Source organism: Vipera berus (genome assembly GCF_964194415.1).
Source record: "Vipera berus genome assembly, chromosome: W".
NCBI classification, from domain to species: domain Eukaryota; kingdom Metazoa; phylum Chordata; class Lepidosauria; order Squamata; family Viperidae; genus Vipera; species Vipera berus.
Genome location: NC_138210.1, coordinates 61,734,874 through 61,879,052, shown reverse-complemented (window position 1 = coordinate 61,879,052; position 144,179 = coordinate 61,734,874).

Here is a 144,179-nt window from a genome sequence, read left to right as displayed (position 1 = left end):
ACATATGGTGGACATGTAAAAAGGTCAAGGCTTTTTGGATAAAAGTCTGGTGGAATATGCAGAAGATTTTTAAACGGAGGATAAAGTTTTGTCCGCAATTTTTTTTGTTGGGAATAATTGTTGACGCTACAGTTGTGGACTCTAAGTTGATGTTGAATTTAGTTACGGCAGCAAGACTTTTGATAGGTCAATATTGGAAGAAAGAGGAACTGCCGACTATACAAGAGTGGATTTTAAAGGTTTCCGACTTGGCAGAGATGGCGAAGATTTCGGCCTATTTGAAAGATTACTCGCAAGAACATTATATTATGGAATGGAGAAAATGGATTGAGTTTATCCAGAATAAGTATAGGGTCAAGAAGTTTTATCTAGCATTTGAATAAGTCTTCTTTCGTTTTCTTTTTTCTTTTTTTATTTTGTCTTCTATATATATTTAATAATGCTAAGTTTTGTTTGATCCTATATAAGTTAGAGAGTGATGGATTTTAGAATTTATAGTTGTTAGTATATGGTTGTTTATGATTGCCTTTTTATATATATATACCTTGTATTTAGCTCTGGGAAGTCCGGGGGGGGGGGAGGGGGGTTAGGGGGAGGTGGGGGGGGAGGAGGGAGGGGGGGAGGGGGGGGAAGGGGGGAGGTAGGGAGGGGAGGTAGGGAGGGGGAAGGGGGTTTTTTAAAGGAAAACTGTATTTTTAAAACTTTTCAATAAAAAGAAGTCGGGCGAGTTACGGCTCTGCTGTGACTACCGGAAACTCAACGCCATCACGGTGCGTAACCGCTACCCGCTGCCCCTCATCCCCGAGCTCTTGGACCGACTCCGGGAGGCTAAGATCTTCACGAAACTGGACCTGCGTGGAGCTTACAACCTCGTCAGGGTTCGGCCGGGTGATGAGTGGAAGACGGCGTTTGGTACTCGCTATGGACATTTCGAGTACACGGTGATGCTGTTTGGCCTGACCAACGCCCCCGCTGTGTTTCAGCATTTTATGAACGACATCTTTCGAGATCTGTTGGACCAGTTTGTCGTGATTTACCTGGAGGACATCCTGATTTACTCCCCGTCGCGTGAAGCGCATCATCAGCATCTCCGTCAGGTCCTGCAGCGCCTCCGGAAACATCGGCTGTTTGCCAAGTTGGAGAAGTGCCAGTTTTACCAGGTGACCATCGATTTCTTGGGTCACCGCATTTCTCCTGAGGGCATCGCCATGGAACCGAGTAAAGTTGAGTCGTTGCAGAGTTGGCAACCCCCACGTCGCGTGAAGGATGTTCAGCGACTTCTTGGATTTGCCAACTACTATCGAACATTCATTCCTGGCTTTGCTGCCTTGACAGCCCCCCTTACCCGGCTCCTGCAGAAGAAGACTCGGTTCCAGTGGAACGCCCCCGAACAACAGGCGTTCCAAGCTTTGAAGGACGCCTTCATGAAGGAGCCCATCTTGAAGCATCCTGACCCGCAACGGCCGTTTGTCGTGGAGGCGGACGCCTCCGACATTGCCATTGGGGCCGTGTTACTCCAGGCAACGACGCCCAGCGGTACCCTTTTCCCTTGCGCGTATCACTCTCGGAAATTGAACCCCTCGGAGCGCAACTATACCATCTGGGAGAAGGAGCTGCTGGCCATTAAGGCGGCGTTCGAGGCTTGGAGGCATCATCTGGAGGGGGCGCGGCATCAAATCGAGGTCCGGACGGACCACAAGAATCTGGAAAGCCTGCAGACCGCTCGGAATTTGAACCAACGCCAGATCCGGTGGTCCCTCTTCTTTGCGAGGTTTGACTTCCGGGTGCGGTACATACCAAGCGGGCACAACCAGAGAGCGGATGCTCTGTCCAGGAAGCCCGAGTACACCCGAGTGGAAGACAAGCTTCCGCCCAGGACAGTGATCCCCGTCGAGTCTTTTGCTGCGGTGCGGGAGCCGGTGGATATACGGGCTCGGATCCGGGAGGCGCAGCAGCAGGAGGCGTGGGTGGCTCAGCGGAAGGAAGAGGTGGGGCCAGATTCGCCTTGGTCAGTCACGGATGGACTCCTGTATTATCGTGACCGGCTCTATGTTCCAGGAGGGCCACTCAGGGGACTCGTCCTCAGCCAATGTCATGATAACCCGGCTGCGGGGCATTTTGGCCTGTTCAAGACTCTGAACCTGGTCTCCCGTACCTTCTGGTGGCCCCGAGTCCGACACGATGTCCAGTCTTATGTCACCTCCTGCGTCCCATGCAGGCAGGCCAAGTCAGCGACAGGGGCCCCGCCTGGTTTACTGCAGCCTTTGCCAACGCCCAAGAGACCCTGGGGGGCTGTGTCCATGGACTTTCTGACGGATCTACCCCCATCCTCCGGCTTCACGACAGTGTTTGTGGTGGTGGACATGTTGACCAAGATGGCGCACTTCATCCCCTGTCGCGGCTTACCGTCAGCTCGCGCCACTAGTCGCATGTTCATCCAACAGGTGTTCCGGCTGCACGGCCTTCCCGATAGGGTCGTCTCCGATAGGGGGGCCCAGTTTACAGCCCGCTTCTGGCAGGAGTTGATGCGGGCGTTGGACATTAAGGTTTGCCTCTCGTCCGCGCATCATCCTCAGACCGACGGGGGTACCGAGAAGGTCATCGGCATCTTAGAGCAGTATCTGCGCTGCTATGTTAACCTGCAGCAGGACAATTGGGTGGACTATTTGGCCATAGCCGAGTTTGCCTTTAACAACTCGCAGCACACCTCCACGCAGATGACACCGTTCTTGGCCAACGTGGGTTATCACCCCAGGTTTTTCCCCCTTTCTCCCGTGGACTCACCGGAGCCGGCAGCGAACGAATTCATGGCGGAATTACAGGCGATCCATCGGTTGGTGCGACGGCAGCTGGAGAAGGCCAAGGCCGACTACAAGAGGTTCGCCGATCGGTCGAGAAGGGATACGCCTCCATTATCGGTGGGGGATCGGGTCTGGCTGTCCACCAGGAACCTACCATCCACTCGGCCGGCGAGGAAGCTGGACCACCGTTACCTTGGACCGTTCCCAGTCGAGGCCGTCATCAACCCGGTCGCCTATCGTTTAACTCTGCCACGTTCCCTGCGCGTGCACCCCGTCTTCCATCGGTCCTTGTTGGTCCCCGAACAACCGGCTTGTCCACTTCGCCAAGCGGAACCTCCCCCATCAGGACCTGGTGATGGCGACAGCACCCCCGAGTACGAGGTCGCCAGCATCAGGGATTCCCGCTGGCTGAAAGGTCGCTTCCAGTACCTGATCGAGTGGAAAGGGTACGGGCCGGAGGACTTCACATGGGAAGACGCGACCGCCGTTCATGCCCCTGCGTTGGTGACTGCTTTTCACGAACAGTTCCCATCCCGACCGCATCCAGATCGGCAGACCCGGGGGAAGGGCCCTGCGGTGCGGGATAGTGTTGTGACTCAGGGCCAGCCTGTGGGTCCGACAGCCGGCTCCGATGTATCGGATGACTCAGATGAGGGGGAGGAGGGAAACGAACCGGCTGATGACGGTGTGGAGGCTTTGCAGAGCCCTCAGCCGGGGACCTCTTCTCAGCTGCGTGAGCCCGAGAGTGCGGAGGAAGATGACCCACAGCTGGCCCTGTTCAAGGACGCCCGACGCAGGAGGCAGTCGAGCAGGAACAAACAAAGAAAGGCTGCGGGACTCCTCGGGAGGAGGCACAGGGAGACCACGCCCTGAGCTCTCTATAAAAGGAGTGTTTGGGGAGGGGCTGGTTGCTGAAAGCAACTTTTCCGCTTGAGAAGACAAGCTCTAGTGTTTTTGTTAACTGCGTAATAAATCTTGGCAGATGCCTTTTAGCCTTGGACGCTCTCCAGTCTCTTCTTTCTGAATAGGGGTTTGCCTTATTACAAGGCCAGAAGAGGGCTGGTTCAGAACACTAGGGCCCCGCTTGTTCTGGCCGGTGGTGAAACTCAGGGGGTCCCTGGATGTGGGGAGGCACGGCGACCTTACAGATGTGAGGGGGTTGCTTTGAGATGGGGGTGACTGGCACGGCCGTGTGGGGTGGGGGTGGGGCTCCAGGGGTCCGGGTGGGGGTTGCCTGGGATACCTACCTCCTGTGGAGCGGCATGCCGGGGAGAATGGAGCAGGGGATGCACGCGGGAGTAATGAAGGGGGAGGGATGAGTTATAGGCGCATGGGCGGATGTTGGTTTATGCCAGGGGGCGGAGTTACTGGGCCTACCTACTATGAAGGAGCGTTGGGAGCATGGTGCTACCAACGCTGACTTTTTCCTATCCTTGTTGGAAGCTGAATAAAGCAATCCTTGGTTGTCACCCGTTCCTGCTGTCGGCTGTGTGTGTGTGTGTGTGCTTCGTGCTGTGGACGGGTTGTGACAAACAGACATATTTATACCCCCCGTATTTCCCAGTTCCCTTTCATGGATTACTGCCTTGTCGTGGTGAAGGGGCTTGCGTAATTCAATGAAGCTATGAGCTATGCCGTGCAGGGCCACCCAAGACAGAAAGGTCATAGCAGAGAGTTCTGACAAAACGTGATCCACTGGAGAAGGAAATGGCAACCCACTCCAGTATCTTTGCCATGAAAACCCTATGGACAGTACCAAAAGGCAAAACGATATGATGCTGGAAGATGAGCCCCTCAGGTTGGAAGGCATCTGTTGTGATTCAGGGTCAGCCTGTGGGTTTGGCAGTTGGGTCGGATGACTCAGATGAGGGGGAGGAGGGGGGTGTTGAAGAACTTGCTGATGATGGCTTTGAGGCTCCGCAGAGCCCCCAGCCAGGCCCCTCCCACCTGGTGGAGACCCAGCTGTGTGAGCCTGACAGCGTGGAAGAAGATGACCCACAGCTGTTCAAGGACGCCCGACGCAGGAGGCAGTGAAGTAGGAGTAAACAGAGGAAGGCAATGGGGCTTCTCGGAAGGAGGGAGAGAGAAGCCACGCCCTGAACTCTTTATAAAGGACTTGTGTGGGGAGGGCTGGTTTGCTGAAAGCAACCACTCAGATAGTGTTTCAAAGCTCCGGTATCTTGGTTCGTGTCTTGTTTGTTTTTGTAATAAATTTGGCAGACGTATTCCAGCCTCTTGCCGTCTGTAAAGGGGTTGCCTTTTCTGCAAGGCCTGTAGCAGGCTGGTACAGAACAGCATCCAATATGCTACTGGGGAAGAGCAGAGGGCTAGTACTAGTAGCGCCAGAAGGAATGAAGCGACTGGGCCAAAGCCGAAAGGACACTCAGCTGTGGATGTGTCTGGTGGTGAAAGGAAAGTCGGATGCTGTAAAGATTTTTCTCCATAGGAACCTGGAATGTAAGATCCATGAATCAAGGAAAGCTGGACGTGGTCAAACAAGAGATGACAAGACTGAACATTGACATCTTAGGTATCAGCGAACTAAAATGGACAGGAATGGGTAAAGTTTAGGCTTAAACTAAAGAAAGTAGGGAAAAGCACTAGGCCACTCAGGTATGAATTAAATCATATCCCTGTTGAATATACAGTAGAGGTGACAAATAGATTTAAAGAATTAGATCTGATAGACAGAGTGCCTAAAGAACTATGGACAGAGGTTCACAACATTGTAGAACAGGTAGCAACCAAAACCATCCCAAAGAAAAAGAAATGCAAGAAAGCAAAATGGCTGTCTGAGGAAGCTTTGTAAATAGCTGAGGAAAGGAGGGAAGTGAAAGGCAAGGAAGAAAAAGAAAGATACGCCCAATTGAATGCAGAATTCCAGAGAATAGCTAGAAGAGATAAGAATGCCTTCTTAAATGAACAGTGCAAAGAAATAAAAGAAAACAATAGAATAGGGAGGACCAGAGATCTTTTCAAGAAAATTGGAGAGATGAAGGGAACGTTTAATGCAAAAATGGGCATGATAAAGGACCAAAATGGCAGGGACCTAACAGAGGCAGAAGAGATTAAGAAGAGGTGGCAAAATTACACAGAAGAACTATACAAGAATGAGCTTAACGTCCCTGTTAATCACAGTGAGGTGGTCACTGACCTCGAGCCAGACATCCTAGAATGTGAAGTGAAGTGGGCCTTAGAAAAGCTGAGCAACAACAAAGCTAGTGGAGGTGACAGTATTTCAGCTGAGCTATTCAAAATATTAAAAGACGATGCAGTAAAAGTGCTACACTCAATTTGCCAGCAAATTTGGAAAACTCAATAGTGGCTACAGGATTGGAAAAGATCAGTTTACATTCCAATTCCAAAGAAAGGCAGCGCCAAAGAATGTTCAAACTATCGCACCATTGCACTCATTTCTCATGCTAGTAAAGTTATGCTTAAAATCCTACAAGCTACACTCCAGCAGTATGTGGATCGAGAACTACCAGAAGTACAGGCAGGATTTCGAAGAGGCAGAGGAACTAGAGATCAAATTGCCAACATACGCTGGATCATGGAGAAAGCTAGAGAGTTCCAGAAAAACATCTACTTCTGCTTCATTGACTATGCTAAAGCATTTGATTGTGTGGATCAAAACAAACTGTGGCAAGTTCTTAAAGAGATGGGCATACCAGACCATCTTATTTGTCTCTTGAGAAACCTATATGCGGGCCAAGAAGCAACAGTGAGAACTGGACACGGAACCACTGATTGGTTCAAAATTGGGAAAGGAGTCCGGCAAGGCTGTATACTGTCGTCTTGCCTGTTTAACTTATATGCAGAGCACATCATGAGAAAGGCAGGGTTGGAGGAATCAAAAGTTGGAATTAAGATTGCTGGAAGAAATATCAACAACCTAAGATATGCAGATGATACCACTCTAATGGCAGAAAGTGAAGAAGAACTAAAGAGCCTCTTGTTGCGGGTGAAGAAGGAGAGTGCAAAACTTGGGTTGAAACTTAACATTAACAAAACCAAGATCATGGCATCCGGCCCTCTCAATTCCTGGCAAATAGATGGGGAAGAAATGGAGGTAGTGACAGATTTTATTTTCTTGGGCTCCAAGGTCACCGCAGATGGGCACTGCAGCCAAGAAATTAAAAGACGCTTGCTCCTGGGGACGAAAGCCATGGCAAATCTAGACAGCACACTAAAAAGCAGAGACATCACCCTGCCAACAATAGTATGTATAGTGAAGGCTATGGTCTTCCCAGTTGCAATGTATGGCTGTGAAAGTTGGACCATAAGAAAGGCTGAGCGCCAAGGAATTGAGGCCTTTGAACTATGGTGCTGGAGAAGACTCCTGCGAGTCCTTTGGAGGCAGAAATTAGGTGTCCAGTTCAGCCCTTCTACCCTATCAGCCCCCTCTACCACAAAGATCCTGCAGGAGAAGGGCAGTGTGGACAACCGTGGGATCTGGCAGGGTGAGATCTGTGAACCATAAACCCAAAGCTTTCGCTGTGTCCCTGCACAACAGATACAGTGCCCTTTCTGACCTTAATAGGGACATTAAGGAGACAGGTAAAGGTATCTGTGATAATAACTCAAATAAGCAGGGGATCGTGGTCCAAGATGAAAAACTTGTTTTTGACAGGGAGAAGTGTGAATCTGGTATTACACACCAGTCATGCGAGAACAGAAAGGCATCCAAAAAGAGAATCCACCTTCTGGTTGGTGATTCAATTATAAGGGATGTAAATTTATCCAGTAAGGCTGTATACTGTCGTCTTGCCTGTTTAACCTATATGCAGAGCACATCATGAGAAAGGCAGGGATAGATGAATAAAAGTTGGAATTAAGATTGCCGAGAGAAATATCAACAACCTAAGATATGCAGATGATACCACTCTAATGGCAGAAAGTGAAGAGGAACTAAAGAGCCTCTTGTTGCTGGTGAAGAAGAAGAGTGCAAAAGTTGGGTTGAAACTTAACATTAAGAAAACCAAGATCATGGCATCCGGCCCTCTCAACTCCTGGGAAATAGATGGGGAAGAAATGGAGGTAGTGACAGATTTTATTTTCCTGGGCTCCAAGATCACTGCAGATGGGGACTGTAGCCAAGAAATTAAAAGACGCTTGCTCCTCGGGAGGAAAGCAATGGCAAATCTAGACAGCACACTAAAAAGCAGAGACATCACCCTGTCAACAAAAGTGCGTATAGTCAAGGCTATGGTCTTCCCAGCTGCAATGTATGGCAGTGAAAGCTGGACCATAAAAAAGGCTGAGCGTCAAAGAATTGAGGCCTTTGAACTATGGTGCTGGAGAAGACTTCTGCGAGTCCCTTGGACTGCAAGGCGATCAAACCGGTCAGTCCTAGAGGAGATCAACCCTGACTGCTCTTTAGAAGGCCAGATCCTGAAGCTAAAGCTCAAATACTTTGGCCACCTAATGAGAAGGAAAGACTCACTGGAGAAGAGCCTAATGCTGGGAAAGATTGAGGGCAATAGATGAAGGGGACGACAGAGAATGAGGTGGCTGGATGGAGTCACTGAAGCAGTAGGCGTGCGCTTAAATGGACTCCAGAAGATGGTAGAGGACAGGAAGGCCTGGAGGAACGTTGTCCATAGGTTTGTGATGGGTCGGACACGACTTCGCAGCTAATAACAACAACAACATTTCCCAGTTGTACATTGTTCCTTATATGGTTATTCTACACATTCTTATCAGAAGACAGTTTGCATGAGACAGAAGACAGGGGAGTACGTGCAGTTACACAAACAGGATTATGGCTACCTTGATCAGCATCTGCCTATAGGACAGGAATAGGTTTGTTTACACAATGACTTTAGTACACTTCCTCTTTATTCCCCCCTTTTGAGATTTATCTCAACTTGTGACGATGAGTCTCAACAGAAGTCTTCTTTGGTTTGTAACCTTTCATATTCCCACATTGCCATTATCTGTGCAGTAGCTTTTCTTTCAGCAAGCAAAGCTAAGCTATTGGATATAGTTCTTATAAAAATAGGCAAGATACAAGGAATCAGCACACATCCTGCAGCTATCAGTCCTATAAGAGCCACGATGGCTTGTAACCCTGGGAGTTTGGGAAACCATCCGCTGAAAACCTCTTGGAAATTAAAACCCTTCAGGGTTTGATCTGCATTGTGGGTCAATTGCCTCATTTCGGTGGTTAATTGTTTGATTACCTGTCCAGTTTCATCGATTTGAAGACAACAATTTGAAAGATTGAATTTTCCACACACTCCACCTTCTTTTGCCAATAGGTAATCCAAAGCCAATCAGTTTTGATAGACCGCTGTCCAGATTTTATCAGTGGTTACAGCTAACAAGTTCAAAGCTTTATCTAGGCATTGCCCTGCCAGATCTACAGCAGCCTGCAGCCTAATTATACGATTTATCATATAGATTGGTGTTCTGTAACCGTAAGAGCCATCCTCTGTCCAGGTTGCCTGGCCATACACACAAACTATCCTCTCTGAATCCCACAAATCCCCCATTTTATCATAATAATCAGATTCTCTACAAGGGAAATTACAGAAGGCTGTGTCAACCTCTCTTTTTCTTCGGTTTCCCATTTGATCATAGACTGGCACACCAAGCACCTGTCGTGACCGTATTGGCAAAGGAAAGAATGAGGGCTTTATGCAACCCAATACACACAATCCTGACCAATTCTTAGGCAAAACCTCATAAGCAAAGGTGCCACATATCCAGTACATGTCACTGGGGGCTACCCATTCCTCTTCCTTGTTGGAGTTCAGATAGGGCATGATAGTCATATCAAACTTTAAAGGCTCAGGGGCATTTTGCAGAGATATCCATACCTTATACTGTTCATCCCATTCCCCCAAACAAATAAGATCTCCCACTGGTCGATCCCCTCTGCGTGTAAAGCAGTTTCGGCCAACCAGATTTGTTGTGAGAGTCCACACCATGCCATATATATACGTTCTTTGGGTGATGTTACCTGCCCTTGTCATGTTGTTATATATTTCCAGGTTTGCCTCCATCGCCTCCCATGGCCACTGTTCCCCCATATTCGTTCCTCCACATACAAAACAATTCTTTACAGTCAGGGCTTTCGCTATTTCCTCTGCTAATGACAAAAATAGGTTGGTTTCTTTCATAGAAACCTCGAATTGGTCTTTTGATTGCTCCAGTCGGGCTAAGGTGTCGTATACTGACCATCCTAAAGATCTCTGTTCTCCATCATAGAGTACCTGTTTTACGATTGTGATATAGGTCTTTGGATCCTCCCCTGTCCCATCAATTCCTATGGCGTACACGTATCGACTAGGCATCTCTCGGCTGACTTCTAGTAACACTTGATTACTCTGAGCCACTCGGTGGACATTAGTCAAGTACTTGCACCCCTGATATCTTCCCCCGGTATATTCACAAACACATTCCCACCCTGAGCAGGCTGTTTTTCCAGCATATCCTGCACAGGGGAGATATGCGTGTCCATCTGTGATCCATGAGCCCTTTGTGTCACATAAATACTTATGATTGTGCCAATATGTTTTTCTCCAACTGTCATCCCCACATGTTATGGCTTTTCTCCCCGAGGGGCTCCGATCCATGGCCTGGCAGAAATCAATAGTGATCTCAACTCTCTGGCTCCCAGTTTGTAACACCAGGGTCGAGTTAAGGTAGTTGCTCAGCCCCACCCTAGCCTCATAAAACAAACTTGCATAGATTGAGAAGTTAAGCCTAATTGGGGTCTCAGGGTTGTAACATATTTTTTCCCTCTTGTGAGCACAGGGAATACATAGTCTTGTTATGTAGACATGTGATCCCCTCTGGTTTACAGCTGATAGGCCTTTGGGTATGATACACCAAAATATTGATTGTTTGGGTCCCATGCCTTGCCTTGGTTATATAGGCATCACAGGCGTCAGTTTTGGTCCCATTCCCTTGGTTACCTCTAACTTCGTTTGAAACATTGTTACATGTGGCAGCAATACAATACACCTGTTGTGATTCAGGGTCAGCCTGTGGGTTCGGCAGTTGGGTCGGATGACTCAGATGCGGGGGAGGAGAGGGGTGTTGAAGAACTTGCTGATGATGGCTTTGAGGCTCCGCAGAGCCCCCAGCCAGGCCCCTCCCACCTGGTGGAGACCCAGCTGTGTGAGCCTGACAGCGTGGATGAAGATGACCCACAGCTGGCCCTGTTCAAGGACGCCCGACGCAGGAGGCAGTCAAGTAGGAGTAAACAGAGGAAGGCAATGGGGCTTCTCGGAAGGAGGGAGAGAGAAGCCACGCCCTGAACTCTTTATAAAGGACTTGTGTGGGGAGGGCTGGTTTGCTGAAAGCAACCGCTCAGATAGTGTTTGAAAGCTCCGGTATCTTGGTTCGTGTCTTGTTTGTTTTTGTAATAAATTTGGCAGACGTATTCCAGCCTCTTGCCGTCTGTAAAGGGGTTGCCTTTTCTGCAAGGCCGGTAGCAGGCTGGTACAGAACAATACCCATAGCAACAGTAAACTCTTCTCCACTCTTCTCCCGTGCATAGAAAGTCAGCGTCCGGAGTGACTTAGCAGGGGTCTTCACTACTGTGCGTAGAGGAACCTATTGCCGGTAAGGTTCCAGCAGAGTAGCCTTTCAGCGAGTATACTAAAGCTTCATATATAAGACAAGCTACCCTAACAAATCATATATCACTTGCATTTGAACGTTAACTTTGTGGGAGCCACTGGATCTTTAGACACCACCCATTCAGGTTCAGCTGCTGCTTTGACCCTTGTCCAGTGGATCCATGATTTGGATTCTGCAATCTTGACAGCAAGAGGAGAGGACATAATAACAACATATGGCCCTTTCCATCTCCCTTCTAGCTGTTCCCGTTTCCAATGTTTCACCCAGACTCTACAGGTGAAACTCGAAAAATTAGAATATCGTGCAAAAGTTCATTTATTTCAATAATGCAACTTAAAAGGGGAAACTAATATATGAGATAGACTCATTACATGCAAAGCAAGATAGTTCTGTCACTGCACGTTTTTTTTTGTTCGTCAGAAAGTTCATTTCTAACTGTACATTTTCCCTGCTCTCTGCACCTGTTGTGATAACTTATCTGGTAACCATAGTGAATCCCATATGACTAGTTATGTTATGGTTTCAGTCTGTTTAGTACGCATGTCTAGAAAAGGTTCTCACAGTGTTTATCTTTATTGTTTTATTCACTTTGCTGTTACTGTCTGTTACGTTAGGATGTAGTCAGCTAGCTCCCTTTATAATATATATTTAGTTTTTATATTTTTGTAAGTAAAAGGTATTTAGTAAGATTATGCGTCATGTTTTTATTGCCTTCCTGCATGCATATCATGCATTCTCTGAAGCACGGTCCTTCGCCCTCTACAAAGGTGATTTTTACCTTGACATTTTGGTATCGGAGGATGGTTTGATTTATGTTTTTAGAGATGCATGTTTCTGCGGCTGTTATCAGTTAGTTAGTGCTAGTGAGGCAGCGGTGATTAACTGCTGAAACATGTCAGGAAGGAAGCCACGGCTGAAAAGGAGTCTGTCTGTGGGGCATCTCCCTTCAACTTTAAGAACTCCGATAGCTTCAGCCACACGCCTTGGAGAAGATGCACCTGCTCCTGTCGATGATGCAAGGTCAGTCACTCCTTTTTCTTTTTTTCCAAGCTCCCTGGCAGCTGTTTTTGAAAATGTTCACACTCCAGGGGCTCAAGATGAATTTCAAAGGCTTGGAGTGAAACCTAAAGTTCAGCCGAAGAAAATTCCTTCTGCTCCTTCAAGCCCCAAGCAAACTATGCGAGATAGGGCTATGCAAGGCTACTGTGAACAAATTGGGGTTTTTGAAAAGCGTTTGCAGCAGGCAAAGGAATATGTGTCAATGGTTCAGCAATATGAGAGGAATTATGAGCATGAACCGGCCATATTGCCACACCCACAAGGAGAAGCCATATTGCCTCCTTCTTCCCCAAAGCCAAAGTCACGCCCATCATTGAGTGTCATGCAAGACGAATGGGAACCGGAGGCTCCTATGTCACATGATTATGGGCTGTCCCAAAGGCCATACAGAGCCACAGTGATGCCTGAAGCAAATGTTATAGCACCATCTACTGGTGAAGCTGCATTAAGACATGAATTGGAGCTCTCACTCTCGCAACTGTCCATGGAGGAGTCTTTGCTCAGAGATACAAGATTTCTGCCATTATCTGAGGCTCCAGTCCCTGATGGTGCTAGGATTCCTGTTACTATTGCTTCTCCTGTTAATATTGCTTCTATGCAAGCCCCTCTACCTGGCAGAACACAGCCATATTTAACCCACATGCAATTGCCACCGGGTTCTTATATGCAAAGGCCAGTGTCATCTGCGGGTTATGCTACTGCACCAGCCCCAGCGCCAGCGCCTCCTGCTGGCCAGGGTAGAATAGCAGCTCAAAGACAGGCACAGCCAGCACCAAGACTACCGGCAGCTTCAATGCAACTACCGCATGTCCAGGCACAGGCACAGACGCCACTGGTGCCCCCTGCAGGTTATGGTCGGATTGCACAACCTGCACAGCCAGTACCTCAATTGTATATTCCTCATCAAACACCTTCCATTGTACCACTGGCTGGTGATTCAAAATTAAAGAAGTCAGGACAGAATTACAGGGCATGGGTCAGTGAGGTTGGACTTTTGCTATGCAGAGAAGGTACTCACATGATGGTGTTTAATCCTCCTGCCCAGCCATGGACTCCTGACATATGGGACTTGGATAATAGAGCATGCACAACATTATTGATGTCAATGGACACTGAATTGCAGCTCACGTTTTCACAAGATGCAACTGCCCAACAAATTTGGACTCAGTTAGAGACATGTTATCGGCCTACATCAATTGAGTCTACATGTTTACTTTTGTCTGAGTTCCATGGTTCCAGATTAAAACCTGGTGAACATATTGGAGCACTTCCGCTGCGGTCTGGAAGCACTTTATTTTCCAAGGCAACAGCCGCAACAAGAAACAAAGCCAGCGTTGGCCGCTACCTGCAGCCAACGCTACTATATACACACCCGAAACACCCGCCCATACTCCACCCAAACACGCCCACGCCCTCCCATTCCCTATAACTTCCCCACCCCTCCCCTACAAGCCCCTTCGCCCGACGCCCAGTCAGGTAAGCCCCCTCCCGTGCTTTGCCGCCACCATGCTCCTCCCCCTCACCCCCTCCCTGCCGCGCCCAACTCCGAACCCCCCCCGTCTTCGCCCACGCTCGGGACCCCCAGCCACCCGGGCACCGCGGCGGGGAGGGACCCGTCCCCTAACGGGCCCGCCAGCTCCCGAACAACACAGTCCACTGAACGCAGCTCCGGCAGCCGAAGCCGGGGAAAGGCCGGTGTCATGCTGCGGGCTCCCGAAGCGGCGGCCCCGCCCTCAGCTGGCCTGGAGCGTCCGTTGGGCTTGCCACCAGCTGGGGAGCCCCGTGCAGGCATGGCGTCGGCCGGAGGAGACAGCCGCAGCGGCGGGGTCTCCGAAGTTTTCCGTAGCGCGGCCGAAGCCTCCCAGGTCACCAAGACGCAGGGTGGGTCCGGGCCCCTACCGGTCACGCCGTGGGCCGGGGAGCCCTTCGCAGACGCGCCGCCGGGCGAAGACGGCAGCCGCGGCGCGTCTGAAGGCAGCTGAAGCGGCGGCGCGGCCCCCGGAGCCTTTCGGGCCGCCATGGAGCCGGTCAAAACCGGCGCGGCCTCCGGAGCCTCTCGGACCGCTGAGGAGCCAGGTGAGTTCGGCGGGTGCCAGGCAGGAGGTGCCGGGGAGGTGGAGGGCCCCCCCCTCGAGTGTCGGGCTCCCGAGGCCCGACACACATTTGACTAAAATGAAAGGTATTAGAAAAGAACTGGGTGAAAAAGGCTATTCTATTGATGATTTTCAAATGATTAGCATTATCATCAATTCTTTGAATCATGAGTGGAAAGATGCTATTTCCAAGATCAATCAAGTGCCTATTGCTCAACGCACAGTGGATCATGTATGCAGCATTTTAGCCGAAGAAGAGGCACTTATGCAAGCTGCACCACATTTAAGGGAACCACCTGCATCAAGAGCTTCAGCGAGGCGTGCCTTCCGTGGAAGGACCTACGTTCCAAGGATGCCAAGATGCTACATCTGCAATTGTGTGGGACATGCCACCCGGGATTGTCCCCAACGAGTTCCAGCGCCCGTCACATACCAGCCCAGAGGAACAGATTCCAGAGGAGGCAGAGGTAGAGGCGGACGACAAGGTCGTTGTCGTGGTTCCAAGCGTGATCCACAAGCTCCACTTGTCACATTGGTTGTGGCCAACGATCCACAGCCTCAACCAGAGTATGACAGACGACTTCTTTGGACTTTGGACAGTGGAGCAGCATTACATGTTACCTACAGAAAAGAGCTTTACACAGAGATGCACGAGCCTGAACCTGAACTTCGTGAACTTTACTCTTTTTCCAACCATCCTGTTCAGGTCATGGGAAAAGGAACTGTTTATATTGAAGAGCTTGGTGCTCTCATTCCAAATGTTTACTATGTTCCGTCTGCCAGTAGTAATTTGCTTAGTCAGAGTCATTTGTCTAGGTTTTCTCATTTTCAGGTCCACCATCTTGAAAAAGCAAGTTATATAGTCAAAGACGGAGATATTATTGCTGAAACCATGTTGATTGGTGGTGTTTATTACTTAAAACCAAAGTCTAAGCAGCAAGAGCAGGCAAGTATACACATTCCAAAAAGCACAGGCCCAGAGAGAGACGTCCCAGAGAGAGATCCTGTTGCTACTCCAAAGGTTCCTAATAATAATAAAAATACAAAAAAGACACAGGTTGCTCACAGCAAGCCTGGGGTTCCTAATAAAAATGCTAATGTTGAGAATTCACTAACAGGTAAACCTTTGCATTCCAGGTGTATCCATAAGTGGCACAGAAGATTGGGTCATGCCAGTTTCCGTGTTCTGAAGAAGATGCCAGTCTCTGGATAAACTTTTGGAATCAATTAATCAATCAATGGGTGATAAATTTGCACAGATGGAGGAGAAATTGGAGAAACTGGAGGAGAGAATAGAAGAGAGGATGGAACAGAAGTTCAGCGTGATGAAGGTAGACATTTTGTCTTCAGTGCATAAAGTGGCAGAATGTGTGGATGATTTGGATGAAAAAGTGGATGATTTGACTCAAAAGAATGCCATATTAGAAGCAAAAGTACGGGAGAATGAAGATTTAAGAGATAAAATGGAAAGGGAATTAAGTCTTGCTCAATATTACCAGATGCAGTTTGCTGTTAGAATCAGAGGCTTAAAAGAGAATATTAAGGAAGATTTAAAGCAGCTGATTTCTGAGGCTCTCGAAGTGGTATTGAATCAGCCAGCATCTGAAATAAGAGGAGCTATGGATAAAGTGTTCCGTGTGAATTCATGGATTGCTAGACAGAGAAAGTTGCCTAGAGATGTGGTGGTCTACTTTGCAAAAAGAGAAATTAGAGATGAAGTTATACAAGCTGCCTATGATGCTAAAGTTGTGATTGCTGATCAAGAAGTCTTGGTTTTAAAAGAAATTCCTCCAAAGATTTTAAGGAAAAGGAAAGACTTCACATTTCTTGTGCAAGAGCTCAAGCAACGAGATATAAGGTTCAGATGGGAGATTCCAGATGGGTTGATGGTGATGTATGAAGGCAAAAGGTACCGGCTGATTACTGTGAAGCAAGCGCGTGATTTCTATAACAACGTTTTAAAAGCAACCCCATTAACACTTCTGGAAGCTGCAAAGGGATCTGGAGAGGGAGAACATCAAGAGGTTGAAGTAGAGGAAAACGGTGCTGGAGGAGATCAAGCTATAGCTTCTTTGGATGATCCTAGAGAGCAAAGGGTAACGCGTGCTGCTTTAAAACGAGCAAAGAAAATAAAAGAACAAGACCAGCAAAAGTCTTCGGAATCTTCACAACGTACTCATAGCCAAGCAGTGGGAGGAGCACGGCCTAAAGAGGATAGTCCTATCAAAGCAGTGCTTCAAGAGCTTTGGGAGGATATGCATGGCAACTAAATTTTTGACTTGGAACGTTAATGGACTAAATTCACCACAGAAGAGAAAGAAAGTTTTTCAATATTTAAAACAATTCAAGATAGATGTTATATGTTTGCAAGAAACGCATATTAGGGCTATGGACCAAAAGCTTTTATTGAACTCAAGACTGGGTACGCACTTTGTTGCCTCTGCAATGAATAAGAAAAATGGAGTGGTTGTTTATATTAAAAGTGCCATAACAGCGGACTTAATTGAAGCAGACAAGCATGGAAGATATGTACTGATAGACTTGTTACTAGAAGGCAAAAAGACGCTTTTAGTTGGACTATACGCCCCTAATCAACAACAACAACAGGCTGACTTTTTTAGTTTACTTCATACAAAGCTTACCCAGTTGGATTATAAATCTTTTATTTTTATGGGGGACTGGAATGGTGTTTTGGATGTACAGATGGATAAGGCTGGAGCTTTTAAGCGCATTCCAAGTCATGCTAGACTGCCTAAATCTTTTTTTGAAATGAAGGATGACTTGGAACTGCGAGATATTTGGCGTGAGAGACACTTGCAGGAAAAGGATTATACTTTTTATTCTGATAGACATCAATCTTTTTCGAGGATTGATTTTATTTTGGGGACTAATGACTTTTTTTTGAGGACTAAAAAGGTGAAGATTTGTGCAAGAACTATCTCTGATCATAGTCCAGTTTGGTTAGAGATTGATAAGGAGAAAAGAGACAGGCGCTCGTGGCGCGTAAATGAGAATTTGTTTAGAAATCAGAGAAATGTGGAAGAATGTAAACAGCGGATGAAGGATTTTTTTGAAACTAATATGAACAAAGGTACCTCTATGGATATGGTGTGGGATGCTAGCAAGGCCTATATGAGAGGGGTGTTGATATATATGAATAATAAACATAGACGTGCTGTGGAAGCTAGGAGGAAAGAACTGGAGAATGAAATAAAGGAAAAAGAAAAGGCTTTGATTTTGAACTCAGAGGATGTGAAAACTAAGGAGGCTATTAAATTGTTAAGAGGACAATTTGATAAATTAATGGCTGACCAAGTGGCAACCAATTTGCGGTTTGCCAGGCATAATACTTTTTGCAATGCTAATAAACCAGGTAGATGGTTAGCTTATAGATTGAGGAAAAAACAAAGGGCTTCTAATATAGACAAGATTGAGCATAAAGGAAGGGTTGTGTTTCAACAGGACCTTATCAAGGACGCTTTTGTGGATTTTTATTCTAAATTATATGCTAAGGAGAAAATTAATGAAAAAGACATTGATATATATTTGGAAAATGCTAGCATCCCGGTTCTTACGCAAGTACAAAAAGAAGGGATTAATCAATTGATTACAGAAGAAGAAATTGTTACAGCAATTAAGGAATTGAAGGTGGATAAAGCACCAGGTACGGATGGTTTGACTGCGGCCTATTACAAAAATCTACAAATGGAGATGATAAAACCGTTAAAGGAACTGTTCCAGACAATCCAGAGGGGGGGAAAGGTGCCACCGTCTTGGAGAACAGCTTTTATTTCCTTGATTCCGAAGGAAGACCAAGATGCTACTCAAGTTAAAAATTATAGACCGATATCGCTTTTAAATACAGATTATAAGATATTTGCTAAGGTTTTGGCTAATAGATTGATGAGGGTTCTGCAACAGGTGATTCATGGGGACCAAACGGGGTTTATTAGTGGTAGGCAAATGAAAAATAATGTGAGGCATATAGTTGATGTGTTAGAGTTTTTGGAAAGGAACAACCAGATCTCTGCGGCGCTAATTTTCTTAGATGCTGAAAAAGCTTTTGATCAATTGAATTGGCAATTTTTGTTGAAAGTTTTAGACAAAATGGATTTTGGGGAAAAATTTTTGCAACCGATTAGGGCATTATATCAAAAACAAACTGCCCGAATTATAGTTAATAATAGCTTGACAGAAGCATGTAATATTGAGAAGGGCACAAGGCAAGGGTGTCCGTTATCGCCCTTGTTATTTGTGTTAACATTAGAGATATTACTGGTTAAAATACGGAATTCGGAAAAAATTAAGGGGATACAAATTAGAGATCAGGATTATAGATTGAGAGCATTCGCAGATGATCTGGTTGTTACAGTGACCCAGCCAGAGAACTCTGTTGTGGACCTGATGGAGATAATAACACAATATGGGAAGGTTTCTGGATTTAAAGTTAATACACAGAAAACCAAAATTTTGGTCAGAAATATGACAGTTTCGCAAAAGGCTCTTTTAGAAGGACTAACTGGATTTGAGATTGTTAAAAGGGTTAAATATTTGGGGGTGTTTTTGTCGCCCTCTAATACAAAGTTATATAAAAATAATTATGAAAAACTATGGGGGAAAATTCAAAAAGAATTGGAGAACTGGGAAAAATTGCAATTGTCTTTGTTGGGACGGATTGCAGCAGTGAAAATGAATGTCCTGCCTAAATTTTTATTTCTATTTCAAATGATACCGATTCTTAAGAAAGATTCTAATTTGGAGGAATGGCAGCGAGGTATCAATAAATTTGTGTGGGCAGGGAAAAAGCCACGAGTTAAACTTAAGATTATGCAGGATACTCGTGAGAGAGGTGGGCTTAAAATGCCCAATCTTAAACTATATTATGAAGCTGCTGCATTAGTAGGAATAAGTGATTGGATTAATTTGACACAGAAGAGATTATTAAATCTTGAGGGCCATGATTTGTTGTTTGGCTGGCATGCATATTTGTTGTATGACAAGAAGGTAGACAATGTGTTTAGAGTGCATATTTTAAGACAGGCATTGCTGAGAGTTTGGAAGAAGTACAGACATAAGCTAGATTGCAAGATACCACTGTGGGCAATTCCAAAACACGCAATAGAAAATATACATGCTGGTTTCAAACATGATGTGACTACATACAAGGAGATCCTAAGTTTGGAAAGAAATGTATGGTGTTTGAAATCATATAGTCTCTTGCGAGAAGAGAAGGTTGTTCAAAACTGGTTCCAATATACTCAGTTACGGGCCAGGTGGAAAGAAGATCAGAAAAATGGTTTTACAATGACTGATGAAAATTTGATAAAGCAAATTAGAAATCAGGGACCGGCACATATTAAATGGATATATCTTGCATTGATAGAGATTGATTCAGAAACAGAACTTGTTAAGGATTGTATGATAAAATGGGCCCAAAACATCCAGGAAGTTATTACAATGGACACGTGGGAAAAGATTTGGGTGAGGAACGTAAAATTTACACAAGCTCAAAATTTAAGAGAAAACTTTTACAAAATGTTTTATAGATGGCATTTAGATCCCAAAAAGCTCGCAAGTATGTATCCGAATTATCAGCCTAAATGTTGGAGGTGCGGTGATGAAGATGCAACATATTTTCATATATGGTGGACATGTAAAAAGGTTAAGGCCTTTTGGATAAAAGTTTGGTGGAACATGCAGAAGATTTTTAAACAGAGGATAAAGTTTTGTCCGCAACTTTTTTTGTTGGGAATAATTACAGATGCTACAGTTGTGGACACTAAGTTGATGTTGAATTTAATTACGGCAGCAAGACTCTTGATAGGTCAGTATTGGAAGAAAGAGGAATTGCCGTCTATAGAAGAGTGGACTTTAAAGGTTTCCGACCTGGCAGAGATGGCGAAGATTTCGGCCTATTTGAAAGATCACTCGCAAGAACGCTATATTATGGAATGGAGAAAATGGATTGAGTTTATCCAGAATAAGTATAGGGTTAAGAAGTTTTATGTAGCATTTGAATAAGTCTTCTTTCTTTTTTCTTCTTTTTTTTTCTTTTAGTTTTTTTTTTATATATATATTTAATATTACTAAGGTTTGTTTTATCCTATATAAGCTAGAGAGTGATGGATTTTAGAGCTTATAGTTGTTAGTATATGATTGTTTATGATTGGTTTTTTTTAATATATACCTTGTATTTAGCTCTGGGAAGTCGGGGGGGAGGGGGGAGGGGGGAGAGGTAGGGGGGGAGGGTGAAGGGAGGGGGAGGGGGGGTTTTAAAGAAAAATTGTATGTTAAAACTTTTCAATAAAAAAAAAAAAAAGAAGATGCCAGAGTTCGCAAGAGGTTTGGATCTAAAGGGGTGTAAGGTGTTCTTGGACTGTGCTGTCTGCAAGAAAGCCAAATCCAAAGCAGCAGCAATTCCAAAACGCGCTACACGCCTGTCAACACGCATTTTTGATTTGGTACATACTGACATAGTTGGTCCTTTTGCACCAACACTTGGTGGTAAAAGATATTTCTTGACTATCGTTGATAATTATTCTAGATATGGATATGTATATCCTATGAAAGAAAAATCTGAGACCTTTCAGATCTTTAAAGACTTTGCTAGTCTTGTCTATACCCAATTCGATGTCAACATTGCCAGAATCCAGAGTGATCGCGGTGCTGAATTCATGTCTCAGCGTTTCCAGGACTGGATGCGTGAGAATGGGATAGTACATCAGACATCTGCTCCTTATACTCCAGCTGAAAATGGAGTGGCAGAACGCAGAAATGGAGTTCTGCAAACCATGATGCGTTGCCTCCTTGAAGATGCTAACCTCAGTCTTCCATACTGGGGTGAAGCTATCAAATATGCTAACCATATCATCAACCGTACTTGGAGTAGTGTGATAAATCAGACCCCTTATTTCATGTTGTATGGACACAAGCCTGATCTCTCACATCTCCATGTTTTTGGTTCCTATGCTATGGTCAATATTCCTTTAGCCCAAAGAAAGAAAGGGGGTCCTGCAGCAAAAAGGATAAGATTTATGGGCATTGATGATAATTCAAAATGGAGCAAATACATTGACTCTCATCATGTTATTGTGGTTTCACAATCTGCTACTTTTGAGGAAGATGCTGACTGGTCCAGGATTCATTCTAACGATCCTGGAGTTTATTTTCCTAGAGATGATGTTGCTGATGCCACACAACCTGATGATCAAGATTCACAGGATAATGTTCCTTCCACGAGTTCTTCTCAACCTACTGTTCCATCTTCGCAAGCCGCTGATGTTGCTGCTGGCGACAATGATGAAGACGAGGACGACACGGAAGAAGAATGGACGGTTGGCCCGAGACGTTCCAAGAGGACCACAAAGGGAATCCCTCCAAAACAGTATTCGTGGCAAGTAACAAAAACACCTGTACCTTTGATTTGTAATGTTACACTTCCACCTGAGAAGTTCACACAGATCAAACATCTTCCTGAATCAGAACAAGATAAATGGTTTGAGGCAATGCAGGCTGAAATGGACAGTCTAAAGAAACTTCAAGTGTTTACGCCTGCAAGCCCTCCAGCAAACAAGAAAGTTATTGGTACTCGATGGGTCTACAGGATCAAAAAGAAGCCGAATGGTGAGTCATTGTACAAGGCCAGACTTGTAGCCCAGGGTTTCGCTCAACGTTATCCTGAGGACTATACAAATACATACTCACCCACAGTGCGGACTGAAAGTGTGAAAATTGCATTAGCCACTGCAACTATCCTTGGCCTAGAGGTTTTCCAGTTCGACGTTGAAACGGCTTATCTACACGCTGATCTTGATGAGGACATCTACGTGAAAGGTCCTCCAGGTTTCCGACAGCAAGAAGGGGATACCTGGTTTCTACACAAAAGTCTTTATGGTCTGAAACAGTCTGGTTTAATGTGGTACTTATGTCTTTCTGACAAACTAAATTCAATGGGCTTTATTAAGTCCGAAACAGATGAATGCGTGTTTACTAAAAGATCCGGTAATAGGTATGAGATAATTCTTGTTTATGTCGATGATATTGTTTATATTGGTCCAAATAAGCAGATGAGTGAGGTTTTTGCTAAAGCTTTACAAAAGTTTTTCACATTGAAGTCTTTAGGATGTATTAACACTTATTTAGGTGTTCAAATTGCCAAAACTCAGAAGGGGTTTAGTCTCACACAAGAAGAGAAGATTGAACAACTGTTACATCACTGTAACATGGAGGACGCTAAGCCTGTGAGTATACCCATGCAAACTGACTTTCACATTTTGGCACATGAACCAAGTCCTGAGTTCGAAGATCAAACACTATATCGCTCAGTCATTGGGTCGCTGCTATATATTAGTAGTTGGACTAGACCCGACATTGCACTTAGTGTTAATCTTTTATCACGACACGTAGGCAAGGCAAAACAGTTTCATTGGACATATGTTAAAAAGTTATTGAGGTATCTAAAACACACCAAAGACATGAAGTTGTTGTTGGAACCAACACATACTGACTATGCAGAGTTATGTTGTTTTGCAGATTCAGATTGGGCGAGTGATAAGAAGTCACGGAAAATTACATCAGGTTACATGATGCTCTTAAATGGTTGTCCTGTTTACTGGCATGTGCGTAAACAGAATCTTGTTTCTTGTTCCTCTACAGAAGCTGAGTATGCTTGTGTGTCTGATGCATGCAATTCTTTAATCTGGTTTGATGCTTTAGTCACAGATATCTGGACACATCGGATTCGACCGATCACTGTGATGGAAGATAATGAATCTGTGGTTTATATTTCTGAAACACGTTTTACAGGTTCAAGGTCCAGACACATTGACATCCGATATCAAAACATAAGGCAACTGGTTAAACAAGGTTTTGTGACATTACAGTATGTGCCTGCACGTGATCAAATTGCTGACATGCTGAACAAAACACTTCCTACAGCCCAGCATGAATATCTGCGTGAGAAGATGTGCCTTACTTGAGTCTTCACTTTGCTGACGAAAGAAGGGGAATGTCACTGCACGTTTTTTTTTTGTTCGTCAGAAAGTTCATTTCTAACTGTACATTTCCCCTGCTCTCTGCACCTGTTGTGATAATTTATCTGGTAACCATAGTGAATCCCATATGACTAGTTATGTTATGGTTTCAGTCTGTTTAGTACGCATGTCTAGAAAAGGTTCTCACAGTGTTTATCTTTATTGTTTTATTCACTTTGCTGTTACTGTCTGTTACGTTAGGATGTAGTCAGCTAGCTCCCTTTATAATATATATTTAGTTTTTATATTTTTGTAAGTAAAAGGTATTTAGTAAGATTATGCGTCGTGTTTTTATTGCCTTCCTGCATGCATATCATGCATTCTCTGAAGCACGGTCCTTCGCCCTCTACAAAGGTGATTTTTACCTTGACAAGTTCAAGCCGTGATTTGTCATAATTGTGATGATTATGGCGTACAGCTCATGAAAACCCCAAATCCACAATCTCAGAATATTAGAATATTACATGCAATCAATAAAACAAGGAGTGTACATAGAACAATACCGGACCTCTGAAAAGTATAAGCATGCATATGTAATCAGTACTTGGTTTGGGCCCCTTTTGCAGCAATTACTGCCTCAATGCCTCATGGCTCTTCTTGCTCCCCCGGGGGCATAGGATTGCAGGACCCTGGGCTCAGGTTGGTTTATTTCAACGCCAGGTCTGTGGTGAACAAGTCTCCACTCATACCTATTTATATTTATTTATATTTATTTGATTTATATACCGCCCTTTTCCCGAAGGACTCAGGGCGGTGTACAGGGCAATAAATACCAAAAATACAAGATACAAAAAATAAAAACAAATTAAATAATTGTGCCCAATACAATAAATTAGTTAAAATCAATAATTAAAACCCCAAACCCATCAGACCAGGCCGGCTTGTTCGAATAAATAAGTTTTTAGATCACGTCGGAAGGAGCGGAGGTCGGGAGCCATCCGGAGCTCAACCGGTAAACGGTTCCACAGGTCTTGCGCACCCACAGAGAACGCCCTCCCCCTGGGGGTCACCAGTTGACATTCTCTGACCGGGGGCACCCTGAGGAGGCCCTCTCTGTGGGAGCGCACTGGACGAAGGGAAGTTGATGCCGGCCGCATGTGCTCCCGTAGGTAATCCGGACCCATGCCATTTAGGGCTTTATAGGTCATCACCAGCACCTTGAATTTCACTCGGAGGGCAGCTGGAAGCCAATGCAGCTCATGGAGCAGAGGTGTAACATGGGAGTATCGGGAGACCCCCAACACAACTCGCGCGGCTGCATTCTGCACCAGTTGAAGCCTCCGAGTGGTCCTCAAGGGCAGCCCCATGTAGAGGGCATTGCAGTAGTCTAACCGAGAGGTCACGAGCGCATGAGTGACTGTACGCAAGGCATCCCGGTCCAGATAGGGTCGCAACTGGCGCACCAGGCGAACCTGGGCGAAGGCCCCCCTAGTCACAGTTACAATATGTTCTTCTAAGGAAAGCTGTGAATCTAGGAGGACACCCAAGTTGCGAGCCCTATCTACGGGGGGTAATAACTCACCCCCCATAGTAAGAGGTGGAATAATCTGAATTTCCTGAGATGCCAGCACGCACAGCCACTCAGTCTTGTCAGGGTTGAGCTGAAGCCTGTTCCTCCCCATCCAGACCTGGACTGCCTCCAGGCAACGGGACATCACGTCGAGGGCATCACTGGGGTGGTTTGGGGTCGAAATGAAAAGCTGGGTATCATCAGCGTACTGATGATAACCAACTCCAAAACCACGAATGATCTCACCCAGAGGCTTCATATAGATGTTGAACAGGAGAGGCGAGAGGACCGACCCCTGAGGAACTCCACAAACGAGAGGCCTCGAAGTGGACCTCTGCCCCCCTGCCAACACCGACTGTGAACGTCCTAGAAGGTAGGAGGAGAACCACTGAAGAAACGTGCCTCCCACTCCCAACCCCCTGAGACGCCGCAGCAAGATACCATGGTCGATGGTATCAAAAGCCGCTGAGAGATCTAATAGGACTAGGACAGAGGAACAACCCCTGTCCCGAGCCCGCCAGAGATCATTCACCAGAGCGACCAATGCCGTCTCCGTGCTGTGCCCGGGCCTGAAACCCGATTGGTACGGGTCCAGATAATCAGCTTCCTCCAGGAACAAAGGGAGCTGATGCGCCACCACGCTCTCAACAACCTTCGCAAGAAAGCGAAGGTTGGAGACCGGACGAAAGTTGTTTAATACAGCTGGGTCCAATGCAGGCTTCTTGAGGAGAGGTCTCACCACCGCCTCCTTCAAGGCGCGAGAAAACTACCCTCACTCAAGGAAGCAGTTATCACTGCCTGGAGCCAGCCTCGTGTCCCATCCCGAGCCGCATAAACCAGCCAAGAGGGGCACGGGTCCAATAAACACGTGATGGAGCTCAGCTTCCCCATGATCCTGTCCACATTGTCCAGAGTCACAGGATTGAACTCCTCCCAGATAACATCAACAAGACTGCCCATGTCCTCATCGTCAGACTCTGCCCAGTCGAAGTCCAAACCGGTCCGGATCCGAGCGATTTTGTCCGACAGATGTTGGCTAAACTCCTCGGCACGACCCTGCAAGGGCTCCTCCCTCACCTCCTGATTAAGGAGGGAGCGGGTCACCTAAACAGAGCGGCGGGGCGGTTATCTGCGGACGCGATGAGGGTAGCAAAGTAATTGGACCTTGCCATCCTCATCGCTGCGAGATAAGACCTTGTAAAGGACCTTAGTCGCAATTGGTCGGATTCAGACCGGCTGGATCTCCAACAGCTCTCTAGGCCCCATCTTTGACGCTTCATCTCCCGGAGCTCCACGGAAAACCATGGAGCCCACTGGGATCTGCACCGTGTCAGGGGCCGCATGGGTACAACTTGGTCGAGTGCCTCCGTGGCTGCTTTTTCCCAGGCTTCCACTAGGGCATCGGCCGAGCTGTGAGGCAAAGGAGGCAGGTGGGGACCCAAGCGCTGCCTGGAATCTCTCAGCGTCCATTAAGCGCCTAGGATGGAACCATCTCATTGGTTCAACAACCCCACGACGGGGAGTGGCAAAACAGAAGACCAACCGCAGGAGATGATGATCGGTCCATGACAGGGGCATAACAATTGGAGAACCCCCACCCAGATCATCTAACCACCGTCCAGATAGAAAAACCAAATCGAACGTGTGGCCCCCCACATGAGTCGGGCCCTGAATTACTTGCATCAGGTCCATGGCCGTCATGGAAGCCATGAACTCCCGAGCTAACTCAGATGATCCTCCCAGGGATGGTAGATTAAAGTCACCCAAGATCATAAATTTGGGGAACTCAATCACCAGCCCCGAGAGGATATCGAGAAGCTCAGGCAGGGCTGCTGCTGCGCGACTAGGCGAAAGGTACACCAGCAGCAAGCCCAACTGAGCCCTAGGGCCACATCTCAGGAGGAGGGACTCACACCCGGCTATTTGGACAACGGTGGCCTCCTGCGGACAAAGGGTCTCCCTCACAACTACCACCACTCCCCCGCCCCTACCCTGAGCCCGAGGCCGGTGCAGCACCCGGAAACCTGGTGGGCAAAGATCGACTAGAGGGACACCACCCTCTGAGCCCAACCAGGTCTCCGTAATGCAAGCCAGGTCCGCATACTCTCCCTCAACCAGATCCTGGATGAGAGGAGCCTTATTAACTACAGACCTGGCGTTAAAATACACAAGCCTGAGCTCAGGTGGCTGCTCATCCTCGCTCCTGGAACCACGGGCCGAAACCAAAGGGTTGGAGCACATCACCGCTTGAAGATAGCGGGGACGCACTCCCAGATGTTGATGCGGCCCTCTGTTCATACACCTGCTGCCATTCCCTAACGTCGTGGGAATAGGTAATCCCACACCCCGCTCCGGGGCCCCGGAGGCAACCAGCCCTAGCTCCCTCCCGGCGTGATCAATCCCAGACCTGGCCTGAACAACAGTTGGTGGACACCCCCCAGTTTCCAACCAAACCTGTAATCCCTCCCCCCTCCCTAACCCCACAAAAAATTTAGCTAAAAAATTAACCAGGGGCCTCTTATTAAATTTATACCGGAGGCTCCTGTCCCTGCCCAACCATCTCTCAGGGTCCCAACAATTGGGCCCTTCATCAAGAGGACAAGTGGAGAAAAAGGCAAGTCGCACCCAGGAAGGGGGGCACCCCTGAGGGCGAACAAGTCCGTGCTAGTATAGCAAAGGCGAGTCATGATTGTCCAAGCAGGTCCAGCAAAAGGCGATCCCATGATTGATCAGGAGGGTCTAAATTCAGAAGGTGAGTGGGTATCCAGTCCGCCTACACAGCTCCACTGCCATTCAAGCTGGGTGAACCTCCGGAACAGGTCAACCACTGTCCTCTCACGACGGTCGTAGGTCTGATCCAGGGAGAGGTCTGGAACACACGCCCAGGGTAAGGCATACCCCAAAGATCTCTCACCTCTAGGGGGGTAGCAGATGGTGAGTCTAAGCCACTCTCTCACAGTGACTTTGTACCCGGGTCCTTCTGAATCCTTTGGGGGCGTGACATGATCTTATTGAGGAGGAGAACATGGACCTGGCCTGCATCACGGAGACCTGGTTGGGCCAAGAGAGGGGGTCCCCCTCTCAGAACTATGCCCACCGGTCTTCCGGGTGCTTCACCAGCCGTGGGCCCAGGGCAGGGGTGGGGGGGTGGCAGTTATTATTAGGGAGAGTCTTTGTCCGTGAGTGGCCACTGTCCCTCAGATAGGCGGGTGTGAGTCTCTCCTTTTGAAGTGGGGTCCTGGAGTTCAGTTGGGCCTATTGATTACGTACCTGTCTCACAGCTACGTGTCATCGGCCCTGCCCAAGCTCTTCGACGTCTTGCCCGGGTTAATACTACTACTAATAATAATAATAAGTTGGAAGGGACCTTGGAGGTCGTCTAGTCCAACCCCCTGCTAAGGCAGGAAACCCTATACCATTTCAGACAAATGGCTGTCCAGTCTCTTCTTAAAAACTTCCAGTGTTGGAGCATTCACCACTTCCGGAGGCAGGTTGTTCCACTGGTTAGTTGTTCTAACTGTCAGGAAGTTTCTCCTTAGTTCTAGGTTGCTTCTCTCCTTGACTAGTTTCCATCCGTTGCTTCTTGTCCTGCTTTCAGGTGCTTTGGAGAATAGCTTGACTCCCTCTTCTTTGTGACAGCCTCTGAGATATTGGAACACTGCTATCATGTCACTCCTCACCCTTCTCTTCATTAAACTACACATACCCAATTCCAGCAACCGTTCCCTATATGTTTTAGCCTCCAGTCCCCCAATCATCTTTGTTGCTCTTCTCTGTACTCTTTCTAGAGTCTCAACATCTTTTTTACATTGTGGTGACCAAAACTGGATGCAGTATTCCAGGTGTGGCCTTACCAAGGCATTGTAAAGTGGTATTAGTACTTCACGTGATCTTGATTCTATCCCTCTGTTAATGCAGTCTAGCACTGTGTTGGCTTTTTTGGCAGCTGAAGCACACTGCTGGCTCATATTTAAGTGATTGTCCACTAGGACTCCGAGATCTCTCTCACAGTTACTACTATCGAGCAAGGTACCACGTATACTATACCTGTGCATTTGATTTTTCCTGCCTAAATGTAGAACCTTACTTTTTTCACCATTGAATTTCATTTTGTTAAATAGTGCCCAGTGTTCGAGTCTGTCCAGATCCTTCTGTATCTTAAGCCTATCTTCTGGAGTATTGGCTATTCCTGCCAGCTTGGTGTCGTCTGCAAATTTGATGAGTTCCCCATCTATCCCCTCATCCAAATCGTTGATGAAGATGTTGAAGAGCACTGGGCCCAGAACAGAGCCCTGGGGCACCCCACTACACACTTCCTTCCATGTAGATGCAGTTCCATTGAGGACCACATGCTGAGTACGGCCTGTCAGCCAGCTACGAATCCATCTGGTGGTGATGCTATCTAACCCACATTTTTCTATCTTATCAAGTATTAAGTTGTGATCTACTTTATCAAATGCCTTACTGAAGTCCAAGTAAATTATATCTACAGCATTCCTGTGGTCCACTAGTTTTGTCACTTGGTCAAAGAATGCAATAAGGTTTGTCTGGCATGATCTGTTTTTGATAAACCCATGTTGGCTTTTAGTGATAACTTTGTTCGCATCAAGGTGTTCACTGATTTGTTGTTTGATTATCTTTTCCAGAATCTTCCCAGGTATTGAGGTCAGGCTGATAGGTCTGTAGTTTCCTGGATCTATTTTTTCCCTTTTTTGAATATGGGAACTACATCAGCTTTCTTCCAGTCCTCTGGTAGTTCCCCAGTGTTCCAAGATCTTTGAAAAATATAGTTCAGTGGTTCTGAGATCACATCTGCCAGTTCCTTGATAACCTTGGGGTGTAATTCATCTGGTCCTGGTGATTTGAACTCGTCTAGGCTGGACAGGTGCTCACTTACCATTTTCTTGCCTATCTTAACTTGTGTTTCTATTCTGTTTTTTATGGCACTGGTTTTGGTAGGTTGGACTGTTTTTTCCCTTTGTGTAAAGACAGATGCAAAAAACGAGTTAAATAGTTCTGCTTTCTTCATATTGCTTGTCACCTTCTTGCCACTTTCCCCCACTAATGGACCAATCATTTCCTTAACTTTTTTCTTGTTTCTTATATGTTGAAAGAAGCTTTTTTTGTTATTTTTGACTTTGGTCGCAAGCCTTAGTTCATTTTGAGCCTTAGCTTCCCTCACTTCATCTTTGCAGGCACGGGCTGTTTGCTGATATTCTGCCTTAGTTATGTGCCCCTCTTTCCACTTCTTATACTTGTCCTTTTTATCTTTCAGTTTATCAGAGAGTTCTTTATGCAGCCATGCTGGTTTCTTTTGAAAGCTGTTATTTTTCTTCTTTGCTGGTATTGTGCTAGACTGGGCCTTTATTATCTCACTTTTCAAAATTTCCCAAGCTTCTTGAGTTGTTTTCCCCTTTAGGATTCTCATCCATGGAATTCTTCCCAAGGTCTCTCTAGGTTTATTGAAATTAGCTCTTTTAAAGTCCAAGACTCTAGTTTGGCTGTATTCTATTGCTTGTGCTTCCATAATGTTGAATTCCAATATTGCATGATCACTTCCCCCCAAGGTTCCTGTGGCTTTGACACTTTCTATCATTTCATCTCTGTTAGTGAGAATTAAATCCAATATGGCTAATCCCCTAGTTCCCTTCTCAACTTTTTGGGAGAGAAAGCTGTCTGCTAGGTTTGTCAGGAATCTGTTAGATCTTCCACTTGGTGCAGAATTTGTCTCCCAGTTGATATCAGGGTAATTAAAGTCCCCCATTACTATTGTGATGCGCTTCCTACATATCTTAGTTAACTGACTAGCAAAAAGTTCATCTATTTCTTCTGCTTGGTTGGGCGGCCTATAGTATACACCTATGGCAATGTCATTTTTCCCCCTTTTATATTGACCCAAATACATTCAAGTTTACAGTTTTCATCATTGTTGTGCTCTATTTCTGTAGAGATAAAGTTATTTCTTATATATAGAGCAACTCCACCTCCTCTTTTGTTTAGTCTATTTCTTTTAAATAATTTAAATCCCTCTAGCTGTGTGTTCCATTTGTGGGTTTCGTCCCACCATGTTTCTGTAATGGCAACAATATCATATCCACCCTCATTTACCTGAATTTCTAGTTCACCCTGCTTACTGTTCATACTCTGTGCATTGGTGTACAGACATTTGACTCCTTTATGACTGACCCTGTGTTTACTTGCTACATAACTTGTGTGGTGCCTAAGTTCCCCTATTTTCTTAGATTGCCGGGGACAGTGATGTTCTGTATCAATTAACTCACTGTTGGCGATTGAGTCCCCAGGCTTATAGTTCTGGGGGATTTCAATCTGCCTTCCGCGGGTGAGGCGTCTGAGTTGGCCTGGGAGTTCATGGCTTCCATGACAGCCATGGACCTGACTCAAGTAATTCAATACCCAACCCATAATGGAGGGCACACACTCGACCTGGTTTTTATCTCTGGACAGTGGATTAATGATCTGGGTAGGGGGATTTAACAATCCAACCCGTCATGGTCCGATCATTTTCTTCTCTGGCTAGACTTTCAGTACACCACCCCCTGACGCTGGGAGGCGGAACTGACCAGGTGGTTCCGTCCCAGGTGCCTGATGGACCCTGAGAGGTTCCAGACGGAGCTTGGGACATTTCCTGCTTCCCTTGCCCACGACTCTGCCGAGGCCCTAGTAGAAGCCTGGGAGAGGGCGGCTGATGGGGCCTTGGATCGAGTTGTCCCTTTGCGGCCTCTGACCCGGCGCAGATCCCGGGTGGCCCCCTGGTTCACTGAGGGTCTCCGAGAGATGAAGCACCGGAAAAGACACCTAGAGAGCTGTTGGAGGTCCAGCACATCCAAATCTGACTGAACACAGCTAAGAACTTATCTTAAGTCTTACCTAGTGGCGATGGAAACGGCAAAGCGTGTTTACTTTTCCGCTCTCATTGCATCCGCAGATAACCGCCCAGCCGCCCTGTTTAGAGTGACCCACTCACTGCTTAATCAGCGACCAAGGGATGACCCCTTGCAGGGTAGGGATGAGCAATTTGTACAGTATCTGCAGTACAAAATCGCTCAGATCTGGACTGGTTTGGACTCCGACTGGGTGGAATCCGGCGGAGTGGAGAGGACAGGACTTGGTTATACCATTTGGGGTGAATTTGACCCTGTGTCTTTGGAGGATGTGGACAGGATTATGCGTAGACTGAGCGTTACAACTTGTCTATTGGACCCATGTCTCTCCTGGCTGTTTTTGGCCGCCGGGGAGGTGGCAGGGGGCTGGCTCCAGGCAGTTGTCAATGCTTCATTGATGGAGGGTGTCTTCCCCTCCGCCTTAAAAGAGGTGGTGGTGAGGCCCCTTCTCAAGAAGCCTGCCCTGGATCCGGCCTCCTTGAATAACTATCGTCCTGTCTCCAACCTTCACTTTGTAGCGAAGGTTGTTGAGAGTGTTGTGGAGCTTCAGCTCCCTCAATTCCTGGATGAAGCGGACTATCTGGACCTGCGCCAGTCTGGTTTCAGGCCCAGTTAACAGCATGGAAACGGCATTGGTCGCACTGGTAGATGATATCTGGCGGGCCCGGGACAGGGGTTGTTCCTCTGTCCTGGTCCTACTTGACCTCTCAGCGGCTTTTGATACCATCAACCATGGTATCCTGCTGCGACGGCTCGAGGGGTTAGGAGTGGGAGGCACTGTTCTACGGTGGTTCTCCTCCTACCTCTCGGGCAACTCGCAGTTTGTATTGGCAGGGGGGCAGAGATCTACCTCGAGGCCCCTCACTTGTGGGGTGCCTCAGGGGTTGGTTCTCTCCCCCCTTCTGTTTAACATCTATATGAAGCCGCTGGGTGAGATCATCTGTGGCTTTGGGGTGAGGTATCACCAATATGCGGATGATACCCAGTTGTTCATCTCCACCCCGAGCCAACCCAGTGATGCCCTTGATGTGATGTCCCGGTGCCTGGAGCCAGTGCGGGTCTGGATGGGAAGGAACAGGCTCAGGCTGAACCACTCCAAGACCGAGTGGCTGTGGATACTGGCATCTCGTATTGTCCAGCATGTTCCATCTCTTTTGATGGGGGGGAGGTATTGCCCCCCTCAGAAAGGGCCCGCAACATGGGTGTCCTCCTGGATTCACGGCTTAACTTGGACGATCATCTAACTGCTGTGACCAGGGGAGCCTTCGCACAGGTTCGCCTGGTGCACCAGTTGCGCCCCTTTTTGGACCGAGATGCCCTATGCACGGTCACGCACGCATTTGTCACTGCTCGCCTGGATTGCTGCAATGCTCTCTCCATGGGGCTGCCCTTGAAGTGCATCTGGAGGCTTCAGCTGGTGCAAAATGCGGCCGCGCGGGTGCTTATGGGAGTTTCTCGATACTCCCATGTTACACCACTCCTGTGCGAGCTGCATTGGCTTCCGGTTGCCCTCCGGGTGCGATTCAAGGTGCTGGTAGTTACCTTTAAAGCCCTACATGGCTTAGGCCCGGGGTACTTGCGAGACCATCTGCTGCCATTGTCAACCTCCCATCGCCCGGTTCGCTCCCAGAATCAGCCTCCTCAGGGTTCCGTCGGCTAAGCAATGCCGGCTGGCGACCCCCAGGGAAAGAGCCTTCTCTGTGGGCGCACCGACCCTCTGGAATGAGTTGCCTCTGGAGCTGCGGACGGCCCCTGACCTTCGGTCCTTCTGCCGTGACCTGAAGACATGGATGTTCCAACAATCGGGCCTGGACTGACTATAGTTTTAAATTTGGTTTTATTGGGTAAATTGTTATGTATTTATTACATTAATGGTTTAATTATTTTTTAAATTTTGTATTTTATGTTTTTTAACTTTTTATTGTTGTGAGCTGCCCTGAATCCTTAGGGAGAAGGGTGGCATATAAATTTAATAAATTCTAATTCTAATTCTAATGCGGCGTGTCATGGAAGCTATCAGCCTGTGGCATTGCTGAGGTGTTATGGAAGACCAGGATGCTTCAATAGCGGCCTTCAGCTCTTCTGCATTGTTCGGTCTCATGTCTCTCATCTTTCTCTTGGCAATGCCCCATAGATTCTCTATGGGGTTCAGGTCAGGCGAGTTTGCTGGCCAATCAAGCACAGTAATCCCACGGTCATTGAATCAGGTTTTGGTGCTTTTGGCAGTGTGGGCAGGTGCCAGGTCCTGCTGGAAAATGAAGTCAGCATCCCCATAAAGCTCATCTGCGGAAGGAAGCATGAAGTGCTCCAAAATCTCCTGGTAGATGGCTGCGTTGACCCTGGACTTAATGAACCACAGTGGACCAACACCAGCAGATGACATGGCTCCCCAAATCAACACAGACTGTGGAAACTTCACACTGGACTTCAAGCATCTTGCAGTGTGTGCCTCTCCATTCTTCCTCCAGACTCTGGGTCCTTGGTTTCCAAATGAGATGCAAAAGTTGCTCTCATCAGAAAAGAGGACTTTGGACCACTGAGCAACAGACCAGGTCTGTTTTTCTTTAGCCCAGGTAAGACACTTCTGACGTTGTTTGTTGTTCAGGAGCGGCTTGACAAGAGGAATGCGACATTTGAAGCCCATGTCCAGGATCCATCTATGTGTGGTGGCTCTTGATGCACTGACTCCAGCCTCAGTCCACTCCTTGTGAAAGTCCCCAACACTTTTGAATGGCCTTTTCCTGACAATCCTCTCCAGGCTGCGGTCATCCCTGCTGCTTGTGCACCTTTTTCTTCCATACTTTTCCCTTCCACATAACTTTCTATTAATGTGCTTTGATACAGCACTTTGGGAACATCCAACTTCTTTTGCAATTACCTTTTGAGGCTGTCCCTCCTTATGGAGGGTGTCAATGATGGTTTTCTGCACAACTGTCAGGTCAGCAGTCTTCCCCATGATTGTGATTCCTACTGAACCAGACTGAGAGACCATTTAAAGGCTCAGGAACCCTTTGCAGGTGTTATGGCTTAATTAGCTGATTAGAGTGGGACACTTTGAGCCTAGAATATTGCACCTTTTCACAATATTCTAATTTTCTGAGATTGTGGATTTGGGGTTTTGATGAACTGTACGCCATAATCATCACAATTATGACAAATCACGGCTTGAACGATCTTGCTTTGCATGTAATGAGTCTATCTCATATATTAGTTTCCCCTTTTAAGTTGCATTACTGAAATAAATGAACTTTTGCACGATATTCTAATTTTTCGAGTTTCACCTGTATCTCCAGTTTTGAAGGGATGACACCTTGTCACTATTCTAGGAGGGCGTTTGCTCCAGCACATAACCTTGAAGCTTTTCAACCTGTTTATTGAGCTCTTGTACCATCTCTATGTTCCACACTCCCCCCTTATGTCCCAAATCAGGCCATCCCATCAGGTTTCATCGTAACAGAGTAGGAGGATGTCCAAACATCAACTCAAACGGGGACAATCTATACTGTCTTTGCAGTGCACACCTCACAGAATACAATGCTAAGGGCAAAGCATCAGGCCACTTCAAATGGCTCTCAGCACATATTTTAGTAATTTTCTCCTTTAAAGTGCGGTTCATTCGTTCCACTTTAGCCCCCGACTGTGGATGGAACGCACTGTGGAACCTCCATTTAGACCCTATTGCTTGAGCTATAGCTTGGTTAATATGGTGGACAAATTCATGGCCATTATCTGAAGAAATGAAAGACGGACTCCCAAACCTGGGAATTATTTCTTTCAGCAGTATTCTTGCAACCTCCTTAGCCCGTTTGTTTTTTGTAGGGAATGCTTCAGGCCATCCGGTATACATGTCGACAATCACTAACATAGACTTATATAGTCCACTCTGTGGCATATCTGTAAAATCTATCATTACAGAGTCCATTGGGAAATATGCCATCGGTATGGTTCCTGGTGGCAAGAGGGGCCCTTGCCGGGGATTAACTCTTGCACACGTTGTACACTGAGATGTTATGCACGCTGCCATACCTGTGAGCCCATTGATGTAATAATCCCTTCCCAATGCCATTTCTAGTCCTGTTTTCCCCATATGAGGAGCATCATGGGATGCTTGAACCAATGTCCAGGCCACAGAGGCTGGCACGAAGATACGTTTGTCTGGTAACAGATACCAACCATCCCTAACAATTGCTTTGAGGTCGTTTACTGCCTTTTTACATTCCTGCTGAGAATATGTTGGCTTTACTTCAGCAGACAACACTCCCAGATCCATAGCCACATGTATTGACAGATCCGGTGTAGCCTCTGTCTTCTTAGCCACACATTTTGCTTCTAGATCTGACTTCCTATTCCAAATAGCCACCTTATCACTTCCTCTCTGGTGTCCCTTGCAGTGCATTACTGATACTTTCGTTGGTTTCTTAACTGCATCGATGAGGCGCAGAATTAAATGTCCATGCTGTATCTGTTTGCCCACCGAGTCTCTAAACCCTCTTTCCTTGTAAACAGCACCATGTGCATGCAACGTTAAGAAAGCATACTTGCTATCTGTCCACACATTCAGTGTCCTTCCTTCAGCTAACTCCAGTACTCTAATAAGTGCCCACAATTCCGCCACCTGCGCACTATGTCCAGTCCCTAGGGGACCACTTTCCACAACATCATCATCATCTACAATGGCATTACCTGCAATCCTTTGTCTTTCATGCATATAGCTAGAGCCATCTGTATACCAATTAAGCTCAGCCTGTTGAAGAGGGATGTCTGACAGATCTGGCTGACTGACATAGACACTGTCCAATACTTGCAAACAGTCATGTTCCAATTCAGTCTCTATGGGCAGGAGGGTGGCTGGGTTCAATCGATTAGACACTACCAATTTAACTTGTGGGTTCTCGATCATCATTGCTTGATATTTAAAAAGCCTTTGATTGCTTATCCATAAATGTCCCTTATTATCCAGAATAGACTGAACAGCATGAGGAGTATGGACGTTAACAGGACACGAGAAGGTTAGCTTGTTACAATCCTGCAAAAGGAGCGCTATAGCTGCTAAGATCTTTAAACAATGTGGCCACCCTTGCGCCACACCATCCAGCTGCTTGGACAGATAAGCTACTGGTTGCTGCCACTGCCCCAACTGCTGTGTCAACACTCCCAATGCAACATTCTTTTTGGTATCTACATACAGATTGAAATCCTTCTTGAAATTGGGTAAGACCAAAGCTGGTGCTGCTGTAAGAGCAAGCTTAATGTCCTTAAAGGCCCTTCTTTGTTCTCCTCCCCACTTAAAAGGTTCAAAGTCACCCCCCTTTGTAGCTATATAAAGCGGAGCTGCCATCAGTGCAAAATTAGGTATCCAGATCCTACAAAAACTAGCCAACCCCAAAAAACCTCGCAGCTGCCTTCTGTTTGCTGGTTCAGCAATGGCTAGAATCGCTTGCTTCCTTTCTTGTCCTAAGGCTCTCTGACCATGCTCAATATCATATCCCAAGTATCTTACTTTCTGCTGTACCAATTATGCCTTCTTTCTGGACACCCGATAACCACATTTCAATAATAGAAGGAAAAGGGTTCTCGTATTGTCCCTACACAAGTCCTCTGTCTTGCCTGTTACCAAGACATCATCTACATACTGTAAAACTATATCCCCAGGTTGCCGGGGTACATAATGCTGCAAGTCCTTTCCTAGGGCAGTACCAAATAAGGTGGGTGAATTCTTAAACCCCTGGGGAAGCCGAGTCCATGTATATTGCCTCTTCTGACCCGTCCCCGGGCTCTCCCACTCAAACGCAAACAATGGCTGACTAATCTTGTGGATTGGGATTGTGAAATTTGGTTGAGGAGGAGTGTGCGGACCTGGCTTGCATTACGGAGACCTGGTTGGGCCCAGAGGGTGGTGTCCCTCTGATTGATCTCTGCCCACCAGGTTTCTGGGTGCTTCACCGGCCTTGGGCTCAGGGTAGGGGCGGGGGTGTGGCGGTAGTTCTGAGGGAGACCTTATGTCCGCGGGAGGCCACCGTTGTCCAAATATCCGGGTGTGAGTCTCTCCTCCTGAGATGTGGCCCTAGGACTAAGTTGGGCTTGCTGCTGGTGTACCTTTCGCCTAGTCGCGTAGCAGCAGCCCTGCCTGAGCTTCTCGATATTCTCTCGGGGTTGGTGATTGAGTTCCCCAAACTTATGATTTTGGGGGACTTCAACCTGCCATCCCTGGGGGGATCATCTGAGTTGGCTCGGGAGTTCATGGCTTCCATGATGGCCATGGACCTGATGCAAGTAATTCAGGGCCCGACTCATGGGGGGGGGTCACACGCTCAATTTTGTTTTTCTATCTGTACAATGGTTAGATGAACTGGGTGGGGGTTCTCCAATTATTATGCCCCTGTCATGGACCGATCATCATCTCCTGCGGCTGGTCTTCCGTTTCGCCACTCCCCGTCGCGGGGTTACGGAACCAACAAGATGGTTCCGCCCTAGGCGCTTAATGGACCTTGAGCGGTTCCAGGTGGCGCTCGGGTCCCCACCTGCCGCCTTCGCTCACAGCTCGGCCGATGCCCTGGTGGAAGCCTGGGAAAAGGCAGCCACGGAGGCACTCAACCGTGTTGTACCCATGCGGCCCCTGACCCGGCGCAGATCCCAGTGGGCTCCATGGTTCTCCGCGGAGCTCCGGGAGATGAAGCGTCAAAGATGGGGCCTAGAGAGCTGTTGGAGTTCCAGCTGGTCTGAATCCAACCGATTGCGACTAAGGTCCTCTATGAGGTCTTATCTCGCGGCGATGAGGAAAGCAAGGTCTAACTACTTTGTTATCCTCATCGCGTCTGCAGATAATCGCCCGGCCACCCTTTTTAGGGTGACCCGTTCCCTCCTCAATCAGGAGGTGAGGGAGGAGCCCTTGCAGGGTCATGCCGTGGAGTTTAGCCAACATCTGTCGGACATAATCGCTCGGATCCAGACCGGTCTGGACTCTGACTGGGCAGAGTCTGACGGTGGTGACATGGGCGGTCTTGGTGATGTTATCTGGGAAGAGTTCGATTCTGTGACTCCGGGAGATGTGGACAGGATCATGAGGAGGCTGAGCTCCACCACATGTTTATTGGACCCGTGCCCCTCCTGGCTGGTTTATGCGGCTCGGGATGGGACACAAGGCTGGCTCCAGGCAGTGATAACTGCTTCTTTGAGTGAGGGTAGCTTTCCCGCCGCCTTGAAGGAGGCGGTGGTGAGACCCCTCCTCAAGAAGCCTGTCCTGAACCCAGCTATTTTGAACAACTATCATCCGGTCTCCAACCTTCGCTTTCTTGCAAAGGTTGTTGAAAGCGTGGTGGTGCATCAGCTCCCTCTGTTCTTGGAGGAAGCTGATTATCTGGACCCGTACCAATCGGGCTTCAGGCCTGGGTACAGCACAGAGACGGCATTGGTCGCGCTGGTGAATGATCTCTGGCAGGCTCGGGACAGGGGTTGCTCCTCTGTCCTAGTCCTATTAGACCTCTCAGCGGCTTTTGATACCATCGACCATGGTATCTTACTGCGGCGTCTCAGGGGGTTGGGAGTGGGAGGCACTGTTTTGCAGTGGTTCTCCTCCTACCTCCTGGGACATTCACAGTCGGTGCTGGCAGGACAGCAGAGGTCGACCTCGAGACCTCTCGTTTGTGGAGTTCCTCAGGGGTCAGTCCTCTTGCCTCTCCTGTTCAACATCTATATGAAGCCACTGGGTGAGATCATTCGTGGTTTTGGGGTCGGGTATCATCAGTATGCTGATGATACCCACCCCAAACCACCCCAGTGATGCCCTCGATGTGATGTCCCGTTGCCTGGAGGCGGTTTGGGTCTGGATGGGAAGGAACAGGCTTCGGCTCAATCCCGACAAGACTGAGTGGTTGTAAGTGCCGGCATCTCGGGAAATTCAAGTTATTCCATCTTTAACCATGGGGGGGTGAGGTATTACCCCCCGTAGATAGGGCTCGCAACTTGGGTGTCCTCCTGGATTCACAGCTCTCCATGGAAGATCATATAGGAGCTGTGACCAGGGGTCCTTTGCCCAGGTTCGCCTGGTGCGCCAGTTGCAACCCTATCTGGACCGGGATGCCTTGCGTACAGTCACTCATGCGCTCATGACCTCTCGTTTAGACTGCAATGCTCTGTACATGGGGCTGCCCTTGAGGACCACTCGGAGGCTTCAGCTGGTGCAGAATGCGTCCGCGCGAGTTGTGTTGGGGGTCTCCCGATACTCCCATGTAACACCTCTACTCCGCGAGCTGCATTGGCTTCCAGTTGCCCTCCAGGTGAGATTCAAGGTGCTGGTGATGACCTATAAAGCCCTAAATGGCATGGGTCCGGATTACTTACGGGAGCACCTGCTGCCGGCGTCAACTTCCCTTCGTCCAGTGCGCTCCCACAGAGAGGGCCTCCTCAGGGTGCCGTCGGTCAGAGAGTTTTGGTTGGCAGCCCCCAGGGGGAGGGCGTTCTCTGTGGGCACGCCAGACCTTTGGAATCATTTTCCGGTTGAGCTCCGGATGGTTCCTGGCCTTCGCTCTTTCCGCCGTGACCTGAAAACTCACCTATTTGAACAAGCCGGCCTGGTCTGATGAGTTTGGGGTATTTTAATTGTAATTTTAATTAACTTTTTACTGCAATTGGGCTATTCTATTTAATTCTAATTTTAACTTTTGCATATTGTATTTTTATTGCATTTTATTGCCCTGTACACTGCCCTGAGTCCTTCGGGAGAAGGGCGGTATAGAAATTAAATTAATAAAATAAATAAATAAATAAATAATAATAAAAAGGCATCCTTTAAGTCTATTACTGAGAACCACCTAGCAGTCGGTGGAATCAAGCTAAGGAGCGTATACGGGTTTGGCACAACTGGATGTATGGTTTCCATTAGTGAATTGATAATCCTTAAATCTTGCATGGGGCGATAATTCCCATTTGGCTTTTTGATTGGCAAGATGGGAGTGTTCCAATGTGACTGAATGGGCACCAAAATCCCTGCTTTAAAGTATTTTTGAACACTTTTTCATATATCGCAACTATAGCCTCATTAGTGCACGGGCGCTGACGAATATGAACTGGCGTAGCCAAGGGCTTCACCTCCACTATTACCGGAGGGTGATGAGCTGCAAATCCGGGAGGGTTATCCTCTGTCCATATACCTGGAACCTCGAATTCCCTCCATTTCTCCTCATTGTTTCCCTCAATAGCTGACCTAGCTACCATGAGTCTCCACATTGCTTCAGGCTAGTGTTTTATTTTAAGTTTCTGCTGGCCCTCGTCAAAAGAGATTGTGGCTCCTAGTTTGCTAAGCAGATCTCTGCCTAATAAGGGTATTGGGCATTCAGGGATGTATAGGAACTCGTGTTGGATTTGCGATCCATTGAAAAGACATGTAACTGGTTTCAGGACCTGCCGTCCCAATATCTGTCCTGACACTCCTTGAACCTGTATTTGGTGGGTTCCAGGCGCTGAAACTGGGCTATTTACGACTGACCTTCCTGCTCATCTACCAAAAACGTTGTCTTATGGCCCCCTATATTCATAGTTACCAAAGGCTCAGGGGGGCCTCCTCTAAGCCCAGTCCCCGTCAATCCGTCCAACTTGTCCTTGCCAATCCAATCCCTTCTATCTCATGTTCACTCTCCATTCTTCCTCTACCTCCTCGGCTCCCTCAGGATCCTCTACCTCTCAAGGAAAATCCAGTCTGTGCCTGTGCCGCACCTATAGACCTTCCTCTTCCAAAACCTGTTCTTCCTCTCCAGCCTCGTCCTCTCGTCCCTTGTTTTGGACATTCCCTCTGCCAATGACCTTCTTCCCTACAATACGCACAGTGATTTGGCCCCAGCGGTGTTTTCCCTTGTAAAGCTACCGCCAGTAATTCCGTTTTCCTCTGCATTCGTGCTTCCCACTCTTTCTTTTCTACTTTGTCTCTATTAACATACACTTTCCTTGCCACTTCCAGCAATTCACTGGTATTCTTTCCCAGAGCTCCTTCCAACCTCTGCAACTTCTTCCTGATATCGCCATAACTTTGTGCTATGAATCTTTCATTCAACATTTGTACATTGTCTGCATGTCTCGGATCTATCTGTGTATACAGCTCATAAGCCTCAATCAACCGTTGCAAAAAACTCTCCGGGCTTTCATCTGCTCCCTGCGTTACCAAAGATGGCTTAGACATATTCACAGGGGGTTTTCCTGCCTTCCGAAGTGCCTCTACCATTAAATTCTGATATTCCCGCAACAACGTCATCTGCGCTGCATTCCTAATGTGGATTCCTGGATCCTGCTCCAGTGCCCTTATCAGTAACTCTGCTTGTACATTCTGCACGTTAAGGTATCTTTCTCTAACACACTGCCTAACCGCGGCTCTCCACTTCTCCTTTTCCTCCGGAGTTAATAGTGTACATCCTGCCATGTGGGGTTGTGGGTTTGCATGATGGTCTGGAACAGTTCCGCCATCTCTGTTGGCTTAGTGGTCATAGGACATAATGCTGCTTCCAGTTCAAGAGATCTGTGGTAGTGAACGGGACATACTGAAACATGGGTCGGAACTCCACCTGACCCTGTTGGTTTATAACTTGCTGGTCTGTCTGCCTTAAGGGGGCTACGAATCCACGCTTAGCAGCCACTGCTTTAGCTGTGGCTGACCTTGTCATTACTCCTACCGATACATCTACCCCAGCAGCTAATTCTTCCTCCTCTTCATCATCATCATCATCACCTATCTCACCCCTCCCAGCCACAGAAGGGTCCTCCTCTTCCTTAGGAGCCGTGGGCCCCTTTCTCCTCTGCTTCTTTCTTACTGCTGGCTGCACTTCACTTGGCACTGCAGCAGCTGCTGCCGCTAACGGTTGAGGCAGCGGGGGCGGATGCGGCACATAAGGAGGGGGTCTAAGAATTACTTCCTCTTCCTGAACCAGCACTTCTTTCTTAGTATCGGACACCTTGGTTTTGGATATTTTCACGTCCTTAAATCTCTTTGACACAACCCCTAGCTTCTTTCCCTTAGATCTGGCAACACAGAGGTGAACCATCTCAGCCTGACATTGTAATAGGTCATCTGCCTTCTCCGCTACTGCGTTACACCACTGGTCTATATACTGATATTGATTGGGGTACTTCTCCTCATTTGCTGCTATCATGGCCTGGAGGTCGTCTATTAGCTGGTTTTTGAATGTACCTTCTGGCGGCCACCCAACCCCCATATGTGGCCACTGCTCCTCACATAGGAACCTCAGCCTCTCTTTCCTCACCTTAGGATAGGGGACTTTATACTGTGTATGATTGAAATACTCATCAAAGCCTTTCAGCATGCATTCCAGCGGTGTGCTGGGAACACTGTTTCGCCCCCCCCCCATTCTAAGAACACTGCCACTGACCTACGGTGCCGGACGTTCCAACGGTCACCAATAGGAACTGCAATGGCTTAACCTCCCACACAGCCTAACACGGACTACTTTAGGATCGACGTCCCTAGTCCCTAGTCCCTAGTCCAGGAGGGTGATCAAGTGAGATAGGTACTTCACGCTTTAACACATACTCGCCTGAGGCGTCTTCACACTCATCCTACCCAGGATTCGGTTCAGACCTCCTTTCCTTCCCTCAAGGGATCTTGGACTAGCTGTCTGCACCGTCGGCCCCGTAGAGGTGTCACTGCTGTCTCCCAGAGGTGCTTTCCCCCGTGGCGCCTGGAGAATGTTTCAGGAGTGGCCTCTTGTCGGTTCCGAGGGGTCAGGCTGCCCTCAGTGAAACATCGCCTTCGTGGTCGCCACAAAACTGTTGTAGAAAGAAGAGACTCACGCCAGCTCTTCAGGAAAGGAAAGGTTTATTGCGCAGGTTTAGAGAGCTTAAACAAAGCAAAGGGTCTGAACCCCGAGGGGCGTATGAACAGACATATTTATACCCCCCTATTTCCCAGTTGTACATTGTTCCTTATATGGTTATTCTACACATTCTTATCAGAAGACAGTTTACATAAGACAGAAGACAGGGGAGTACGTGCAGTTACACAAACAGGATTATGGCTACCTTGATCAGCATCTGCCTTAAGGACAGGAATAGGTTTGTTTACACAATGACTTTAGTACACTTCCTCTTTATCTTTAGGAACTAAACTTTTAGAATCTAAAACACTAATTCAAAAAAGCCAACAGGAAAGAACCTCACATTTTTCATCTGCTTCTGTCTTTTGGAAGGTAAAATTAGATAACAAAATAATCTATTTCTTATGTTAACATCTCTGCAATGAAATCAAAGGTAACAGGAAAGAAATGAGAAACATTTTTCTCAATGTAATATGTCTAATTTAGCTGATTCTAGAAAAAAATGGTATCTTTTGTACACTCTTGAAAACTATTTTGAATCTAAACAATTCTTAAGAATGAAATATTCTTAATTTGGACTTTACTTTTACTGTTTGGACTGTTGTGTGTTTTGAAAAATAGATTATTTAGAATCTAGTTAAGTTGCACTTCAGTCTTTAAATAATTAACCTAGTATATACATAACAATATATGATGTTTTCCATGGTGAGCTTAACATCAATAACAACATTTATTAAAAAGGCTAAAATAATTTCTGGTGGTATCATCTGTATATTAAAATTTTGGACAAGCAGTGATCATGTATCCTAACAAAAAATGTTACATATGTGCATAAGCATAGTCAGTAGCATATGCCTTTTTAAAAATATCAAACATGCAAAGAAACAAAAATAAGTCCAAAATATCTGTATTACATCCAGAAATGCCAACTTTGCAACCAATATTTCTCATCCATAACTATGGCACCCTAAGGATAGCTGCATACATGCAAATGCTTCTCTGGGATCAGTAACGCAGCAGGGATTGGTTTTTCCTTCCAGTAACATATACCTAAAACCAGTTTATTGCATTTGGCAATTGTACTAAAAAAATCATTGTCAACCAATATAATTCATTTAATTTGAAATCAAGTGAAAAATTGATTTAAATTACTTTATTAAAACAAACTAACGGCAATTCTTTTATAAGAAGTTGCCTCAAACAAAATGAGTTTGACAAGCCTGCTCTAGATAGTTGAATGCTCCAAAATAAATTCTAGACCAGGCCTGTACATGCAGCCTACTAAGCACCCTTGGACAGAGCACAGACTTTAAAATAAAGTAATAAAATCATCACCACTGCCCTGAAAGTCATGTTGCCTAGTGCCTCCATGGCTTACCATGACCACAAGCTCCAACACTGTAGATGCTCCTCTAGTCACTAAATCATTGATTAGCCCACCAGCATTCCTTTGCAGACCACAAAGATTTTTAATTTATCAGTGTGGGCCTTTCACTTCTACAAGTTGCACAGATCTCTTCTAGATTTTCCTCTTGCCTTTCCAAGTTAACTCCTTGGTCTGTCATTAAGCAAGAATTGACTTTGTAGGGAAGCATATTACCATTTGATGTATATTTAACATATGTTCTACCTTTATTTACCAATTATATAATATTTGTATGCAATCCACATGGCGAGGTTTGGGGCAATTTACAATAAAAAATATATTTTTAAAATCATAAGATTAAAACATAAAAGCAGGGCTTTTTTTCTCATAGAGCGCTCAGAATGGTGTTCCGGCACCTTTTTTTTGCACACACAAAAAAAGCTTTTGCACAAGCTATGCTACTCCCTCTATTGGCTTTTGAAAGCCTATTGGCTTTCGAAAGCCAATACGAATTGCTGCTGAGCGTGCCAAAAGACCTGGCTGGCAAACGTTGCACCGGCTAGTTGTCTGCAGCGAAAGTGAGTAGGCAGGAACTTTGCATCCCTCCCTGCTACCCAACTACACCATCTCAACTAGGTAAGTAAGAGAGGACAAGGAGTGGGAGGTGGGTTCTGCGGAGTCCATGTGCACTCCTTCCTTGTGCTCACCCATGTCAGCCAGGCTGGTGGCCTACCTGGTGCTGGACCTGTGCCAGCGTTGCCTTGCCCTGCATGCCTAAGTGGCCGCCCTGCATCGCCTGGCCCGCCCCACCTCCGCCGCCCGCCCCACACAGCCCCGCCATATAGAGCGGGCCCTGCTGCTCCCACAGCACCAGCAGTGCCGGCTCCAGCCCCGGGGGGCAGCCCACTGCCAACACCCCTCACACTCGTGACCGCAGCAGCGCCGCCCCACCCCACCCACCCCTGCCTCCTGTGCCCGCCAAGATGAGAGTTCCGGCACCTTTTTTTTTTTAGAGAAAAAGCACTGCAGACAACAAAGATTCATCCCAAACTGAGGTTCTTCTATCTATTCTCACCACACTCCCTTAATGTATGTTGAAAAAAAACCTTTCAAAAAAGAAAAAAAAAGTTCCTAAGTATTAAAAGTAAATATATGGTTAACCATGTAGATGTTGAAACTGCATATTTACATGCTCCATTGCAACATACTATTTATTTAAGAATACCACCAGGATTGACCAATGATAGAGACCATGATTGTTGGGAATTAAAGAAAAGCCTCTATGGATTGAAATAATCAGGCTATGAGTGGAATAAATGTATAGTTAATGAGTTGAGTGCAATAGGTTTTGTAGCCAGTAATGCTGATCCTTGTTTGTTTAGAAGAGAACACAATGGAGCATTATCTTTTCTTTTATTATTCACAGATGATATTGCAATAATAACAAAAACTGAGTTAGAAGCACAAACTATCATTTCAAGATTGCAAAATAAATTCACAATTAGGAATCTTGGGGAAATAAGCCACTATTTGGGGTTAGATATTGTGAAAACGAATAGGGGTTTTAAGGTGTCGCAAGCCAGTAAAATATCTCAGTTATTAAAGAGATACAATATGGAAATGTGCAAACCAGCAAAAACTCCGATGGCTATGGATTTTAAGGACACTAATGTTGAGAGTCCTGTATTTGATAAGACTATGTACCAATCTTTGATAGGAAGTCTTATGTATCTGAGTAATTGGACTAGACCTGATATTTCTTACTGTGTAAACCAATTAGCTAGGTACAACAATGAACCAACTGTTAGACACTGGCAATCAGCTAAAAATATATTAAGGTATTTGAAGCAGACTATTCACTACTCGTTATATTTAGAGCCAAATCGTGAGTTAATCCTCACTGCATATGCAGATGCGAGTTTTGCCTCTGATACAAGCACTCGTAAATCTACCTCAGGGTTGGCTATAATGTTGGGTGATTCTTTGATTGGATGGAAGTCCATCAGACAAAAACACATAAGCCTGTCTACAATGGAGGCTGAATTCTCATGTCTATCAGTGTTATGTACAGAACTGCTAGTGTACAAACAATTATTGTTAGATATGGGTTTAAATGTAAATGATCCATTCATTGTATATGAGGACAATCAAGCTGCGATAAAGATGGCAAACAATGCTGCAGTAAGAACAAGATCCAAACATACTGAACTTCGTTATTTAAATGTCAGACAATGTGTCAAAGATAAATTAATACAGCTAGAGTATTGTTCATCTGATGTAAATATTGCAGACCATTTTACGAAGGTACAAAGTGCTGTGAAACACAATGCTAATTGTGAAAGAATGTGCATAAGATTGTAAGAGTTATATATTATTCTACCCAAAGGGGAGAATGTTAGGCATATGATGTTAGCCTACAATGTTGGGTTGAAAATATATTAACCATGATGTTATGTCTTTAAGATGTTAATTGGCCAATGGGTGTGTAAGTGTTCTCGTGGCCATAAGAGGAAGCTAGGAACGTAGCTTCTCTCTCTCTGAATTCACTGCTTTCTACTGTTACTGTTTTTGCTCTGTTACCTGAACTGTGTATTGACCTCTGGACCGGTAAGAAGACTTTGTATTTTGGATTACTCCTTGGACTGTTGCTATTGTGTATGACCTGGACTGTTTATTTTTGACTGTGCATTTTTGTTCTTACACCACCTCTAAAGTAAACTACTTTTTGCTTTTACAACTCAGTGTACTCTTGTGTTTACTGTGTGACTCTTACTGCTCTCAGTACCTTTCCTTGTCTGTGCAACTCTTTGGTAGCGCAAGGAGATCTCTGCATAACAATTCCCTAACAACCAGCACCTTGAATTGTTCCCTTCTCTGTGTACACACACACACACACACACACACACACACACACAGAGTCACACACACAGTCATGACAGTTCACTTTCTGCGGTTTCTGAATATTTCATTTGATAAAAATATGTGTCCCTTTTCATGAAATGGAGTAAAATTTTGTCTCATTACTAATCAGAAAAATGTTATTATGCTAAATAAGGGGTGTCAAACTGCCTGCCCGTGGGCCGGTTGCATCATACAGAGGCCACACCCACCCCAGCTCCAGAAATGCAAAAAAGTCACGATATGTTGCGACATGTGACATGATGCGGCACGTTTGACACCCATGTGCTAAATGGTTTCACATCATTTCAAGGACACTTTCAAGGACATTTTACTAGACATGCACTATTATAAGCTCAATTTTTAAAGACATGCACTGAAATAACAAGCTCAATTTTTCAATAGTGAATGTGTACTCAGAACAATATACCACCCACGTACCAAGGGCAGGTATCAACAGGATAAGGGAAATCTCATGGTTTGTAAATGTATAAGAAGTCTTTAAGGAAATAAAATCTAAGAAGAAAGAATTAAGCAAGTCTGGTGGGCACAACATGCTTTTTGACTATTGATTTTATTTTTAAAAAAAATGTTTGGTTGATTTTAACATAGTCACATCAATATTTGGTAAAGTGTGTGTTGTCTGAGTTTAAATTTAAAAAAAAGTCACTAACAGTTGGTTTCTATAATCTATAATCCACATAACTTTACTTGATTTCCTCTTTTCCCCATAATGTTCTCTGTTACCAACCTTAAGTTAATACAATTCTTGTTGTTTTGGTAAATAACAATTGAGTATAATTTTTTTTAAATATTTCTACTGTTCTGTACCAGCCTACTACCGGCCCTGCAGAAAAGGCAGGGACAACCCCTTTTACAAAACGGCAAGAGGCTGGAACTAAGCCTGCCAAATTTATTAACATAAAACAGAGCAAACAGAGCAAAGAGAGCAAACACGAACCATGAAACAGGAGCTATTCAAATGGTTGCCTTCAGCAAACCAGCCCTCCCACACATTCCCCTTTTAAACAGTTCAGGGGGTGGCTTCTCTCTGCCTCCTTCCGAGGTGTCCCATTGCCTTCCTCTGTTTACTCCTGATTGACTGCCTCCTGCGTCGGGCGTCCTTGAACAGGGCCACCTGTGGGTCATCTTCATCCACGCTGTCAGGCTCACACAGCTGGGTCTGTGTCGTGACCAGATGGGAGGGGCCTGGCTGAGGGCTCTGCGGAGCCTCAATACTATACTCAGCAAGGGCTCCAACACCCCCCTCCTCCTCCTCTGAATCATCCGACCCAACTGCCGAACCCACAGGCTGACACTGAATCACAACACTATCCCGCACCGCAGGGCCCTTCCCCCGGGTCTGCCCATCCGGATGCGGTCGGGATGGAAATTGTTCATGAAAAGCGGACACCAAAGCAGGGGCATGAACGGCGGTCGCGTCCTCCCAGGTGAATTCCTCTGGTCCGTAGCCTTTCCATTCAATCAGGTACTGGAAATGACCTTTCAGCCAACGGGAGTCCCTGATGCTGGCGACCTCGTACTCGGGGGTGCTGTCTCCATCACGAGGTCCTAATGGGGGAGGTTCCGCTCGGCGGAGTGGACAGGCCGGTTGCTCGGGGACAAACAGAGACTGATGAAAGACTGGGTGCACGCACAGGGAACGTGGCAGAGTTAAGCGATAGGCGATCGGATTGATGACAGCCTCGATTGGAAATGCTCCTAAATATCGGTGATCTAACTTTCTCACCGGCCGTGTTGACGGTAGGTTCCTGGTGGACAATCAGACCCGATCTCCCACCGATAGTGGAGGCGTATCTCGCCTTGACCGATCAGCAAACCTTTTGTAATCGGCCTTGGCCTTCTCTAACTGACGTCGCACCAATCGATGGATCGCCTGTAACTCCGCCATGAAGTCGTTCGCTGCCAGCTCCGGTGAGTCCACGGGAGAAAGGGGGAAAAACCGGGGGTGATATCCCACATTGGCCAAGAACGGTGTCATCTGTGTGGAGGTGTGCTGTGAATTGTTGAATGCAAACTCAGCTATGGCCAGATAGTCCACCCAATTGTTCTGCTGCAGATTGACGTAGCAGCGCAGATATTGTTCCAGAATACCGATGACCTTCTCGGTTCCCACGTCAGTTTGAGGATGATGCGCGGACGAGAGGCAAATCTTGATATCCAACGCATGCATCAACTCCTGCCAGAAGCGGGCTGTAAACTGGGCCCCCCTATCAGAAACGACTCTATCAGGGAGGCTGTGCAGCCGAAACACCTGCTGAATGAACATACGACTAGTGGCGCGGGCTGACGGTAAGCCGCGACAGGGGATGAAGTGCGCCATCTTGGTCAGCATGTCCACCACCACATACACTGTCGTAAAACCAGAGGACGGGGGTAAGTCCGTCAGAAAGTCCATGGACACAGCCCCCCAGGGTCTTTTGGGTGTTGGCAAAGGCTGCAGTAATCCAGGCGGGGCCCCTGTCGCTGACTTGGCCTGCCTGCATGGGATGCAGGAGGTGACATAAGACTGGACATCGTGTCGGACTCGGGGCCACCAGAAGTTACGGGAGACCAGGTTCAGGGTCTTGAACAGGCCAAAATGCCCCGCCGCCGGGTTATCATGACACTGGCTGAGGATGAGTCCCCTGAGTGGCCCTCCCGGAACGTAGAGCCAGTCACGATAATACAAGAGTCCATCCGTGACCGTCCAAGGAGAATCTGGCCTCACCTCCTCCTTCCGCTGAGCCACCCACACCTCCTGCTGCTGTGCCTCCCGGATCCGAGCCCGTATATCAACCGGCTCCCGCACCGCAGCAAAAGCCTCGACGGGGATCACTGTCCTGGGCAGAAGCTTGTCTTCCACTCGGGAATATTCGGGCTTCCTGGACAGAGCATCCGCTCTTTGATTGTGCCCGCTGGGTATGTACTGAACTCGGAAGTCGAACCTCGCAAAGAAAAGAGACCACCGGATCTGGCGTTGGTTCAAATTCCGAGCGGTCTGCAGGCTTTCCAAATTCTTATGGTCTGGCCGGCCCTCGATTTGATGCCGCGCTCCCTCCAGATGATGCCTCCAGGCCTCGAATGCCACTTTAATGGCCAGCAGCTCCTTATCCCAGATTGTATAATTGCGCTCCGACGGGTTCGGTTTTCGTGAATGGTACGCGCAAGGGAAGAGTGTACCGCTGGGCATCGTTGCCTGGAGTAACACCGCCCCAATGGCAATGTCAGAGGCGTCCGCCTCCACGACAAATGGCCGTTGCGGGTCAGGATGCTTCAAGATAGGCTCCTTCATGAAGGCTTCCTTCAAAGTCTGGAAAGCCCGTTGTTCTGGAGCGTTCCACTGGAAACGAGTCTTCTTCTGCAGGAGCCAGGTGAGGGTGGCTGTCAAGGCAGCAAACCCAGGGATGAAAGCTCGGTAATAGATGGCGAACCCAAGAAGTCGCTGAACATCCTTCACGCGATGCGGGGGTTGCTAACTCTGCAAAGACTCAACCTTACTCGGCTTCATGGCGATGCCCTCAGGAGAAATGCGGTGACCCAGGAAATCGATGGTCACCCGGTAGAAGTGGCACTTCTCCAACTTGGCAAACAGCCGATGTTCTCGAAGTCGCTGCAGGACCTGATGGAGATGTTGATGGTGCACCTCACGCGACGGGGAGTAGATCAGGATGTCGTCCAAGTAGATCACGACAAACTGATCCAACAAATCCCGGAAAATGTCGTTAATGAAATGCTGAAACACGGCGGGGGCGTTGGTCAGGCCAAACGGCATCACCGTGTACTCAAAATGTCCATAACGAGTACCAAATGCCGTTTTCCACTCATCACCCGGCCGAACCCTGACGAGGTTGTAAGCTCCACGCAGGTCCACTTTCGTGAAGATCTTAGCTTCCCGGAGTCGGTCCAAGAGTTCGGGGATGAGGGGCAGCGGGTAATGATTGCGCACCGTGATGGCGTTGAGTAGCACTCTGCGTCTTTATAGGGTCCTCATACATCAGACGCATATGATCACAAAACCCCACAAAGTTGTCCAACAATGGACTAGGTTGAGCCAGCAGAGGCGTGCCCCAACGAGCTGCATCACCCGAAAGAAGGCTTAACACAAACCCCACCTTATCCCGGTCAGTGGGGAAATCAGCTGCTCTCACACTGATAAAGAGCTGGCATTGTCCCAGGAAAGCAGGAAACAGTTCTGGATTGCCAGTAAATTTATCCGGCATCACAACTTGGCATTTTCTCCTGGGTGGGGGTGATGGTGGGGGTGCAGCATGGACCTGAGCTTGCAATTGAGCCACCTGAGCTGCCAACAAAGTGAGTTGCTGGGTGAGCTGGGCATTCTCATCACGTAGCTGCTCCATAATAATAATAAGGGGTGGGAGGCTGAAGGCAAACTGTTCTGTACCAGCCTACTACCGGCCCTGCAGAAAAGGCAGGAACAACCCCTTTTACAAAACGGCAAGAGGCTGGAACTAAGCCTGCCAATTTTTTTTTATTTATTAAAGAGTTTTACAAAAACAAAGTTTTACAATATATCCCCAAATCCCCCCACCCCAAACCCGCCCAACTTTCCCCCCCCCACTTCCCAGAGCTAAATACAGGATTATAGTTATAGTAATCATATTCTAAATAAAAATTATGCATAATATACAATTAACCGAATTCATAATGTGCTTTAACTCCCCTTTAACATAACTACAAACAAAGTACCAATAACAATATCCCACTAAAATCTACTCATAAACTAAATGGAACTTTTTAGTCCCATATTTGTTCTGAATATAATCTATCCATCTCCTCCAAACTGAAATATATCTTTCCTGTGAATGATCTTTCAAATAAGCAGAAATCTTAGACATTTCTGCAAGATTCGAAACTTTAAACACCCATTCTTCTATAGTAGGCAAACTATCCTTCTTCCAATATTGTCCCACCAGTAACCGTGCTGCTGTTATCATATTCAACATCAAATTAGTTTCTTTAACATCACAATCTACAACAATACCCAATAAAAACAATTGCGGAGAAAACTTTATCTTTCTCCTAAAAATCTTTTGAATGTTCCACCAAATTTTGATCCAAAAAACTTTTATATTTCTACAAGTCCACCACATGTGAAAATAGGTAGCTTCTAAACTACCACATCTCCAACATTTAGACTGTAAATTAGGATACATGTTAGACAACTTCTTGGGATCCAAATGCCATCTATAAAACATTTTATAAAAATTTTCTCTTAAGTTTTGAGCCTGAGTAAATTTAACATTTCTGACCCAAATTATCTCCCAAGTGTCCAACGAAATTGGTTCCTGAATATTTTGTGCCCACTTTATCATACAGTCTTTAACCAATTCCGTTTCCGAATCCAATTCAATTAAAGCATTATATATCCTCTTTATATGTGCACAATTTAAATCTCTAATTTGTTTTACTAAATTTTGATCTATAATTCCGGTAGCGCTGCCGCGCCGAATGGCGGCATTTTGAAGCTGCCCGATCCTGGGAAGCATCAAAGCGCTTGGAGGCAGCGAAAATCAGCTGTCCCGCGGTGCTGGAGCTTCTCCCTCGGGAGAAGAGGGAGAGGCGAGCCTGCCTGGGTAGAGGTAGAGCTCCCCTGTGATTCTCCCAAGTAGTTTGGGGATAACAGGGTGAGCCCCCTCGGAGCCCAGGCTTTCTCCGCTCTCAGGACGTTTTCGCTCCAAAAGGAGTGGAACCAGACGCGACAACTGCACCTGCTGCTTAGATGGGACTGTGAGTATTTTGTTTCTTTGAAAAGCAGGCAGAGCAAAGCAGGAAGATCTGAATTTTCAAGTTGGATTTTAACTTTAACTCAGATTCATTATCTTCTTCAAGTTTCAAGTTTGAAATGGAGTAAAAATGGCGCTGGAATGTTTCTTTCCTGTGCGAAGTGACTGCGTTGGAAAACTGTTATATTTTGCTACAAAGCAAGAGATACAATTTGCAACTGACTTTACCCAGTATCGGATTTTGTTTATTTGAAAGCCTGTTCCCTTTTTTCTTATTGAAGGTTAAGAACTTTGGGAGAATTTTTATTTTTTCTTTCCTTTTCCTTCTTTTTTTTCTGAACTTTGATTTTGTTGGGTGAAAGAGGAAATCGAAACCTAAGAGATAGCTGCGAGACGTGGGGGAGGGCCTCCAATTTCCAAGAATGTTATTTCTTCACCTTTACCACAAGCTGTAGGGCAGACTTCGATGAAACCTACAGTACAACCACCCTCCCCCCACCCCCTGCATTTACACTGACAGATATTCAGCGAGTTGTGATGCAGTCAACAAAAGTTTTGCAGCAGGAAATAAAGGAAACAAGGGAAGAATTTGTTAACCAAAACAACCAGATGAGGGAAGATATAGTGCTTGCACTTCAGGGTCTGGCTGCACATATAGAACGCCTGGATGTTCATGTGGACTCAGTTATGGAGTATGTGGAGAATTTGGAAAATAAAATTACTGATGCTGAACAGAAGATTGATAGAGCAGAGGCCAAGATTGACAGAACAGAGGAGGAGGTTACTATATCAGAATATAAGAACATGGAGTTTGCTTTCAAAGAGAATCCTAAAGAAGATTTGGAATGGGAAATAGCACGAGCAGTGGCTCCTGTTTTGAAATGTGAACCTGAAGAACTGCTTAAGGAAATGGATAAGACATTTAGGGTTAACTCCTGGATTGCTAGGCAAAAAAACTTACCTAGAGATGTAGTGATTTATTTTTCCAGGAGATCAACCAGAAATTCTATTATCCAGGCTTTTTATCGGGGAAAATTTCAAATTGCAGGCCAAGATATTATGATTTTAAAGGAGATACCTCCAAAAATTGTTAGAAAAAGGAAAGATTTTGCCTTTCTGTCTGATGAGCTTAAGAAGCGACAAATCCAGTTCAGATGGGAAATACCTATTGGAATTGTGGTAAATTATGCAGGGACCAGATACAGATTGGATACAATTTTAAAAGCAAAAGATTTCTACACTAAGGTCCTGAAAGCAGGCTTACCACCATCTCCTCGAATCAAAAGAACAGAAGTAAGACAAGAAGATAAACAATTGAGTGAAGGGGCAATGTCATTGCCTCTTGAGGAGATGCGGCAGGCGGAGGCTACGGAGCAGAGTTTGGCATTAAAGGAAGACCCAAAAGAACAGAGGATGACAAGAGCTGCATATAAGCGTATGGAAAAAGAGCAAAAACAAAAGCCTGTAACTGGTCCAGCTACGCAAGACGCGGCTGTCTCAGAGCCTGTGGGAGGAGCACGCCTGAAGAGAGCAACAGCTGATCTTCAGGCCATGTTCCAAAGGCTCATGGTCACCAGAGATGGTGAAGTTCCTGACATGGAATGTTAATGGCTTAAATTCACCACAGAAAAGAAAGAAAGTATTTTTTTATCTGAAACAACATAAAAATGACATTGTTTGTTTACAAGAGACACATATTGCATTAAAAGACCAAAAGTATCTGATTAATTCCCGATTGGGAACACATTTTGCATCCTTTGCTCCGGACAAGAAGGCTGGAGTGGTTATTTATTTAAGAAAAGACTTTTCGGCAAGATTGATTGAATCGGATAAACAAGGGAGATATGTTAGTATTGAATTAATACTACAAGGAAAGAAAGTTCTTCTTATTGGATTATATGCTCCAAATCAACAACAGCAAAAATTCTTTAAATTTTTACATCAGAGACTAATCGAACTGGATTACAAATCTGTTATTATGATGGGGGACTGGAATGGAGTTTTGGTGCCATCTGAAGACAAGAAGGGATCCTCTAAAAACTTTTTTAATTCGAAATTGCCTAAAGCTTTTTTTGATTTGAAGGAAGATCTGGAATTAAGAGATGTATGGCGGGAAAGGAATATGAGAGACAGAGATTTTACTTTTTTTCGGATAGACATAAATCTTTCTCCAGGATTGACTTTATTTTGATTACTACTGATCTTTTTTCTTCGCTTAAGAACGTTAAAATTTTTCCTATGACAATGTCTGACCATAGTCCTGTCTGGTTGGAGTTTTTTTGCTGAAGATGCTAGTAGAAGATCCTGGAGGCTGAATGAGAACTTATTTACAAATGACTTGTTCTTGCAGAAATGTAGAGAACATATGAAAGAATTTTTTGTTACAAATATGCATAAAGGTACCTCGATGGAAATGGTTTGGGATGCTAGTAAAGCTTATATGAGAGGGGTTTTGATTTATATGAATAGTGCTTACAGGCGTAAGCAAATGCAAAAACGTTTAGATATTGAGGAAGAGATTAAAGCTAAGGAGAAAAAGCTTATTTTTAATCCATTGGATAATAATTTAAGGATCTCAATACATTTATTGAAAGAACAATTTAATATGCTACTGGCTGATCAAGTAGCAATTAATTTGCGCTATGCTAAACACAATACTTTTTGTAACGCTAATAAGCCTGGTAGATGGTTGGCTTATCAATTAAGGAAGATAAAAAAATAAAAAATAAAAAAACAAAAAATAAATAAAAAACAAAACAAAACAAAATAAAAAACTAAGCCTGCCAAATTTATTAACATAAAACAGAGCAAACAGAGCAAAGAGAGCAAACACGAACCATGAAACAGGAGCTATTCAAACGGTTGCCTTCAGCAAACCAGCCCTCCCACACATTCCCCTTTTAAACGGTTCAGGGCATGGCTTCTCTCTACCTCCTTCTGAGGTGCCCCATTGCCTTCCTCTGTTTACTCCTGATTGACTGCCTCCTGCGTCGGGCGTCCTTGAACAGGGCCAGCTGTGGGTCATCTTCATCCACGCTGTCAGGCTCACACAGCTGGGTCTGTGTCGTGACCAGATGGGAGGGGCCTGGCTGAGGGCTCTGCGGAGCCTCAATACTATCCTCAGCAAGGTCTCCAACACCCCCCTCCTCCTCCTCTGAATCATCCGACCCAACTACCGAACCCACAGGCTGATCCTGAATCACAACATCTACAGATAATAATCACATCAATATAATAATTCTTTTCTATCTAGTCATTCTGGTTGCCTCATCATAGATCCTGTTTACAGTTCTTGTTTACATTTGTTTTTCCCACAATTGCAGATCGCGGGTCAGCGGTAGCTGGCCTGCTAGATCCAAAGGAGCCCTCAGGATTGGCAGGAAGAAAGACTGATGCACCCATGCAGTCTGCCATTAGCAGCTGATCATCGGAGACAAAGAACTGCAAAGCGAAAGCAAACAGCTGGTCTGGGTGAGAATACTTCCCTTATCTCTCTACAAGTGGAAATGCCAGTTCTGTGAAGCAACATTTTAACATCTCAACAGCTTCTCAGAACAAAGCCCTTAGCTCTAGGGAGGGGGGGTCTCCTTTCCTACCCCTCCCTCCTGAACTATAAGTGGAGGTTTAAGCTTCTGGCAAACAAAAATTGACTTACCATATCAAAGTGAAGCTGTCTGAGGCATAAAAGAAGGATAATTTGGGAAGCTTTTGGTTCTATAGATCCTCTTTGTCAATTTTTTGCTGAAAGTAATCAGAACTTTTACTTTTAAAACTTTCTTAAAACATGGTGGGAATTGACATCTAATGACATCTAGTGGCGAAACAGAATTATACGCAGTTTCCCCTGATTGCAGCAAGACTTGGCTGTATGCCCAGACACTGCTTATCTTAGTGTCGTGGAATTTTGAGTCTTGAAGATTCTGGCTGGGAAAGAAAGACTCTTTTGGTTTGCCCTGTCTCACAGGATGGATTATAATTATAAATAAAAACTGTGTTTGGAGTCATCGGACTCCCCTGGATTACAAATACAGCTTGATCTGGAATTGTTATAAGCTGTCTCTGAAGGAGTGAATACCAAGAAACCCCTTTGCACAGAACTCTGTGGATTATAAATTTTGCCATTTTTTTCTTTTTTTTACCATTTACTATTTTCATGGTTTACCTCTCCTAATTATTAGGAGCTGATTGGATTATAAACTTTGACTTACTTGGTGGATTACAACATATGATTTAAAGATAAAGATGACTGCCCCAAACCTCTCTAAAGTTGGAAAAAAAGGATCTTCTGCTCCCTCTTCAGCTTCTGCAAGTCCAGTCTATCAGAGATCAATTGCTACAATTCTTCAACAAGAGAAGACAGATACCTTCCAGAAAGATTTGCAAACAACTCTGCAAGCAATTCAAGAGGCAATTGCTACTCATACGGCAGTCACATCGAAAAACCATGAGCAGTTGAAAAGTGATTTTGATAAAATGAACCAAAAAATTAACAATATACATTCTCAAATTGAAAATTTTAAACAGATGATCACAGACAACCAACAAAGAATTCAAAAAATAGAAGATAAATCAACTGAGTTGACCAGAAATTAAAAGTTTTAAAATATGAAAACCAGAAATTGATGCAAATAAATGGAGAATTAGAAGATTCAATAGCCATAATAAAAATGGAAAAGGCCTCATGTTTTTTAAGATTTCAAAATATAGTAGAAGATAAGGAAGAGGATCTCCTAGGCTTGATAACCGAACTACTGACAGACGTATTAGGAACTGGGAAATTTCAAATGGAAGGAGAACAAGACCAGATCTATTGAGTCAACTCAAACTATGCTAAAAGAAATAAAGTACCCAGGGAAGTGCATGTTAGATTTCTTAACAGATCTACAAGAGATGAGATTTTGAGAAAAGTAAGAGATGAACCATTGAAATACAAAGAAAAAGAAATTGTAGTTCTCAAACAAATTCCTAGGGGAATAAGAGAGTCTCGAAGAGAATATCAGTTCCTAACTAGGAAATTAACTGAAAAAGGAGTGAATTTCAGATGGCTGATTCCAGAAGGGATCTTAATTTATTGGGATATGAAAAGATGCAGACTGGACACACCACTTAAAGCAATGGAATTCTTCGATAACCACAGAGCATTTCTGGAAAGAGGTGATCCTGAACCAAAGTCACAAGAAGAAATGGCAGTAGAAGGAGCAGCCAAACAAAGAGAGGAGGAAGAAATTGAAAATACATATACAGAAGGAGCAAGACCAAGAGACCAGAGACAGATATGATCAACTAGAAGATAAAGACCTAGATATGACTGAAAGAGATGGAGGAGAGTGGGATTTTGTCAATGAATATAAATGGGCTAAATTCTCCTGCAAAAAGGAGGAAAATCTTTACACGACTACAAAAATTAAAAGTGGATATAATTTGTCTTCAAGAAACACATATTAAGAGACAACATTATAAATTGTTAGAACAACCGAAAATTGGTAAACTTTACTTCGCATTAGCATCTCAAAAGAAAAGAGGAATAGCTCTATATACTGTATTAAAGGAACGATGAACCCCAAACAAATCTACGCAGATGAAGAGGGGAGAATATGTGAGGTGATCTCACGATGGATCGTTAAAGGTGCTTCCAAGTAAAAGCATCACGCAGAGATGCAATCATATTAGCTTTATTCAATGATAGATCAAAGAGAAAGAAATACTTGGCATGAAAGCATTCATGCCTGCATGTGAGAGAGAAATAAAATAAAAGCAAGCTAGCATTACATAACTAAAACAGAAGAAGAACTAGGAGCTAGGAGTAGAGGTAGAACTGGAAGGAGAACAAAGAGCAGCCCCTCGTGCAGAGGTATTTATGGGGGGTCTTGGTCCCTCCCTGACCATAAAACTCTCTCGCCAATGGGGCTGTCGGGTCTGAGACCCTTGGCTCATCAGTGGAAGCAAACAAGCCTCTTTGCTCCCATCTGATGACCTTTTTGGGGAACTGCCAATGGCTGGCACAAAACATCTAACAATTCCCCTTCTTGCCAGCCAATGACAGGGACCAGCGAATGTATGTGAGGGGCGAGCAGGTGTCATAGACATGCATAAAAACATTCAGAAGGCCAAACACAAACGCTTACACAGAAGGTTGTGCCGGTCAATGGGAACAGGTTTGGTAAACAGATCAGCTATCTGGTCAGCTGTATTACAGTGCTCAACATGTATAAAACCCTCTTTCGCAAGCTGCCTGACATTTTTATAGCGTATGTCTATGTGGCGAGATCTAGAGCCTACTGCATAAGCGCCCGAGATTGCAATTGCGGCCGTGTTGTCCTCTAGAATTTGGATGGGCAGAGGAGGAGATGCCCAGATGTTTGTTATCAGCTCATTGAACCAAGTCAAATCATTGGCCGTGTCTGACAGGCTGGCAAATTCAGCCTCGGCCGTGGAGCAAGAAATAAATTTTTGCTGCCTAACATGCCAATGTATTGGACAGCCATTTAGCAATATGAGGAAACCAGAAGTGCTCCGTCTACTTTTGGTGTCGCCAGCCCAGTCTGCGTCTGAGTAAGCGGAGAGCTGGGCCGTCTTCCCCTTCTCTGGTTCTAGCATTAGGAGAGCATCAGCTGTGCCCTTAAGGTATCTAAGCACCCTTTTAACAGCAGTCCAGTGGAATTCCTTTGGGTGTTCCACGTGCCTGGACAATAGATTCACAGCTAAAGCTATGTCAGGTCTGCTCCAATTGCTGATGTATAGCAAGGAGCCAATCACAGATCTGTAAAGCGTGTTATCTGTGAACTCAGGACCGTCCTTAAGAGTGTGGTTGTAAAAGTCGGTTTGCATTGGGCTATGCGTAGGATTAGATTCTGTCATTTTGCATTTGGCCAGTAATTCCTCTATCTTTTCTTTTTGAGATAGAGCGAACCCCCCCTTAGTGGCCAAAATATGCACACCCAAGTACTTGTCAACCCGCCCCAAAGACTTCAGAGTAAACTTTTCTTCCAGGGCCTTGGCAAATTCATCACACCCTTCCTTGTCAGGCCCTACATATAATAGATCGTCCACATAAACTAACACCCGTTCTGTGGTACCATTGGAATTGCGTGTGAAGACACATTCATCTGCATGAGATGCGGTGAAACCAACTCGTTCTAAACTCTTTCTAAGACAGTCATACCATAATTTCCCTGACTGCTTGAGGCCATATAACCCTTTGTGGAGCAACCATGTATTTCCCCCTTCTTGCTGGTAGCCAGGAGGAGCCCTCACGTAGATCTGCCGGTCCAAGTTGGCGTGGAGGTAAGCCGTCTGGATGTCGAATTGGAAGACTTCTTCTCCCAGAGCGGCTGCAGTCACGAGGGCGGCCTTGACGCTCTCTGCGCGGACGGTTGGAGAGTACGTCTCAGCGTAGTCTTCCATATAGCGCTGAGCGAAGCCCTGGGCTACCAAACGGGCCTTATATAAGTAGAGGCCATTGGCAATTGGTTTGGCTTTGTAAACCCACCTTGTGCCAATGACTTTCCTCTCCTTTGGTGGTTGCTGGGGGGTGAAGACTTTGAGTTTCTTTAAGCTCTGCATCTCCTTCTCCATCGCGAGCTGCCATTTCTCCTTATCTTCGATGGGCAGCTCCTGGATGTCAGAGAAGGATTTTGGGGTGACCACAACGCTGTTGACAGACGCGATGTGGCCAATGTCAATTCTCTTTGGCGGGACCCCTTTGTTGGACCGCTTTGACCTCCTTACCTTCTGCCACTCACCGCCCTTTTCTTCCGTGGGTCTCTGAGGTGTCGCTGGGGGTGAAGACGGCGTGTCTTCCTCCGTGGGACTGGACGCATCTTCGTCTTGTTCCTCACTTTCGTCGGTGGCAGGGTACGTGGTCGCCTCTGGTGATGTCGTGGTCGGTGTGTCCTTGCTGGGTCGGTTGGCATATGGGCTCAGATCATTTGAGTGGATCTGAGTCCAATTGGAGTCCTCTTCGAAAGAGGCAGATTGGGAAGTCACAGGCCTGCCCCCTTCTCCCAGGAAACGATAGGCCTTGGAGCCAGGAGCATAGCCCAAGAACCTTAGTCTCTGGGAAACAGATCTCCCCTTCTTCCGCAGCTGCTTGGGGATGTCCACCCATGCATAGGAACCAAACACACGCAAATGTCCCAGATTTGGTTTCCTACCGTGAACCAGGAAATATGGGGTTTGGTTCACAACACTGCTCCAGGTGCGGTTTAAGGTGTAATTGGTGTAGTGGACCGCTTCTCCCCAGTATGATTCTGAGACAGCAGCGTCTGCAATCAGACTACGCATCATGGTTTGCAGGATTCCATTTCTTTTCTCAGCTACACCATTTTGCGAAGGGGTGAATGGTGCAGTAAGAAAATGGCGGATGCCCTTACGCCTTACCCAGTCCTGGAACTTTTGAGACATGAACTCAGCCCCACGATCGCTCTGCAATTGTGCGATCTTGGTCTTGTACTGGGTCTCTACGAAGTTGTACATTGACTTTATGGCGTCAAAGGCTTCAGATTTTTCTGTGAGGGTATACACGTGGCCGTATCGTGAAAAATCATCAACGGCAGTGAGAAAATACTTTTTCTTTCCTAGGGATGGTGTGAAAGGCCCAACTAGGTCAACATGTACTAGTTGGTACGGGTACTGAGCCTTACGCAATGACACCTTTGGGGTAGGGGCAGCCTTCCTCTTTGTTTTCTTGCAAATGGCACAGTCCAGAAACACGTCACAATCCTTGAGCTGGACTCCCTCAGCAAATTCTCCCATCTTTTTAACTACAGGGAAGCTTGCATGACCTAACCTTCTGTGCAATAAGTGTGCACACTTATCGTGGAGCGGCTTCCCCACTGACACCCTCTTGGCTCTAGTTGCTTTGAGTGGTGCTGTAGGTGCCTGCTGAGATTCAGGCTCCTTGCCCACACTGCCTTTGGAAAGCCTTGGGGCAGGCTGTGGTGGCTTGGGAGAAAAATATGGTAAGCCATTTATGATGGCAATATTTCCAATGACCTTCTGGTTCCGGGTGACATGACCTCCCCCCTTGCGAAATAAAACTTCCACTTTGTCATCGTCACATAATTTGGTAATGCTTAATAGGTTGTTGGCAATGGAAGGAGCATGCAAAACACCTTTAACTTTTCCAAGTCCAGGTACAGAAACAAAGCCCTCCCCAACAACTAAAGCTGTATCACCATTTGCCACTTTGACAGATGAGTTAATTTTCTTTAACCTTTTAAAACCTTGACTCATATTAGTAATGTGAGAAGAAGCTCCAGAGTCCAGTAACCATAAGTCAGTGGAGCTATCAGCCTTTGTTGTGGGGGTGAGGGAACAAGTATGCAGAAAATTTCCTTTGCCCCTGCCACGCCCCCTTCCTTGCCCCTTGCCCCTTACTTGATTGGGACCACGTTTAGGGGCTTGATGTTGATGGGGGCAGTCTTTCTTGAGGTGCTCCTCAGAGCCACAGATGAAACACTTAAGTAGAGCATTAATTTGCTCTGAGTTGTGGCGCCCCCTTCTGGCTTGCTGAGTGGTGACTCTGGCGTATTCTCCGGCATCTCGTCTCCTTCTATCCTCCTCGATGAGTCTCCCTGTGAGGTAGGACAGATTTATGTCTTCCCTCCTGACCGCTTCGAGTGAAACAATGAAATTGCTCCAACTCCTGTCTAGGGAAGCAAAAATGACCGCGACCATGTTCGCATCAGTTACTGGGAAATTTCTGGACATCAATTCTGCCCTGAGTGCCTTTAATTTTGCAAGATGTTCAGGCATGCTGGCACCAAACCTCAGTCTGGTTGTATAAAGCTCAGTTGTATATCTGGTGATGGAACCAATGGTATCGCTGTTGAATAAATTGTATAATAGCTGCCAAACTTCATTAGCTTTGAGTCCCACTGGAATGCTGGAGAACAAGTTATTATCCAGCGAACTGAGCAGAGCAGAGTAAGCCTGCAAATGTCGCCACTCTTCTTGAGGTCCCCATGGGGTAAGGGGGGTGGTTTCTGAACCATTTGTAGAGTCCCATTCTTTAAGAGATAAACCTGTATATCTCTACTCCAACTGTTGTAATTCTCCCCCCCCCCCAGTTGCAGCTTTTTAAAGTCGCTCGGAAGATTTGCTGTTGGAAAAAAGTCCCTCTCAGATCCATTTGCATAAATCTCAGAAATGTCCATCGACATAAAAGGGAAAGGGAAAGGAATCCCTCTAGTGGTCGAGGAGGGAATTTTTTCTTGATTATTTAGTAACTCCAAATGGGCGTGCCTGGAAACCATGTGATCCGGGGGAGGGCGTAGTTCAGGATTTTTCCCTTCTTCCCATGAGGCATTGGGGGGGCGGAGCCCAGATTTGCCGGTTTGCAGTTGCTGCAATGATTCCTTCTGAGAATTGCAAGCACATGGATTTTCAGCATTGCCTGGTTTGCCTTGAGAAGCCCATCGCTGGTCCTGAAGACCTGAAGAGAAGGTGGGAGGCCGCGGGGGTTGATCGTTGGGAGGCTCCAGGCTGGACCCCCCCCCCGGCAGTTGGGCCCTGGGGAGAGGATAGGAGGCCTGGGAGGGGGGCTGGGCACCCCCGATGCTGGGGCCGCTGTCTTGCTGGCCTCTAGGGCTGTAGTCAGGGCTTGTATGGCTATCTCAAGAACTGTTGTAACAGTTTTGGCTGGACAGACCTCATTGCCATCATAGGATTTTAGGCTTTGTGGTGGGGAGGACCCAGGAATTTGCATGCTATTTTGTCCGGATGCCAGGGATTGCATGCTATTTCTGCTGGATGCCAGGGATTGCATGCTATTTCGGCTGGATGCCAGGGATTGCTGGCTTTCCAGGCTTAAAAGAGGCTTGTCTTTGTTAGACCGTGTGGGGTTACTGGGGGCTGCCATCTTGTTTCCTGTGCCAGACCATGTGGGTGGAGCCATCTTGTTTCCGCTTGCCCCAGGAAGCTGTAGCTCACAGCTGGGCGGGGGGGGGTTCGTGCCAAAAGCCCTGGGGTCCCGGGGTCACTAAGGGTGGCGGGCGCCATATTTGGAGGCCTCGTGGTCGCTAGGGAAGGACTCACCAGGGGTTCTGAGGCTTTCTGAGCTGTTTCCTGGGCTGTCTTCCCCCTCCCCTGCATTGCAAAGATCTTTACAAGCAGCTCTTCACGTTCCTGTGCAGTCAGCTTACTCACGCGGCTTTTGGCTTCAGCCAGGTCCGTCTCTGCAGCATCTGAGCAATCTTGGGCAGTCTGCAAGCCTTCTATGTTTTCCTCTGTAGCGTTCAGGGGTAGAAAGGCATGCAGGGCACTCCCAGATGCTCTGCTGGATCCTCTGATGGGGTGGAGGTCATCTGTGCTCTCACCTGCAGCGGAGATTGCTTCAGGGGCTGAAGGCTTGGATGTAGGCAGGGACGCCGTCTTTGATCGATGACTTCTGGTCACGACGGGAGAGGTCCTGCCATCTGTTATAAATGGATTAGTGCTGGATCTTCCAGACATGTTGTTGGACTTGCTTGGAAGCGTTCCTTTAAACCATGCTCTGGCTACCAACTTGTGAGGTGATCTCACGATGGATCGTTAAAGGTGCTTCCAAGTAAAAGCATCACGCAGAGATGCAATCATATTAGCTTTATTCAATGATAGATCAAAGAGAAAGAAATACTTGGCATGAAAGCATTCATGCCTGCATGTGAGAGAGAAATAAAATAAAAGCAAGCTAGCATTACATAACTAAAACAGAAGAAGAACTAGGAGCTAGGAGTAGAGGTAGAACTGGAAGGAGAACAAAGAGCAGCCCCTCGTGCAGAGGTATTTATGGGGGGTCTTGGTCCCTCCCTGACCATAAAACTCTCTCGCCAATGGGGCTGTCGGGTCTGAGACCCTTGGCTCATCAGTGGAAGCAAACAAGCCTCTTTGCTCCCATCTGATGACCTTTTTGGGGAACTGCCAATGGCTGGCACAAAACATCTAACAGAATATTAATGGTGGAAATAATGATGGACCAAAAACAGATACTGATGGTAGCAATATATGCACCTAATGATAAACAAGAGCAATTTTATCAAAAACTATATTAAAAAATATTAGATCTAAACTGTCAAAATCTTTGTATAATGGGAGACTTTAATACAATTGTAGATGGAACTTTGGTCTACAAAAGCGCCAAACAAGGGAGAAAAGGAGGAAATATATTACCTAAAGGATTCTTTAAAATGACAGAAGAACTCTGCATTCAAGATGTATGGAGAGAAAAAACCCCAATGAGATTGCAGTACACATTTTATTCAAATAGACATAAATCATGGTCTAGAACTGATATGATATGGACATCTTTGGAACTAAAAACGATAATACAAGAAGTTGAGATAGAAACTAATGTTTGAGCAGACCATAATCCAATAAAGATGACTTGGAGAGGAACTAAGAAAAAATTAAGATGGTCCTTGAATAAATCTATATTGAAAGAAAAAGAATTCCTACAACTAGCGACAAAGGAAATGGATTTTTTCTTTAAAATAAACATGAAAGAAGAAACATTGCTTCAAAATGTGTGGGACACAGCTAAAGCATATTTTAGAGGGTTGGCTATAACCTATGTCGCTAAAAAGAATAAAGAAAAGAAACAACTACAGTTAAAGTTGAAGGAAGAACTCAGAAATCTAGAATTAGGATTACAAATAGATCCACAAAAGAAAATACTTAAGAAACAAATGGAGATAATAAAGCATAAATTAAATCTAGCCGAGATGGAAATAATGGCTCAACAGATTAAAAGGACTAAACAGAATTTCTTTGAAAATGCCAATAAACCAGGGAGATGGTTAGCATATAGCCTGAAAAAAGAAAAAGAGAAAAAATTTATAAATAAGCTGCAAGATCGAAAAGGTGAATTACAGTTTCAAAATGCATTGTGAAGCCCCACTATCAACAATTCACAATTCATTATTTCTGGATGTTGGTTCACCAGAAACAGCCAAAATAGTGCCCTTCTTAGCCTTCCCACTGCTGTTCACATTCTGTTTTCTTCCCTTCCTACAGAATTTGCCTATATGCCCTCTAGCCCCACAAGAATAACATTTCTTGATGTTGTAAGCAGTGGTGAATGGCTGCTCCTCTCGTGGTTGTGTCTCTCTCAGCTGGTCTCTGTCACGCCTTCTTCTGGACTCTTCCAGCAGTCTTCCAGTAATGTTAGTCAATGTCAGTTCCTCTCTGGTCAGGACTTCCAAAGAAGAAACATACTCGTCATAACTCTCATCCAAAGATGACAGAATAATGTAGACCTGATGCAACTCTGAAAAAATCAGCTCCTTTTCATGAAGCTCTTGAAAAGTTGCCTTCATGTACTTCAAATGGGTCAGCATATCTCCATTCTTTTGCAGACGAATTCTAAACAGCTTACGTGTAAGGTGTATATGTGCACCCACACTGTCTCGAACATAAAGCCTTCGCAAAATGTTCCAACACCTAGCAGCAGACTCCTCACCACGAATATGGACAAGCTGCTGGTCACTCACTGTTAGTCCAATAATGCAAAGTGCTTTCTCATTGTTTCGTTTAAAGTCGTCTATCTTCTTTGCATCGTCTTTGTCATCTGGATCCCAGGCAGTAGTATCTGGTGGGTTATTAACTACAGTCCATAGTCCTTCCTTGCGCAAAAGCAAGCTACATTTTGTGGACCAGGAAACATAGTTTGTCCCATCCAACCGGGTTATCCAGGAGATGCCTGACAACTGTTCTTGTGCTATTTTACACCAAATAGCTAACACAAACTCAGCTATGTTACTGTGTGTACTTACTCTCAGTACAGGCCTGGGCCCATAACCAGTGTTAGGTATTGTTGTACAGAGGTCTCCTTGTGCTACCAAAGAGTTGCACAGACAATGAAGTGTACTGAGAGTAGTAAGAAATCACACAGTAACCACAAGATACACTGAGTTGTGAAAATAGAAAAGTAGTTTACTTTAAGGTGGTGTAAAATCAAAAACGCAGTCAAAAATAATCAGTCCAGGTCATACACAAAAGAACAGTCCAAGTACAAATCCTAATACAAAGTCTTCTTACCAGTCCAGAGGCACAAAAACACAGTTATGCAGATACAGAGCAAAAAAGCAATAATAGAGCGATCAGCAAATTCAGATATTCAGGGAGATGCAGTGAGAGAGAGAATCTACGTTTCTAGCTCCCTCTTATGGCAACCTCACACACCCATGGATCAATTACCTTCTTAAAGTTACAACATCATCATGGCTTATATATTTCCAACCCAATATGTAGGCTATCATCATATGCCTAACAGCTTCCTACTTTAGCATTCCAATCCCCCATGATGATAAGGACATCATTTTTTGGTGTTAGTTCTATAAGGTGCTGTAGGGCTTCATAGAACCGGTCAATTTCATCCTCTTCATCACCTGTGGTTGGGGCATAGACTTGGACTACTGTGATATTGAATGGTTTGCCTTGGATTTGAACTGAGATCATTCTGTCATTTTGAGGATTGTATCCCAGTATTGCTTTTCCTACTCTTTTATTGACTATGAAGGCTACTCCATTTCTTCTGAGGGATTCTTGCCTGCAGTAGTATACCTGATGGTCATCTGAATTAAATTCACCCATTCCTGTCCATTTTAGTTCGCTGATTCCTAAGATGTCTATGTTCAGTCTTGTCATCTCTTGTTTTACCACGTCCAGCTTTGCTTGATTCATGGATCTTACATTCCAGGTTCCTATGGAGAAAAAATCTTTGCAGCATCGGACTTTCCTTTCACCACCAGACACATCCACAGCTGAGTGTCCTTTCGGCTTTGGCCCAGTCGCTTCATTCCTTCTGGCGCTACTAGTACTAGCCCTCTGCTCTTCCCCAGTAGCATATTGGACGCCTTCCAACCTGAGGGGCTCATCTTCCAGCATCATATCGTATTGCCTTTTGGTACTGTCCATAGGGTTTTCATGGCAAAGATACTGGAGTGGGTTGCCATTTCCTTCTCCAGTGGATCATGTTTTGTGAGAACTCTCTGCTGTGACCTTTCCGTCTTGGGTGGCCCTGTACTGCATAGCTCATAGCTTCACTGAAGTACGCAAGCCCCTTCGCCACGACAAGGCAGTAATCCATGAAGGGGATAAATAGCTTAGTGGAACTTTAACTTTTTATTTGAGTAAAAGAGCACCTTGCCAGTACTGCTCTATTTCTTACTGTATCTGCAATGTGGAAAGGTACTTTCAGCATTTTGAGGAAGTAGATTAGCAGAAATTCTAGAAATATCTAGCATTATGGATTATGTTTAACACTCATAGAGAAGGCAGCCTTTTCTCTCCCTCACCTATATTTTTTGGCACTCATAGCCACTCTGGAGATATTTTGCCCCACTGTAAGCATTTGTGTGGAAGGATATTACATCACAGCGTAGCCTGGGATTTTCAAACTATGTTCCACAGAACTCCAGGGTTCCATGGGAACTTGATGGGTTACCACAAAGATTTTTAAAAGGTTTACTCAATTACATATAGCTAATTTTCTTTGCCTCTTGATCAGAGATTCTGGAGATTTTTTCAGCAGGTTCTATGGCCTGGAGAAGTTTGGAAACCCCTTACACAGCTTATTTCTACGGCAGTGCTGGGGAAAAATGGGCAGCAATGATATAAACTACGTAGGTTTATACCCTTGAAAAGATAGCACATCACAATGGAGCTGCCTTTCATGTAGTTATTATGGAAGAAAAGTGGCCCAGAATGCTCCACTTGCTTTAATGTAACTACACACAAAAAAAGGAGAGAGAGAGAGAGAGAGAAGGAGAAATGCAAAGGAAGCCTTTACTGCAAGGTATTAAACTAGTATTTTTCAAACTTGGCAACTTTGAGGTGTGTGAACTTCAACTCCCAGAATTATCCAGGAAGCATGGTGGGGCTTTGTTCAGTTTTTTATGTTCTCTCCCACCATCACTTTAAATTAGCATTAGCTAATGCCCAATCAAAAATATTACATTGTTATTGGTATTTAATTCCCCCCAAAGCCTTCAGGATTCATGATGCTACATGTCTCACTGATATATGAAAAACATATGGGTAGATTAGACTGTAGTGAGATATCTCTCCACTATATATTCTCTTTTAAAATGCCGGGTTTTGTAAAGAATTGAATTAAAGGAGTCTTTCAAGATAAGTGGTTCCTAGCAGGACCAACAGCCATTCCTCCCCCCCACCCCCCAGTAACAGTTGTTTAATGAAAAGAAAGAAGACAAGAACACAAGTGGATTTCAGTGGACTTCCTTTGGCGTGATGCATTCTTCTTGCAGAATGCTGCCTTACTTGTTGTAGTATAATGTAGTAATGTTTCTCAGTCATACAGTATGCCCATGAACATTTTACAAATAAAAATAAGAACACATACAACCCACATGAGCTTTCAATGCATAATATTTCATACTTTCATAGTTTTTTAATACTTTCATAGTTTTTTAGTATGTAGTTGTTTTAGCAGTAGCAATAGCACTTAGACTTATATACCACTTCATAGTGTTTTGCAGCACATACTAACCGGTTTACAGAGTCAGCATATTGCTCCCAACAATTTGGGTCCTCATTTTACCTTCCTCGGAAGGGTGGAAGACTGAGTCAACCTTGAGCCAGTCAGAATCAAACTCCTAGCAATGAGCAGAGTCAGCCTGCAATACTGCATTCTAATCACTGCGCCACTATGTCTCTTTTGCCCCATTCATGGGATTTCATAGAGGGCTAGACATAATGATATTTTTATTAATGAATTTTCACAGCTTGGATATGGTGATAATGTCATGAATCATAATTTCCAGCAGCCTCTATTGGTGAAGGGAGCTGCTGTATAGAAATATCTGAAAGGTTACAGGTTCCCCATTCCTGTCCTATTTTGAGGGGTGCTCAAAGACCAATTAAAAGGTAAAGAAACTGAAAGCAAGAGAAAAATTAGGGACCTCAAAGTTGTGCATGACCACTTCATATACAACTCTCTGGCCATGTGTCTTCCAGAATCCTTGGTCAACAGGGACAATGGTTATGCTAGAGCAGACATGTCAAAAACAAGGCGCGCGGGGCGGGTCTGGCCCGGGGCGGGTCCAGATTTGGCCCCCTGGGGCTGTCCCAGAAATGGCAAGAGACTGGCCCCTGCTGCCCCAGCCCTGGCCCACCCCAACCTGGCTGGGCGCCCTCCTGGCACACGCACAGGATATGGCAAACGCTCAGGGGCTGGTGGTGCGCAGCAGCAGCTGCATCTCATTTGGCTCAGCCCGCTCCGCCCCTTCCAGCCTAACCCTGTCACACCCGGCCACACCCTGCTTTGCTGGGCCTCTCCTCATCTGGCTCTGCTTTGCCACACCTTTCCTCGCTTGGGCCATGGTGTTCTGTTAGCCTAGCATCCCAGGACACGCCCGGCCTGTAGGATGAAAGGTGCAGCGCACGGTGGCACAAGCTGAGCATCAGCTGGCTCCCAGTCACCCTCTCTGCCATGTGGTAGGGCCGGAGAGGGGAACGCAGCACTCATGCAGAGCCACAGCCTGGAACTGCTGGCGGCTGGTAACGTGTGTGTGTGTGTGTGTGTGTGTGTGTGTGTGAGAGAGAGAGAGAGGGTTAGGGTTAGGGTTAGGGTTAGTATGCATTATCATTAATACTGATCATCCATGATCTCTTACAAAGTATAGATCTGTGCTCGTAACAACTACTGTAAAGAAAATCTAAAAATTAGGAGAAACTGCAGCATATTTATAGGAAAGTTAGAAAGTATGCATTTGATTTCCTTGTATTTGTTTTCTTTGACTTGACCTTTTTCCATGGACATCTTTTTTCAGTCTGCCACCATTAGCTGCCCTAAATCTGTACTGCCAACTGAGTGGCTACTGGAGGAAAAGTGTCCTGAACCCAGAGAAAATGCTACCTTTGTTTCATATGCCCCTCTGTTCTAATCCCATTCCCTCTCCACTTTGCTTTGCAGAGAGCTGCAGTGATAAAGCCAAACGACTCTTCAGGCACTACACAGTTTATTTTTATTTATTTTAATTCCATTTATATCCCGCCCTTCTCCGAAGACTCAGGGCGGCTTACAAGCTTAGCAGTAGCCTTCATTCTATGTATATGCCTGCTTGTTAGGGCTTTCACGCACACCCCAGCGGCATTATTACAAAGTCAGTTGGTTCCTATGACAGCTTTGATGCCCCTAGGTGAGTGGATGATCCCCAAAAGTTAGGCCATCTGGGGTGGTGTGCAAAGTGCAAATGTGTGGAAATGCAGCTATGCAAAGGAACATAAATGTTATTTGCTAAAGCTTCCCCACCTTGGCGCACTCTTGATATTTTAAAACTGTAACTTTCAGAATGCTAGCTGACAAATTGTAGCTGTTGCAATTCCAGCATATCTTAAAAGAGCCAAGTTGAAGAAGGCTGGCATAGCATATTGAGATCATAAAGGTCACTATTTTCTTCTGATACCATTATACACATATACAGGTGAAACTTGAAAAATTAGAATATCGTGCAAAAGTTCATTTATTTCAGTAATGCAACTCAAAAGGGGAAACTAATATATGAGATAGACTCATTACATGCAAAGCAAGATAGGTCAAGCCGTGATTTGTCATAATTGTGATGATTATGGCATACAGCTCATGAAAACCCCAAATCCACAATCTCAGAAAATTAGAATATTACATGCAATCAATAAAACAAGGAGTGTACATAGAACAATATCGGACCTTTGAGAAGTATAAGCATGCATATGTACTCAGTACATGGTTTGGGCCCCTTTTGCAGCAATTACTGCCTCAATGCGGCGTGGCATGGAAGCTATCAGCCTGTGGCACTGCTGAGGTGTTATGGAAGACCAGGATGCTTCAATAGCGGCTTTCAGCTCTTCTGCATTGTTCGGTCTCATGTCTCTCATCTTTCTCTTGGCAATGCCCCATAGATTCTCTATGGGGTTCAGGTCAGGCGAGTTTGCTGACCAATCAAGCACAGTAATCCCACGGTCATTGAACCAGGTTTTGGTGCTTTTGGCAGTGTGGGCAGGTGCCAGGTCCTGCTGGAAAATGAAGTCAGCATCCCCATAAAGCTCGTCTGCGGAAGGAAGCATGAAGTGCTCCATAATCTCCTGGTAGACGGCTGCGTTGACCCTGGACTTAATGAAGCACAGTGGACCAACACCACCAGATGACATGGCTCCCCAAATCAACACAGACTGTAGAAACTTCACACTGGACTTCAAGCATCTTGCAGTGTGTGCCTCTCCATTCTTCCTCCAGACTCTGGGTCCTTGGTTTCCAAATGAGCTGCAAAGGTTGCTCTCATCAGAAAAGAGGACTTTGGACCACTGAACAACAGACCAGGTCTGTTTTTCTTTAGCCCAGGTAAGACGCTTCTGACATGGTTTGTTGTTCAGGAGCGGCTTGACAAGAGGAATACGACATTTGAAGCCCATGTCCAGGATCCGTCTGTGTGTGGTAGCTCTTGATGCACTGACTCCAGCCTCAGTCCACTCCTTGTGAAAGTCCCCAACACTTTTGAATGGCTTTTTCCTGACAATCCTCTCCAGGTTGCAGTCATCCCTGCTGCTTGTGCACCTTTTTCTTCCACACTTTTCCCTTCCACATAACTTTCTATTAATGTGCTTTGATACAGCACTTTGGGAACATCCAACCTCTTTTGCAATTACCTTTTGAGGCTTTCCCTCCTTATGGAGGGTGTCAATGATGGGTTTCTGCACAACTCTCAGGTCAGCAGCCTTCCCCATGATTGTGATTCCTACTGAACCAGACTGAGAGACCATTTAAAGGCTCAGGAATCCTTTGCAGGTGTTATGGCTTAATTAGCTGATTAGAGTGGGACACTTTGAGCCTAGAATATTGCACCTTTTCACAATATTCTAATTTTCTGAGATTGTGGATTTGGGGTTTTCATGAGCTGTATGCCATAATCATCACAATTATGACAAATCACGGCTTGAACTATCTTGCTTTGCATGTAATGAGTCTATCTCATATATTAGTTTCCCCTTTTACAAGTTGCATTACTGAAATAAATGAACTTTTGCACGATATTCTAATTTTTTGAGTTTCACCTGTATGGATTTCAACTCCCATTATTCCCCAGTCAGCATCTCTAGGCATCAATATATGCCTCACCTTTGCTTCCATTTCCTGGCCACATGAAGGTTGGATGAGGGGCAAAAAGGAGCAGGAAACAATCCCACCCCCAATTCCTTCCACAGTGATGCTAATGTCAGGCATGCTGTCTTCCCATCAGTGATCTTAACAGTAGCATGAATTTAGCCAGGGATCAAGTGAATGGTCAAGTGTGTAGTGTGAACATGGCCATTGAATCCCCACTGATTCACTCTCAAATAACATGGTACAGTACAAGATGGCTGTCTTGACAAATACTGTATATTGTGATTCAGCCTTGAGCCAACTTTGTCAGAACTTATTTCACTTTTTCTTTCATTGTTTTCCCAAAACCTTTTGGCAACAAAGCAAGCACTGGCATTGGCTGCTACTACACTGTAGGTAGTAACTTGATCTGCTTTATGTTATCTTTCTAGCCTTTCCTGTGTCATCTTCCTGTTTTTCTGACAAACAAGCCTTGCTCCTCTTACTGCAGATCCACTCTCCTTCAGCACCTTGCTGTTTGTAAAGAAAACTCTGATGCGACATATAGGACAATGTTTCTCAACCTCAGTCATGTTAAGATGTGTGGATGCTGGCTGGGGAATTCTGGGAGTTGAAGTCCACACATCTTTAAATGGCTGAGGTTGAAAAACACTTTTATAGGGAACCTTAATCATTCTGATTAAGGAAAGAAAAAGCTTCATAACAAAGTTTCCTAACTGCAAGGATGTGTGTGAAATTCTCTAGGAAGTTCTTTTGTGAAGGTGGTGCTCTTTCCTTTGATTTAATTTATAAAGTATATAATATTACATATAAAGCTGTTACTTGGATCTTCAAGTTTCTTACAGCAGCAGCAACTTTTTAGGAACACTTTTTATTGGCTTGGAGAATAACAGTGGCAGTAGAGGTGGTGAAGATGATGATGATAGTGGCAATCTCTACACTATGATGAAAGCTATAGAAAGTGGTACTTTTTTCTAGCTATCCTACATTTTCACTGAAACATCTAAGGCCAAGCAGTGGCCAGATCCTGCAAACCCTGATAGTCTTTTCCTTGGGTTCCAATTCTAGCTGTATTCTTATAGTTATTAGTTATTATCCAGTTAATCCATGGAGAAGTGAAAGAGGTAAGAGAGGGTGTTGAAAAGCCAGCTTTTTTTGGAGAGGGGACTCCACTGGCCAACCTAGCCCAAAAGGTGCCAACCAGTCAGTTCACCTTGCTTCTCAACACCCCCTTTGTCAATTTGCATCTGCAGAGGATGCTGACATGAAGAGACCTGGTAATCTCCAGGAGTCAAGCACGGCTAGAGGGAGCCCTCAGCTTTTCGCCAAGAGGCCAACAAGCTCTCCCTTTTGGGGAGTAAAGCCAATCAGGAAGGAGGCAACCGGCTTCTAGCTTCTCCCAAGCACTTACCAGACTTTCTCCCACTTCCGGCCCACGCAGAAATCTTCGGCCCTCCAAGCTTCCCCAGATGCTACCTCCTCTGCCCGGCTGAGCCTTGCGCCCACCTCCCCTTCATGGCGCGCTATCTCGCTCTCGATGCCTCGTTCTTCTTGGCTCAGCCACTCTCGCCCCGCCCGCTTTGCCTTCCTCCCTTCCCCCTCCCTTCCACTATTAGTATTCCACTCCCATCTCTGCTGTTCGCAGAAGTGTTTTTGGTGCAGCGCTTCAGGCGGCGTTGGTTGTCTACTTGTGTTGGCTTCTTCCTTGGCAGCCAGGTCGGGTCGCAGCCGTCAGGACCAGTGGGTTCCAGGTCTCTTCTTCGCTTGCTTCCCCTATTCTCTGTCGCCCATTCCCGAAGGCTTTGGCGAGGCTACAGTTGGGTAGCTCTGCTCCGGGATCTCTATGGAGCCCAAGGATTAAGGGGAACCGGGGAGCCCGCAGCATCGCTCCCCCTCTGCCCCCCAACTGGGCACGCGGAGGAGGGTACAGCCGTCTGCGCCAACCTTATGAGGAAAAGAGGGGGAGCAGGAGATGCTGTCTCCGCGACGCCCCCCACTTTGGTGAGTGTGGGGACGAAGGGGTGGGGTTTCCCTCCCCCCTCTTTTTGGTGGGTGGAAAAGGGTCATGATCCAGCCCAGCAAAGGGATGAGAAATGATACATACAGCAGGACGGATACCCTATCATGAAAGAATATGGATGAAGTAGGGAGTTGAAAAGGTTACATTGGGACAGTGATTTATTTTATTTTTTTTGAGGGGGAATAGGGTAGGCTGGAATTAATTGAAATGGAGAAGTGAGATGATGGATGGAAGTTGCTATGGAAACTATACCAGCTATACCCTGCTCAGTGGCTGAAAGATACTGCTTTCCTACCTCCTCGCCTCCCCCCCACACACTTGGTAACCCAATCCCCTTCTGCCCTTCCTAATGCTGCAGGCGAATCTCCCCAATCCAACTACTTTCCACTTAAATTTAAATTTTCTCCATCCCAAAAATCTTCCTAGAAAACATTCATCTGCTATGTCTTCTATAGAGCTCCCTACCCGCTCATGAGTCCTTCGGGAAAGGGCGGTATATAAATTCAATAAAATAAATAAAATTAAAAAAATCCCTCCCCTTCATTGCTTGCTCCCATAGCAACATGGGTTGCTTTCCTATCAAGCTGTGCTTAATACTCAGGTCTGATATCACACACACCTCAATGGGAGGAGGAGGAGGAGGAGGAGGAGGAGGAGAATTCCTCTTGAGGACCCCCATATATCCCCATCTAGGCCAGATTCTAACAAGCTTCTCTGGGCTGGCTGCTTCCTATCTTCTTGCTACAAGCCTTCTCTTATTACCTGTCTGCCAATGGCAAACAATCTCGCTCTACTTGGATTCCAGTAACATTCTGGAAGCCACGGATGTTTTCGATGAAATAATCCTGAGAATGTTAGGTTCCAAGAAGAAAAGTACCCAAAAGCAAGTCCAATCCCCAGGGAGGCATCTATTTCACCCTCTGTATCTCCATTATGTAACCCAGATGATACCCTTCAGATGCATGACTTCCATTTCTCCCTACTAGGATGATGGGAGAAGATACTAAATTGGGGAAGTAGGTATGTACTGTAGCTATCAGTAAAGTCCATCTGATCCATCTTCCAATGAGCTAAACTCTCCCTATTATGTAGTGGGTCCGATGCAAGGAAGAGACGCCAGCCGGAGTACGTGTTCAGCTCTTTATTGTGGGGGGTTCATACTGGAGAACAAGGGCTACCTGGCCTCCTTATATACCTGGCCAGGTAGGCAGCTAGCCAATGGGGTTGGCCCTAGGTTTCCCGCCAAAACTGGGTTTCCCGCCAAAACCGTCCAGGCCAACGCCCCCTGGTGGCTGCTGCTATGCAGATGCCTGCACCTGGATACATAACACCCCTCCCCCCTTAGAGAAGAACCTCCTTATTAACTATAACACACATAACTATTTACAATGCATGCATAATACATAACAACGAGTTGAGGTCACTTGCATACATAGTCTGCTAGGTACGCAGGTGTCCTGTGGGGTCTGGTGGACCGTCTGGGTGTGGCTTCTCCCTGGCCCAGCACATCTGGCTCGCGGTGCTCTTGTGCTGGGTTAAGTCCGGCTGCCAGGTTTCTGCCACTGATGATGCCCTGCTGCTGCTGCAGGGCTGGCTGCAGGAGGCCATCTTCCTCTAGTTCAGGGTCCGTGTGGTTTCCAGTTGGTCTGGCCTCTTCTGGGGTGTGATTGTGATTGTCCAGTTTGGCGTGTGTGGTGCACTCAGGGACCCTTCCTCTGAGCTGGTCTATGTGTCGCCTGATGTGTCAATCCCCCTCCACCCCTATGATGTAGGATAGAGGCCCCGTTTTGTCAACCACTGTCCCCGGAATCCATGTGTGTCCTGCCCCATAGTTCCTTACCCAAACCGGGTCCCCCACGTTGAGCACCCTATGTGCAGGTGGCTTCTCAGTGTTTGCCGCCACCCGGTCAGGGTGCAGCCGATCAAGTTTGGTGATGAGGCACCGTCCCCATCGTAGTTCTGCTGGGCTCTTTCCGGTGGCAACGCACGGTGTGGTGTGTTGTGCGAGCAAAAATTTTGCCAGCCAGTGATGCCAGTCCCCGCTGATGATGCACTGGAGTGCGTCCTTGGTCGTCCTTACCATCCGTTCAGCTTGCCCGTTAGTCAATGAGTGGAAGGGCATGGAGGTGATGTGTCTAATCCAATTCACCTTCAAGAACTCCTGGAAATCATTAGTGGTAAACTGAGGCCCGTTATCAGACACAATTACATCAGGGAGGCCGTGTGTGGCAAAGAGGGCTCGGAGCACCTGGATTGTCCTTGCTGAGGTCATGTTGGGGACAGGAGCTACCTCCAACCACTTAGAGTGGCTATCCACAACCACTAGGAACAGTTGGCCCTGGAAGGGCCCCGCATAGTCAATGTGGATGCGGGACCAGGGTGTGTGTGTGGCCTCCCACCTGTGCACGGGGGCGTGTGGCATCTCTGGCCTGGATCTCTGGCATGTGTAACAGCCCTTGACCCGTTCCTCAATGTCCTTGTCCAACCCTGGCCAGTGCCTTCATCCTGACCACCCCCGGATGCCCCTTGTGCAGAGACTCCAACACCCTGCCCCAGAATGCTGTGGGAATGATGACCCTGCTACCCCAAAGGAGGCAACCCCAATGTGTGGATATCTCATGTTGCCTGGTGAAGAATGCCTGGAATTCGGATCCTGGGGACTTGTCCTGCCAGCCTGTGCAAACCCACGAGTGTACCCTGCTCATGATGTTGTCTGAGGCTGTCTTGGCTGCAATGTCCTTGGCATGTACTGGGCATTCTGGAAGTTCCTGCAGGGCTAGGATCTGTGTTGCTGGGGCCGGGTCTGGTTCCGGGGTGTCTATGGGTAGCCTACTTAGGCCGTCTGTGTGGCCCATCTCCTTCCCTGGCTTGTGCACCAGCTTGCAATTGTATGCTGCAAGGAAGATGGACCACCGGAGCATTCTGGGAGATAGAATTTGGGGGGTCTGCTTGTCTGTTGTGAACAGGCCAAGCAGTGGTTTGTGATCTGTGTAAATTGTGAACTCCCTGCCGTATAGATAATCATGGAACTTTTTTACCCCTGCCACTATTGCCAGGGATTCCTTATCTATTTGGGGGGGTCTGCTTGTCTGTTGTGAACAGGCCAAGCAGTGGTTTGTGATCTGTGTAAATTGTGAACTCCCTGCCGTATAGATAATCATGGAACTTTTTTACCCCTGCCACTATTGCCAGGGCTTCCTTATCTATTTGGGCGTAGTTCCTCTCTGCTCCAGACAGCGTTCTGGAATAGTAGGCGATTGGAATTTGGGCCCCAGATGGTTCCAGGTGGCTTAGGACAGCGCCCAGGCCGTAAGGGGACGCATCGCATGCAATGCAAATAGGCTTGGACTTTATAAAATGTGTTACTGTGGATTTGTCTGACAGGAGCGCTTTTAAGGCTCTGAAACTCTGGTTGTGGATGGGGGTCCAGGTCCATGCTGCCTTCTTGTCCAATAACCTGTGTAATGGTTCTGCTATTGCTGCCTTGTGTGGAAGGAAGGTGTGGTAGAAATTGAGCAGACCCAGGAATGCCTGTAGCTCTGCTTTGTTCCTAGGTGTGGGTGCCAGCTTGATTGCCCTTACCTTGGACTCCGTGGGGTGAATTCCCTTGGCATCTACCCTGAACCCCAAAAATTCCGTGGAAGGAACACCGATGCTGCACTTTTCCCTCTTCAGTTTGAGGCCAGCAGCGCGCAGTCTGGTTAGAACCTCCCTAAGCCTACCTGCCAGTTCTTCAGCTGATGCTCCTGCAATCAGGACGTCATCAAAATAGGGGCAGACTCCTGGGATACCCTTGAGGGTTTTTTCATGATCTCCTGGAAAATGCCAGGAGCTACTCTGATCCCAAACTGCAGTCTGTTTACCCTGAAGGCTCCCCTGTGAGTTACTATCATCTGAGTGTCAGCCGTTGCCCTGGTGACCATGAGCTGTTGGTACGCCTGCGCAAGATCGAGCTTTGCAAAGATGGCACCGCCTTGGAGGGAAGCGAGAACGTGGCTGACCGTGGGGACCAGGTAAGCATGTGGGTTTAGGGCGCGGTTCACCAAGCATTTGTAGTCGGCACAGATCCTTACCTCCCTGTTGGGTTTAAGTGGGGTGACTATCGGGGTCTCCCACTCTCCCCCATCTACGGGCTCTAAGATTCCCTGGGCCAGTAGCTTGTCCAGTTCGCGCTCGATTTTATGCTTGAGCGCGAAGGGTACTCGCCGCGGCCTGACCCTAATGGGGGCGATGCTCGGGTTCAATTTGAACAAGATGGGGGGCCCTGTGTACTTCCCCAGCTTTCCATCGAAGACGTCTGCAAACTCCTTGCAGACGGCCTCGATGGATTCTCCCTGGATCCGGTGGATCCCTGTGACCGCGATTCCCAGGGCCTCAAACCAGTCTAGGCCGACTAGACTGGCTCTCCGGCCCTCTACCACCAATATCTCCAGGTGCTCCTCGCGACTCTTAAACCCCACGGAAAGGGTGGCCTCCGCCTTTACCTTGACAGGCGTGTTTTGGAAGTCGGTCAGCGCTAAATTTGAGGGCCGTAATTGAATCAGCTGCTTGCTCCGGCTGTTAATGTAATTAAAGGTCTCGTCAGAAATGACGGAGACCGCAGAGCCGGAGTCAAGTTCCATGTTGCAGGGAACGCCCTGCAAGCGGATTGTTAATCTAATTTTTGGTCTGAGTAGCTGGCGGCTACCCGTGTGGTGTATGCCCAGCCGGCTCTCGACATAACCAATTTTAATTTGGATCGGGGCCCCAGTACCTCTCAACGGCGACTCCTCCCGGCACAGCTCATAGATCTCCTCTCGGGGGCGGTGGCTACGACAGACCGCGGCTATGTGGCCTGTCTTCTTACAGGCCCGACACGTGGCCGACCGGAACTTACAGAGGCTGCGCACGTGGTTTCCGCCGCAGCCTGCACGCTTCTGCGAGTTGTTGGCCGGCTTGGGCTTGTCCGGGTGCCCACCTCATTGGTCGGGGGTCGACTTCTGCCGGAGGAGGTTGATGCTTTGTTCGTCCTCCTCGTCCTCGACTGAGATGACTTGCTGGTGGATGCTGGCTGTCTGGCTGCCGGTTCTGGACTCCTGGACAGCCTGGACAGCCCCACAGGCCGCTTTGTGGGCCAGGATGGCGTCCTGGGCCTCCTGGAGCAAGATCTCGTCTTTCGCGAACAGGCGCTCCTGCAGCCTGGTGTCTCGTAGGCCGCAAACCAGCCTGTCACGTAGCCGCTCCTCCAGGTTCGAAAATTTGCAGGCGACGGCGGCTTCTCGCAGGGTGGCGATGTAGTCAGGACGCTGGTCCCTCTTCTCAAACGGTGACCTTGAAGCCAGTTTGGACATGCGGGGCCGGAAATTTGCGCTTAGCTTAGTGATGAGGTCCCGGTAAGAGACGGTTTCTATGGCCTCCGGTGCAAACAGGTTTGTGGCGACCTCGAGGAGTGCGGGTCCGCCTATGCAGAGCAGGGCTGCTGCTTTTGAGCCGTCCTCCGAGATCTGATTAAATCTCATGTACAGCTCAGCGTGCGAGAGGTACCGGGCCCATTTCTCCGGGTGGCGGGTGTTGAACTCACGGGTTTGCCCTGTTCGTGCCATCGCTCTTCTGTCGGTTGCTGCGGCGTGTGGTTCCGTTGCTTGTTGCGGTGGCTGGAGCCGGTCTCGGGTCTTTCACGGTGGCCGGTCACGATGGCTGGCGGTCGCGTTGGGGAAAAGGAAAAGATTCCTCTTTTCCTTCAGCACGCGGTGCGTTCCCCTAGTGACTTCAGCTCTTCTGTCGGCAGGATCCCATCCTCGTCGCCACTATTATGTAGTGGGTCCAACACAAGGAAGAGACGCCAGCCGGAGTACGTGTTCAGCTCTTTATTGTGGGGGGTTCGTACTGGAGAACAAGGGCTACCTGGCCTCCTTATATACCTGGCCAGGTAGGCGGCTAGCCAATGGGGTTGGCTTTAGGTTCCCACTGAAACTGGGTTTCCCGCCAAAACCGTCCAAGCCAACACCCCCTGGTGGCTGCTGCTATGCAGATGCCTGCACCTGGATACATAACACTCCCCATCCTCTGAGTTTTTGTAGTTTCTTCTTCCTCCATTTACTCAGAACCCCCATCTTCTCTCACATAAAGATTGCTATTGCTAATTGTTAAATTTTTACACCCCCCATCTAACTTCAATGCCTCTAATAGTTCACCCCCACCCTGTTTGGACTTGGCTAATTCAAGGCTTCCAGATTCCTCCTGTTTACACTTGATTGGTATTTTACCACATTCCAATATTTTGAAACTGAGTCCATGAGAGCAGTTCTCTGTAGACTACCCCCACACACACAATTTTTCATACTCTACCCATTAAAAATCCCCAAATTTCAAATTTTGCTAGCTGTCTTGAATATTTGCCAGAGTTTTTTTTTTTAAGCAATGGTAGTAAAACCTTTTTCACTGAGGGGTCCTTGGTGTAATCTGAGCTTGCTTGTTTTCTTGCAGACATTTCATTACCCAAACTAGGTAACCTCATCTTCACTAGAACTGATGATGTTACCTAGTTTGGGTAATGAAATGTCTGCAAGAAAACAAGCTCAGAGCACCAAGGACCCCTCATGTTAACCCTGAGTTACAAATATTCTCCTTTTATCAGTCCTTTCACTGTTACATATTGGGCATTTGTCTATCCAATTCTCAGAGTCCTGGTCTGTTGTTTTTTCTCCCACCCTTTCATCAATTCACCATTTTCTTGTAATTAGTTTTTCTAGTCATAGTGTGTTAAGGATAATCAACATGAAATGCAGTAGTAGTACAGCTGATGAAGAGCTAAAGCTGTGCCTGGATCCTATCACTTAATACTGCAGATGGGAAAACACATGACTGAATGTTCTACCATGCAAGCAGGCTGCATTAACCTGCACACACTTAACCTGATTACTGAATTAACCCATTTTTGGCTTCACAGAATATAGTATATCATATATTGATCAAAGAGGCTGGATTTGCAAATGATAATCCACAAACTAATTACGTAACTAGCCAAGATTAACATGAACCAAGGATAGCATCTAGGTTTTTAATTGATTGGGTCAAATGTATTGTGTGAATCCAGCCTCTGTGTTACAGAGAAAGTTAACCACAAATTTTCACCCTGGTATGCTCTTTTGTGGATGCCAAGTCTTAAATGGAGAGGCATTTAATTATGCAATCCTACACCTGTAATCTGAAGTGATTGCATATTTACATGCAATGAAGTTTTTTCTGTATCAGCAGCCTTCTCCAGCCTGATATTCTCTGGATATTTTGGGATAATAACTCCCAGAAATTAAAGTCAGCATAGCCAAAGGTTAACCTGACCACACAAATCCCTACTGGCATGGCTGTGGAAATTAGGATTTGCAGTCCTAGCACCAGAATGTGGCTTTTAAATCCGGTGATATGCTGGCGCTTAGAACAGCAAGAGCCAATTTAAACAGCAAAACAAGCCCATTGTCAGAAAATTCAGAACTTTTTTCAGGATCCTACGAACACCAGGCGTATGTGGCAAGGCATCCAGGTCATTACAGACTATAAGGTGGCTCCATCGTGTTGTAAGGGTGACACAGACTTTTTAAGTAAGCTGAACACATTTTTTGGAAGATTCGAGGCATCAAATAGTACCCCTGCGAGGAAAGCTGTGCCCCATCCTGATGAGCAAGTGCTTAGCTTTGATGTTACCTCTGTCCAGAGGACATTGAGGAAAGTTAACATTTGGCAAGCAGCAGGCCCAGATAATATCTGTGGGTGTGTTCTTAGGGAATGTGCAGATGAGTTGGTTTGTGTTCTCACAGATATTTTCAATCTTTCATTGCAGCAGGCTGTGGTCCCATCATGTTTTAAGACTACCATTATTTTGACAGTGCCAAAAAAGTCTATGATTATGGGACTTAATGATTACCATCCTGTTGCACTTACATCCATCATTATGAAATATTTTGAAAGGCTGATAAAGGGCATTATTGTATCCAGCCTCCCTCCAGCATTTGACTCACTCCAGTTTGCTTACTGTCCAAATCGCTCTACAGAGGATGCTGTTTCTTCTGTTCTCCATCTGAACTTGGTGCATTTAGAGGAAAGAAATACTCATGTGCGAATGCTGTTTTTCAACTTTAGTTCAGCATTTAATGCAATCATTCCTCAGCATTTAGTACATAATCTGGGCCTTTTAGGCTTTAACACTCCTTTGTACAACTGGATTCTTGATTTTCTTATTGATAGGTCCCAGTATGTGTGAGGTGGGACTAATATTTCTAACACCATTTTTTTAAGCACAGGTTGTCCTCAGGGCTGTGTCCTAAGTCCATTGTTGTTTACCCTGTTGACCCATGACTATTGTGCAGGGTTTGCCACCAACCATATTGTGAAGTATGTGGATGATACAACAGTAGTGGGCCTTATTCAGGATGACAGTGAGGGTGCTTACTGCAAGGAGGTAGAGGGTTTGGTGAACTGGTGTAATAAAAACAGTCTTGTTTTAAACATGGGGAAAACGAAAGAAATCATTGTTGATTTCAGAAAAGGTAGGTACAGCAACACACCTCTGTATTACTGATTCAACTGTGGTGGTGGATAGCAGCATCAAGTTTCTGGGTGTGCAGCTAATGAGTAGACTAGCTTGGTTGCTCAATAGTGAGACACTGATGAAGTGGGCACAGGAGCACCTGCAGTTTCTGGCATATTGCATTACTGTCTGGTTTGGAAGCATTACTGCTTCAGACAGGAAGGCACTGCAGAGACAAAAAGATTATTGGTAGTTAACTTCCTTCTATCCAGGACATAGCATATAAGTGAAGCTTGAGTAGGGTCTGCAGTATTGTCAGGGATGCTATACATCCTCTCCATGACCAGTTTTCCTTGTTACCTTCTTGGAGGAACCTTCGTGGTATTGGAAGCAGAACATCTAGATTCAGTCACAGCTTTGTTCCATATAGTATCAACCTTGTGAACTCTCAGGTTTCCTCTTTCCATTATGTATTCAAAATGGATAACGATATATATATATATGTGTGTATGTATATATATATATATATATATATATATATATATATATATATATATATATATATATATATATATATATATATATATATATATATATATATATATATTCCTTAATCAAACTAAAAATATGAATCCCAGGCATATTTAAATCAGAGCAAGAAATCTGAACACTGGGATAAGGTAGAAAACTAAAACAGTTTTATTAAAAATCAAGCTTTGGTTGGCTAACTACCAACGTTGTCAGGATGAAATCATTGGAGTGGTAAGACTGCATTTATATCATCAGCGTTTCTGTGCTCCACTCATAGAGCGTGTAACTGCTCTGTTCGTTTCAACCGGCCGTATTCTTTCGAGTTGCCGCGCGTTCGTTCCTATGGGTTATGATTTTCTTTGAGTGTCTGCTGTCGGGAGAGGATTACTGTCAGTCCTGTTAGCTATAGTCATTGCTCTTGTCATTGCCCGTGTTTTCATGCCGGAGGCTTTAAGTGGTTGTTGTTCCTCTCTTTTATATTCCGCGATGGGGGGTGATTGTGTAACTATGCAGTTCTGTTCTTGGTTTGACTGAGTGCTCTGTAAGTGCTTGCGTTGTCTGCATTCGCATCGTGCGCGCCGCTCCTCTTCCCAACCCTTGAGAGCTTCATATACAGGGGGGAGATCAATATGCCGATCGATCGAGGAGTGGTCAGAAAACCAAGCTTCCTTGAATAATCATCCGCCATTGGTGTTGTCACAGGCAATCGCCTCAGCCCCCACCAGATTGAAGGTGTGATTGTGTGTGGCCATGTGTGCCCACACCTGTGAAAGTTGTTCTTGTCTTTTGATGGCAAGCTTGTGTTCGTGTACCCTGGTCCTCAGTCATTTTGCAGTCTCCCCAATATAATTATAATGGCAGTTTTCACATGCCATCCTGTATATGACTGAGGACTTCTCTTCATTGGGGAGTGCATCTTTAGGGCGCATGATACGAGCCCGCAAGGTCTGATCAGGCCTGTGGGCAACACCGACCTTGTAGGGGGTCAATATGTGCGCCGTGGCTTCGGATACACCGTGAATGTAAGGCAGTGTTATCTGTGCCATCGAGGTGTTTTCGTGTTGGTGACGGGCAGGTTCACCTGGTCTACTGTATTGCCTGATGATGAAATGCCGATGATATAAATGCAGTCTCCCCACTCCGATGATTTCATCCTGACGACATTGGTAGTTAGCCAACAAAAGCTTGATTTTTAATAAAACTGTTTTAGTTTTCTACCTTATCCCAGTGTTCGGATTTCTTGCTCGCCCGCTGCTTCTGCGCCTCATCCTTCCTCCTCCCCCCCTTGCAGAAAAAAAGGAGAAGGCAGGTGGTGGGGCAGGGGGTTTCCCCATCCCGGATGCTCCGAGAATGGGTTTCCCTTCCTTGCCTGCAGCCCCACCCTAGATTGCTGGCATCCGACAGAGAAATCCCTGTCTTTACAAAAGAGGCAGAAGTGATTGCCCTTTTGCAAGCAGGAAATCTTGCACGGGAATTGCAGCTGGGGATTTCTCCCCCCCCCCCCACACACTCTTTCCCTGGCTTGCCCCTTATCTGGGGTTTCCTTCCTCGCAAGGAGACCCGCAAGATTTCCTGCTTGCAATAGGGTGGTCATTTCTGCCTCTCTTGCAAAGACAGGGATTTCTGCAGTGGAAAAAAGCACAGAAGCAAAGACACCTGCACTCCACTGCTGTGGAAAAAGAAGCGCCACGTTTCCTGCCTGCACTGCGAGAGGATGAGTGGGAACGAAGCAGCCCTCGGGTCTGCGCTGCAGAAAAGCCACAAAAGCCGGTGTCGCCTGGGCTCCTGCCCAGCTCAGTTGCTTGTGGAAAGCAAGCAGAAACAAAGAAGTGAGCTGGACAGGAGCGGGGGATCAGTGTGTGCAAGTACAGCTGAGCTTCACTTAGAAATGCTGATCCTGCTTGCTTGCAGAAAGCAAGCAGAAACCAAGAAATAAGCTGGGCAGGAGTCTGTGATTGGCGTTTCTGAACGCAGGTCAGCTGTACTTGCACATGCTGATCCCGCACTCCTGCCCAGTTAACTTGCTTGCGGAAAGCAAGCAGAAACCAGGAAATGAGCTGGCACAGGCAGCTGCGGCAGAGAGAAAAACGGCTGGATGCCCCTGCTCCTCCTCAGAATGCGTTCAAAGCCATTGAGGAAAGGGCAGGAAAAAAAAGTGGAGCGAGGGGGAGGAAGACAGCCAAGACACTCACCCCGTGCGTGCCTCCCGGAGTTTGCCTTTAAACTGCCTCTAAAGCGGTGAGTTAAAAAAAAAACACAAAAAGATGGGGGGGAGAGAAAGGTGATCAGTCAACCAAGAGCCTGGCTGTTTCAGACTTTAAGCCCGCGATACAGGCAATGCTGTCCGCTTCTCCTGGCCTGAAAGGGGAAACTGGTAGGCAGGGAAGCCGGCCATCGCGGAAATGGCGAATGGTTAAATGCTGTGAAACAGTGGGGGGAAGGGAGTCAGGCCGGCGCATTTTTCCCTCTACACCCGCGTTCTGATGGCTTCACCTGGCACGCATAAGCAAAACAAACGTGGGCCTCGATTCCCACCTGCCACAGGATGAGTCCTTCAGGAGGGCATGCAACATCTGGCCACTTTGGTTTCCCCTCCGTAAAGCCGGGCACCTCGGGAAGAGGAGAGGGGAAAAAGTCTTGAGCCCCAGGAGGCAATGTGAGGGCCGTGCGGGGTATCACAAGCTCGCGGGGGGGGAGAAGAAGATGGAAGAGAGTGAGGCCACAACAGAGAGAGAGAAGGGGGGAAAGAAGGAGGGGGCAGTTGTGATGTTGGTGCTCAGGGCCATGATGCGAACGGTCTAAAACACCTACTGTCATGGTTCCGACTAACAAGACAGATAAAAGAACATTGCATGATTGTTTATTCTAAAAAAAGTCTATAATAATGAGAATGAAGCATCGGCACTCATGGATGGATGCCAGAATCTGAATTCTCCTCCCCTTAACACATCATATCATACAGAATTCCCTCCCTTAATTAAATGTCATGAATCACATTCACCAATTAGTTTAACACATGAAGTTTCACTTCCCTTCTGAAGTGCGCTATCCCTTATTTTCTCAAAACATCCAGGTTGAATTCCTCCCATGCTTTAATGATTCAAAGCCAAACAGTTAAAGCAAAAGGCTGCCTCTTATATTGTCAGTGCAAAAACATGTCAATGTTTGCAGCATTGACACCTACCTGCCGAGGCAGTGGATGGCTCTGTCCCCATCAGGCTCACACTTACTTGTGAAGTAAGAAGAGGGGGGGAAGGGAGACACGGATCCCGCTGGCCTATCCGCATGAGAAGAAGTCAATCTTGTTGCTGCACAACCAGTCCCCGGGGGGGAGGGCCTCGCTCTGCACCTGCGCTCTTCGCGCACCCTTATTAGTGTTCCTGCAGGCCACCGCCAAGCAGCATGTTTTCCACAAGCAAGCTGGGAAGGAGCGGAACAGGGGGGGGGAGAGAAAGGTGACTGAGACACTCACCTCGTACCACCAGCCAGGTGCTCGCGTACCACCAGTGGTACGTGTACCACCGGTTGAAAAGCCCTGCCGTAAATGTATCTAACAAAAGAGACGTCTGGACAAGACTGTAAGAAAAAATCTAAAAGCTACCAGAAAGTTAAAAAGTCTAAAGGTGGGTGACCATATTAGGATATCCAGACTGAAGGGAAAGTTTGAAATGGGGTATCATCAAACTTTTACAGGTGAAATATTTATCATCAAAGAACTGGGAAGGAGGGGTGAACGAGTGGTATATAGGTTAAAGCAGTGCTTTTTTTTGTAAAAAAAAGTGTTGGAACTCACACACATCATACAACCTGCCTTGCTAGCCTACAAGGTTTACCTTTGTAGTTGAAAAAAAACCCTTCAATTTTTAGTGTATCTAAAAGACTAGGATTTTGTTCAAGGTAAGTTAATACTATTAATGTTACCATGCACTGTGTGGCTTTAAAATACAAGAAGGCATTTTATTAATCTCTTGGGACATTTACCACTGACATACCCATTTAGTTTAATGAGTGGAAATCTCAGCTTTCTATGTGGAACGAAATTGGCCCAATAAAACAAAATTTGGTTGCTTGTAAAAGATTGAATTATTTTTAAGAAGTTGTCAAGGTGGAAAAATTTACATTTGGAGTTTAATATAGATATTGACTTGAAACAAATTAAAGTTGAAACTTTGTCAGTCAACAGGTTACTTTTAATTTACCTTTAAGTTAAACCCAATTTAATAAGTAGATCACATTAAACCTCATTAATATATATATTAATAATAATAATACCTCCAATTCACAAGACATTGGCTTTATTCTTATCCTTCCCCTCTGCAGTTGAATATAAAGTATAAAAGACTAAAAATAGATTTTCTTAGACATCCCAGCCTTTGAACTACCCAACTGACTGAAACAGCAGTTTCACTGTCGGGAAAGCTTCCATGCCAGCCGACTTTCTTTCCTCTTGCTTCACCTCTTTTTTTCTTTTTGAATGAAAAGTTTTATAAAGATTACAATATTATCCTCTCCCCATCCCACCCTTAAACCCCCCTCCCCCTCCCCCACTTCCCAGAGCTGAGTACAGGGTTACAAATATAATAATCATAATCTAACTAACATTAACCAACTATATAAATAACCAAGTTCATAATGTGCTTTAACTCCCCTATAACATAAATACAAGTAAAATAAAAGTATCCAAGTTATTAAACAATACTAATACTAAAAATAATAATAATACCATATAATTAAAGCTAATAATGAAAAAAGAAAAATTTCCACTATAATAAACTATAACACTCTAAAATTTACTCATAAGCTAAATGGAACTTTTTAGTCCCATATTTATTCTGAATATAATCTATCCATCTTCTCCAGACCGAAATGTATCTTTCTTGTGAATGATCCTTCAAATAAGCAAAAATCTTAGCCATTTCTGCTAAATTTGACACTTTAAGCGTCCATTCCTCTATAGTAGGCAAGCAATCCTTCTTCCAATATTGCCCTACCAATAACCTTGCAGCTGTATCAAGTTCAACATCAAATTAATTTCTTTAGTATCACAATCTGTGATAACACCCAATAAAAATAGTTGTGGAGTAAACTTTATCTTTCTCTTGAAAATCTTTTGAATGTTCCACCAAATTTTAATCCAAAAAGCTTTTATATTTCTACAAGTCCACCAAATATGAAAATAAGTAGCATCCAAACTACCACATCTCCAACATTTGGGCTGTAAATTAGGATACATACAAGACAACTTTTTAGGATCCAGATGCCATCTATAAAACATTTTATAAAAATTTTCTCTTAAATTTTGGGCCTGGGTAAATTTTACATTTCTAACCCAAATTACCTCCCATATATCCAATGGGATCGGTTCTTGAATATTTTGAGCCCACTTTACCATGCAATCTTTAACTAATTCCATTTCCGAATCCAATTCTATTAAAGCATTATAAATTCTCTTTATATGCGCTCGATTTTGGTCTTTAATCTGTTTTACCAAATTTTCATCTTAAGTTTAACTCTTGGTTTTTTCCCCACCCAGATAAATTTATTAATACCCTTCTGCCATTCATCCAAATTAGCATCTTTTTTCAAAAAAGGTATCATTTGAAACAAAAAGGGAAACTTTGGTAAAACATTCATTTTAACAGCTGCAATTTTCCCCAGCAAAGATAATTGTAATTTTTTTCCAATTATTTAAATCCTTTTGTACTTTTAACCATAACATCTCATAATTATTCTTTATAATTTCGCATTAGAAGCTGTAATATATACTCCCAAATATTTAACCTTTTTCACTATTTCATAACCTGTCAATTTTACTAACATTTCCTTTTCATTCATGGTCATATTTTTAGATAATATTTTGGTCTTATTATTATTTACCTTAAAACCAGAAACTTTCCCATATTGAGTTATAATTTCCATCAAGTCTATAACCAATTGAATCGGTTGAGATAGTGTAACAACCAAGTCATCCGCAAATGCCCTTAGCCTATAATCATTCTGCTTTATCTTTATTCCCTTTATTTTGGTTGATTCGCAAATTTTAATCAATAAAATCTCCAATGTTAAGACAAACAACAATGGTGACAGGGGACATCCCTGTCTTGTACCTTTTTCAATTTTAAATGCATCTGTTAGTCCCCCATTAATTATAATTTGCGCCGATTGTTGTTGATATATAGCCTTAATAGATTGCAGAAATTTATCCCCAAAATTCATCTTATCCACAACTTTCAATAAAAATTGCCAATTCAACTGATCAAACGCTTTTTCAGCATCTAAAAATATCAATGCCGCAGAGACTTGGTTGCTCTTATCCAAATATTCTATTAAATTTACAATTTGTCTTACATTATATTTCATATATCTTCCAGTTATAAATCCAGACTGATCACTATGAACCATTTGTTTCAAAACTTGCATTAATCTATTTGCTTATATTTTTGCAAAAATCTTATAATCTGTATTTAAAAGCGATATAGGTCTGTAATTCTTAGGCTGGGTAAGGTCTTGATCCTCCTTGGGGATCAGCGATATAAAAGCCCTTCTCCAGGATGGAGGCACTTCCCCTCCAGCCTGGATATTATTAAATAATTCCTTTAAAGGTTCTACCATCTCTACAAGTAAAATTTTATAATAAATTGCTGATAAACCATCTGTACCAGGAGCCTTACCCACTTTTAACTGTTTAATTGCTAAAATAATTTCCTCAGAAGTAATTAAACGATTCATCCCTTCCCGTTGTTCATGTGAAAGCATAGGAATATGCGCTTCCTGTAAATACCTATCTATATCTAAAGCTTGTATATTCTCGCTAGCATATAACTTTGCATAAAAATCTAAAAAAGCCTTTTTAATCAGATTTTGTTGATATATTTCTTTACCCTTGTGTTCTATTTTCTCTATGGTACGTAACTTGTTTTTTCCTTAATTGATAAGCTAGCCACCTACCAGGCTTATTTGCATTATAAAAAGTATTATGTTTCGCATATCGCAAGTTAGTTGCAACCTGATCCGCCATTAACATATTAAATTGCTCTTTCAACAGATTTATTGAGATCCTTAGTCTCTTGTCTGATGGATTCAAAATAAGAGCTTTCTCTTTCAATTTAATCTCTTCTTCCAATTCTTTACATTTTTGCATCTGCTTACACCTATGACCATTATTCATATGAATCAAAACCCCTCTCATATAAGCTTTACTAGCATCCCAAACCATTTCAATCGGTGTACCTTTATGCATATTCAAAACAAAAAATTCTTTCAAATAATCTCTACATTTCTCCGAGAGCACATCATATCTGAATAAGTTCTCATTCAATCTCCAAGATCTTCTGGTCCCATCTTCCCTGAACAACTCCATCCATATAGGACTATGATCCGACAATGTCCTAGGAAAAAATCTTGACATTCTTGACCCTGGAAATAAAATCACCAGTAATTAAGAAAAAATCAATTCTAGAAAACGATTGATGCCTGTCCAAAAAAAGTAAAATCTCTGTCCTCCAAATTCCGATCCCACCAAATATCTCTTAATTCCAAGTCATCTTTCAAATTAAAAAAAGCTTTAGGCAATCTAGAATGGTTAGGAGAATTTTTAAAAGATCCCTTCTTGTCCTTGCATGAATCCAAAACACCGTTCCAATCACCCATCAAAATAACAGATTTGTAATCCAGTTGAATTAATTTGTCATGTAAAAACTTATAAAACTTTCCTTGCTGTTGATTAGGAGCATATAATCCAATAATAAGAATTTTCTTGCCTTGTAACACTAATTCAATAATAACATATCTTCCCTGTAGATCAGACTCAATTAATCTAGCTGATAAGTCTCTTCTTAGATAGATAACCACCCCACTCTTTTTATCTGGGGCAGATGCTGTAAAATGTAATCCCAACTGGGAATTAATCAAATACTTTTGATCTTTTGCACAAATATGAGTTTCTTGTAAACAAACAATGTCATTTTTATGTTGCTTCAAGTAGTGAAATACTTTCTTTCTTTTTTGCGGTGAGTTCAGGCCATTAACATTCCATGTCAGAAGCTTTATCGCCATTCTTAGCGACCTGAAGCCTATGGAACACTGCCTGAAGATCCGCAGTTGGTCTCTTCAGTTGCGCCCCTCCCACCGGCTCCGTAGTAACAGGGCCTTGTATCATAGGCCCAGAATCTATCTTCTGTTTCAATTGCTCCTTTTCCTTACGTTTATGCGCAGCCCGCGTCATTCTCTGTTCTTTTCGATCACCCTTTAACGCCAAAATCTGTTCAGTAGATTCAGCCAGCTGTACCTCTCCAGCAAACTGTGATGTTGCACCTTCAACTTGCTGTTTATCTTCCAAACTTTCTTCTGTTCTCTTAAATTGTGGAGATGGTGGTGAACCTGCTTTCAGGACATAAGTATAAAAACCTTTTGCCTTTATAATCGTATTAAGTCGGTATCATGTCCCTGCATAGTTTACCACTATTCCAATAGGTATCTCCCATCTGAACTGAATCTGTTGATTTTTAAGCTCCTCAGACAAAAAACCAAAATCCTTCCTTTTTCTCAAAATTTTAAGAGGTATTTCTTTCAAAATTATAATATCTTGACCTGCAATTTGAAATCTCTGTTGATAAAAGGCCTGGATAGTTGCATTTTGAAGTGACCTCTTAGAAAAATAAATCACCACATCTCTAGGTAAATTTTTCTGCCTCGCAATCCAAGAGTTAACCCTGAATATTTTATCCACCTCCTTTGATAACTCCTCAGGATCCCATCCCAAAATGGGAGCTATAGCTTTTACTACCTCCTCTTGCAAATCCTCTCGTGGATTCTTTCAATCCTCTTATTCTCAGAGCAAATTCCATGTCTCTATATTGTGAGATAGTCACCTCATCCTCAGTTCTATCAATTTTATTTTCAGCTTTGGCAATTCTACTTTCTAATTTTTCACTGTTTTCCACAACCTCATCCACACGGTCATCTAAGCGTTCAATATGTGGGGCCAGCCCTTGAAGTGCAAGCAATATGTCTTCTCTCATCTCTCTGTTTTTACCCTCAAGAAGATCAGCCATCTCCTCCTTTATTTGTTGGGCTGTTTGTTGTGCTTGAAGCTTCAAAGCATCCTGCAGATCTTTAAGTGTAAATGCGGGTGGTGGAGGAGAAGGTGGAGGGGATCTGGGCTTTGAAGTGGATTGCGTTACAGGCTGTTACAGGAGAAGAAATTGAAGTTTTAGAAACAACAGGAATTGCCTGCCGTCTTGAAGCCATTTCCCCGCTTGTTACAATTCACTTTCTCTTATTACTTTCACTTTCCCTCTGCACTTCAAAATAAAAATAAAGTCCCCCTCAAAAAAAATCTTAAAAAAACTTTAAAAAACTCCAAAATACACAAAAATCCAATATATTATTTAAACTTCAGCAAAATATAACTCTTTCTTCATGCTTTATTCTTTCAAAAAACAAAAGAAAAACATTTTGGCGCCATCTTTTCCTTTCAAAGTCAAATTAAGGTGTGGAGAAGATTAATGCTCCCCGAGTTAAAGTTTTAAATACTTGCAAATTTAGCTCCTCCTGATCAGCTCTGTCTGCTTTCAAATCAGTCACAAATCACTATAATCCGCAGATGTGGATGCGGCGTCTAGCTTCACCCCTGCAACTCGGAGCAAAGGCGTCCTGGACTCGGAGAAAGCCTCAGGCTCTGTGGGAGCTCTCACCCTCTGACCCCCAGATATTTCTGGGAGGTCCCGGGGAGCTCTACCTCTACCTGAGGAAAGCTCACTTCCCCCTCTTCTCCTGAGGGGGAAGTTTATGAGCTGTGGGACAGCTGATTGTCACCGTCTCCGCGGTTCTAATGAAGCCTCAGGATGGGCAGCCGAAGAAAAGCCGCCATCAGCGCAGCGTTGCCACCCTGCTTCACCTCTTGTTAACTTCACACCCCACCTTCTGAAAGGGAAGACAAAAAGCTCACTCACCCTCTCGTGAAAGATGGTCTCCATGTTTATGTGTCTCCCACCGCCACCATCGGCTTCCACACCACATGGTCCGACCCAGCCAATCAAGCCATGCTCTGGCTGTGGTGCTCCAGCGCCTCATGGCTCCTAGAGGAGGCGGACAGTGCTGGAGGGGACCCTGCTCGGGCAGGCTCACACCGTACCGTCAGCGGGGCATTTTCAAAAGCAAATGAGGATAGGAAGGGCAACAATAAAAAAAGAATGCAACTCTGGAAAATTTGTCGAAAAAAGGTGCCCGAATACTGTTCTGGTGCATTCTATGACAAAAAAAGCCCTGGGTTAAAGGATTACGTGGATGATCCAGTACAGGGTACTTTTTACCTAGAAGATCTGCAAAAGATTCCTAGTGACCAAGAATAAGTCTACAGAATTGAAAAATTACTTCAGAAAAGAGGAAGGGGGAAACAAAGAGAACTTCTAGTTAAATTGGTTGGCTGGCCAGAGAAATTCAACAGTTGGGCTAAGGAGGCTGAAGTATATCATATTTGACATGTCAGGATTTTTTTTTTTTTGAAAAAGGTTTTATTGATTTTCTAATTTTACATTTAAGTATTTGAAAAGCAACGTGGCGGCTGGGTTAACCGATAATTCAATGACATACAGATATCTTTAATACAAATCTCAAAATACCACATTAAATATTTCCTCTCTTTTCCCCTTAGTATTTACTGTCTCATATTTAAACTAATGCAATTCTTATTATATCAATTAAATAAAAATAACATTCTTACATTTATCAATAATTTTTAGCTTATACATATCCTAGTTATGTTAACATTCAGTCTTTATGGTCAATCAATGTCCTAATTAGTTTTCCCAATTTTTAGTTTCCTGTTAATATTTGAATTTAACATTTGTTGTTTACAATTTCCAAATTTTGAGTAAACAAAATTCCCTTTATCAAATTCATCACAAAGTCTAATATTCAGGATACACATCTATTCAAACGTATTTTATTTCTCACCATCTTACATCATCTAATTAATAATACAATATAGCATTCTTATTTTCTATTAATTTCCAAATATCTTAACCTTAGTAATCAGAATTTCTCTTGTTTCAACATCAAATACTTCCTTATAATAATACTTATAATTAATACTTATAATTATTATTATAAGTTAAATTATAAAATACCGATTTGGGGAATTCCCGGACACACGATAGAAGGTGTATCTATGGGAGTGAGTTTGGATATGTTTTCCTATAAGGAATTACTTAGATTGGAAGGGAATAATTGGCAACTTAAATCATTAGATGAGTTAAAACAAGAAAACATAAGTTACTCTTGGTTCCAATATACCCAACTGAAAGCTAGGTGGAAGCTGGATCAGAAGGTTGGCATCACAATTACAGATGAAAACTTAGTAAAACAAATTAGAGATTTAAATCGTGTGCATATAAAGAGGATATATAATGTTTTAATTGAACTGGACTCGGAGACGGAATTAGTTAAAGATTGTATGATAAAGTGGGCACAAAACATACAGGAACCAATTCCGTTGGATACTTGGGAGGTAATCTGGGTCAGAAATGTTAAATTTACTCAGGCTTAAAATTTAAGAGAAATTTTTTATAAAATGGATATAAATGGAATTAAAATAAATAAATAAAATAAATAACATGTATCCTAACCTACAGTCTAAATGCTGGAGATGTGGTAGTTTAGATGCTACTTATTTTCACATGTGGTGGACTTGTAGAAATATAAAAGCTTTTTGGATTAAAATTTGGTGGAACATTCAAAAGATTTTTAAGAGAAAGATAAAGTTTTCTCCACAATTGTTTTTATTGGGTATCGTTGTAGATTGTGATACTAAAGAAATCAATTTGATGTTGAACTTGATAACAGCAGCACGGTTACTGGTGGGACAATATTGGAAGAAGGATAGTTTGCCTACTATAGAAGAATGGGTACTTAAGGTATCGAATCTTGCAGAAATGTCTAAGTTTTCTGCTTATTTGAAGGATCATTCGCAAGAAAGATATATTTCAGTTTGGAGGAGATGGATAGATTATATTCAGAATAAATATGGGACTAAAAAGTTCCATTTAGCTTATGAGTAGATTTTAGATTGTTATTAATTCTAGTATTAGTATTGATTATATTTTTGTTTAAGTTATTATTATGTTTTTAATAATTTGAATGTATCTATGTTAAAGGGGAGTTAAAGCACATTATGAATTTGGTTAATTTTATAATGGATAATGTTAGTTAGAATATGATTATTATATCTATAACCCTGTATTCAGCTCTGGAAAGTGGGGGGGAAGGGGGGTGGTTTGGGGCGGGTGGGTTTTGGGAATATGTATTGTAAAACATTTTTTTGTAAAACTTTAATAAAAAAAATCAAATACTTCCTGTCTTTTTCTCTTAATGTCTACTATCTCATATTTAGGCTAGTACAATTCTTATTATATCAGCTAAGTAAAGACATGTTTATTACATTTATCCATAAATTTTTAGCTTATATATATATCTTAATTACTTTTACATTCAATCTTTGTAGACAAATCAATATTCAATTTTAACTTGTAATATTTATACTTCCAAATTTTAAATAATCAAAATTTTCTTCATCTCAGTTCGTAACAAAATTTAGTATTCAAAGTATACATCTTATCTATTTGAGTATATTCTGTTTTAATCTTCACTAATAAGTCAAAACCCCAATTTTCTTCAGCCTTATTCTAGCTTTCTTTCTTTGCCAACTTGCCTTCCATCTTTGTGCTTTTAAATCATCAAATGGATCTCCCTCTCTTATTATATGTATTATTTGAAATAAAAGATGGCATCCAATCGCCATTTTTTTGGATGTGCTAACAAATTGTCTCTTTTTCCATCTTGACGTAGTTGTCCTGAAATGTTTACCTTCCCTTCAGTCTGTTCTTCTTCTTGGTTCTCAGGCTTCTTCTGGTTTGTGTAGAAAGTCTTCTCCGTTTTCAATATTATCAGTCTCTTTTCTGGATTTTCCATTAAGTCTATTTTTTGATCAATTTAATCTTCTGTAATAGTATTTAATTATTCCACTTCTTCTATTATATTCTGTGTAGTTGGTTCTTTAGTTGTAGTCAAGTTTGCATTTGTATATCTAGGCTGACATCTTGTTCTTTTTAGCCTCTTATTTCATCAGTAGTTGTAGTAATAGTTTTAAGAATTGCTTTCATCATAAAAACAATCTGTTCCTGATCTTCAGCCATATTTTCTTAATAGTGTGTTAAATTAAAAGCTTTACAACCAAACAATAAGAGTAATTTTGTCACTGAGTGTGGAACACAGCTGGGCTTCTCACAGCAGATATCTGCCAAGGTTACAGAAATCTTATCTATAGTCTGGGCTGCGAGCCAAGTCTCTGTTAGGAAATAACAGGTTGTAATATCAGGTTTCCCCTTCATGGATTACTGCCTTGTCATGGTGAAGGTGCTTGCATAATTCAATGAAGCTATGAGCTATGCCGTGCAGGGCCACCCAAGACGGACAGGTCATAGCAGAGATTTCAGACAAAATGTAATCCACTGGAGAAGGAAATGGCAACCCACACCAGTATCTTTGCCATGAAAACCCCATGGACAGTACCAAAAAGAAAAAAAGATATGACACTGGAAGATGAGCCCCTCAGGTCGGAAGGCATCTAATATGCTACTGGGGAAGAGCAGAGGGCTAGTACTAGTAGCGCCAGAAAGAATGAAGTGACTGGGCCAAAGCTGAAAGGATGCTCAGCTGTGGATGTATCTGGTGGTGAAAGGAAAGTCCGATGCTGTAAAGATTTTTAATCCATAGGAACCTGGAATGTAAGATCTATGAATCAAGGAAAGCTGGACATGGTCAAACAAGAGATGACAAGACTGAACATAGACATCTTAAGAATCAGTGAACTAAAACGGACAGGAATGGGTGAATTTAATTCACATGACCATCAGGTATACTACTGCAGGCAAGAATCCCTCAGAAGAAATGGAGTAGCCTTCATAGTCAATAAAAGAGTAGGAAAAGCAATACTGGGATACAATCCTCAAAATGACAGAATGATCTCAGTTCGAATCCAAGGCAAACCATTCAATATCACAGTAGTCCAAGTCTATGCCCCAACCACCAGTGCTGAAGAGGATGAAATTGACCAGTTTTATGAAGCCCTACAGCACCTTATAGAACTAACACCAAAAATGATGTCCTTATCATCATGGGGGATTGGAATGCTAAAGTAGGAAGCCAAGTTTTGTACTCCAAGTTTGGCCTTGGAGTATAAAATGAAGCAGGGCACAGGCTGACAGAATTTTGTCAAGAGAATACGATGGTCATAGCAAACACTCTTTTTCAACAACCCAAGAGACGGCTCTACACATGGACATCACCAGACAGTAAACACAGAAATCAGATTAACTATGTGCTCTGCAGCCAAAGATGGAGAAGCTCTATACAGTCAGTAAAAACAAGACTAGGAGCTGACTGTGGCTCAGACCATGAGCTTCTCATTGCAAAATTTAGGCTTAAACTGAAGAAAGTAGGGAAAAGCACTAGGCCACTCAGGTATGAATTAAATCATATCCCTGTTGAATATACAGTAGAGGTGACAAATAGATTTAAGGAATTAGATCTGATAGACAAAGTGCCTGAAGAACTATGGACAGAGTTTCGCAACATTGTACAAGAGGTAGCAATTAAAACCATCCCAAAGAAAAAGAAATGCAAGAAAGCAAAATGGCTGTCTGAGGAAGCTTTGCAAGTAGCTGAGGAAAGGAGGGAAGTGAAAGGCAAGGGAGAAAAAGAAAGATACACCCAATTGAATGCAGAATTCCAGAGAATAGCTAGAAGAGATAAGAATGCCTTCTTAAATCAGCAGTGCAAACAAATAGAAGAAAACAATAGAATAGGGAGGACCAGAGATCTTTTCAAGAAAATTGGAGAGATGAAGGGAACGTTTCATGCAAAAATGGGCATGATAAAGGACCAAAATGGCAGGGACCTAACAGAGGCAGAAGAGATTAAGAAGAGGTGGTAAAATTACACAGAAGAACTATACAAGAATGAGCTTAACGTCCCTGATTATCACAATGAGGTGGTCACTGACCTCGAGCCAGACATCCTAGAATGTGAAGTGAACTGGGCCTTAGAAAAGCTGAGCAACAACAAAGCTAGTGGAGGTGACAGTATTCCAGCTGAGCTATTCAAAATCTTAAAAGATGATGCAGTAAAAGTGCTACACTCAATTTGCCAGCAAATTTGGAAAACTCAACAGTGGCCAGAGGATTGGAAAAGATCAGTTTACATTCCAATTCCAAAGAAAGGCAGTGCCAAAGAATGTCCAAACTATCGCACCATTGCACTCATTTCACATGCTACTAAAGTTATGCTTAAAATCCTACAAGCTAGACTCCAGCAGTATGTGGATCCAGAAGTACCAGAAGTACAGGCAGGATTTCGAAGAGGCAGAGGAACTAGAGATCAAATTGCCAACATACGCTGGATCATGGAGAAAGCTAGGCAATTCCAGAAAAACATCTACTTCTGCTTCATTGATTATGCTAAAGCCTTTGATTGTGTGGATCATAACAAACTGTGGCAAGTTCTTAAAGAAATGGGAGTACCAGACCATCTTATTTGTCTCTTGAGAAACCTATATGTGGGTCAAGAAGCAACAGTGAGAACTGGATATGAAACCACTTATTGGTTCAAAATTGGGAAAGGAGTCCAGCAAGGCTGTATACTGTCACCCTGCCTATTTAACTTATATGCAGAGCACATCATGAGAAAGGCAGGGCTAGATGAATCAAAAATTGGAATTAAGATTGCCAGGAGAAATATCAACAACCTAAGATATGCAGATGATACGACTCTAACTTTGGCCACCTAATGAGAAGGAAGGACTCACTGGAGAAGAACCTAATTCTGGGAAAGGTTGAGGGCAAGAGAAGAAGGGGACGACAGAGAATGAGGTGGCTGGATGGAGTCACTGAAGCAGTAGCCGTGAGCCTAAATGGACTCCAGAAGATGGTAGAGGACAGGAAGGCCTGGAGGAATGTTGTCCATGGGGTCGCGATGGGTTGGACACGACTTCTGAACTAACAACAACAACAACGACTCTAATGGCATAAAGTGAAGAGGAACTAAAAAAACCTCTTGTTGCTTTTTAGAGTGCAAAAGCTGGTTTGAAACTTAACATTAAGAAAACCAAGATCATGGCATCCGGCCCTCTCAATTCCTGGGAAATAGATGGGGAAGAAATGGAGGTAGTGACAGATTTTATTTTCTTGGGCTCCAAGGTCACCGCAGATGGGCACTGCAGCCAAGAAATTAAAAGACGCTTGCTCCTGGGGAGGAAAGCCATGGCAAATCTAGACAGCACACTAAAAAGCAGAGACATCACCCTGCCAACAATAGTACGTATAGTGAAGGCTATGGTCTTCCCAGTTGCAATGTATGGCTGTGAAAGTTGGACCATAACAAAGGCTGAGTGCCAAGGAATTGAGGCCTTTGAACTATGGTGCTGGAGAAGACTCCTGCGAGTCCCTTGGAGGCAGAAATTAGGTGTCCAGTTCAGCCCTTCTACCCTATCAGCCCCCTCTACCACAAAGATCCTGCAGGAGAAGGGCAGTGTGGACAACCGTGGGATCTGGCAGGGTGAGATCTGTGAACCATAAACCCAAAGCTTTCGCTGTGTCCCTGCACAACAGATACAGTGCCCTTTCTGACCTTAATAGGGACATTAAGGAGACAGGTAAAGGTATCTGTGATAATAACTCAAATAAGCAGGGGATCGTGGTCCAAGATGAAAAACTTGTTTTTGACAGGGAGAAGTGTGAATCTGGTATTACACACCAGTCATGCGAGAACAGAAAGGCATCCAAAAAGAGAATCCACCTTCTGGTTGGTGATTCAATTATAAGGGATGTAAATTTAGGAAAGGACACAGAGGTTTTGAAAGAGGTCAGGTGTCTTCAAGGTGCTACTGCCAGTAGGGACAAGAAGCGTATTTCTAAAATAATCAAGAATGCCAGCAAGGACTGTGATGTGGAGGCTATTGTACATCTTGGCACTAATGATCTGTCCCAAAAAGGTGTACTCTCTGTGCAGAATGATTTCCAGAGCTTGGGGCAGGAACTTAGCAGAATAGGCTGTAGGCTTACTTTTTCAGAGGTTTTACCAGTGTATAAGGAGCAAATTGGAAAAGGCCAGCGTATAGCAGAATTTAATATGTGGCTAAAGGAGTGGTGTAAAGGAGAAAGCTTTGGTTATATTAGTCACGATGTCTGTAGCTGGTCCAATGAAAAAATGTATAAAAGAGATGCTCTGCATCCATCCAAGAAAGGGACTGAGTTAATTAGCAATAAAATCACAGCTTTTTTGGAGGAACATTTAAACTAAATAATGGGGATAGTGAGTTAATTGATACAGAACATCACTGTCCCCGGCAATCTAAGAAAATAGGGGAAGCCAGGCACCACACAGGTTATGCAGCAAGTAAACACAGGGTCAGTCATAAAGGACTCAAATGTCTATACACTAATGCACAGAGTATGAACAGTAAGCAGGGTGAACTAGAAATTCAGGTAAATGAGGGCAGATATGATATTGTTGCCATTATGGAAACATGGTGGGACGAAACCTACAAATGGAACACACAGCTAGAGGGATTTAAACTATTTAAAAGAAACAGACTAAACAAAAGAGGAGGTGGAGTTGTTCTATATATAAGAAATAACTTTATCTCTACAGAAATAAAGCACAACAATTACGAAAAATGTAAACTTGAATGCATTTGGGTCAATATAAAAGGGGGGGAAAATGACATTGCCATAGGTGTATACTATAGGCCGCCCAACCAAGCAGAGGAAATAGATGAACTTTTTGCTAGTCAGCTAACTAAGGTATGTAAGAAGCACATCACAATAGTAATGGGGGACTTTAATTACCCTGAAATCAACTGGGAGACAAACTCTGCACCAAGTGGAAGATCAAACAGATTCCTGACAAACCTAGCAGATAACTTTGTATCCCAAAAAGTAGAGAAGGGAACTAGGGGATTAGCCATATTGGATTTAATTCTCACAAACAGAGATGAAATGATAGAAGGTGTCGAAGCCACAGGAACCTTGGGGGGAAGTGATCATGCAATATTGGAATTCAACATTCTGGAGGCACAAGCAATACAACACAGCCAAACTAGAGTCTTGGACTTTAAAAGAGCTAATTTCAATAAACTTAGAGAGACCATGGGAAGAATTCCATGGATGAGAATCCTCAAGGGGAAAACAACTCAAGAAGCTTGGGAAATTTTGAAAAGTGAGATAATAAAGGCCCAGTCTAGTACAATACCAACAAAGAAGAAAAATAACAGCTCTCAAAAGAAACCAGCATGGCTGCATAAAGAACTCTCTGATAAATTGAAAAATAAAAAGGACAAGTAAAAGAATTGGAAAGAGGGGCACATAACTAAGTCAGAATATCAGCAAATAGCCCATGCCTGCAAAGATGAAGTGAGGGAAGCTAAGGCTCAAAATGAACTAAGGCTTGCGACCAAAGTCAAAAATAACAAAAAATGCTTCTTTCAACATATAAAAAACAAGAAAAAATTAAGGAAATGATTGGTCCATTAGTGGGGGAAAGTGAAGGTGACAAACAATAGGGAGAAAGCAGAACTATTTAACTCGTTTTTTGCATCCGTCTTTACACAAAGGGAAAAAACAGTCCAACCTACCAAAACCTGTGCCATAAAAAACAGAATAGAAATGCAAGTTAAGATAGGCAAAAAAATGGTAAGTGAGCACCTGTCCAGCCTAGACGAGTTCAAATCACCAGGACCAGATGGATTACACCCCAAAGTTCTCAAGGAACTGGCAGACATGATCTCAGAACCACTGAGCTATATTTTTCATAGAGCCTGGAGCACTGGGGAACTACCAGAGGACTGGAAAAGAGCTGATGTAGTTCCCATCTTCAAAAAAGGGAAAAAAATAGATCCAGGAAACTACAGACCTATCAGCCTGACCTCAATACCTGGGAAGATTCTGGAAAAGATAATCAAACAACAAATCAGCGAACAGCTTGATGCAAACAAAGTCATCACTAAAAGTCAACATGGGTTTGTCAAAAACAGATCATGCCAGACAAATCTTATTACATTCTTTGACCAAGTGACAAAATTAGTGGACCACAGGAATGCTGTAGATATAATTTACTTGGACTTCAGTAAGGCATTTGATAAAGTAGATCACAACCTACTACTTGATAAGATAGAAAAATGTGGGTTAGATAGCATCACCACCAGATGGATTCGCAGCTGGCTGACAGGCCGGACTCAGCGTGTGGTCCTCAATGGAACTGCATCTACATGGAAGGAAGTGTGCAGTGGGGTGCCCCAGGGCTCTGTTCTGGGCCCAGTGCTCTTCAATATCTTCATCAACGATTTGGATGAGGGGATAGATGGGGAACTCATCAAATTTGCAGACGACACCAAGCTGGCAGGAATAGCCAATACTCCAGAAGATAGGCTTAAGATACAGAAGGATCTGGACAGACTCGAACACTGGGCACTATCTAACAAAATGAAATTCAATGGTGAAAAAAGTAAGGTTCTACATTTAGGCAGGAAAAATCAAATGCACAGGTATAGTATAGGTGGTACCTTGCTCAATAGTAGTAACTGTGAGAGGGATCTCGGAGTCCTAGTAGAGGAGCCTTGGTGGAGCAGTGGGCTAATGCCTCCTTAAGTAACACCAGCTGCCTGCAATTAGTGCAGGTTCGCATCCCACCAGGCTCAAGGTTGACTCAGCCTTCCATCCTTCCGAGGTAGGTAAAATGAGGACCCAGATTGTTGGGGGCAATTAAGCTGAATTTGTAATAATGCCGCTTGGGGTGTGTGTGAAAGCCCTAATAAGCAGGCATATACATAGAATGAAGGCTACTGCTAAGCTTGTAAGCCGCCCTGAGTCTTCGGAGAAGGGCGGGATATAAATGGAATTAAAAAAAAATCACTTCAATATGAGCCAGCAGTGTGCTGCAGCTGCCAAAAAAACCAACACAGTGCTAGGCTGCATTAACAGAGGGATAGAATCAAGATCAAGTGAAGTACTAATACCACTTTACAATGCTTTGGTAAGGCCACACCTGGAATACTGCATCCAGTTTTGGTCACCACGATGTAAAAAAGATGTCGAGACTCTAGAAAGGGTACAGAGAAGAACAACAAAGATGATTAGGGGGCTGGAGGCTAAAACATATAGGGAACGGTTGCTGGAATTGGGTATGTGTAGTTTAACGAAGAGAAGAGTGAGGGGTGACATGATAGCAGTGTTCCAATATCTCAGGGGCTGCCACAAAGAAGAGGGAGTCAAGCTATTCTCCAAAGCACCTGAAAGCAGGACAAGAAGCAACAGATGGAAACTAGTCAAGGAGAGAAGCAACCTAGAACTAAGGAGAAACTTCCTGACAGTTAGAACAATTAACCAGTGGAACAACCTGCCTCCAGAGGTGGTGAATGCTCCAACACTGGAGGTTTTTTTTATTATTATTGTTGTTATTATTATTATTATTATTATTATTATTATTATTATTATTATTATTATTATTATTATTATTATTATTATTATTATTATTATTATTATTATAATTATTATTAACCGGTCAGTCCTAGAGGAGATCAACCCTGACTGCTCTTTAGAAGGCCAGATCCTGAAGTTGAAACTCAAATACTTTGGCCACCTAATGAGAAGGAAGGACTCACTGGAGAAGAGCCTAATGCTGGGAAAGATTGAGGGCAATAGAAGAATGGGATGACAGAGAATGAGGTGGCTGGATGGAGTCACTGAAGCAGTAGGTGTGAGCTTAAATGGAGTCCAGAAGATGGTAGAGGACAGGAAGGCCTGGAGGAACATTGTCCATGGGGTCGCGATGGGTCGGACAGGACTTTGCAACTAACAACAAATATTTTTAGCCACAAGGTGTCACCAATACCATTTAGGAATATTTTTTTATTAAGTCCAAATTTTCTAATCCTTTTCCCGATTTTGCTTCGTTTTTGTAAATCAAAACCCAAATCTTCAATAAAAATAAGGAATCTTTTAGTCATCAAGCTTTAGAAAGGTAAAAGTCCAGTTAGAATCAGGTTATTCTTTTAATGTTTTAAACTCCCCTGGATAGTCAGTCACCGCTGTTTTTAGAGGGTGGGATAGAGTTTCCCTTCCCTCTCTCCACAGGGGGGAAAATACTTTGGGCAGCTTATACAGGTAGAGAAAATAATTAGGATTGAAGAGAGGTTCAGATGTCACCCAGTCTCATCCGTGCTGCTTTGTAGGTGCCTGGTGGTAAGTGTGACTTTGGCTGTCTGCAGCCTAGTGATGAGCCATATTGCTATGGACAGTGTTTTGTCCCCTGGTTTGGAGGGCTGCGCCGGATTGAGCAGAAGAGCTACCGCTCTCCCGCGATCCAGTGGGGATCTCCTCCTTGCTGATCGCCCCTACAGGGCAACTTTCGACCCTTTCCAGGGTCCCCCAGCAATGTGAAATCAGACGTGAAAGATGACCTCACCTTCCAAACGGCTGCAGCGGCTGCATTGGCAAACCGGAAGTTTGGCGTGTCAGGATTTTATATTGCACTCCCCAGCAATGCATCTGCAGCTGTGTTTCTCAATAACAAAAGTTCCAACTATACTATTCAATTAGCAAGGACGCTGGAGCTTCCAGGCTCATGGGAAGTGGGACTGGTGGAGATGCAGTACCCCAACACATGGAAAACACTAACTTCAGGGGGGTATTTTGAAATTGCTAATTAGAGAAAGAAGTGGTATTTTTCTTTAAAACCTGGACACTATGCAACCATCCAGCAAGTGATAGAAAATATGAACAAGCTTATGGCAGATACCGAAGATCCTCCAGAACTGATCCTGAAATATGATGCAATTAGTCGAAAAATCAGACTTAAAGGAGAGGCTCCATAAAGCATTCTAGTTGGTGAAGAACTTGGGAATATATTGGACGTACAGCCCCAGGTCCATACCAACTAAATCAACTTTGTCGTAGATATTACAAGAGAGTTCAACATGCTATATATTTATATAGACATCACAAGTCTGCAGATAGTGGGCGACTTCTATGTACCATTACTGTGCTGTTTATCTGTGCAGGGTCACGACAATGAAATTATCATGGTAACCTGTGAGCAGCCACATTATGTCCCCATCAACAAACATTATATTGACACAATTACTGTAGAAATCAAATTGGATCAGAACATTGCTTTTAACCATGGTAAGGTGGTTGTCAAGCTTCATTTCAGACTGCAGAAAAGTGAAGGATGGTTGTGATAAAAAAGTGTGGGAATCCTCAAGTTTATGTTGCCTACTACAGGGCTCAAGCCTGAAATGGACTAGCAGCCTTCCAAGGAGCCCCTGTTATGTATGCTACAGGTATAGGTGGACTGTTCTGAGGGTTGTTGTTTTTTGAAAAGCAATGCCTTTATTGAGAGGATTAGAAATCATTAAGCCTCACTTGAAAGCAGCAGCCAAGAACATTGCCAGAGACATGTCAGGCCAACTTGTATCATGTGTTATTGGTGGCGATCAGGAAGGGGCTGGTATGGCCATGATCAGGAAGAAACATGCACTGGGCCCACATATGCCAGCTAAAAAGAGAAAGCTTGTGGAAAAAAACCGTCATGCAAAGAGGAAACATTCACAGGGAAGGAAGCACTGTGACAAACAGAACACCTTCTAACACAAAATAACATTTATCCATGAGGCTTCAGAGGAGTGTGTCAAATCGGAGCTGGATCTTTTTCAATTGGGTCCTACACAAACCTGCATTGAAAATAGCATGTATATCAAGATCCCTCCTTTATCAGCACTTACACCCAGTGCACCCTTGGAATTTTTTATAATGGGGCATGGCGAGCATTACACGGATTTAAACAATACTCTGCTGTATGTGGCTTGCAAGATTGTAAAGGCTGATGGCACAGATATCGATGATGGTGCAAAGAGTGAGCCTTACCAACTATCCTATAGCATCACTGTTTAATCAGGTGGATGTCACATTAGGAGATCGTGTGATTACACAGAGCCACCATTGCTATTCTTATCGAGCCATTATTGAACTGATTCTGAACTTTGGTGGGGATACCCTGGGTACCCAATTTTCAGCTGGCGAATTTTACAAAGATAATACATCACTTATGGAGAGCACCTTGCTGATCCTTGCAGACAACTTTGGTTTCAGAGTGAGAGCCAGACACACAGCCAGTAGCCATAAATGGGACCTGCTCAGCCCTTTGTATAGCGACCTTTCTTTTCCAAGACAAACTACTGATTAATGGCATGGATGTGTAAGTCAAACTCTCAAGAAGCAAAAATGAGTTCTGCCTAATGAAGGATGGCAATGAGAATTACATAGTGCAGATCCTGTCAGCGTCTCTCTCTTTGTAAAATGTGTAAAAGTATCAGCTGGTGTGTGTTTAGGTCATGCAGAAGCTTTCCTTACCTCCAATGCCAAATACCCTTTGATTGTGTGGGGATGAAGGTTTACAGCATTCCTGAAGGCAGCCTTGTGTGTAATCAGGAAAACCTGTTTCTGGGACAGTTACCTAAGCAATTAGTGATTGGTTTTGTGGACAATGCTGCCTTTAGCAGAGATTATGAAAGAAACCCTTTCAATTGTCAACACTATAATGTTAACTTTTGTGCCCTGTATTGTGATGGTGAGCAGATTCCTGTTAAGCCACTTCAGCCTAATTATGAACATAATTTCTTTGTGAGAGAATATATGCAGATGTTACAGACATCTGGCAAAGCAGTGAAAGACAGATCTGTGCTAATCAGCCATGAGGAGTTTAACAACGGCTATACTTTATACTGCTTTGACTTGAGCCCCAATCAGGGTTGCTCTGAGCACTATTCTCTGCTCAGGAACGGCAACCACAGACCAGAAATTAGATTTGCAGTGCCCCTCCCCAATACTGTAAGCACGATTCTCTATGCAATCTTTGAAAACCTTATTGAAATAAGCCACACAAGGAACATGTTGTTTGATTATATGTGAGAATGGACACTGTGCAGATACTCCATGTGTTATCTGAAAATGCTGCCTTTCTAGGTGTCTATCCCTGTGATCTGCTGCCCAAGAGAAAAATCCCCCAAAGACCTTTCAGGTTAATTGTAAGTACCCACCCTCATACTCTACCTAGTGAACACTGGTTGGCACTCTACTTTCCAACTCACAGCAACGGTGAATTTTTTTGACTCCTATGGAAGAGCTCCTGATAACACCGCCTTTCCAAGTGACATTGTGAAGTTTTTAGAGCTGCAAGCTAAGAAGTACACATTTCATCCACTTCAGCTGCAACATCCCCAGGCAATAACCTGCAGACAGCACTGTGTGTTTTTTCTACATAAGCAGTTTAAAGAGTTATCTTACAAAGATGTTTTAAAGCTATACTGTCGGGCCCGGCACACCCGACACCCGGCGAAGCTGCGGAACAGCGCACCGGGGGAGAGCGTGGCCGCCGGGATGACCCAGCAGCCACCGGGGCTTTCCGGCAGGCCGGGAAGGGGCCGTGGAAGCCCGCAACCGGCCGACACGTCTCCGCACCTTCTCAGCAGCCCGGGGGAGAGCGCCGGGATGTCCCAGCAGCCACCGGGGCCTTCCGGCAGGCCAGGGAGGGGCCGGGGACGCCCGCGGCCTATCGGCAGCCAGGGGAAGTGCGCGGCTGCCAGGACTCCCAAACAGCCTTCGGCCCGGACGGTTTCCGGCGGCCCGGGGAACAGCGCACCAGCGCAGCATTCCCCTGAAAACCCTCCCCAGCATACAGTCTGCTCCGAAGCCTTGCCGGCCTCTTTGCCTGCCGAGGAGCTGCATGACATGCAACGTCAACAGATGGCCCGAGCTGTGCGGTTCGCAGCGGTTTGGGGACCTGTGGGGGGTGGCGGGGGTGTGAGGACTCGAGGGTGTAAGGGGGGCTGTCTGGGCTGGCGGGTGGCTTACCGGCTGCAATGGTGGTGGGATTGGAACGGGGAGGATACGTACCTGGAGGGCGGGAGCCAAAGGGCGGAGGCAAAGGGGGGTGGTGTTTAAGTAGGGCGAGGGATGATTAGGTTGTTAAGGGCGTGGTGATGGGTGTCGGCCTCGCCGGCTATTTAGCAGCATTGATTGTGCTGTGCAATCAACACTGACTTCATTTGTCTTCGAGTGAATGTTTATGAGGCGAATAAACGTGGCTCAGGAGAACCAGCTCTCGTTCCGGATGCATTCTTTCTTTTGACTCGACGGAGGGGGGTGACAGTAAGTCAGCGTTCACTTTCTCTTGGCGGAGAGTACTCTTGGTGTGGTTGCATGGCGGAGGGCACGCAGGGAGCTGCACCACCGGCTGCCATGGAGGAGAAGGCCGGAGCAACTGCTGGGCTGCTTGAGTCAGTGGAAGTGGGGGAGAAGGTGTTACCCTCGGTGCGGCGGAAGGAAAGGCCTCCCCCTTTCGAGGGGCCTGTTCTGGGCTCCCAGGAGGCTGGGGTTTGGGCCCACGGAGGCGACTGGTGGATGAACTCCGCTGGGGGACGCAAAGAACCCGATCAGGGACAGATGACCCGGCCCAAAGGAACATCCGCAGAGTGGAGGGAGCGGTGTTACACAGAGGACAATGGAGAGTGTTCTGAACCAGCCAACTACCGGCCTTGTAATAAGGCAAACCCCTATTCAAACAGTAGAGGCTGGAGAGCGTCCAAGGCTGAAAAGCGTCTGCCAAGATTTATTAGTCAATTAACAGAACAAGAAACAAAAACACTGGAACTTGAATCCTCAAGCAGAAGGGTTGCTTTCAGCAACCAGCCCTTCCCCAAACACTCCTTTTATTTAGAGTTCAGGGCGTGGCCTCCCTCTGCCTCCTCCCGAGGAGACCCGCAGCCTTTCTCTGCTTGGTCCTGCTCGACTGCCTCCTGCGTCGGGCGTCCTTGAACAGGGCCAGCTGTGGGTCATCATCCTCCGCACTATCGGGCTCACGCAGCTGAGAAGAGGGCCCCGGCTGGGAGCTCTGCCAAGCCTGCAAGCCATCATCAGCCGGTTCGTCTCCCACACACTCCTCCTCCCCCTCATCTGAGTCATCCGATACATCCGAGCCGGCTGCCGGGCCCACCGGCTGGCCCTGAGTCACAACAGAGAGGAATGGAGCTACTCCACCGCCCCAGGTAGCCATACCATGGATGTGCTCAGGGACCGGTTCGGGGAAGTGAGGGGACAGGAGCCTGGTCTCTGGTCTGTTCCCGATGATTCAGACTTGGGGCAGTGGTCCCTCACTGGGCTCCCTACGCGGTGGTCCAGCCCACCCCGCTTCCGTATGGCCAGCCCGCGTTTCCAGGGCCCGCCTCGACAAAGCGAGGCCCACGGGGGTCCTCTCCCCGGAGGCCCGGCTCCTGCAACGATGGCACAGAGCGGCACGGCTTCCTGGGACGGGCCAGGCGGAAGACCAAGACAGGAGCCGCTGCGGGCGGACGTGGGGCCCCAGGTCCAGGGGTTGCCGCCGGGTCCTTGGGGACCAGGAGCAGTGTGGGGCCTGCCGCCCCTAACCGCAGCCTACGATGGGCATCCAGATCGCCTGGCAATGTTCTTGGGTCAGGTGATCAACCACATGGACCAGTACGGGCTGGCCTACACATCCCAGTGGGCAATGGTCGTGGCTGTGACAGTGTGCCTACAGGGAGAGGCTGCAGCCTGGGCGGCCGATCTATACTGTGACCATGCCCGTGAGCTTGGGGACCTTGGGCTCTTTCTGGAGGCTCTACGGGCCCGCTTTGAAGATATCTCACGGGTGCTCCGTGCCGAGGCCGAGGTGTTGGTCCTGCGACAGCAAGGAAGACCGGCGGTGCACTATGTTGGGGAGTTCCGAAAGGTGGCCGGGAAGCTGCGCTCCTGGCCAGAATGCCTTCTGGTGCATCACTTCAAGGCCGGGCTCGACAGTGCTCTGCGCCGAGCTTGCGTGGTGCGGGGGGGTGCTGGCTCGCCTGCAGGATTGGTTCCGGGTGGCTGTCAAGCTGGACATCGGATTACAGGACACTCGGGGAAGGCCTGAAGGGGTGACCGGGGGGCGACGTCCTGTTGAGAGAGCAAAGCCGGAGGAGCGGCCTGGTCTGGCAACGGCTAACCCCCTCCCATGCAGCCGGCACGGCCTGCCATCTGGTGTTTCCGGTGTGACCAACCGGGACATCGGGCGGCTGAGTGCCCGCTCCCACTGGCCCGAATGGGGCCCTCTGCTACCCCGACACGGGCTTTGTCTGCTAGAAAGACCATGGAGCGGTCCCGGGCTGCTTATCAGGTGGCCGATGGCACATGCCAGATGACGAGCCCTCCCTTGGCGACCGTTCCAGCAGCCGCTCAACCCTTGCCGTCCGAAGGCTTTGAGGACCAGGAGCAGGAGGAGGACCCGATGGTGAGTGCCCCAGTGTGTCCATTCGTGTTCCCAGTGGTGCTGGTGAGCCCCCTTATGGGGCAAAGAAGGGCAGTGAGGGCTTTGATCGATTCAGGGAGTACCCGGTGCCTTATCAGCCAGGCAACCGCGGCCACAGTGGGTATCTGGCTACGACGCCTGGTAACCCCTCTTCGCTTCCAGCAAGTGGACGGATCACTTCTGGGTGGGGCTCCTATTACCCATGTTACTGAACCAGTCAGGCTGGAGCTGGGGGCCCATTGGGAGACCTTGCGGTTCATCGTAGTGCCCTCCATGACAGAGGCCATCATCCTAGGGCTCACTTGGTTGGACAAGTGGGGGCCCACGATTTGGTGGGAGGGGGGTTGCCGTCATCTTCGTCTGGGCTTGGGGCCTGAGCCCCCTCTCCACCATTCCTTTTTGGGCCCGGGCGACACGGGGAAGCAGGAGAAAGCTTGTGGGGCTGCGGAGGACCCGAAGGTGCACGTGCCCCGGGTTTTCTCTGATCTGATGGACGTTTTTGACGAGCGGGAGTGCGACTCGTTGCCGCCCCACCGGGCCACGGATTGCACCATTGAACTCGAACCCGGTGCCAGACTGCCCAAGCCCCGCATGTATGCTATGTCGCCAAAAGAGATGCAGGAGCTACGGAGGTATATCGACAAGAACCTAGAGAGGGGGTTCATCCAGCCTGCACGGTCTCGAGTGGCGGCGCCGGTGCTTTTCCGTGAGAAGAAGGACGGGGGCCTCCGTCTATGTGTGGACTACCGGGGGGTTAACGCGGTATGCGTGGAGCACCTCTATCCCCTTCCCCTGATGAAGGACCTGTTGGCCCATTTGGCGAAGTGCCGGGTATTCACCAAACTGGACTTGAGGGAGGCTTACTACCGGATTAGGGTCAGGGCCGGGGATGAATGGAAGACCGCATTCAACTGTCCCCTTGGCAGTTTCCAATTCCGGGTGATGCCGTTCGGCCTGCAGGGGCCCCCGGCTGTATTCATGCAGTTAATCAACCAGGTCCTGCACGAATTCCTGTACCATGGGGTCCTGGTGTATTTGGACGACATCCTCATCTACTCGGACACCTTGGAGGAGCATGTCATTCTCGTGCGGCAGGTGTTAACGAAGCTACGGGAGGCGCAGCTTTACGTTAAATTGTCCAAATGCGAATTCCACAGGGCCCAGCTGGATTATCTTGGGTACCGCATATCAGCAGCTGGAGTGGAGATGGATGCCAGGAAGGTGGACGCCATCCAACAATGGCAGGCCCCACGGACCCGACGACAGTTGCAGAGTTTCCTAGGCTTTGCAAACTTCTACAGGCAGTTCGTCCCACGTTTCGCAGCCATCGCCCTGCCTTTAACGGACCTTCTACGGACACGACCATTGAAGGTACAACCACGGCCAGGGCTCAGGCTGGAGTGGTCCACGGCGTGTCAGTGGGCCTTCGAAGAACTAAAGTCCCTCTTCGCTAAGGAACCCATTTTGCTGCACCCAAATCCCGACTTGCCCTACGTGGTGCAGGCGGACGCGAGCGATGTTGCTCTTGGGGCCATCCTCCAACGGAACCGTTCCGGGGTGCTGTAGCCGTGCGCGTATGCCTCCAAAAAGCTGACCCCCACTGAACGAGCCTGGGCGGTGTGGGAGAAGGAGGCCTTCGCCCTGGAGACTTGGCGGCACCACTTGGAAGGGGCCTCCCACCCATACGAGGTGTGGACAGACCATAAAAACCTGGAGGCCCTGCAGACCCCTCAACGGTTGTCGCCCAAACACGTCCGATGGGCGTTGTATTTCCGTCGCTTCCAGTTTGCTCTGAAGTACGTGCCGGGGGGACGGAACTTCCTAGTGGATGCTTTGTCCCGCATGCCGCAATTTGACAGCAAGAGGGAGGAGGTGGTGCAAGCGCTCATCCCGGCAAGGACAGAGGGGGGGAACGGGACAGAGGGCGCTGGACGGGTGACAGAGGAGGGTTTGTGCCAGGCACTCCAAAGGACCCTGCAGGAAGACGCTTGGCTACGGAGTAACCCGGGACTTTTGACCATGCGGGAAGGCTTGGCGTGGCACGGGACACGGTTGTACGTACCCGAATCCATGCGGGCACAAATCTGCTACTTACAAGCGGTGAGGCGCTCCGACCCTCTGTTTCTTCCCCAAGGTCCCGGGAGCGAGGATGTGCAGCCACCTGAGCTCCGGCTGGTGTACCTGAATGCCAGGTCCGTTGTTAATAAGGCTCCCCTTGTTTGGGATTTAGTTGAGGGTGAGCATGCGGACCTGGCTTGCATCACGGAGACTTGGTTGGGCCCGGAGGGTGGTGTTCCCTTGGTTGATCTTTGCCCACCAGGTTTCCGGGTGCTACACCGGCCTCGGGCTCAAGGTAGGGGCGGGGGAGTGGCGGTAGTTATGAGGGAGACCTTGTGTCCGCGGGAGACCACCGTTCCTCAGATAGTCGGGTGTGAGTCTCTCTTTTTGAGATGTGGTCCTGGGGCGCAGTTGGGCTTGCTGCTGGTGTACCTTTCGCCTAGTCGCACAGCGGCAGCCCTGCCTGAGCTACTCGATATCCTCTCGGGGTTGGTGATTGAGTTCCCCAAACTTATAGTTTTGGGTGACTTCAATCTACCATCCCTAGGAGGATCATCTGAGTTAGCTCGGGAGTTCATGGCTTCCATGACGGCCATGGATCTGACGCAAGTAATTCTTGGACCGACTCATGTGGGAGGCCACACCCTTGACTTGGTTTTCTTATCTGGATGGTGGTTTGATGATCTTGGTGGGGGTTCCCCAACTAATATACCCCTGTCATGGACCGATCATCTCCTGCAGCTGGTCTTCCGTTTTGCCACCCCCCGCCGTGGGTGTATGGAGCCAACTAGATGGTACCCTGATGGGTTCCAGGCAGCAATGGGGTCCCCACCTGCTTCCGTTGCTCACAACTCGGCGGATGCCTTAGTGGAAGCCTGGGAAAGGGCAGCCACGGAGGCACTTGACCGAGTTGTACCCTTGCGGCCCCTGACCCGGTGCAGATCCCAGCGAGCTCCATGGTTCTCCGTGGAGCTTCGGGAGATGAAGCGTCGGAAACGGGGCCTAGAGAGCTGCTGGAGGTCCAGCCGATCCGAATCCAACCGATTGCGACTAAGAACCCACATTAGGTCTTATCTCGCAGCGATAAGGGCGGCGAGGTCTAATTACTTCTCCGTCCTTATCGCGTCCGCAGATAACCGCCCGGCTGCCCTGTTTAGGGTGACCCGCTCCCTCCTTAATCAGGAGGTGAGGGAGGAACCCTTGCAGGGTCGAGCTGAGGAGTTTGGTCAATATCTGTCGGATAAAATTGCTCGGATTTGGACCGGTCTGGACTCCAGCTGGGCGGAGTCTGACGATCAGGACACGGGCAGTCTTGTCGATGTTATCTGGGAGGAGTTTGATTCTGTGACCCCTGAGGAAGTGGACAGGATCATGGGGAGATTGAGCTCCACCACATGTTTATTGGACCTGTGCCCTTCCTGGCTGGTGTATGCAGCTCGGGAGGGGACACGAGGCTGGTTCCAGGCGGTCATATCTGCCTCTTTGAGTGAGGGTAGTTTCCCTGCCGTCTTGAAGGAGGCGGTGGTGAGACCTCTCCTCAAGAAGCCTGCCTTGGACCCAGCTGTGTTAAATAACTTTCGTCCGGTCTCCAACCTTCGCTTTCTTGCGAAGGTTGTTGAGAGTGTGGTGGCGCATCAGCTCCCGCTGGTCCTGGATGAAGCGGATTATCTAGACCCGTGCCAATCGGGTTTCAGGCCTGGGTACAGCACGGAGACGGCATTGGTCGCTCTGGTGAATGATCTCTGGAGGGCCCGGGACAGGGGACATTCCTCTGTCCTAGTCCTATTAGACCTCTCAGCGGCTTTCGATACCATCGACCACGGTATCCTGCTGCGGCGTCTCAGGGGATTGGGAGTGGGAGTCACGGTTTTTCAGTGGTTCTCCTCCTATCTCCTGGGATGCGCGCAGTCGGTGTTGGCAGGGGGGCAGAGGTTGACCTCGAGGTCTCTCGTTTGTGGAGTTCCTCAGGGGTCGGTCCTCTCGCCTCTCCTGTTCAACATCTACATGAAACCGCTGGGTGAGATCATTCGTGGTTTTGGAGTTGGGTATCATCAGTATGCTGATGATACCCAGCTTTTCATTTCGACCCCAAACCACCCCAGTGATGCCCTCAACGTGATGTCCCGTTGCCTGGAGGCGGTTCGGGTCTGGATGGGGAGGAACAGACTTCAACTCAACCCTGACAAGACTGAGTGGCTGTGCATACCAGCATCCCGGGATATTCAGAATATTCCACTTCTTTCCATGGGGGGTGAGTTTTTACCCCCCGTAGATAGGGCTCGCAACTTGGGAGTCGTTCCTAGATTCGCGGCTTACTGTGGAAGATCATATAGTGGCTGTGACTAGGGGGGCTTTCGCTCAGGTTCGCCTGGTGCGCCAATTGCGGCCCTATCTAGACCGGGATGCCCTGTGTACAGTCACTCATGCGCTCGTGACCTCTCGTCTGGACTACTGCAACGCTCTCTACATGGGGCTTCCCTTGAAGACCACTCGGAGGCTCCAGCTGGTAAAGAATGCAGCCGCGAGAGTTGTCTTGGGAGTCTCCCGGTACTCCCATGTTACACCTTTGCTCCGCAAGCTGCATTGGCTGCCAGTTGTCTTCCAGGTGAGGTTCAAGGTTTTGGTAATGGTTTTTAAAGCCCTACATGGCATGGGTCCGGAATACCTCGGGGATCACCTGCTGCCGGCGTCAACTTCCCTCCGCCCTGTGCGTTCCCACAGAGAGGGCCTCCTCAGGGTGCCACCGGTCAGAGAATGTCGGCTGGTGGTCCCCTGGAGGAGGGCCTTCTCTGTGGGCGCCCCGGCTTTATGGAATCCGCTGCCGGTTGAGCTCCGGATGGCACCTGACCTTCGCTCCTTCCGACGCGACTTGAAGACCTACCTATTTGAACAAGCCGGCCTGGCCTGATGGGGGATGCGTTGGGGTTTTTATTGGGGATTTTTTTACATTTTTCTACTGTTTTTAGTGTGGGCTCGTATTTAATTCTCTTTTTAATTTTTGTATTTTGTATTTTTATATATGCCCTGTTCACCGCCCTGAGTCCTTCGGGAGAAGGGCGGTATATAAATATAATAAACGTAAACTTAAACTTAAACTTTTCCGCTGTCACAACGCCAGGCAGGCGGGGCACTTCGGGTTCGTGAAGACCCTACACCTAGCACGCCGACAATTCTGGTGGCCACGGATGAAGAACGACATTGAGGATTATGTGCGGCGCTGCCACGTCTGTGCTACCACAAAACCCCAAGTTGGAAAGCCTTTGGGTTTACTGCAACAAGTGGCTGACCCCACCCGGCCATGGCAAGACATAGCCATGGACTTTGTCGTAGATCTGCCGGAGAGCAAGGGGCACACCGGCATTTGGACGGTAGTTGACTTGTTCTCCAAGCAAGCACACTTCATCCCTTGCAAGGGGTTGCCGTCGGCCCGTCGGCTGGCGTGGATGTTTGTCACACAGGTTTACCAGTTGCACGGGGTGCCGCGCCGTGTGATCTCAGACAGGGTGGTGCAGTTCACGGCGCGGTTCTGGAGGGAGTTCCTGCGATACATTGGCTTGACTCAGGGGCTGAGTACGGCTTATCACCCTAGCACCAACGGGGCCGCAGAACGCGCCAACGCCACCATGGAGCGGTACCTAAGGAGCTATGTCTCCTATCAACAGACCGATTGGGTGGACCTGATAGCGCTCGCCGAAGTGGCATACAACAACGCCGTTCACAGCAGTACCGGCTTTTCTCCATACCGAATAGTCACCGGCCACGACTTTGTCCCCATCACTGAATGTGTCCAGGAGGAGGGGACCCCATGCCTGCCACAGGAGTGGATGAGACAGATTGAGGGCGCTTGGGGGGCAGCGAAAAAAGCCTTGGAACGGTCTGCCGCTGCGGCCAAAGCACAGGCGGACAAAAAGCGAAGACCCTTCGTTACTCCAAGGGTGGGGGACTTGGTATACTTGTCGACCAAGTACTTACGGCTTCAGGTCCCCTGACGGAAACTAGGACCCAAGTTCCTTGGGCCGTTCCGGGTAGTGCAGGTGGTTAACCCGGTAACGGTGCGACTGCGTTTGCCGAAGTTCCTGGGTAAGATCCACCCAGTGTTTCATAGTAGCCTGCTAAAGCCTGCTCCAGCGGCTACTGCGGCAGCAGGGGAGGGGGGTCCCGGGCCCGTTCGTGCTGACCATTATGAGGTTCAGGAAGTCCTGGATTCCAGGGTGCGGAAGGGTGCCATACAATACCTTCTCCGGTGGAAGGGGTACCCGGTGGAGGAGGCATCATGGGTGCCGGGAAAGGACGTCCACGCCCCACGCCTAGTCCGGCCGTTCCACCGTGCCCACCCCAACAGGCCAGGAGGGCGGAGGGGTGACGGTGTTTGTGGGGTGGGTGACTGTATGCCTTTGTCTTCTACACCTTTGTCTTCTACACCTGCAGGAGGACCCTTGGTAGGGGGGGCGGTATGTCGGGCCCGGCACACCCGACACCCGGCGAGGCTGCGGAACAGCGCACCGGGGGAGAGCACGGCCGCCGGGATGACCCAGCAGCCACCGGGGCTTTCCGGCAGGCCGGGAAGGGGCCGTGGAAGCCCGCAACCGGCCGACACGTCTCCGCACCTTCTCAGCAGCCCGGGGGAGAGCGCCGGGACGTCCCAGCAGCCACCGGGGCCTTCCGGCAGGCCAGGGAAGGTACGCGGGTGCCAGGACTCCCAAACAGCCTTCGGCCCGGACGGTTTCCGGCGGCCTGGGGAACAGCGCACCAGCGCAGCATTCCCCTGAAAACCCTCCCCAGCAGATAGTCTGCTCCGAAGCCTTGCCGGCCTCTTTGCCTGCCGAGGAGCTGCATGACATGCAACGTCAACAGATGGCCCGAGCTGTGCGGTTCGCAGCGGTTTGGGGACCTGTGGGGGGTGGCGGGGGTGTGAGGACTCGAGGGTGTAAGGGGGGCTGTCTGGGCTGGGGGGTGGCTTACCGGCTGCAATGGTGGTGGGATGGGAACGGGGAGGATACGTACCTGGAGGGCGGGAGCCAAAGGGCGGAGGCAAAGTGGGGTGGTGTTTAAGTAGGGCGAGGGATGATTAGGCTGTTAAGGGCGTGGTGATGGGTGTCGGCCTCGCCGGCTATTTAGCAGCGTTGATTGTGCTGTGCAATCAATGCTGACTTCATTTGTCTTCGAGTGAATGTTTATGAGGCGAATAAACGTGGCTCAGGAGAACCAGCTCTCGTTCCGGACGCATTCTTTCTTTTGCAAGCTAAGAAGTACACACAGTTTTTAGAGCTGCAAGCTAAGAAGTACACATTTCATCCACTTCAGCTGCAACATCCCCAGGCAATAACCTGCAGACAGCACTGTGTGTTTTTTCTACTTAAGCAGTTTAAAGAGTTATCTTACAAAGATGTTTTAAAGCTATACTCTGAAAACGATGTCAAAAATGATCAAACAGTGAAGCAATTTGTAGTAAATATGATGCAAGGAAGGAGTCCAGGAACATGTAGCATTTATCAGTGTATGCAAACATGTATAGCATATTATAGAATAAAGACAAAATGTTAATCTCATTGTCTGTTTTACAGTGTTTTATTCATTTACAATTTGAGCCAGACACCAAACTTTAGAACACTTCTAGGATTTGACATAGGTATTTCAACAGGTGCAGACATAATGGAGATATAGTAGCACTTACAACCTTAAAATTCCCAGCCTCTTTCAGCTTTTCTAGTTGGTCTTTAACAAGAGTTAGACCCCAGCAATACTGTTGAAACATTCATCTCTGCCATAGCACTCATAAATTCTTTCCAGCCTTTAGGATACTGTTTCACAGTACGTGTTCGGTGTTGAGAAGCCCCATTGACCAGGTCTACAATGTTAGTTCCACGAACTGGTGTCCCCTTGTATAAAATCGTACCATGATCATCCCAGCCCAAAATGTCCTGATGCTGTCTCATTTTATTCAACAAAAGTTCAGCATTTTTCTTATTGCATGTGTTCACCCCATCTAATATCTCCTGCGTTGCTGGGTCATGGAGTGGGGGTTGTGCAGATTGTTCTGATAACGTGGGGGGCTGTCTAAAGCCTTCTGGTGGCTGAATAAGATTCAGAGTGTCCTTCTCAGACTCGTTTTGTCTGGTCAGCCTTAGAAACCTCTGCAGCACTGAATTGTAGAGCTTTATCTTGACATCCTCACTTAGATCCGATCTCTGAAGAATGGACCGCATGTCATCATCCAAATGGCTAGCTGCTGTAGTCCCTATCATAGGGGCCCTTCCTTGTAGCGTCTCCATCTGATGATATGACGCCAAATACATTTTATCGGCATGCTTCATGTTTACTTGACTAATAGGTTAGTCAGCAATGGTATAGCAGCCCCTAGTAATGGACCAATAAAGCCCCCCAACTGAAGAATAATCTGTTTCTTCTTTTTGAGTGAGAGTTTTCTATCGCTCAGCTTTTTAATACAGTCTTTCTTTTTCTTTAAATACTGGTAAAGTGAAGGCTTCAGAGGCAGGTCACCTTTTAAAATATAAAGGGCTATTTCAGCTATTGCCCCCACAAGGTCATTATGAGCATTGCATACAGGTGAAACTCGAAAAATTAGAATATCGTGCAAAAGTTCATTTATTTCAGTAATGCAACTTAAAAGGGGAAACTAATATATGAGATAGACTCATTACATGCAAAGCAAGATCGCTCAAGCCGTGATTTGTCATAATTGTGATGATTATGGCGTACAGCTCATGAAAACCCCAAATCCAGAATCTTGTGAAAAGGTGCAATATTCTAGGCTCAAAGTGTCCCACTCTAATCAGCTAATTAAGCCATAACACCTGCAAAGGGTTCCTGAGCCTTTAAATGGTCTCTCAGTCTGGTTCAGTAGGAATCACAATCATGGGGAAGACTGCTGACCTGACAGTTGTGCAGAAAACTATCATTGACGCCCTCCATAAGGAGGGAAAGCCTCAAAAGGTAATTGCAAAAGAAGTTGGATGTTCCCAAAGTGCTATATCAAAGCACATTAATAGAAAGTTATGTGGAAGGGAAAAGTGTGGAAGAAAAAGGTGCACAAGCAGCAGGGATGACCGCAGCCTGGAGAGGATTGTCAGGAAAAGGCCATTCAAAAGTGTTGGGGACTTTCACAAGGAGTGGACTGAGGCTGGAATCAGTGCATCAAGATCCACCACACAAAGACGGATCCTGGACATGGGCTTCAAATGTCATATTCCTCCTGAACAACAAACAACGTCAGAAGTGTCTTACCTGGGCTAAAGAAAAACAGACCTGGTCTGTTGCTCAGTGGTCCAAAGTCCTCTTTTCTGATGAGAGCAACTTTTGCATCTCATTTGGAAACCAAGGACCCAGAGTCTGGAGGAAGAATGGAGAGGCACACACTTCAAGATGCTTGAAGTCCAGTGTGAAGTTTCCACAGTCTGTGTTGATTTGGGGAGCCATGTCATCTGCTGGTGTTGGTCCACTGTGCTTCATTAAGTCCAGGGTCAACGCAGCCGTCTACCAGGAGATTTTGGAGCACTTCATGCTTCCTTCCACAGACGAGCTTTATGGGGATGCTGACTTCATTTTCCAGCAGGACTTGGCACCTGCCCACACTGCCAAAAGCACCAAAACCGGGTTCCATGACCGTGGGATTACTGTGCTTGATTGGCCAGAAAACTCGCCTGACCTGAACCCCATAGAGAATCTATGGGGCATTGCCAAGAGAAAGATGAGAGACATGAGACCGAACAATGCAGAAGAGCTGAAGGCTGCTGTTGAAGCATCCTGGTCTTCCATAACACCTCAGCAGTGCCACAGGCTGATAGCTTCCATGCCACGCTGCATTGAGGCAGTAATTGCTGCAAAAGGGGCCCAAACCAAGTACTGAGTATATATGCATGCTTATACTTTTCAGAGGTCTGATATTGTTCTATGTACACTCCTTGTTTTATTGATTGCATGTAATATTCTAATTTTCTGAGATTGTGGATTTGGGGTTTTCATGAGCTGTACGCCATAATCATCACAATTATGACAAATCAGGGCTTGAACTATCTTGCTTTGCATGTAATGAGTCTATCTCATATATTAGTTTCCCCTTTTAAGTTGCATTACTGAAATAAATGAACTTTTGCACGATATTCTAATTTTTCGAGTTTCACCTGTATTATGGCTTTTCTCTGTTTTGGTCCGGCCTTTACTAAGATTTTTTTAAAAAAACAATTTCTGCACACCCTCTCAGACATCCTTGATGAACTGACACACAGCCTTTCAAGCTGCTACTTTTTACCCTTCTTTTTTATAGTGTAAACTACTGGCCAATCAGGCGGAAAGAGTTCTGTTCTCAACCTAAAGATTTCTGGAGTAGTGGCTGCCAGATCAACCAAAAGATAATCATGGGGCTTGCTAGTAGCATCTTGGAATACTTCTAAAAAGTAGCAGGTGTTAGTCGGGTACGTTTGCCATGCCAGTGTAACAATTTGCATCTGGTCATGGGGGCATCCCCTTCATGGATTACTGCCTTGTCGTGGCGAAGGGGCTTGCGTAATTCAATGAAGCTATGAGCTATGCCGTGCAGGGCCACCCAAGACGGACAGGTCATAGCCGAGAGTTCTGACAAAACGTGATCCACTGGAGAAGGAAATGGCAACCCACTCCAGTATCTTTGCCATGAAAACCCTATGGACAGTACCAAAAGGCAAAACGATATGACGCTGGAAGATGAGCCCCTCAGGTCGGAAGGCGTCCAATATGCTACTGGGGAAGAGCAGAGGGCTAGTACTAGTAGCGCCAGAAAGAATGAAGCGACTGGGCCAAAGCCGAAAGGACGCTCAGCTGTGGATGTGTCTGGTGGTGAAAGGAAAGTCCGATGCTGTAAAGATTTTTTCTCCATAGGAACCTGGAATGTAAGATCCATGAATCAAGGAAAGCTGGACGTGGTCAAACAAGAGATGACAAGACTGAACATCGACATCTTAGGTATCAGCGAACTAAAATGGACAGGAATGGGTGAATTTAATTCAGATGACCACCAGGTATACTACTGCGGGCAAGAATCCCTCAGAAGAAATGGAGTAGCCTTCATAGTCAATAAAAGAGTAGGAAAAGCAATACTGGGATACAATCCTCAAAATGACAGAATGATCTCAGTTCGAATCCAAGGCAAACCATTCAATATCACAGTAGTCCAAGTCTATGCCCCAACCACCAGTGCTGAAGAGGATGAAATTGACCGGTTCTATGAAGCCCTACAGCACCTTATAGAACTAACACCAAAAAATGATGTCCTTATCATCATGGGGGATTGGAATGCTAAAGTAGGAAGCCAAAAGATAACCGGAATAACAGGCAAGTTTGGCCTTGGAGTACAAAATGAAGCAGGGCACAGGCTGATAGAATTTTGTCAAGAGAATACGATGGTCATAGCAAACACTCTTTTCCAACAACCCAAGAGACGGCTCTACACATGGACATCACCAGACGGTCATCACAGAAATCAGATTGACTATATGCTCTGCAGCCAAAGATGGAGAAGCTCTATACAGTCAGTAAAAACAAGACCAGGAGCTGACTGTGGCTCAGACCATGAGCTTCTCCTTGCAAAGTTTAAGCTTAAACTGAAGAAAGTAGGGAAAAGCACTAGGCCACTCAGGTATGAATTAAATCATATCCCTGTTGAATATACAGTAGAGGTGACAAATAGATTTAAGGAATTAGATCTGATAGACAGAGTGCCTGAAGCACTATGGACAGAGGTTCGCGACATTGTACAACAGGTAGCAACCAAAACCATCCCAAAGAAAAAGAAATGCAAGAAAGCAAAATGGTTGTCTGAGGAAGCTTTGCAAATAGCTAAGGAAAGGAGGGAAGCGAAAGGCAAGGGAGAAAAACATAGATATGCCCAATTGAATGCAGAATTCCAGAGAATAGCTAGAAGAGATAAGAATGCCTTCTTAAATGAACAGTGCAAAGAAATAGAAGAAAACAATAGAATAGGGAGGACCAGAGATCCTTTCAAGAAAATTGGAGAGATGAAGGGAACGTTTAATGCAAAAATGGGAATGATAAAGGACCAAAATGGCAGGGACCTAACAGAGGCAGAAGAGATTAAGAAGAGGTGGCAAAATTACACAGAAGAACTATACAAGAATGAGCTTAATGTCCCTGATAATCACAATGAGGTGGTCACTGACCTCGAGCCAGACATCCTAGAATGTGAAGTGAAGTGGGCCTTAGAAAAGCTGAGCAACAACAAAGCTAGTGGAGGTGACAGTATTCCAGCTGAGCTATTCAAAATCTTAAAAGACAGTGCAGTAAAAGTGCTACACTCAATTTGCCAGCAAATTTGGAAAACTCAACAGTGGCCACAGGATTGGAAAAGATCAGTTTACATTCCAATTCCAAAGAAAGGCAGTGCCAAAGAATGTTCAAACTATCGCACCATTGCACTCATTTCTCATGCTAGTAAAGGCATGCTTAAAATCCTACAAGCTAGACTTCAGCAGTATGTGGATCGAGAACTACCAGAAGTACAGGCAGGATTTCGAAGAGGCAGAGGAACTAGAGATCAAATTGCCAACATACGCTGGATCATGGAGAAAGCTAGGGAGTTCCAGAAAAACATCTACTTCTGCTTCATTGACTATGCTAAAGCCTTTGATTGTGTGGATCATAACAAACTGTGGCAAGTTCTTAAAGAGATGGGAGTACCAGACCATCTTATTTGTCTCTTGAGAAACCTATATGCGGGCCAAGAAGCAACAGTGAGAACTGGACACGGAACCACTGATTGGTTCAAAATTGGGAAAGGAGTCTGGCAAGGCTGTATACTGTCGCCCTGCCTATTTAACTTATATGCAGAGCACATCATGAGAAAGGCAGGGCTAGATGAATCAAAAGTTGGAATTAAGATTGCCGGAAGAAATATCAACAACCTAAGATACGCAGATGATACCACTCTAATGGCAGAAAGTGAAGAAGAACTAAAGAGCCTCTTGTTGCGGGTGAAGAAGGAGAGTGCAAAACTTGGCTTGAAACCTAACATTAAGAAAACCAAGATCATGGCATCTGGCCCTCTCAATTCCTGGCAAATAGATGGGGAAGAAATGGAGGTAGTGACAGATTTTATTTTCCTGGGCTCCAAGATCACTGCAGATGGGGACTGTAGCCAAGAAATTAAAAGACGCTTGCTCCTGGGGAGGAAAGCCATGACAAATCTAGACAGCACACTAAAAAGCAGAGACATCACCCTGTCAACAAAAGTGCGTATAGTCAAGGCTATGGTCTTCCCAGTTGCAATGTATGGCAGTGAAAGTTGGACCATAAGAAAGGCTGAGCGCCAAAGAATTGAGGCCTTTGAACTATGGTGCTGGAGAAGACTCCTGCGAGTCCCTTGGACTGCAAGGCGATCAAACCGGTCAGTCCTAGAGGAGATCAATCCTGACTGCTCTTTAGAAGGCCAGATCCTGAAGCTAAAACTCAAATACTTTGGCCACCTAATGAGAAGGAAGGACTCACTGGAGAAAAGCCTAATGCTGGGAAAGATCGAGGGCAATAGAAGAAGGGGACGACAGAGAATGAGGTGGCTGGATGGAGTCACTGAAGCAGTAGGCGTGAGCTTAAATGGACTCCAGAAGATGGTAGAGGACAGAAAGGCCTGGAGGAATGTTGTCCATAGGGTCGCGATGGGTCGGACACGACTTCGCAGCTAACAACAACAACAACATGGGGGCATCTGAATAACACCAAATATTTAGCATTCAGAGCTATTGTTCTCATTTTCTTACCTTGAGAAAACAGGTTTTGAAGTATGAGAATAATGCTGAAATTTTTGTGATGAACATACTGTGTAAAGGCCTTCTCTATTTGCTCACTGGCACCATCAGAAGCTATGAGGTCATCTACCACTGCTAAATTCTTTTGATTTGGAGGAAACAAGTCAGTATCTTCAAAAGAGTCTGGAAGGCCCTCCATAAACTTAATATTGTTGTTGTTAGCTGCGAAGTCGTGTCTGACTCATCGCGACCTTATGGACAACGTTCCTCCAGGCCTTCCTGTCCTCTACCATCTTCTGGAGTCCATTTAACCTCACGCCTACTGCTTCAGTGACTCCATCCAGCCACCTCATTCTCTGTCGTCCCCTTCTTCTATTGCCCTCAATCTTTCCCAGCATTAGGCTCTTCTCCAGTGAGTCCTTCCTTCTCATTAGGTGGCCAAAGTATTTGAGTTTTAGCTTCAGGATCTGGCCTTCTAAGAGCAGTCAGGGTTGATCTCCTCTAGGACTGACCGGTTTGATCGCCTTGCAGTCCAAGGGACTCGCAGGAGTCTTCTCCAGCACCATAGTTCAAAGGCCTCAATTCCTTGGTGCTCAGCCTTTTTTATGGTCCAGCTTTCACTGCCATACATTGCAACTGGGAAGACTATAGCCTTGACTATACGCACTTTTGTTGACAGGGTGATGTCTCTGCTTTTTAGTGTGCTGTCTAGATTTGCCATTGCTTTCCTCCCCAGGAGCAAGCGTCTTTTAATTTCTTGGCTGCAGTCCCCATCTGTGGTGATCTTGGAGCCCAGGAAAATAAAATCTGTCACTACCTCCATTTCTTCCCCATCTATTTGCCAGGAATTGAGAGGGCTGGATGCCATGATCTTGGTTTTCTTAATGTTAGGTTTCAAGCCAACTTTTGCACTCTCCTTCTTCACCCGCAACAAGAGTCTCTTTAGTTCTTCTTCACTTTCTGCCATTAGAGTGGTATCATCTGCATATCTTAGGTTGTTGATATTTCTTCCGGCAATCTTAATTCCAACTTTTGATTCATCTAGCCCTGCCTTTCTCATGATGTGCTCTGCATATAAGTTAAACAGGCAGGGTGACAGTATACAGCCTTGCCGGACTCCTTTCCCAATTTTGAACCAATCAGTGGTTCCGTGTCCAGTTCTCACTGTTGCTTCTTGACCCACATATAGGTTTCTCAAGAGACAAATAAGATGGTTTGGTACTCCCATCTCTTTAAGAACTTGCCACAATTTGTTGTGATCCACACAATCAAAGGCTTTAGCATAGTCAATGAAGCAGAAGTAGATGTTTTTCTGGAACTCCCTAGCTTTCTCCATGATCCAGCTTATGTTGGCAATTTGATCTCTAGTTCCTCTGCCTCTTCGAAATCCTGCCTGTACTTCTGGTAGTTCTCGGTCCACATACTGCTGGAGTCTGGCTTGTAGGATTTTAAGCATAACTTTACTAGCATGAGAAATGAGTGCAATGGTGTGGTAGTTTGAACATTCTTCGGCACTGCCTTTCTTTGGAATTGGAATGTAAACTGATCTTTTCCAATCCTCTGGCCACTGTTGAGTTTTCCAAATTTGCTGGCAAATTGAGTGTAGCACTTTTACTGCATCGTCTTTTAAGATTTTGAATAGCTCAGCTGGAATACTGTCACCTCCACTAGCTTTGTTGTTGCTCAGCTTTTCTAAGGCCCACTTCACTTCACAATCTAGGATGTCTGGCTCGAGGTCAGTGACCACCTCATTGTGATAATCAGGGACGTTAAGCTCATTCTTGTATAGTTCTTCTGTGTAATTTTGCCACCTCTTCTTAATCTCTTCTGCCTCTGTTAGGTCCCTGCCATTTTGGTCCTTTATCATGCCCATTTTTGCATGAAACATTCCCTTCATCTCTCCAATTTTCTTGAAAAGATCTCTGGTCCTCTCTATTCTATTGTTTTCTTCTATTTCTTTGCACTGTTCATTTAAGAAGGCACTCTTATCTCTTCTAGCTATTCTCTGGAATTCTGCATTCAATTGGGCGTATCTTTCTTTTTCTCCCTTGCCTTTCGCTTCCCTCCTTTCCTCAGCTATTTGCAAAGCTTCCTCAGACAGCCATTTTGCTTTCTTGCATTTCTTTTTCTTTGGGATGGTTTTGGTTGCTACCTGTTGTACTATGTTGCAAACCTCTGTCCATAGTTCTTCAGGCACTCTGTCTATCAGATCTAATTCCTTAAATCTATTTGTCACCTCTACTGTATATTCAACAGGGATATGATTTAATTCATACCTGAGTGGACTAGTGCTTTTCCCTACTTTCTTCAGTTTAAGCCTAAACTTTGCAACGACAAGCTCATGGTCTGAGCCACAGTCAGTTCCTGGTCTTGTTTTTACTGACTGTATAGAGCTCCTCCATCTTTGGCTGCAGAGCATATAGTCAATCTGATTTCTGTGTTGACCGTCTGGTGATGTCCATGTGTAGAGCCGTCTCTTGGGTTGTTGGAAAAGAGTGTTTGCTATGACTATCGTATTCTCTTGACAAAATTCAATCAGCCTGTTCCCTGCTTCGTTTTGTACTCCAAGGCCAATCTTGCCTGTTATTCCGGTTATCTTTTGGCTTCCTACTTTAGCATTCCAATCCCCCATGATGATAAGGACATCATTTTTTGGTGTTAGTTCTATAAGGTGCTGTAGGACTTCATAGAGCGGGTCAATTTCATCCTCTTCAGCACTGGTGGTTGGGGCATAGACCTGGACTACTGTGATATTGAATGGTTTGCCTTGGATTCGAACTGAGATCATTCTGTCATTTTGAGGATTGTATCCCAGTATTGCTTTTCCTACTCTTTTATTGACTATGAAGGCTACTCCGTTTCTTCTGAGGGATTCTTGCCCGCAGTAGTATACCTGATGGTCATCTGAATTAAATTCACCCATTCCTGTCCATTTTAGTTCGCTGATACCTAAGATGTCGATGTTCAGTCTTGTCATCTCTTGTTTGACCACGTCCAGCTTTCCTTGATTCATGGATGTTACATTCCAGGTTCCTATGGAGAAAAAATCTTTACAGCATCGGACTTTCCTTTCACCACCAGACACATCCACAGCTGAGCGTCTTTTCGGCTTTGGCCCAGTCACTTCATTCCTTCTGGCGCTACTAGTACTAGCCCTCTGCTCTTCCCCAGTAGCATATTGGACGCCTTCCGACCTGAGGGGCTCATCTTCCAGCGTCATATCGTTTTGCCTTTTGGTACTTTCCATAGGGTTTTCATGGCAAAGATACTGGAGTGGGTTGCCATTTCCTTCTCCAGTGGATCATGTTTTGTCAGAACTCTCTGCTATGACCTTTCCATCTTGGGTGGCCCTGCATGGCATAGCTCATAGCTTCGTTGAATTATGCAAGCCCCTTCTCCACGACAAGGCAGTAATCCATGAAGGGGAAACTTAATATTAGAAAATTTATTAAGCAATTCTTTGTATAGAGGTTGCCAACTGTTATAAAACCAATGTCAGGGCCCACTTCAAAACCTCATCCCAAGAAAGCAGGACTCTTGGAACAGTTTCTTTCCAAAAGGAACTTTTATTAGGAGAAGCTGATAGCAGGCATGATAGGCAGGATCTGAGGGTTTCCTGCTCAGATCAATAGGTTAAAAGAGTCCCAAGCATAACCCCACCCCAATAGTTCATCCAGTCAGTTTGAATGGGCCAATCCCCAGATGTTAAGTCCACTGTGGGAAAGGAGCTGATAACAGGGTCCTTTCCCATGCTTGTGAAGATGTTGTTGGGTTTTCGCACCTTCCCTTCCACAGTGAGAGATAAGCCAGATGGCCTGAGCCACATTCCTTTCTCACCCCAAGGTAACATCAAGGGAGAGACAGTTCGAAGAGTAAGTATGTGGAAACAGCGGAAAGGATACATTGTAGCTAAGCAGAATAACATACCGCAGAGCCTTCCCCCCTCCCCCTCAGGAGAATGGCAGAACCCTCAGAAAGAAATGAATTAGGAAAGAAATGAGATAGATTCCCCCCCCCAGGGAAAGAATGGGTTCTGACAACCTGACAATGTTTTGAGGCATTTGAGATAATACAGACTCCCCATGTTCTAACATTTGCTTTATAAAATAAGATTTTTCAGAATTGGATGGCCCACTTATAATACAAGAGAAAGGATGTACAAACTGTGCACTGTTTTTCATCATGCTTAATAACCATAAGGTAATGTACAATAATATTCAGTTTTGAGCAACCTTTTATTATTGGCCACTTTTAGAGTTTTTCTGAGCACCCGTGTTTCCAGCACCCGCTGTTTCTTAATCCTAATAATACCTGGCTTTTCTATTTTGATCTCTTTCTTTTCCTCCTCCCCAGATAGACAATACTCATCAACCAAGTCTTTCAGGCTTTCAAAGTTGACCTTAACACAATTGGTGCTGTTTAGCATAAAACCCTTCACTTTTAACACAGTCGCCCCATTTGACAAAGCATATCCGTATGTTTTGGGACCTGCTGCCACACACTCGGTGATTGACGTGTTTGGTGGCATCTCACTTGTCAGCTGCCCTAAATAATCACCTAAGTTTGGTGTCCACGCCCCCTCTCTGCTAATAAAAATGACAGAATCAGTGTCATGGTAGAGGCACCTGTCCCCCAACCGATCCAACACCCTGTATATTCTAACTAGACATAAGCTGTTGTAAAACTGGCAATAAACACATTAGTACACATTGACTTCATAGGCTGATTTTTGGATGCTTTCCATGTGACAACAGCTGCTTCATCATCCCAAAATTCACACGAGGATACTTCATAATAGGGCACAAAAAGATACTTGAATAATTCCTCAGGTTCTGTCGCCACAGATGTAGTCGATTGGTGCACTGTCTGAATTTACCCCACAAGGAGTTTAAAAAGAGCTTAGCAATCTGTCTTTTAGCAGGATTGACTTCAGTATGCTCACATTGTAAGTGTACCCCCTCCTTCTTTTCATATGAATATAGTGATCTTTATCATCTTTTGTTTTGCACCAGTCAGGATAACCACTGTCCTCCTGCTTTTGTCTGTGATGCATGTTAATATAACCAGAAAACAAAGTGTTTGTCTTTCTTTCAAAACACCAGACTTCATAGATCTCTGCAATTCTGTAGCCTTTCTCCACAGTGACATTCAGCTGTACAGTGTACCATGTTCCAGTTAGGGCTCTTTCTTCATCATTGTGAAGACAAAGAGTGACTTGCTGCTTTTCTGTGCAGGTTGCACATTAATTTCCTCCTGATTTATGTGGCAGGACTAGAAAGTAGAGGCCCCTCAGTGGGTACACTTTAACTTTAGCAAGGCCAAAATACTGCTTTATATCACCAAAGTTTTGATAGATGATTTCTGGATGGCCAATCAGATACACCTTGTTCTTGTTCTTATTCACAAAGGGCTATAAACTGGTGAAATCATAATATAAGATTTGTTCACCTGACTTTGGTTTATAGTACATACATGTAGCATTTGTTCTACTGCCAAAAAGCATCTTGTGGGTTCAAAGGTGTTGGGAGATTACTCTGTGTTAGAAACTGTTTCAAAGCCACATCATTCTTCAACATGTCATTCCATTCATGTTCCCAGATGCTGTGCACTACATAGCCTAAACTCTTGAGGTATACTTCTTTCATCCTAGTGCATAAGTGCAGTGCCCCGTAGGCAGTGGTCGGATTCAGCCTGTTCACACCAGTTTGGCAGAACCAGTAGCTAATTTTTTGTTGCCCAGGCCCAAAATGGGCTTCTGGAAGTGGCATCCACACAGAGAACTGGTTGTTCATATATTTGAATACCACCACTGCCCGTAGGTCAAATCAAGTAAGCTGTTGAAGTCATGGGCATTGTAGCATATAGGACAACCATGAAAAAAAACAACCATTAAATTCAAAGGCTGTGGGGATACCGTTTATGACAGCAAATCCATCCAAAAAGTAAATACCTACTTACTTTTCACCTCCTTGCAGAGGATGCTGAATATTGAGCTTCTCAGTATGTGCTATATACACCATGTCAGAACCCACTCCAATCCACATCTTAAAAAAGAAAGACTCTTGGAGACAAGATTGTCCAAGCAGGAACTTTTACTAAGACATAGATGATAGAAGGTATAATAGACAGGATGTGAAAAATCTCTTCACAGATCAATATATTTAAAGTGTCCTCAAGCAAATCCCCACCCCTCACTTCATTTGGTCAGTTTCGGATCAGTCAAGTTTCAAGTGGCAAGCCCCTTGTGGGAAAGGGAGAACCATCAGTCCATTCATAGTACAATCACTCCCTCCCCTTCACATTCCATCTGGAGAAATAAACCAGAATTCCCCCACCCCCTTAGTTGCTCGTAAGATCAGAGAGAGAGAATGCCTCTCATCGATCTTATTGTGAGGGGCAACAGGCAGGCTAGATAAACAAAAAGTTACATCTAAGGAGAGGAAATGGAGGCAATAAACTCCCATGTTTATTCCCTTTCCTCCTTGGGAATGGCAGAATCCAAAGGGGGGTGAGATTTGGGTTTGCACACAAAGAGAGTTAGAAATGAAATATAAATGGATTCTGACACATCAGGCACTGTATAGTGCAAGCAGAATAACTTTTCTTGGTCTTCTGGTAATTGTCCAAAGGAGCTAGGGCAATGGTGTCCTTCAAAAACATGAAACGGTACTGAGCCGTGCAAATAGATGCTAATGTAACATACTGGAAGGGGTCAATGCATCGAATTTCACTCTCTTCAATAATCTCTCCACCCTTCCCAGTGAAAAACTCCCATTCCGTCATTTGTATCACTTGTTCCCTAAACCAATTACAAGCTTCTCTCATCTTAACATCTTGTTTGCAGTAGTAAGCAAGGTCTTTTTTGAATTTAAACACTGTACCTTTATTAGCAGCATACCATTTCTCAAATTTTTCTCTCTCACCGGGCATCATGGTTTCAGGATTATAATACTTTGCATCTGGCAGTGGTCCCTCATAAACTTGATTCTCTGCTGTGTTGAATAAATGAGGAAAATATCCCCTGGACCCCTGAAAACCCATAGCATTGGGTAGTTTACTTAATTTCATGGGCAAAAAGGAAAGGCTATCGATAAATCCTATGTGAAAGGCTGGTAGGGTTATGCATAACAATTTACCACCCTGAGTTGAGAGCTGAACCTTCACCTTTTCACAGATCAGCTGTCTGAGGATTAGGTATCTATTGTAGCTCTTGGTGTTGTGAGCTATAAATGTACATTGTTTAAATTTAGGTTGTACAAATGTTTTCACAAATTCCTCCAAGACAATTATTACCATACCATTCCCACTTCCTAATATCTCCATCATTTGAGTCATATAAAGGACTCAAATGTCTATACACCAATGCACAGAGTATGAGCAATAAACAGATATGATATTATTGCCATTACGGAAACTTGGTGGGATGAAACCCACAAATGGAACTCACAGCTAGAGGGATTTAAATTATTTAAAAGAAACAGACCAAATAAAAGAGGAGGTGGAGTTGCTCTCTATATAAGAAATAACTACATCTCTACAGAAATAGTGTACATCAATGATGAAAATTGACTTGAATGCATTTGGGTCAATATAAAAGGGGGGGAAAATGACATTGCCATAGGTGTATAGCATAGGCCACCCAACCAAACAGAGGAAATGGATGAACTTTTTGCTATTCAGCTAACTAAGGTATGTAGGAAGCACATCACAATAGTAATGGGGGACTTTAATTACTCTGACATCAACTGGGAGACAAACTGCACCAGGTGGAAGATCAAACAGATTCCTGACAAACCTAGCAGATAACTTTGTATCCCAAAAAGTAGAGAAGGGAACTAGGGGATTAACCATTTTGGATCTAATTCTCACTAACAGAGATGAAATGATAGAAGGTGTTGAAGCCACAGGAACCTTGGGAGGTAGTGATCATGCAATATTGGAATTCAACATTATGGAAGCACAAGCAATAGAACACAGTCAAACAAGAGTCTTGGACTTCAAGAGAGCTAATTTCAATAAACTTAGAGAAGGCATGGGAAGGATTCCATGGATGAGAATCCTCAAGGGGAAAACAACTCAAGAAGCTTGGGAAATTTTGAAAAATGAGATAATAAAAGCTCAGTCTAGCACAATACCAACAAAGAGGAAAAATAACAGCTCTCAAAAGAAACCAGCATGGCTGCATAAAGAACTCTCTGATAAACTGAAAGATAAAAAGGACAAGTATAGAAAGTGGAAAGAGGGGCACATAACTAAGTCAGAAAATCAGCAAATAGCCCAAGCCTGCAAAGATGAAATGAAGAAAGCTAAGGCTCAAAATGAACTAAGGCTTGCGACCAAAGTAAAAAATAACAAAAAAAGCTTCTTTCAACATGTAAAAAACAAGGAAAAAGTTAAGGAAATGATTGGTCCATTAGTGGGAGAAAGTGAAGGTGACAAGTAACAGGGAGAAAGCAGAACTACTTAACTCGTTTTTTGCATCCGTCTTTACACAAAGGGAAAAAACAGTCCAACCTATCAAAAACAGTACCGTAAAAAACAGATTAGAAACACAAGTTAAAATAGGCAAGAAAATGGTAAGTGAGCACCTGTCCACCCTAGACAAGTTGAAATCACCAGGACCAGATGGATTACACCCCAAGGTTCTGAAGGAACTGGCAGATGTGATCTCAGAACCACTGAACTATATCTTTAAAAGATCCTGGAGCACTGGGGAACTACCAGAGGACTGGAAAAGGGCTGATGTAGTTCCCATCTTCAAAGAAGGGGAAAAAAATGGATCCAGGAAATTACAGACCTATCAGCCTGACCTCAATATCTGGGAAGATTCTGGAAAAGATAATCAAACAACAAATCAGTAAACACCTTGATGCAAACAAAGTCATCACTAAAAGTCAACATGGGTTTGTCAAAAACAGATCATGCCAGACAAATCTTATTACATTCTTTGACCAAGTGACAAAATTAGTGGACCACAGGAATGCTGTAGATATAATTTACTTGGACCTCAGTAAGGCATTTCATAAAGTAGATCACAACCTACTACTTGATAAGATAGAAAAATGTGGGTTAGACAGCATCACCACCAGATGGATTCGTAGCTGGCTGACCGGCCATACTCAGCGTGTGTTCCTCAATGGAACTGCATGTATAGGTGAAACTCGAAAAATTAGAATATCGTGCAAAAGTTCATTTATTTCAGTAATGCAACTTAAAAGGGGAAACTAATATATGACATAGACTTATTACATGCAAAGCAAGATAGTTCAAGCCCTGGTTTGTCATAATTGTGATGATTATGGCGTACAGCTCATGAAAACCCCAAATCCACAATCTCAGAAAATTAGAATATTGTGAAAAGGTGCAATATTCTAGGCTCAAAGTGTCCCACTCTAATCAGCTAATTAAGCCATAACACCTGCAAAGGGTTCCTGAGCCTTTAAATGGTCTCTCAGTCTGGTTCAGTAGGAATCACAATCATGGGGAAGACTGCTGACCTAACAGTTCCCAAAGTGCTGTATCAAAGCACATTAATAGAAAGTTATGTGGAAGGGAAAAGTGTGGAAGAAAAAGGTGCACAAGCAGCAGGGAGGACCGCAGCCTGGAGAGGATTGTCAGGAAAAGGCCATTCAAAAGTGTTGGGGACTTTCACAAGGAGTGGACTGAAATTGGAGTCAGTGCATCAAGAGCCACCACACACAGACGGATTGTGGACATGGGCTTCAAATGTTGTATTCCTTTTGTCAAGCCGCTCCTGAACAACAAACAACGTCAGAAGTGTCTTACCTGGGCTAAAGAAAAACAGACCTGGTCTGTTGCTCAGTGGTCCAAAGTCCTCTTTTCTGATGAGAGCAACTTTTGCATCTCATTTGGAAACCAAGGACCCAGAGTCTGGAGGAAGAATGGAGAGGCACACACTGCAAGATGCTTGAAGTCCAGTGTGAAGTTTCCACAGTCTGTGTTGATTTGGGGAGCCATGTCATCTGCTGGTGTTGGTCCACTGTGCTTCATTAAGTCCAGGGTCAACGCAGCCGTCTACCAGGAGATTTTGGAGCACTTCATGCTTCCTTCCGCAGATGAGCTTTATGGGGATGCTGACTTCATTTTCCAGCAGGACTGGCACCTGCCCACACTGCCAAAAGCACCAAAACCTGGTTCAATGACTGTGGGATTACTGTGCTTGATTGGCCAGCAAACTCGCCTGACCTGAACCCCATAGAGAATATGGGGCATTGCCAAGAGAAAGATGAGAGACATGAGACCGAACAATGCAGAAGAGCTGAAGGCCGCTATTGAAGCATCCTGGTCTTCCATAACACCTCAGCAGTGCCACAGGCTGATAGCTTCCATGCCACGCTGCATTGAGGCAGTAATTGCTGCAAAAGGGGCCCAAACCAAGTACTGAGTACATATGCATGCTTATACTTTTCAGAGGCCCGATATTGTTCTATGTACACTCCTTGTTTTATTGAGTGCATCTAATATTCTAATTTTCTGAGATTGTGGATTTGGGGTTTTCATGAGCTGTACGCCATAATCATCACAATTATGACAAATCATGGCTTGAACTATCTTGCTTTGCATGTAATGAGTCTATCTCATATATTAGTTTCCCCTTTTAAGTTGCATTACTGAAATAAATGAACTTTTGCACGATATTCTAATTTTTCGAGTTTCACCTGTACATGGAGGGAAGTGTGTATTGGGGTGCCCCAGTGCTCTGTTCTGGGCCCAGTGCTCTTCAAAATCTTCATCGATGATTTGGATGAGGGGATAGATGGAGAACTCATCAAATTTGCAGACGACACCAAGCTGGCAGGAATAGCCAACACTCCAGAAGATAGGCTTAAGATAAAGAAGGATCTTGACAGACGTGAACATTGGGCGCTATCTAAGAAAATGAAATTCAGTGGTGAAAAAAGTAAGGTTCTACATTTAGGCAAGAAAAACCAAATGCACAGGTATAGTATAGGTTGTACCTTGCTTAATAGTAGTAACTGTGGGAGGGATCTCGGAGTCCTAGTGGACAATCACTTAAATATGAGCCAGCAGTGTGCTGCAGCTGCCAAAAAAGCCAACACAATGCTAGGCTGCATTAACAGAGGAACAGAATTAAGATCACGTGAAGTGTTAATACCACTTTACAATGCCTTGGTAAGGCCACACTTGGAATATTGCATCCAGTTTTGGTCACCACGATGGAAAAAAGATGTTGAGATTCTAGAACAATGATGGCGAAACTTTTAGAGACCGAGTGCCCAAGCTGCAACCCAAAACCCACTTATTTATCGCAAAGTGCCAGGGCTGCACTGGGTGGGCGTGGCTGCAGTGGTCACAGCAGACTGGGCATGGCTGGCGTGGGCGTGGCCACCTCAATGTTACTCATGGGGGGGACACCTGTGGGGGCCGGGCAGGGTTGGGGGAGATCCAAGGGGGCTCTGGCGGGTTGGGCCTGTTCCCTTCACACACCCGATGTACTTTGGCCTCACCTTGGGCAGCTGCCAGCAGTTTCCGCAGGTCCATTAGGCCGCCACCGCCACCCAGAGTGGCAGCCCTTCCCAGCAAGCCAAAGGCCACCCCGAGCAGGGAAAGCCGGATCCCCATCGGTGCCATGGCCACCCCATCCCAGCTAGCATTGTGTGCCTCCCCCCCATCTCTGCTGGGCCTGGGTGGCCTTTGGCTTGCTTGGCATGGGCGTGTTCTACCACCTCTACTTGAGCTTGCTAGCCAGATGTTTTGCCTCCTTTGTGCTAGATGGGGCTGCCACTCTGGGTGGCGATGGCCTAATGGACCTGCATGAGCTGCTGGCGGTGATGCGTGTGCCCCCAGAGAGGGCTCTGAGTGCCGCCTCTGGCACGCGTGCCATAGGTTCACCACCACTGCTCTAGAAAGAGTACAGAGAAGAGCAACAAAGATGATTAGGGGACAGGAGGCTAAAACATATAAGGAACGGTTGCTGGAATTGGGTTGTTGTTAGCTGCGAAGTCGTGTCCAACCCATCGCGACCCTATGGACAACATTCCTCCAGGCCTTTCTGTCCTCTACCATCTTCTGGAGTCCATTTAAGCTCACGCCTACTGCTTCAGTGACTCCATCCAGCCACCTCATTCTCTGTCGTCCCCTTCTTCTATTGCCCTCGATCTTTCCCAGCATTAGGCTTTTCTCCAGTGAGTCCTTCCTTCTCATTAGGTGGCCAAAGTATTTGAGTTTTAGCTTCAGGATCTGGCCTTCTAAAGAGCAGTCAGGATTGATCTCCTCTAGGACTGACCGGTTTGATCGCCTTGCAGTCCAAGGGACTCGCAGGAGTCTTCTCCAGCACCATAGTTCAAAGGCCTCAATTCTTTGGCGCTCAGCCTTTCTTATGGTCCAACTTTCACTGCCATACATTGCAACTGGGAAGACCATAGCCTTGACTATACGCACTTTTGTTGACAGGGTGATGTCTCTGCTTTTTAGTGTGCTGTCTAGATTTGTCATGGCTTTCCTCCCCAGGAGCAAGCGTCTTTTAATTTCTTGGCTACAGTCCCCATCTGCAGTGATCTTGGAGCCCAGGAAAATAAAATCTGTCACTACCTCCATTTCTTCCCCATCTATTTGCCAGGAATTGAGAGGGCCAGATGCCATGATCTTGGTTTTCTTAATGTTAAGTTTCAACCCAAGTTTTGCACTCTCCTTCTTCACCCGCAACAAGAGGCTCTTTAGTTCTTCTTCACTTTCTGCCATTAGAGTGGTATCATCTGCGTATCTTAGGTTGTTGATATTTCTTCCGGCAATCTTAATTCCAACTTTTGATTCATCTAGCCCTGCCTTTCTCATGATGTGCTCTGCATATAAGTTAAATAGGCAGGGCGACAGTATACAGCCTTGCCGGACTCCTTTCCCAATTTTGAACCAATCAGTGGTTCCGTGTCCAGTTCTCACTGTTGCTTCTTGGCCCGCATATAGGTTTCTCAAATAAGATGGTCTGGTACTCCCATCTCTTTAAGAACTTGCCACAGTTTGTTATGATCCACACAATCAAAGGCTTTAGCATAGTCAATGAAGCAGAAGTAGATGTTTTTCTGGAACTCCCTAGCTTTCTCCATGATCCAGCGTATGTTGGCAATTTGATCTCTAGTTCCTCTGCCTCTTCGAAATCCTGCCTGTACTTCTGGTAGTTCTCGATCCACATACTGCTGAAGTCTAGCTTGTAGGATTTTAAGCATGACTTTACTAGCATGAGAAATGAGTGCAATGGTGCGATAGTTTGAACATTCTTTGGCACTGCCTTTCTTTGGAATTGGAATGTAAACTGATCTTTTCCAATCCTGTGGCCACTGTTGAGTTTTCCAAATTTGCTGGCAAATTGAGTGTAGCACTTTTACTGCACTGTCTTTTAAGATTTTGAATAGCTCAGCTGGAATACTGTCACCTCCACTAGCTTTGTTGTTGCTCAGCTTTTCTAAGGCCCACTTCACTTCACATTCTAGTATGTCTGGCTCGAGGTCAGTGACCACCTCATTGTGATTATCAGGGACATTAAGCTCATTCTTGTATAGTTCTTCTGTGTAATTTTGCCACCTCTTCTTAATCTCTTCTGCCTCTGTTAGGTCCCTGCCATTTTGGTCCTTTATCATGCCCATTTTTGCATTAAACGTTCCCTTCATCTCTCCAATTTTCTTGAAAAGATCTCTGGTCCTCCCTATTCTATTGTTTTCTTCTATTTCCTTGCACTGTTCATTTAAGAAGGCATTCTTATCTCTTCTAGCTATTCTCTGGAATTCTGCATTCAATTGGGCATATCTATGTTTTTCTCCCTTGCCTTTCGCTTCCCTCCTTTCCTTAGCTATTTGCAAAGCTTCCTCAGACAGCCATTTTGCTTTCTTGCATTTCTTTTTCTTTGGGATGGTTTTGGTTGCTACCTGTTGTACAATGTCGCGAACCTCTGTCCATAGTGCTTCAGGCACTCTGTCTATCAGATCTAATTCCTTAAATCTATTTGTCACCTCTACTGTATATTCAACAGGGATATGATTTAATTCATACCTGAGTGGCCTAGTGCTTTTCCCTACTTTCTTCAGTTTAAGCTTAAACTTTGCAAGGAGAAGCTCATGGTCTGAGCCACAGTCAGCTCCTGGTCTTGTTTTTACTGACTGTATAGAGCTTCTCCATCTTTGGCTGCAGAGCATATAGTCAATCTGATTTCTGTGATGACCGTCTGGTGATGTCCATGTGTAGAGCCGTCTCTTGGGTTGTTGGAAAAGAGTGTTTGCTATGACCATCGTATTCTCTTGACAAAATTCTATCAGCCTGTGCCCTGCTTCATTTTGTACTCCAAGGCCAAACTTGCCTGTTATTCCGGTTATCTTCTGGCTTCCTACTTTAGCATTCCAATCCCCCATGATGATAAGGACATCATTTTTTGGTGTTAGTTCTATAAGGTGCTGTAGGGCTTCATAGAACCGGTCAATTTCATCCTCTTCAGCACTGGTGGTTGGGGCATAGACTTGGACTACTGTGATATTGAATGGTTTGCCTTGGATTCGAACTGAGATCATTCTGTCATTTTGAGGATTGTATCCCAGTATTGATTTTCCTACTCTTTTATTGACTATGAAGGCTACTCCATTTCTTCTGAGGGATTCTTGCCCGCAGTAGTATACCTGGTGGTCATCTGAATTAAATTCACCCATTCCTGTCCATTTTAGTTCGCTGATACCTAAGATGTCGATGTTCAGTCTTGTCATCTCTTGTTTGATCACGTCCAGCTTTCCTTGATTCATGGATCTTACATTCCAGGTTCCTATGGAGAAAAAATCTTTACAGCATCGGACTTTCCTTTCACCACCAGACACATCCACAGCTGAGCGTCCTTTCGGCTTTGGCCCAGTCGCTTCATTCTTTCTGGCGCTACTAGTACTAGCCCTCTGCTCTTCCCCAGTAGCATATTGGACGCCTTCCGACCTGAGGGGCTCATCTTCCAGCGTCATATCGTTTTGCCTTTTGGTACTGTCCATAGGGTTTTCATGGCAAAGATACTGGAGTGGGTTGCCATTTCCTTCTCCAGTGGATCACGTTTTGTCAGAACTCTCAGCTATGACCTGTCCGTCTTGGGTGGCCCTGCACGGCATAGCTCATAGCTTCATTGAATTACGCAAGCCCCTTCGCCACGACAAGGCAGTAATCCATGAAGGGGTGGAATTGGGTATGTCTAGATTAATGAAAAGAAGGACGAGAGGTGACATGATAGCAGTGTTCCAAAATCTCAGGGGTTGCCACAAAGAAGAGGGAGTCAAGCTATTCTCCAAAGCACCTGAAGGCAGGACAAGAAGCAATGGATGGAAACTAACCAAAGAGAGAAGCAACCTAGAACTAAGGAGAAATTTCCTGACAGTTAGAACAATTAATCAGTGGAACAACCTGCCTCCAGAAGCTGTGAATGCTCCAACACTGGACGTTTTTAAGAAGAGATTGGACAACCATTTGTCTGAAATGGTATAGGTTTTCCTGCCTGAGCAGGGGGTTGGACTAGATGACCTCCAATGTCCCTTCCAACTTTACATTATGATGATGATGATGATGATGATGATGATGATGATGATGATTGTTGTTGTTGTTGTTGTTGTCGTCATCATCATCATCATCATCATCCAGCATGTCCATGGCATAGACATAGTTTGGTATGTGTGTCCCTGTTTCTTGACAGCATTCAAAATCATACACAATGTATCTTTTTCCTAAATTTGGTTTAAAAAGACTTTTCTGAAAACATAAATGTCCATTCAGACTCCCTACTTTCTCATAACACTGTCCACACTTTAACTTCTTGTATTCTATGTGCGGAGCTGCGACATACTGTAAACGCCATACCTGGCACAAAATCCATTATCCTCACAATCAATTTTTCCCTCCTCTGCCAGCCGTACATGTCTTTCAAGACATGTCTTAGACCGGCAAAGCAATTTGCACTTAAAACCTCTTGCTTTCCCCCCATCCACCTCATGACACTCTGACTCCAAACATGCTCAACAAAAGTATTGACAATCATGTCTAAATTTGTGGTGATACGGTGTGTGTCACAATTCACAGAATTAACATACACCCATTAACCCTTTGATGTTTTTTACCCCATAGTATTGATTGTCGTGTAGCAACATAAACACCAGCTTTTCTTGCTGGGGTCTTCCAGTGACAAAAAAACACCTCCACCACCCCATCATGGTAAAACAAAATCTTTATACCCAGTACTCTTCAAATAAGTGTACTATATCTGTGAAAAATCACCTCTGCACCCTGTAGAAATACTTAGCCTATTATGGAGCTTCCTGGCTCTAGTAACAATTTCTTGGTTAGTAGACACACCATTATATAACAAATAGAACAGGTTGCCTGCAAAACACAGAAATAATCCCTCCACTTTGAAATCAACCAGATGTTGTCTTTTCTTCTTCAAAACCTTACCGAATAGTACTGTGCCTAATTTCCTAAGTCCGCCCCCTCCTGGTTCTTCACAATAGTGACTGTTAGTTCTAAAGAGTTCCTCCATAATATCTCCACATTGCTTTGTAACAAACCTTCTACATGGCTAAGGAACTGATCGGCATTTAAGTCATCCAGACATCTCCTAAGACTAAAGAGAGGCCTGCTTAATTCCTCAGCATCCAACCGTAGTTGCACATAATCATTGGGTCTTATCTACCTGGAAATATGGTTCAAAAGGTTCTGTATCTTATTATGAATAATATCTATAGCCTGTGTGAATGATCAAATATGCTCAATATTTACAAATCTGTAACGTTCATATTACTCTGTAGCTCTGCAATGTTGCAGTTCCCTCTGCCATGTTTGAATACTCTCCAGGTGCACATCAATTGGTTCTGGTGTGTTTATTGAGTCAGAGTCCTCTGAGTGTTTGCATACCTCTGCTGATTGGGCTTCTGACATATACTCTTCACTGGTAATGTCATCTTGGGTGTCTGTAGGAAGCCGTTCCTCATCACCCTTTTTAGACTTTTTACAAACAGGCTCTAGATAAATAAAAAACACATACTGTACCTAAAAGCTGCTATGGATTTAATGAGTACCTACATTCATATTTAGTAATCACTGTGTACTATAATTAACCTTGTATGTCACAGGAAGTGGATGACTGTGGCTCCATTTCCTGGCCCTGCTCCTCCTGTGCATCACATGGCATGGACGGTTGTGGTTCCATACTTGGTTGAGCTTGTTGTGAAACAGTAGGCATTGGAAATTCTGCAAACAGCTGAACACTCTCCCGTTCTGAAGGTACATAAACAAATAGTTGTTAGAATTCTTATATATATATATATATATATATATATATATATATATATATATATATATATATATATATATATATATATAATCTTTATTAATTATTTACAATAAGAATGACAACAGAATAATACATAGGGAAAGGGACAAGGGGTTTAAAGACACAAACCATATAATCACGTAAGACAAACCGTGGAAAACAAACAAAACAGACCGAGAGTTATATCTACTCTCCTATTAACAAAAGATATATCATCCCAGCTAAACTTTCCAATGCATAGAATATCCTTATCATTAAAAGAAAAACAAAACTACCATTGGTCATATCTTGTCAACCTTGTAAGCCTAGTAAATTACACAAATCAATTAAGTGGGCGATCTCATCACTCGTCTCCTGAGTTGAACCTTCTTTTAAGCCATACAAAACATTTGTTCCAACTTATATTATATAGTGATTCACGTTTATCTTTTAAAATGTATGTTAACCTGTCCATCTCGGCACAACGGAGAATCTTGTTTATTATCAAATGGTCAGGGGGTATGTCTGGGTCCTTCCACAATTGGGCAAAGGCCATCCTCGCCGCTGTTGAGACATGAACAAATATATACCAATCTCTTTTGTCGATATTGTCCGGTCTTATACCCAATAAGTAGAGGTCTGGCTGCATAGGGAAACTCACGCCTGTTATTTCCAATAGCCACTGTTGAATTTTTCTCCAATATTGTC